The following is a 144,179-nucleotide window of genomic DNA, read 5'->3' on the forward strand; positions in this document are numbered from 1 at the left end:
CCACCCCCTGCTACCTCTCTGTACATCTTGTTATCCACCCTATGCTACCTCTCTGTACATCTTTTTATCCACCCCCTGCTTCCTCTCTGTACATATTTTTAATCATCCCCCTGCTACCTCTCTGTACAACTTTTTAGCCACCCCCTGCTACCTCTCTGTACATCTTTTAATCCAGCCCCTGCTACCTCTCTTTACTCCTTTTTATCCACCCCCGCTGCCTCTCTGTACATCTTTTTATCCAGCTCATGCTACCTCTCTGTACATCTTTTTAATCACCCCCTGCTACCTCTCTGTACATCTTTTTATCCACCCCTCTGCTGCCTCTCTGTGCATCTTTTTATCCAGCCCCTGCTACCTCTCTGTACTTCTTCTTATCCACCCCCTGCTGCCTCTCTGTACATATTTTTATCCACCCCTGCTACCTCTCTGTACATCTTTTTATCCACCCCCTGCTACCTCTCTGTACATCTTTTTATCCACCCCCTGCTGCCTCTCAGTACATATTTTTAATCATCCCCCTGCTACCTCTCTGTACACCTTTTTAGCCACCCCCTGCTACCTCTCTGTACATCTTTTAATCCAGCCCCTGCTACCTCTCTTTACTCCTTTTTATCCACCCCCGCTGCCTCTCTGTACATCTTTTTATCCAGCTCATGCTACCTCTTTGTACATCTTTTTAATCACCCCCTGCTACCTCTCTGTACATCGTTTTATCCAGCCCCTGCTACCTCTCTGTACATCTTTTTATCCACCTCCTGCTACCTCTCTGTACATCTTTTTATCCACCTCCCTGCTACCTCTCTGTACATCTTTTTATCCACCACCCCCCCCCCCCGCTGCCTCTCTGTACATCTTTTTATCCACTTCCCTCCTGCCTTTCTGTACATATTTTTGTCCACCTCATGCTACCTCTCTGTACATCTTTTATCCACCCCCTGCTGCCTCTCTGTACATCTTTTTATCCACTTCCCTGCTGCCTCTCTGTACATCTTTTTGTCCTCCCCCTGCTACCTCTCTGTACATCTTTTTATCCACCCGCTGCTGCCTCACTGTACATCTTTTAGCCACCCCCTGCTACTTCTCTGTACATCTTTTATCCAGCCCCTGCTACCTCTCTGTACATCTTTTTAATCACCCCCTCCTACCTCTCTGTACATCTTTTTATCCAGCCCCTGCTACATCTCTGTACATCTTTTTATCCAGCCCATGCTACCTCTCTGTATATCTTTTTATCCAGCCCCCTGGTGCTTCACTGTACATCTTTTTATCCACCCCCTGCTACCTCTCTGTAAATCTTTTTATCCACCCCCTACTACCTCTCTGTACATCTTTTTATCCACCCCCTGCTGCCTCTCTGTACATCTTTTTATCAACCCCCTGCTGCCTCTATGTACATCTTTTTATCCACCCCCTGCTGCCTCTCTGTACATCTTTTTATCCACCCCCTGCCGCCTCTCTGTACATCTTTTTATCCACCCCCCTGCTGCCTCTCTGTACATCTTTTTAGCCACCACCTGCTACCTCTCTGTACATCTTTTTATCAACCCCTGCTGCCTCTCTGTACATCTTTTTATCCAGCCCCTGCTACCTCTCTGTACATCTTTTTATTCACCCCCCTGCTGCCCCTCTGTACATCTTTTTATCCTGCTCCCTGCTTCCTCTCTGTACATCTTTTTAATCACCTCCCTGCTACCTCTCTGTACATCTTTTTATCCACCCCCCTTCTGCCTCTCTGTACATCTTTTTATCCACCCCCTGCTGCCTCTATGTACATCTTTTTTATCCACCCCCTGCTGGCCTCTCTGTACATCTTTTTATCCACCCCCTGCCGCCTCCCTGTACCTCTTTTTATCCACCCCCCTGCTGCCTCTCTGTACATCTTTTTAGCCACCACCTGCTACCTCTCTGTACATCTTTGAACCACCCCTATGCTGCCTCTCTGTACCTTTTTAGCCACCCCCTGCTACCTCCCAGTCACCATCCTGGAACGCCCCTTAGATTTCTGCTACCATCTAAATTCGATCTGCAACTCTGTACGAACAAAATAAGGATGCATGCACTGTGCGACTTAGATGCATTCGCAGAAAAAACGACCATTTGCGTCAATATTGGCATAGAATGTGACTCTGAATCAGGCCTTTAGGGGTAGATCTGGGCAATGGCCGATCTTGTGAGACTATGTGGCCATCGCCACACATTGAATTGGCCCCCCTAATTTTATTCTGCTACATACATACGCATCAGGCCAGGCTTCAAAACACAATTTATTTAAATAATATAATAGATTATATCAATCATGACATAAACACAAATATTCCAACACACAAAAGTTCACTATAATAGTACAGAAAGTTGGGGTAAATTTATCACTAAAATAAAAAAAAAATGTTTAGACATTGTAGATCATTATAAATACCTGTTTAATGGACATACAGGTTATGGAAGTGGAAAGAAGGACCAATGGTGGGGTTTGGATCCAAGGAGTGACTTTTTCTTTTCTTTGTATTGAGTGTTAAGTCTAATATTTTTTTGTAAGTTTTTTACAATATGTAAGTGGAAACATGTCTGCTAATGTCAAGTTACGTATCTTAATCTCTTTGCAAAATGCATAACACATACACCAGGTCTGGAAATGACTGCCTATTATGGATAGCAGATAATTGTGATCTGCTCGTTATGTTAAAAACCTCCTTCTCCATCTCCCCATTCCCTCCCAACTCCCCCTTTCATATTTCCTTTAAATACATTTGGTCAGTTTGAATGCTCTGGAGACCCATAGAGTTGGTAAGTGTTGTCTCCATGGAGACCTCAGGGACTTTAACCTGCTCTATTTTACACAAGTACAATTACTGTAAACAGTACTCCCAGCTTAGCAATCCTTAGGGAGTCTCTTTATCTCGTTCTCTTGCTCTAAATTGTGTTTGAACTGAGCACTGGTGTCTAGAATTGGCCCTCGGTAATGATTATTTGGAGTGCTAAAATTTTACTATTATCATTCAACTTTCTAATTTTATTTCTTTCTCTACCCACTTACTAATAAGCTCTATGATTTCCTCTTGTTTTCTTCTTCTTCTTCTTCTTCTTCTTCTTTTTATTATTATTATTATTATTATTATTATTATTATTATTATTATTATTATTATTATCTTTTGTTGGAAATGTGTGCACAGGTGGTATTTTTAGCAAAGTTAAATGTACACACCAGAGAATTACAAGATGACCCAAAACCAGTCCAGTGTAGCTTCACCAGACAGTGTGGTTTATTATGCAAGTGCTAGTACAGCAGTACTCACTGTTACACTGGTAGAGGAGGAGCATGAGCGGAGCAGGGTTTAGGCATATCTGACTGTCTCAGATAAGCGGCAGCGTGCAGGTGCTGCAACAGCGATCAATGTGAGTGAAAGGTCTCTGGAGCTAAGGGGGAGATGTACATCTTCCACCATGTCACTCATACACAGTAAGCAGGATGGAGCTGCACATGCACAGTAATAGTCAAGGGCTGGCTGGCAACTTTTAGCCTGGGGGGCAAATGCATGTAGGTGGCCCTGGCAGAGGAGTAGCATGTAGCGAGGGTGCCCGAAGAACGTGCGTGCTACGGCGCCCCCCCCCTCAAGTGCTCCAGGGAGGAGGCTGGCCATATGGGATTAATGTAGGGATGTGCGCCGGACCATTTTGCCGGATTTGGATTTGGATTTGGTTCTAATTCGTCGTCCGGCTTTGGATTTGGATTTGGATTTGCCAAACTGCGGTGACTGGCTTTGGATTTGGATTTGGATTTGGATTTTTTTACAAAAATTGACAAAAAAAGCTAAAATCACATAAATTGGTCTTTTTTTTCTTCCTAGAGTATTATTAACCTCAATAACATTAATTTCCAGTCAATTTAGACCATATCACAGCTTATAATATTGTTTTCAACATTATTGGCCAAAGGTTGCAGTGAGCTGACTGGTTACTAAGCGACAAAGCAGCGGCACAACGACACAGACACCACAGTATAAAGCACATCTATGACACATTGCCACACAGCAGTGGCAGAAATGAAAAGTAGTGCACCCACCCAGTGGGGTACGGCCAGCAGAGTCACAGTACTTGTTTACAAAGTGGGCTACGGCCCTAGGAGTCACAGTGCACAATCTTATTAGCATTACACCGCACATAGGGCCTGATTCACATTACACCATAAAGTAGTGTCTCTTATTTATGTTACGACACACTGTAGTGCCCCTTTTACACAATGCCCACAGTAGTGACCCTTTTACACAATGCCCACAGTAGCGGTGTCCCTTACACAATGTCCCCCAGCAGTGGTGCCCCCTATGCAGTCCCCTTAGTAGTACGGTCCACTATGCAGTGCCCCCAGTTGAATGCTCCCCAGTAGTATGCCCCCCATTAGCAGGCCCCCCCAGTAGTATGTCCCCCATTAGCAGGCCCCCCCAGTAGTATGCCCCCCATTAGCATGCCACCCAGTAGTATGCCCCCCCAGTAGTATGGCTCCCCCAGTAGTAGGCTGCCCCAGTAGCAGGCCCCCCCAGTAGTAGGCTGCTCCAGTAGAAGCCCCCCCTGTAGTATGGGCCCCCCCTGTAGTATGGCCCCCCCTGTAGTAGGCCCCCCCAGTAGTATGGCCCCCCCCAGTAGCAGGCCCCTCAGTAGTATGGCCCCCCCAGTAGCAGACCCCCCCAGTAGTATAGCCCCCCCCAGTAGCAGGCCCCTCTGTAGTATGGCCCCCCCAGTAGTATAGCCCTGCCCAGTAGCAGACCCCCCCCAGTAGTGCAGACCCCCCCAGTAGTATAGCCCCCCCCAGTAGCAGGCCCCTCTGTAGTATGGCCCCCCAATAGTGCAGATCCCCCCCAGTAGTATGGCCCCCCCAGTAGCAGACCCCCCCCCAGTAGTATAGCCCCCCCCAGTAGCAGGCCCCTCTGTAGTATGGCCCCCCCAGTAGTATTGCCTCCCCCAGTAGCAGACCCCCCCCAGTAGTGCAGACCCCCCCCAGTAGTATAGCCCCCCCAGTAGCAGGCCCCTCTGTAGTATGGCCCCCCCAGTAGTATAGCCCCCCCAGTAGCAGACCCCCCCAGTAGTGCAGACCCCCCCCCCAGTAGCGCCCCCGGACCTTTGACAAGTAAAAAAATAAAAAAAATAAAACTTACCTGTATCCCCGCTCCCGCGCCGTCCGCTCTGTCACACGCTGAGGAGGGAGCCGGAAGACGGAGCTCATGTGTGAGCTCCAGCCGGCTCCCTCCGTGCAGCAGCCAATGAGAGTCTGTGTGACTCTCATTGGCTGCTGTAACAAACACACAGCTGCCGCTGGCGGCTGTGTGTCTGTGTCTGTGTAGGGCAGAGCGCTATCACTGCGCTCTGCCCTACACGCGAGGAGACCTGATGTCGGATTCTCTAGTGAGAATCCGACATCAGGCGGCCGCCGTTCGGCCCCGAACGGGGATCCGAGTCAGGCGGTGAACACCCGAACAGGGTTCGGGTGGACTCGGATCCCCAATGTTCGGAGCGGTTCGGATTCCACAGAATCCGAACCGCTCATCTCTAGATTAATGTAAAGTAAAAATAAAGATTAGGGACAGCCCCGTCTTGGTGCCCATATGCAGTGCCCCCCTGTGCCCCACCAAGAGAGGACCCCCTTATGCAGGCCTCCAGTAGTGCCCCCAGTAGTGATCCCCCCTATGCAGTGCCCCTTATACAGTGCCCCCAGTAGTGGTCCCCCCTGTGCAGTGACCCTTGTGCCCCCAATAGTAAGCCCTTATATAGTGCCCCCAGTAGTGGTACCCCTTATGCAGTGCTACTTATATAGTGCCCTGAGCAGCAGTCCACACACCATGCAGTGCCCCCAATAGTGGTAACCCTTATGCAGTGCCCCTTAAATAGTGGCCCCGGTTGTAATCTCCCCCCTATGCAGTACCCCCAGTATTGCCCTTTTTATAGAGCCCCCAGCAGAGGTCCCTCGATGCAGTGCCCCCAGAGGTAGTCCCCTCCCCCCTATGTAGTGCCACTAGTAGTAGTCCCCTCCCCCCTATGCAATGCCCCTAGTAGTTGTCCCCTCCCCTTGTAGTGCCCATAGTAGTAGTAGTCCCCCCCTTGTAGTGCCCCAGTAGTAGTCCCCCCTTGTACTAGTAGTCCCCCCTTGTAGTGCCCCCAGTTATAATCCACAGTAGTGGTTCCCCTTTGTAGTGCCCCCTCTGTAGTGCCCCCAATAGTGATCTCCCCCTTGTAGTACCCCCAGTAGTGGTCTACCTCTCGTAGTGCCCCCAGTAGTAGTCCCTCCCTCTTGTAGTGCCCCCAGTAGTAGTCCCTCCCTCTTGTAGTGCCCCCAGTAGTGGTTCCCCTTTATAGTGCCCCCAGTAGTAGTCCCTCCCTCTTGTAGTGCCCCCAGTAGTGATTCCCCCTTTGTAGTGCCCCCAGTAGTCCCCCCCCTTGTAGTGCCCCCAGTAGTAGTAGTCCCCCCCTTGTATTGCCCCCATTAGTAGTAGTCCTCCCCTTGCAGTGCCTCCAGTAGTGGTTCCCCCCTTGTGGTGCCCCCAGTAGTGGTCTCCCCCTTAGAATTGCCAGCTCCCCCCCCCTAGTAGACACTAGTAAAAAAATAGTATAAAATAGTAAAAAAATAGTAAAAAAAAGTAAAAAAAAACAAAACCACTTACCTGAATCCCCGCTCCCGCCGTCGCCATCCGCTCCTCCGTCTGTCCTTCCCGGGCCGCACCGCTGTGCATTATGGGAGAGACGTCATATGACATTATAACGCCTCTCCCATTGCCCACTGCGGGAGCCGGAAGATGGAGCGGCTCCTGCAGTGGGCGCAGCTGCAGCTAATGAGAGTCTGACAGACTCTCATTGGCTGCTGCTTACAACAAACACACAGCTGCCGGGGCCGGCGGCTGTGTGTTTGTCACTTGTGTAGCGCTGACCGAACTCCGTCCGGTCAGCGCTACACACGCGGTGCAGTCTGTGGCACAGTGACACAGACTGCCCGCGGCCCGCATGACACTGCGGCCCGGGGGGCACATGGCACCCTGCCCCCCTGCCCAGCCAGCCACTGGTAATAGTACTGGTGACCATCTAGATAAGGTAATGAAGCATCATCCCCGCAGGATCTATAGTGGGTGCTGCACTTCTAACATCTTTTACTTATAACATGCAGGGAAGCCAGGCACAAATAAGTCACACACAATGACATGAAAGACAATGTGAAGATGGCACTGCCCAAACAGACTAACCAGTCTCGTTTCATAAATCTGCAGGATGTATCAATTTTCAAATGAAAACTGCGATACATCCCACCCTCTAACACCTGCATCACAGAATCTGTGATTGCCGGTATGCATCTGTGATCGCCAGTATGTAGTAATACGTACCTGCAGGGCTAGCTCTTAGGATAAGAGCTTTCCCAGCGATACATCCCACCTACAGCTATTGACTCGCAGAATCACAGTTGCATAGGGCTCTATATATGAAGCAGTGGGTGACCTTATTTCACTTCCTGCCTTTGGCAACTGGACTTTTCACTTCTTCGATCCACTCACAGAAGGGGATGCCGTGGAGAGATCTCAGATTTCTCCAGCAGTGGCCCAATTAGTGTAAATATTGCTTCCCTAGCGAAAGTTTAGCTTTCCGGTTCTCTTCTCCCAAACTTTGCCATCTCAGGATGGCATCATGATGGGAAAAAACTGGTCCTGCAGTGGAAGCTGTGCAGGGAAGATTAATATCTTCCTGCCTCCTCCCTCTGTCCAGCATCCGTAATGCACTGAACACTGCAATGAGTCACAAGGATCTGATAGCTTTTTTGAGCCATTGCTTTAACTCCATCCAAGTCCCAACAGTCAGTGTGTTTTTGTGTACAGTATGTGTCTATGCATGTGTCTGTCTTAGGGGGAGGGGAATTCAATTAGACCCATTAACTGAAAGGGTGCTAATTCAATTAAACCCACATATCGGACATTTCTTTTTGGGTCTCCAGTAACTGTAAAAATGTTGGTTGGTAAGAAATGTCTAACATCAAACATTCAATAGTACCACTCAAGTGGAGATGGATACCCATCAGGTAAAATGATACAATAAAACACTAATCAGAACTCTAATCAGGATAAACCTCTGACTAAATCGCCAGGTGTGAAGAAACATGCTAGAAGTCTTATGGCATCCACAAAGATTAGTTCTCCATACCCCTTTGGAATTATCTTCCTACATTGCAGTCCCATCGACCCACCGAAGTGCTCTGCTATTCCACAAGGGCTCATTCCTGCCGCCTCAATAGCCCTCAAGCTGCAGTCTGACACAGCTCTCCCTGGACAAAGGTAACCTCCAGCTTAACAGTGGCTGTATACCAGCACATGAGAGATCACCACCGGCCAGTGTGATCCATTTACAGACGCAGCTGAGGCCATTTACCACCGCCCACCAGAGTGTTCTGCCAGCGGTTACCCTTACTGCCACTGACAACTCTCAGGAATCTATTTACTAAGCCTTGGACGGAAATAAAGTGAACGGAGATAAAGTACCAGCCAATCAGCTTCTAACTGTCATTTTTTAAACACAGCCTGTGACATGGCGGACTTTATCTCCATTCATTTTATCTCCATCCAAGACTTAGTAAATATACCCCTTAGACCATGGTTGGGCAATAAGCGGAACTCCAGCTGTTGTTGAACTACAAATCCCAGCATGCATTGCAACATTTTTAGCATGGTCAAATAGCAAAACTGTGGCAGGGCATGCTGGGATGTGTAGTTTTATAACATCTGTGGGGCTGCTTATTGCCCACCTCTACCTTAGACAGTAACTTCATACAGTACTGTCTGGTGCTGGCAATCTCACCCTAAGGGGCATATTCAATTGAGCTCGAGGTTTAGCGAGAAAAAACCCTCATGCCCCTTGCGTCCAATTTTGGATTACCACGGGTATGCGCACTCCTGATACCTGCAGTATCTAATTTTTAAAAAGTGGTTGCGGGGTTTTCAGAGCTGAAAACCCCGCACCGCGTTAAAAAATAAAATAAAAATTTCTACACTTACCTCTCCGGGGGTCTTCGGTGGTCTCCATGGCTCCCGGTGGCCTTCCTCCATCTTCTCACTGGATAGAGGGCTGCTGGAAGTCCCAGGAGCTGCTGGTAGGCTCCAGGGGCTGGTGCGAGGAGCAGGAGCTGCTGGGAGTTGTAGTTCTCCCGGCGCCCATTATGGGGGCCACATAGACACTGGGGGAGCACACACACCGGGGGCCACACACAACACTCATACACACACACACACTCACTCATACACACTTACAAACACTCACTCACAATGACATACTCACCCTGCTGCAGAAGACCCGGCTTCTGACGCTGGATGAAGAACACAGCACTGCAGAAGGTAAATAATTATGGACTAATTAAGCTCATTGGAAACTTCCAATTGCTTAATTAGTCCTCAGGGGGGGGTGCTACAGGAGGTACCAGAGCAAGTCCTGTTGATTTTTCCTAAAAATAGCGATTTTAGGAAAAATCACACTTCCTCTGGTGGTGCGAGAATGAAAAGCTAATGGCGCTCAAAAAGGAAAAAATCTGCACCTAATTGAATAGCAAAAATCCCGCACCTGAAGGAAAACCTCACAGGTGTGGGATTTTTGCTTTTCTCACCCCCAAGTGAATATGCCCCTTAGTACTAATAATCATGGACCAGCCACGATTATTATCTATCCATATCACTGGGGATATTTCCATTTTTATTGAAAATATCCCTGCTATGTGCAAAGGGGAACTCACAGGGAGAACGGTTGCGGTAATTGCCATCCATGCGAGTTACTGTATATCCCCGGCAAATTGGAAAAGTCTTTCACAGAAGTGAAAGATCTCTCTAGTGTAAGCTGACATTGCTCATGCGCACAGCGTCAGCTTCCTGAGCTGGACGAGGGCTGCGGGGGAGAGATCCTCTATAGACTTACAGTAGTTTACACCATCTGAAGATGGTGTAAACTGCTAGGGCTAAACTCCGAAAAGCTTTGATTTTTAGAGTTTAGTACATAGAGGTCAGATCGTAGTCCCCATTATTATTAATAATAATAATAATAATAATAATAATAGACACTGCGATCTAAAGTGCAATTAGCACTCTCCTGAATTGTGCTATTAGTACATAGCAACACTACATAAAATTATGCAGAAACTGCAGTTTCTGCATAATGTTACAGTATGTAAAATACAGCTTGATACAAAGGTCCCTAAGAGCGGTCCTACACATAAGTAGTAGTGGGGATGACCAGCAGGTTAGTCTCATGCTTAGATCCATGAGACTAACGCATAGAGCTCCATAGAGCTGCTGCTGACTGAATAAAATCATCAGGCTCATTATTTCCTCAGTGGCTCTAATTCGAATAGCACTTTGGACTCTCCCCACAGAAAATCGACATCTACTATTGCCTCTATGAAATACAGCTATTGACGATAACTATATAGACACTTGTCTGTTTCATTATTCTCCTATAAAGAGCCAATTATTGTGGAGAGCAATCTTACTGGTTTTTAAGTGGCAGTTAACATACGGAGCAACAACACCAGCATTGGAAATACACACTGTCAATCAATTACTTTTCCTTTTTTGGGTGGAAAAAGTGAGTACTCACCACTTGACTTTTTACTATCTTCTACCTATTTTTTATTATTATTATTATTATTATAATTTTACCTCAGGGGCATCCACCTCCATTTGAGAGGTACTACTGAATGTTTGGTGTAAGACATTTCTTACCAAACAACATTATCATTTTTTGACATGTAAGATAGCAACTTTTTTACAGGTTTCAATATATTTTGTTGCAATATCTAAACACATGTAACTACTCTGTCAATCCAGTTTTTTATTATTATTATTATTATTATTTTATTTATGCATTATATTGTGCTTGATTTTATATATATAATAATCCAGTATATCAATACACACAGTTCATTCTTCTGTGACTTAGCCACCCTACAGTAGCTGCTTGTCACTCTAACCTGTCTCTCTTCTTCCATTCCAGCTCTTTTGCTCAGCGCCTAGGATAATATTTCCTCCAATAACTGTGCAGTTAACGGGTATAAACGCCCAGTAAACACATAGGTCCGTGAACTTATCATTGACTCTATGAGTTAACAGACATTAAGCGCACTTAGTGTCCCTTTTTTACGGCTTTTTTAAATGGGCTCGGGTGCTAAAGGGAGGCCATTGAATAGCCTCAGGCAATAAAGCCAGAGACTACCTCCCTTTTTCATCCCTGTTAAGTTAATGGCCCTATTGGAATTCCCCCCTTAGTGTGTGTGTGCATGTGGTACCCTCCAAGTTTGTTCCTAAATAGGGGTCCCCCAATATTTTTTTTTATGTATGTACACATAGATAACCTGCAGCCCCATTCCACATAATAGGCAGTTATAGTGAACTTTTGCTGACCTTTCTCCCTTGGACTTTACTGAGCATGTGCAGACAGGGAGGTAGAAAGTGCCCCCTGGTCAGCAACCCATTTTTGGAGGGAAAATTGTGCCCCATTGATTGGTAGCCTAGGTGTCCAGGCAGAGATCCCTGTAGGCGGCCTGTTGCTGGGTCCCCTCTGTCCACTCATAGATGCCAGACCAACAGGGAGGAGAGTGAGGGAGAGCTTATATAATACCTTCCTCAGGGCTGTCAGTGCTGAGTCTGGGAGGAATTTCTGCAGAAAGAGTCTGAGGAGAATTTCTGTAAAAGGAGTCTGGGAGGAATTTCTGAAAAAGGATTCTCTGTGAGGTGCTTCTGTGGAGTGTCCCTGGATCTGTACAAATAGGGGAGCAGTAACCCCTCTAATTTACCAAGGATTACAAATACTGCACCTGGTGTTGTCTGTAAGGACTTTCATTGGAGTGCCCTTGGAGCTCTAAAAATAAGGATGCTATAACTTTTATGTTTGCCCTGGATTACAATTACCAGACTTCACATTAGCCCAGAAGGCTACCTTTCCAATCTGCCAGGAGAGGTGCTCTGATGCTGGATGTGAGTCCCTGGAGGAAGCTTGCCTGGGGATTTGCATAGAGCACCCTGCTTTGGAAGAAACCCCCTCTGAATAGAGGACTGCCTTCCTAAGTGCCTGTTATCAGGAGGAGCCACATTTGTAAATCTGTGCATGCTGGGAGAGAAGAGGAGCTGCCTGGGAAGGAGATCTCATCGCTCCATCGTCACAGATGAAGCCCCAGCTGAGGAAAAGGTCCCGCCAGTGACGAAAACCCTGCTGGCACCCGCACGGGCAGAAGAAAAGATAAGCCCCAGAGAAAGAGTGCTTCAGGACTCCTCCTACAGCTGTGTGTGTTTGCTGGACAGAGCCCCTGTGGAAAGGGATTTTGCACCTGTTGCCCCGGTAATATACCTGCCGGAGGTCTGCAGCTGGAAGCTCTGGTGCGGTGCCTAGCATCCCGGAGTTTCCCTGGACATCGTGGGAGGCTGAACAGCCACTGCCAGGGGTGAGATCATACCAGAACCTCCCTATACTCTATCCCACCACAGCTCCTATCTTCCCTCCATTAAGGCCCTGCCCCTCTGTACACCTATCCTATCTGGGTCCCCTGGGTCTATTGCATTATCCTTTACCTTGCGGCTAACCATGATTAGGCTGGGAGACTAGGTTTTGTGTAAAAGCTGTAACCGGGAGTTAGAATCCCACACAAATGGGTGTAGAAAGGGTTCATCGTATCTTAAATTAGGTAAAGTGTGTGTGTAGTGATGAAATAGGTGGGAAGCAAAAGATAGTTCACCCCCTCTTTTTCCCAAGTATTGTATTGGTGGACATTTACATTCCTGTGAACCTCTGGCTCATGTCCAGGAGGGGACGTGCCTTATGGGTATTGGCTCATGTCTGATGCCACTGTGGGTGATGTAGAAAGGATTTTATGTCTAGCTGTAAAGTAAATGTAATGCCATGTGATATGTATTTGGCTCTGTTTACTGTTTGATTCGTGTGTTAGCTAAAGGGTTGATAGTGGCCCTCTGTGGCCCTTTATCTGTTATAATACTCTGTAAACCTGTTCACTGCTTGCTGTGTTATTATTGTCAATGCTGATTAATATTTTGCTTGCATGAAATGTTTGAATATTTACCCGTATTGGTGTTGATGTAAATTGTTTCTTATACACTATTTGGCCAGGTAACCATTTCAAAGTCCATTCATGCTGATGTAATGTATGTTGCTTGTTTATCCCTGTGTAACCCTGCCTGGCAATTTTGGTGATACTAATTTGTGGCATAGGCAATTAGGAAGACTGTTGTCCCTATTTTCTCAAGGCTCAAGGACTGTGTTACATTATTGCAAGTGGCCGGTGAACTACTGCTACCAGCATAGCCTCAGTTGTCCTTATTTTCTCAAGGCCCAAAGACTGTGTAAGTTACTGCAAGTTTCCGGTAAACTACTGCTATCTGCATAAACTGTTAGCCGTTTTCAGCTGATGAACTGTATTTTTAAACTATTTGTTGGTACAGCTGGTGCACTACAAGAAACTATTCAACCGGCAGGTGCATAACCCTGCTTGCAGCTAATTATTTTGCATAGACTATTTGTTGTTACAGCTGGTGCACTACAAGAACCTATCCAACCTACATGTGCATAATCCTGCTTGGTATATGTATATGATCTTGTAGGGCGCACCTAATGGAATTGTATATGTTAAAATCTAGGGTCAATGCTGTCAACAGATGTTCTATCGTATACTACTATGCATGTCTCTATATATATATGAGTAGATGGATATAATGTATACAGATGAAAGTAGCGTTTATTAAAACATGATATAGCAATTCAATCCAAATAAAATATAACATGTAGCAATGAGTATATACAATGTGCATCAAGGTAAATGGTAGCACAAATTGGTACCATAAATTAAAAATTATTCCATAAAGTCACACAGTGTCTATAGTTTAAGACCAGCGTATTTCAAAAACACTGCCTAACAGATGATTAAGAGACCTGTAGTTCCTGAGCAGTCTTCTCAAGGTTATCTTTGTAAAAAAAACTGGAAAATAACATCAGGCACTATTTGTCAAGTATTAGGTCCACTTTTTTCTTCACTTGATCAATATTCCAAATGTCGTCTGTATTAATTATATATATGACCTGGAAAAAGTCCGGTCAAAAATGCTGTATTTTAATCGCTGGACAGTCAGATAGCAACGCTGGGTTCCTTATTCTGATGTCCTGATTAAGGTATTGTATATGCATAGGAATGCAAGGTGGGATTGGTGTGGTTAGGGTGCGCGCACCTCCTACCTTTGGCTTGTCAGCTTCATTTGCAAGTGGTGAGTTCCAGCTTGGCGTGTTCCCTGCCTTGCGTGAACTCGTTGATCGGAGGGGTCCGTGTCTTCCGCCTCCCTCCGTGTGTGGTCCCAATCAGGCACTGGCGATGCGGGAAGCAGGTCTGGATCCCCCCTGGTAGAGCTCTTACCACGGGTCCAGGTCACCTGTTGCTGTAGCGATGTAGGCTGGCGCGTGTTGGAGCGTGTGAATCTGTAGTTAGTGCATGCGTCATACGCGTTTCTCCCAGGTGGGCTTCGTCAGGGACAGTGATTGTGTTGCTATGGGCACAGTCCTTCCTTTCATAGGTGCCTTAATTGCACTTCAATTGGAACATCATTAGATAAATTGTTTCTGACTGTGTCTCTAATTAACAGCAATGAATGTAGTTCTCAGGTTAATTTTCTCCAGATATCTTTACTTAATACAAATCAGAAAGTGTCTATATAACTTATACAGAAAAATAAAAATAAAAAATAAAATGTAATGTAGTTTGAATGTCAGACTGGATGCAAATATATGTTTATAAAAAAGGCTTGTATGTTTAAAAGTGATGATAAAGAATAAAAAAAATAAAAATGGCTTTTATGCGTAAAAATTAAAATTGGGATAGCTTAAGTGTTTCCATAATTCAAGAATATTTCCAATGGTGCTTGGTTGGTAATATTGGAAAAGGAGGGGGATGTTTCAGATTCATTTGATTTATTGGACTCTAAGTCTTGTATATATTGGTTTTCATATGGATAAAGGTCCTATAGGATAAATGGATGGTATCTGATGAAATCCAAGTTCAATAATGAAAAAGAAAAAGAAACAGCTGGGCCTGGATCTTGGTACAGAAAAAGGGAGATAGTTTATAAAATAGGGAGAAAGTTTATAAAAAGTTTATAAAAATGTTATAAAATTATTTTTTTATTTTTTATTTATATTTCTTATAAACTGGGTTAAAAGTGATTAAAAATTCCTAGATTAGGGCATTCATTTCTCTGATCTTCTGTTTTTAATATGTGAGAACATCCGTAAGTCTCAAGGTATTGCATTCATTAAATTGAAGAGGACATCTTAGATGGATAGTTCAGCTCAGGAATACCAACCGGTACCAGTGAGAGATGTTCACTTACAGTACCTGTATTTCATGGGTGGTCTCCCTCTCCATTACTCAACAGGCCCATCCCTTCTTAACTTCCAAGTTCGGATGGTTTATTTGGGCGTTTACCCGGGTGGTATGACTGTAAGTGGTCTCTTTGTCTCAATTGGTATCCCATGAGCCAAAATGGTGCCGTTCAAAAGTCCCTTATTCAAAAAAACTGGAGAGCTCAAAGTCAATATTAAGTCCAAATGGTGTTAAAGTTTTTAGTTCAAATATCCATTTACTTTCTTCTTTAGACATAGTTCTAATATGATTTCCACCTCGCCATGAGGGTTTAACTAGCGAGATAGCTAAAAAACTCAATAAAGAGGAATCTTGGATATGATATGTTCTAAAATGATCCGAGACACTATGTGCCCTTAGGCCATTCTCAATATTTCTCATGTGCTCTCCTAGACGTGTACTTAATTTTCTTATGGTCCGTCCAACATATTGTAATCCACATTGACATGATAGTAAATAAATAATGCTTTTGGAATCACAGCTGAGTTTGCCTTTTATTTTGTATTCCTATTACGTAGTGTAGGAAATAAATGTCTGAAGGGGCCGAGTGGTTCTTGTGTTGTTCTTAGAAGTCTTGCATGCTCTGCAATGATTGCAGAAGAAAAAAACTGTTTTTTTAGTGTCAAGCCAGTTTGTTCTGTTTTCTTGAGGGTATTTCCTTGGAGATAGAGAGCTTTTTACTAGTTTTTGTTTAATATTTGGTGCCCGCCTATAGACAAATGTAGGTCTTTCTTTCAGTATCCGCTTGAGAGAATCATCTTTTAAAAGGATATGCCAATTTTTACGAATAACCCATTCCAGATCTTTGTGTTCATTACTATATTTGGTAATGAATAGTGGTTGCTGTAATTCCTGGTTTTTCTTTTCTTTGTAGGTCAAAAGTTCTTTCCTCTCCATCTCTCTGGCTTCCCGGAGTGCTGTGTCTATCATGGTTGTTTCGTATTTTTGTTCTAGAAATTTGTTCTTAAGCATACCTGCTTGATCTTCAAATGTTTTAATTTCTGAGAAATTCCTATGGATCCTTTTGAATTGGCCCTTAGGTATACTCCTTATCCAGTTCTTATGATGGTTACTTGATGGTGGAATAAATGTATGACAGTCAACATCTTTTGTGAAGGTTTTTGTGTGAATCTTGTCCTCTACAATCATAATGGTCAGATCCAAAAAATCTATTGTGTTTGTGCTGAATGTAGACGTAAATTCCAGATATCTGTCATTTTGGTTAATGAAGGATGAGAAACACTCCAATTACTCTTGTCTGCCTTTCCAAATTAGGATGATGTCGTCTATATACCATTTCCATATGGCAATTTTCTCTCTGTAGGGGTTGTTCTTCCAGATGGTATTTGACTCCCAGTGACCCATAAACAAGTTTGCGTAACTAGGGCAAATTTTGTCCCCATCGCTGTCCCGCGAACCTGTCTGTGGTGGGAGCCCCCATACCAGAAGTAATTGTGTTGCAAGATGAAGTAAATCCCTTTGATGACAAATTGTATTTGTTTTTCTGCAAGCCCATCGTTCATTTCTAGGATGTCTTTTACTGCTTGACATCCTTTTTGATGGTCTATGCAGGTATATAAAGCTTTCACATCGAATGTCGCAAGCAGGAAACCTTTTTCCCAGTGCGTTTGATTTAATAGTTCTAGTATTTCTGTGGTGTCTTTGAGATGGCTGGGTTGTAATAATACAAAAGGTTGTAAAATCTGATCAATGTACTCTGATAATTTTGTGGTAAGTGACGCAATTCCTGATACGATGGGTCGAGGTGGTGGATTATTTCGGTCCTTATGGTTTTTCGGGAGAAAGTAAAAAGCTGGCATTTTCGGATATGGCTGTGTTAAATATTGGAATTCTTGTTTATTTAAAATATTTTCCCTCTTTCCTTCCAGTAAGAGTGCTTCAAATTCTTTTTTGTATCTCTCTGTGGGGTTAGAGAGGAGGGGCTCATAGGTCTCCTTGTCTGAGTGGAGTCTTCCTGCATCCTTGTCATAATCTTCAATGCCCATAATGACAATTACCCACCCCATTATCTGCAGGTTTAACCACAATTTTCTTGTTTTCTGTTAGTGATTTCAGGGCTGTTTTCTCCTTCCTGGTTAAATTATTTATCTTCCTTTTTGCTTTCTTCTGTTTGAACTTGGCTAAGTCCAATTCCAATGCTTTCTGAAAGGTTTCTATGAAGGCACCTATGATGTGGGTTGGATAGAATAGGGACTTCTCTTTAAGATCTGTATGTATAAAGGAATCTATACTTTCAGTTCCTGAAGTTGATTGAGAATCACATTTAAAAAAGAACTTCTTAAGAGTAAGCTTGCGTGAGAAGATATTTAAGTCTATAAACGTCTGGAATTCATCCAAGCTGTTTGAGGGAGCAAACTTGAGGCTTTTACTCAGTAGATGCTCCTCTGCTTCGCTTAGAACGTGATTGCTAAGGTTGAAGATTCCTAAGTTGCAGTTTTCTTTTTCTTCCTTGTTTGATGTTCTTCGATGTTTCTTATGCATTTTTCATGTAGTTCCACCTCTTACTCCTCATCTGATCCTTCTCTTTCTGTGCAAGGTTGTTTCCTCTTTTGTGTTGAATCCATTAAGATGTTCGGTGGGAGATCATCTTGTACCGGTTCTGAAAAAAAGATTCAGGTTTTCCTCTGCTGCATCGTGTCCATCCTCTATTGTTGGTAGGTGGGTGTTCCCTGAGGTCACTTTCCCTATATTTTCCATCAATGTATTTGTTAATTTCAGATTATCTTCTTGTGCTTTTTTTATTCCCTCTCTATAGCTTTCCCTCACATGCCTGGTATCCAAAGAGATCCTATGTTGGTCTTTCGGATACTTAAAATGATCTTCCCTATAGGGTTGGTATATCCTACTGTGCGCTGTATATCTAGGTAGAAACTTGATAAGTGGAGATCTGCCTAAATGCTTCCTTCCATTCCTTTGGTGATATTCAGTGGTCATTCCTGAATCCGCGAATCTTGGCTCATGTGTACTGGTCAGACCATTGTCTTTATAGGTTCTTTCTTCTCTAAAGTGCTGATTCGATTCAGCATAGGATTTCCAATATTTGGAAGGTGGTCTCTTTTTTGTTTCCATATGCAGTCGTTGGGGAGGGTCAGACTTCCTCCAGCTGTTTCTTTTTCTTTTTCATTATTGAACTTGGATTTCATCAGATACCATCCATTTATCCTATAGGACCTTTATCCATATGAAAACCAATATAAATAAGACTTAGAGTCCAATAAATCAAATTAATCTGAAACATCCCTCTCCTTTTCCTTATTACCAACCAAGCACCATGGGAAATATTCTTGAATTATGGAAGCACTTAAGCTATCCCAATTTTAATTTTTATGCATAAAAGCCATTTTTATTTTTATTTTTCTTCTTTATCATCACTTTTAAACATACAAGCCTTTTTTATAAACATATATTTGCATCCATTCTGACATTCAAAATACATTACATTTTATTTTTTATTTTTATTTTTCTGTATAAGTTATATAGACACTTTCTGATTTGTATTAAGTAAAGATATCTGGAGAAAATTAACCTGAGAACTACATTCATTGCTGTTAATTAGAGACACAGTCAGAAACAATTTATCTAATGATGTTCCAATTGAAGTGCAATTAAGGCACCTATGAAAGGAAGGACTGTGCCCATAGCAACACAATCACTGTCGCTGACGAAGCCCACCTGGGAGAAACGCGTATGACGCATGCACTAACTACAGATTCACGCGCTCCAACACGCGCCAGCCTACATCGCTACAGCAACAGGTGACCTGGACCCGTGGTAAGAGCTCTACCAGGGGGGATCCAGACCTGTTTCCCGCATCACCAGCGCCTGATTGGGACCACACACGGAGAGAGGCGGAAGACACGGACCCCTCCGATCAACGAGTTCACGCAAGGCAGGGAACATGCCAAGCTGGAACTCACCACTTGCAAATGAAGCTGACAAGCCTAAGGTAGGAGGTGCGCGCACCCTAACCACACCAATCCCACCTTGCATTCCTATGTATATACAATACCTTAATCAGGACATCAGAATAAGGACCATAAACATATATTTGCATCCATTCTGACATTCAAAATACATTACATTTTATTTTTTATTTTTATTTTTCTGTATAAGTTATATAGACACTTTCTGATTTGTATTAAGTAAAGATATCTGGAGAAAATTAACCTGAGAACTACATTCATTGCTGTTAATTAGAGACACAGTCAGAAACAATTTATCTAATGATGTTCCAATTGAAGTGCAATTAAGGCACCTATGAAAGGAAGGACTGTGCCCATAGCAACACAATCACTGTCCCTGACGAAGCCCACCTGGGAGAAACGCGTAGGACGCATGCACTAACTACAGATTCACACGCTCCAACACGTGCCAGCCTACATCGCTACAGCAACAGGTGACCTGGACCCGTGGTAAGAGCTCTACCAGGGGGGATCCAGACCTGCTTCCCGCATCGCCAGCGCCTGATTGGGACCACACACGGAGGGAGGCGGAAGACACGGACCCCTCTGATCAACGAGTTCATGCAAGGCAGGGAACACGCCAAGCTGGAACTCACCACTTGCAAATGAAGCTGACAAGCCAAAGGTAGGAGGTGCGTGCACCCTAACCACACCAATCCCACCTTGCATTCCTATGCATATACAATACCTTAATCAGGACATCAGAATAAGGAACCCAGCGTTACTATCTGACTGTCCAGCGAATAAAATACAGCATTTTTGACCGGACTTTTTCCAGGTCATATATAATTAATACAGATGGCATTTGGAATATTGACCAAGGGAAGAAAAAAGTGGACCTAATACTTGACAAATAGTGCTGGATGTTATTTTCCAGTTTTTTTTACAAAGATAACCTTGAGAAGACTGCTCAGGAACTACAGGTCTCTTAATCATCTGTTAAGCAGTGTTTTTGAAATACGCTGGTCTTAAACTATAGACACTGTGTGACTTTATGGAATAATTTTTAATTTATGGTACCAATTTGTGCTACCATTTACCTTGATGCACATTGTGTATACTCATTGCTACATGTTATAGTTTATTTGGATTGAATTGCTATATCATGTTTTAATAAACGCTACTTTCATCTGTATGCATTATATCCATCTACTCATATATATATCTATATATATATATATATATATATATATATATATATAGACACGCATAGTAGTATATGATAGAACATCTGTTGACAGCATTGACCCTAGATTTTAACATATACAGTTCCATTAGGTGCAGCCTACAAGATCATATCAATATATACCAATTACTTATTCTGGTGACCTTGGAAGGGGTCACTCTGATCTGTGGCAGCACTAAGGATTTATAATACAATTTTTATATCACTCCCTGTCATAATAGCGCGGATTTCACTCTATTACTATACTATTGTAATAATCCTGCTTGGAGCTAATTATTTTGCATAGACTATTTGTTGTTACAGCTGGTGCACTACAAGAACCTATCCAACCTACATGTGCATAATCCTGCTTGGAGCTAATTATTTTGCATAGACTATTTGTTGTTACAGCTGGTGCACTACAAGAACCTATCCAACCTGCACGTGCATAACCCTGCTTGCAGCTAATTATTTTGCACAGACTATTTGTTGTTACAGCTGGTGCACTACAAGAACCTATCCAACCTGCACGTGCATAACCCTGCTTGCAGCTAATTATTTTTGCATAGACTATTTGTTGTTACAGCTGGTTGCACTACAAGAACCTATCCAACCTGCATGTGTTTTCCCACGCTTTTCTCAGCAAAAAGGGAGCGCTAACACAGACTGTATTTCACAGCTATAGACTGCGGGAGCACCATTGATTCAAGCTAGACCAGCAGGTTTCATATTTAGGTCCCTCCTTTGTTTTTTTGGTACAGTAAAGTTCTGCAGGAATTGTGGTTCTTGTTGGTTTCACATTGCTTGCCAGCTGGGGTCACCGGTAGATGACGGGGAGGTAATAAATAAATACCTTGTCATTGAATAGTGTAAGTAATTTCATTCCATCTGTAAATGGTGAATATCTCCTGTCATTTGTTGTTAATTATTAACATATAATAAAATTGCGTTGCACCTTCCCTCCTGACTGGTCATTGTGTCTGCAAAAGGGGAATACAGGCTTGCCTCTCTGTCATGGTGTGTCCTATCTGAACACAGGGAAATCGGCCACCGAAGCAATCTGAACACACCTGAACCTGGTGGTAGTGGTGCAGCACTGTACAAACCAGTCAGTACATCACAGAAATTTTTGGCGTCGACGAACAGGATACGGAGATTCCACGCAAGCCTACCCTTACAGATACAATGGAAGCCAAACAGTCATCTCCAAGCAGCAGTTCCCAGGAGGGGACCAGCCTTACTCCTATCACTATGCCTTACTACTTTGGGGCCCCATGGCTGCCATGTTATTTCGGTGAAGTGGGAGATAAAGGAACAGGGAGTCTGAAAGACTTCAAAGCAAAACTAAGGTCCATGTTCAGATTATATTCGCTGACTGAAGCACAGAAAGTGGAAGTCCTGATAGGACAATTAAAAGGGTCAGCTTTAAGAGGTCACCTCCTGGCCAAATCGTGAGAAGACCACCGTCAAACAGATGATTGAAAGGCTAACTACTACATTTGAAAAGAACACTATGTCAGAGCTGAAGATGCGGTTCTATGCCAGGACACAGCAACATGGAGAATCACTCCGTGACTATGCCCTTAGTCTTCTGGAGGCTTTGAAGGCCATTCAGCAAGTGGATGAACATGAAGTGAAAGATGCTGATAAAACCCTAATTAAACAGTTCACGGAAGGCATGAGGGGAGAACCCATTAAAATCCAGCTACGATTATTGCAGCGGCAAGATCCAGAAGCGACCTTCTTGGACTTTAAAGAAACGGCCATCCTTCTTGTAGGTGAAAATACCGGGTCAAGAAATGGGGAGCGGGACCCTGTAACAGCATCAGTGACCCAAAGCAGTCAGCAATTTAAAGTGGACCTGTTGGAATCCTTAAGTAAAGAAGTTGCCGAACTTGCCAAGGAAATACAATTCTTAAAAGCCGATCAGCAGGAAGATTCAGTCAGATGGAGAGCTGAGAGGAGGCCATACAGAGAAAACTGGAGAAACCTAGGACGAAGGCCCACAGATAAGTTCAACCAACAGGGGTGCCCTATCTGTTGGCAATGTCATCAAAGTGGATACCTGGAACGTGAATGCTACGCGGAGGCATTAAACTCCAAAGTCCTGAGGCCGATGACCAACCCTCAGGAAGAACAAAGACACTAGGTCCACTCTTGGCAGAAGAACAACCCAGAACTACGAATCCACACAATAATATATCAACAAGCGCAAGAAGAATGCTAGGTCAGGTGGTGTGGTTTAATATACAACGCGGATATGGTTTTATAAACCCAAGTAACCTCACGTTGGATGTGTTTGTGCACTTCACGGCCATTAAGAAGAACAACCCCAGGAACTACCTGCGAAGTGTGGGAGATGGAGAGATGGTTGAGTTTGAAATTGCGATTGGAGAGAAAGGTGCTAAAGCCATAAATGTGACTGGTCCTGGAGGTGTTCCCGTACAAGGCAGCCAATATGCAGCTCGATGCAGCAGGCATTTTCCTACTAACAGAGAGCATCAAAAACAGAGGTCGAACAGAAGAAACCACCATTTTCCAACCCAGTCACAGGAACATCCACCACAAGTCCCCAGTGTGTCCACTCCCATTGTGTGGTCAGGGATAGAGGACTTGGTGAACAACCAAGATACAGAACTGTCTGCACACAAAGAGATGGTACTTAACCCAGGAAAAGGGCAGCACCATGGTACAGATCAACGGCTTCCTTGTCAAGAGCCAGCACATGAGAGCCAACTGAGGGTGAGCGACAGAGATGCTGGTATGGCCTCATGCAAACAACCAGAGTTGCTGACCACAAACCAAGATAAAGATCCAGACCACATAGCTAGCTCACTTGTGACAGAGAGGTCAAGTTTCCCTGCAGACCCAACCATTAGCAATCCAATGGATGTGCTACTGCTCACAGACTTTCCAGTAACTTGGAAGAGTGTCGACACTCAGGTCCCCAAGGAGACAACTATTGAAACCGTGACAGGAGAAGAGGGACTCAGATGTTCCGAGAGAAGCACAAAAGGGGTCTTACCTCTTAGATATAGAGACTGAATCTAGTGTTACATTAATATAATTTGTTACATGAAAACTGCATTGTTACTTTGCAAAACAAACATCCTTACTTGCTGTAATATTGTGTAAGACACAAATTGCTACTGAATATTGTTTGAAATTGTGAAGGTCAATACGTGAGGACACGTACAATTTTAGGGGGGAAGTATGTGGTAGCCTCCAAGTTTGTTCCCAAATAGGGGTCCCCCAATATTTTTTTTCATGTATGTACACATAGATAACCTGCAGTCCTATTCCACATAATAGGCAGGAACAGTGAACTTTTGCTGACCTTTTTCCCTCGGACTTTACTGATCATGTGCAGACAGGGTGGTAGAAAGTGCCCCTTGGTCAGTGACCCATTTTTGGAGGGAAAATCCTGCCCCATTGATTGGTAGCCTAGGTGTCCAGGCAGAGATCCCTGTAGGCGGCCTGTTGCTGGGTCCCCTCTGTCTGTCCACTCATAGATGCCAGACTGACAGGGAGAAGAGTGAGGGAGAGCTATATAATACCTTCCTCAGGGCTGTCAGTGCTGAGTCTGGGAGGAATTTCTGTAGAAAGAGTCTGGGGAGAATTTCTGTAAAAGGAGTCCGGGAGGAATTTCTGTAGAAAGAGTCTGGAGAGAATTTCTGTAAAAGGAGCCTGGGAGGAATTTCTGAAAAAGGATTGTCTGTGAGGTGCTTCTGTGGAGTGTCCCTGGATCTGTACAAATAGGGGAGCAGTAACCCCTCTAATTTACCAAGGATTACAAATACTGCACCTGGTGCTGTCTGTAAGGACTTTCATTGGAGTGCCCTTGGAGCTCTAAAAATAAGGATGCTATAACTTTTATGTTTGCCCTGGATTACAATTACCAGACTTCACATTAGCCCAGAAGGCTACCTTTCCAATCTGCCAGGAGAGGTGCTCTGATGCTGGATGTGAGTCCCTGGAGGAAGCTTGCCTGGGGATTTGCATAGAGCAGCATGCTTTGGAAGAAGCCCCCTCTGAATAGAGGACTGCCTTCCTAAGTGCCTGTTATCAGGAGGAGCCACATTTGTAAATTTGCGCATGCTGGGAGAGAAGAGGAGCTGCCTGGGAAGGAGATCTCATCGCTCCATCGTCGCAGATGAAGCCCCAGCTGAGGAAAAGGTCCCGCCAGTGCCGAAAACCCTGCTGGCACCCGCACGGGCAGAAGAAAAGACAGCCCCAGAGGAAGAGTGCTTCAGGACCCCTCCTGCTGCTGTGTGTGTTTGCTGGACAGAGCCCCTGTGGAAAGGGATTTTGCACCTGTTGTCCCTGTAAAATACCTGCCGGAGGTCTGCAGCTGAAAGCTCTGGTGAAGTGCTGTGCATCCCAGAGTTTCCCTGGACATCGTGGGAGGCTGAACAGCCACTGCCAGGGGTGAGATCATACCAGAACCTCCCTATACTATGTCCCTCCACAGCTCCTATCTTCCCTCCATTAAGGCCCTGCCCCTCTGTGCACCTATCCTATCTGGGTCCCCTGGGTCTATTGCATTATCCTTTACCTTGCGGCTAACCATGATTAGGCTGGGAGACTAGGTTTTGTGTAACAGCTGTGACCGGGAGTTAGAATCCCACACAAATGGGTGTAGAAAGGGGTCATCGTATTTTAAATTAGGTAAAGTGTGTGTAGTGATGAGATAGGGGGGAAGCAAAAGATAGGTCATCCCCTCTTTTTCCCAAGTATTGCATTGGTGGTCATTTTCTTTCCTGTGAACCTCTGGCTTATGTCCAGGAGGGGACGTGCCTTATGGGTATTCGCTCATGTCCGATGCCACTGTGGGTGATGTAGAAAGGATTTTATGTCTAGCTGTAAAGTAAATGTAATGCCATGTGATATGTATTTGGCTCTGTTTACTGTTTGATTCGTGTGTTAGCTAAAGGGGTGATAGTGGCCCTCCGTGGCCCTTTATCTGTTATAATACTCTGTAAACCTGTTCACTGCTCGCTGTGTTATTATTGTCAATGCTGATTAATATTTTGCTTGCATGAAATGTTTGAGTATTTACCCATATTGGTGTTGATGTAAATTGTTTCTTATACACTATTTGGCCAGGTAACCATTTCAAAGTCCATTCATGCTGATGTAATGTATATTGCTTGTTTATTTAGCCCTGTGTAACCCCGGCTGGCAATTCTGGTGATAGTAATTTGTGGCATAGGCAATTAGGAAGACTGTTGTCCCTATTTTCTCAAGGCTCAAGGACTGTGTTACTTTATTGCAAGTAGCCAGTGAACTACTGCTACCAGCATAGCCTTAGTTATCCTTATTTTCTCAAGGCCCAAAGACTGTGTAAGTTACTGCAAGTTGACGGTAAACTACTGCTATCTGCATAAACTGTTAGCCGTTTTCAGCTGATGAACTGTATTTTTAAACTATTTGTTGGTACAGCTGGTGCACTACAAGAACCTATCCAACCGGCAGGTGCATAACCCTGCTTGTAGCTAATTATTTTGCATAGTCTATTTGTTGTTACAGCTGGTGCACTATAAGAACCTATCCAACCTACATGTGCATAATCCTGCTTGGAGCTAATTATTTTGCATAGACTATTTGTTGTTACAGCTGGTGCACTACAAGAACCTATCCAACCTAGATGTGCATAACCCTGCTTGGAGCTAATTATTTTGCATAGACTATTTGTTGATACAGCTGGTGCACTACAAGAACCTATCCAACCTACATGTGCATAATCCTGCTTGGAACTAATTATTTTGCATATACTATTTGTTGTTACAGCTGGTGCACTACAAGAACCTATCCAACCTACATATGCATAATCCTGCTTGGAGCTAATTATTTTGCATAGACTATTTGTTGGTACAGCTGGTGCACTACAAGAACCTATCCAACCTGCATGTGTTTTCCCACGCTTTTCTCAGCAAAAAGGGAGCGTTAACCCAGACTGTATTTCACAGCTATAGACTGCGGGAGCACCATTGATTCAAGCTAGACCAGCAGGTTTCATATTTAGGTCCCTCCTTTGTTTTTTTGGTACAGTAAAGTTCTGCAGGAATTGTGGTTCTTGATGATTTCACATTGCTTGCCAGCTGGGGTCACCAGTAGATGACAGGGAGGTAATAAATAAATACCTTGTCATTGAATAGTGTAATTAATTTCATTCCATCTGTAAATGGTGAATATCTCCTGTCATTTGTTGTTAATTATTAACATATAATAACATTGCGTTGCACCTTCCCTCCTGACTGGTCATTGTCTCTGCAAAAGGGGAATTCAGGCTTGCCTCTCTGTCACGGTGTATCCTATCTGAACACGGGCAAATTGGCCACCGAAGCAATCCGAACACACCTGAACCTGGTGCTAGTGGTGCAGCACTGTACAACCAGTCAGTATATCACATGTGTCTCTAAAATGGTCAGCATGCTTAGCAATATATAATGGATAGGTTAATGCTAACACAGGCCATCGGTTTTCATCTTTTAAACAAATTTTTGACCATGCCCAAACATGATCCAATCAATATTGTTAGGATTACAATGGGGCATGAAAGTGTTTTTGGGGTCACATGCAGGATTGGTTGCACCCATCTAATGTGGCCACCCATGTGTGGTGCAGAAGTTAAACAGATCTTGGCGTTCTATACTATGGCTGAGTGGAAGTATAATCTAGCTAATGCCAAAACCATATTATGCTATGGGCATGGTAAGGGGTTACATTGTCCAAACAGCTTCAGAGTTATGATGGGGGGATTGCCATACCTCCCAACTGTCCCGCTTTCAGTGGGACAGGCCCACTTTTCATGGACTGCCCACTTTTCATTGAGTGCACTGCAGTCCCACTCGCGGGATGCAGATTCCTGCGGTGGGGGGAGGTTGGGGTGAGCAGTGTCATTGCTGCCTGGTGCTCTGCCAAGCGCATGTGGTGAGCACATGCAGTGCTTGGTGAGCCCTTGGGGTGGCCCAGTATCTCCAGGAGTGCTGGGCATGCCCCCAGAGTGATCAAAATGGGACCATGTCTCCTTTTATGCAAAGGGTCCCGACTTTAAGGGTGAAGATGTTGGGAGCTATGACAATTCCTGGCTCACCTCTAGATTGCAGTGTAAAAGCAAGACTCACCAGTGCTTGTGTGCTACATGCACCAACATCCAGTATTTTCCCTGCATGTAATAGAAATACATTTGTACCACTTGCATTACGTAGTCGGCATGTATGGTGCACATTTTACCCTTTATTTGCTTTGCTTTGTCTCTATCTCTAAATTGTCCAAAGTGCTCAGATGGAGAGAGGTAGAGCATAAACATTAAGAGAGAGAGAAGACATAACACAGCATTTGTACCTCTGTACTGAACTTCCCTCAACTGAGGTCTGAAATCAATAAACTTTCAGGTGTTGTTCTTGTATTTGGTGGTAAATATAGGACAGGCTGGGCTTTTATTTCCACAGAAAAAGAATGCAAATAGAAAACTTATCCTGATTACAGTTTAGTTCTGCTTCTGTGTTTATATGCAAAACATGAGCTGCATTCTTTGATGTTATTAGTGTGTAAATAATCTAGTACAGTAGTATATTCTATGCAAGGTAAGCTGTAAGCTGCTCATTTAAGAGTATGTTTACACAGACAACATTAAGACATTACCAAGACAGCAAAGAGTCTCACAGCATACGTCTGGGAATAATGATACTGTGGGGTCCATTTATCAAAGGGAATTTGAGGTAAATTCCCCCCCCAAAAAACCTGTGTTCGGGGGTTTATCTCAAATACTAAGTATCCCCCGGATGTATGAAGGAGGGACCGCAGCAGGTATCTCTGATACCGGCTGCTATCCCTCCATTGCCGCTGGCAGCCGCCTCCCCCATAGGTTTCTATGGGGGATGCGATGCTGCCAAATGTATCAATATCGGGAATGCGAAGCATTCCCGATATTGGCCCCAGCAGCTAACGCCATCTGAAGATAGCATTAGCTGCTGTAGCCTATGGGGACTTACCGCATGTCAGTCAGGGGAGGGATCTCCCAAATCCCTCCGCCGGCAATGGGCGCCACTCATGTGCAGTCCATCACCCTGCATGTGTCGGATCATACATCGGCCGCTATGATCGCATTTTGCAATGCGATCATGGGTGGTACTGCATGCCCTGATTGCATTGCAAAATGCGATCATTTAAATGGGCCCCTGTGTCTTAAAAAAAAAGCTACATTTGTAACTAGGTACAACATCCCATGTTCCAAAACTGGAAGTTCACATGCAGTGGCATAGCCGGTTTTTGGCATAAAGGGAAGGGGGTTGGACATGGAAAAATAAACTGCCCAGCTCAAGTGTTTCCCATGTGCCCCTTTTAAGTCCCATCTCACCATCTGTATTGTCCTGCTTTGGGCTACCTCTGATCTGTATGTACAATATTGTGCTCCCCCACCTTATCTGTATGCTCCCCCATCTGTATATCCTGTATTGTGCTCTTCCCCTCACCTGTTTGATCTTCATTATGCTCTGTATCCCCCACAAATATAACCCGTTGTATGTCACATATTGTGTCCTTCCACTCCTTTCATCCGTGTATATTCTGTACTGTACTGTATACACCCCATTCCTACCTTTTTGCATATTGCACCTGTAACCCCCCTTTTCTCTCTACTAAGGGGACACCAGGTTACCAAAACCCTTAACGTCTAGAATGGACCCACCCTTAACTGTCCGTTAAATGTTATAACCTTATATCTGGTCAGTGCCTCCACCCAAGTATTTGTGATCAGTATGGGCCTACTTGGGAAAACCCAATTGCTAATAGTAATTAAGTAATTTGGTGTAGATAACACAGTGTATAACTTATATCTACATTCCTGCTCACATCCTGTAATTCTTGGACTCATGTGGTCTCCAATGACTCTCACCATTCCTCCAAGTAAGTAGACACTATGAAGTATAGTTTAGATTGAACTCACTTTATATAAGCAAAACGATTCATACATGCTCTATAAGACCAAGAATGTATCTCTTTGCATTACATAACTTATCATACACATGATACATACACATGCATATACTTTTAACTGAACAATGAGGTAACCTTATACAGAAATGATACCAAAGTACATGAAACCTTCTAGGGGGGTAGTTTCCAAAGGGCTTGTTGTGGCTCCTTAGGTGGGTAAGTATCTAAAGTTCCTGTAGATTTGAGTCATTCTTATGGTCTATAGAACCAAACTGTTCATATCCCTTGTAGTGACTAAAAAGCCAGGTTTACTATTAAGTTCCTTAGTAAAAGTGTAGATTAGTTGTAGAAAGTTCTGTAGATGCTAGAACAACAGGAGTCAGAGCCAGAGCTGCTATAATCCTAAGGAGCCTCCTAAAACTTTGACTTTAGCTATAATATAGATACTTTGCAGCAATAGTCCCTCTACAACTGATGTGATTAGGAAAGGTTACACAATGTATTAGTTGTTTTTCCTTTTCCTTTATTATTGTGCTGAATGACTGTAATAAGAACATGTGCTGTAGTAATATCTAGATTTATTAATGAAGAAGATGAAATATCCCTTCTCCTGTGACTTGGATATTCTCCATTAATAACCCAATTCCAGCAAATCTGCTATACTAGTCATATACTATAGGTATACTCTGGGCTTTCATTGTCACTTATACAAGTGAATTCAATATGGGTGCGAAAACTCAGTTTTTGCGTTAATATCGCAGCTATGACGTCATTATCGCAGGTTTCAGTTTTACACCGTATTCAATTTCAAAGACTTTTCGCAGGTTCGAAAAGTCTTTGATAAAAAACGGGGATAACTTTTCACCATTGAATAGGTGTCAAAAAAAGTGCAGAATTGGGGTTTAGGGGTGCAGGCTTAAAAAAAATAGCCTGCACCCCTGGGAATGACATTTAAAAAATAACTGTGTCAAAAAAAGTTTTAAAAAAATAGGGACACCCCAAAAAATTATTTTAAAAATTGGGGTGAAAAAAAAAAGGGAAAAAATTGTTTAACAATAGGGAAATAGGTTCAGGGCTATTCTGCAAGTATGCGGCAGGTGTTTTCTAGAATAGATTTATAGCAGCAGGTGCACAATTGCAGAATTTTTAAAAACTTACTTTAAGGACATCAAAATATGCTAGTACCCATTTTCATGTACCCCAAATTTGATGGGACCACTTACAAAAACGAAAAAAATAACCTAAGTGCTCTTCTGCAACACTTCTTCAATGTCGGGAAAAAAACACTTGCTGTGGCTATTTAAATCCCTGACTTTCATTTACAGGCTAAAACGGGGGTACCCATAGTGACCCCCATGTTTTTACAACCTTAGGGGGGTCCTGCAATTTTTTTAAGGAAAATTTCGGAACTTTACGCAAATCCCACTTCACAGGCTCCCGTTTTCGTTAGTTTCATATTGAATACGGGGATAAGCGGGCGCGCGCCTGATACTTTATCCCAGGTAAAAGCTCCGATATGAAACGTAAACTTCGACAGCGAAGTTTACGTTTCATATTGAATTCCCCTCTTAGTGTTAATTGTCTTTATATATCTATATTGTAAGTAGGGGTGAGCGGGTTCGGATTTCTGAAATCCGAACCCCCCCGAGCCCCCCGATCCGAGGCCGATCCAAGTCAGGCTCGACTTTTCCCGCCTGACACGGATCTGAAATCGAGGCAAAACATCATCAACCCGCCTTCCGGGTCTCGAGTGTTTTGGATTCTATATAAGATACCCGCGTCGGCACTATTTTCTCACTCGGCTGTGGACAGTGAAGAGGGAGGGTGGGAGTTAGGGCTGGCTGGGCTGTAGTGTTGTGCTGTGCTGTGCTGCTGTTGTCCATAGGGGCTGTGTCCACTCCTCCAAAGTCCATAGGGGCTGGCTGTGTTGTGCTGCTGTTGTCCATAGGGGCTGTGTCCACTCCTCCAAAGTCCATAGGGGCTGGCTGTGTTGTACTGTGCTGCTGTTGTCCATGGGGGCTGTGTCCACTCCTCCAAAGTTCATAGGGGCTGGCTGTGTTGTGCTGTGCTGCTGTTGTCCATAGGGGCTGTGTCCACTCCTCCAAAGTCCATAGGGGCTGGCTGGACTGTGTTGTGCAGTCAGTTGTCAATAGGGGCTATGTCCACTCCAAAGTCCTGTGCAGTGTCCCAGTCCTAAAGGGGTGCTGTAGTGTTGTCCAGGGGGTGCTCTGTCCATCAGGGGTGCTCCCCCCAAGTGCACAAAAATAAATATTTGTGAATTGTGTGCACAGTAGCCGCACGTGCATCAACAAAGTAGCAACAAGCGTGCGCCTGTGTCATAGGTAAAAGGCTGGCTGGCTTAACCGTTAAAGGGTGCTGTAACCCCCAAAGTGCACTCCAAACAAAATAAAAAAATATTTTCTGTGTTTGTGAATTGTGTGCACTGTGGCTGCACGTGCATCAACAAAGGAGCAGCGCCAAGCGTGCGCCTGTGTCCCATAAGTAAAGGGCCGGCTGGCTTGTCTGCTAAAGGGTGCTCTAACCCCCAAAGTGCAATCCAAACAAAATAAAAAAATATATATTTTTTGTGTTTGTGAATTGTGTGCACTGTGGCTGCACGTGCATCAAGAAAGGAGCAGCGCCAAGCGTGCGTCTGTCTGTTAAAGGGTGGTGTAACCCCCAAAGTGCACTCCAACAAAAATAAAACATTTTCTTCTGTGTTTGTGAATTGTCTGCACTGTATGTGCATCCTCAAAGCAGCAGCGCCAAGCGTTAGTCTGTCTGTTAAAAGGTGGTGTAACCCCAAAAGTGCGCTCCACAAAGAATAAAAAATTCTTCTTTCTTTTTCTGTCTTTGTGAATTGTGTGGCTGCACGTGCATCAACAAAGGAGCAGCGCCAAGCATGCGCCTGTGTCCCATAAGTAAAGACCCGGCTGGCTCATTTCTTAAAGGGTGGTGTAACCCACAAAGTGCACTAGTCTCCAACAAAAATAAAAAATTATTTTCTGTGTTTGTATGCGCCTTAGCCACACGTATATATATATATAACATAAATGGAGGACCAAACTTTCTGCGATAAAAATAAAATAGGGAAATATCAAGAACCACTTATCTCCTAGTGCTGAAGCTGCTGCCACTAGTCATGACATAGACGATAACATGCCAGCAACGTCGTCTGCCAAAGCCGATGCCCAATGTCATAGTAGAGGGCACATACAATCCCAAATGACAAAGTTCAGGAAAATGACCTTGAAAAAAACATTTAAATCATCTGAGGAGAAACTTAAACTTGCCAATATGCCATTTACGCCACGGAGTGGCAAGGAACGGCTAGGGTCTTTCCCTATGTTCATGACTAGTGGTTTAGCTTCACATGACGATGGAAGCCCTCCTCCCGCTAAAAAAATCAAACGAGTTAAGCTGGCAAAAGCACAGCGAAGAACTGTGCATTCTAAGAAGAAATCACAAATCCCCAAGGATAGTCCAAGTGTGCTGGCTGTTGCGATGCCTGACCTTCCCAGCACTGGATGGGAAGAGGTGGCTCTTTCCACCATTTGCACGCCCCCTGCAAGTGCTGAAAGGAGCACCCACAGTCCACTTGCTGATATGCAAATTGAAGATGTCACTGTTGAAGTACAACAGGAAGAGGATACTGGTGTAACTGGCGCTGAGGAGGAAGTTGGCGAGGAGGATTCTGATGATGATGTGGTTTGTTTAAATCAGGCTCCGGGGGAGACAGTTGTTGTCCGTGGGATGAAAAAGCCCATCACGGTCATGCCTGGGCAGAAGACCAAACATTCCACCTCTTTGGTCTGGCAATATTTCTATCCAAATCCGGACAACAACTGTCTTGCCATATGTACCATATGTAAAGGTGAAATAAGTAGGGGTAGGGACGTTAACCACCTAGGAACATCCTCCCTTATACGGCACCTGCAGCGCGTTCATAAAAAGTTACTGTCAAGTTCATAAACTTTGGCTAAGACCGTAAAAAGTAGTCCAGGGACACCTAAATCCCGTTGTCCTGTTGTATCCAAGCGCCTGCAAACCACACCATCAACTCCCTCTTCGTCAATTTCCTCCTTAGTCAGGATTGGAAGTAGTCCTGCAGGCCATGTCACTGGCATGACTGACTCTCCTATCCGGGATTCCTCCGGAGGATCCTGCATTGCTACACCTCCTGCCGCCGCTGCTGCTATTGCTGCTGCTGGGAGTCGTTCATCATCCCAGGAAGTAGGAACACCACTACTTTTACTAAACAATTAACCCTCCAACAGTCCTTAGCGAGGAGGATGAAGTACGACAGCAGTCATCCTGAAGCAAAACGTATAACTGAGGCCTTTACAGCTATTTTGGTGTTAGACGTGCGTCCGGTATCTGCAATTAGTGCAGTGGGATTTAGACAATTGATGGAGGTAGTGTGTCCCTGGTTCCAAATCCCGTCTAGATTCCACTTCACTAGGCAGGCGATACCGAGACTGTACAGAAACGTCAGAAAAAGTGTCCTCAGTGTCCTGAAAAATGCGGTTGTACCCTACGTCCACTCAACCACGGACATGTGGACAAGTGGAACAGGGCAGACTAAGGACTATATGACTGTGACAGCCCACTGGGTAGATGTATCACCTTACACAGCAACAACAGCAGCGTCACCAGTAGCAGCATCTCAGAAACGCCAGCTCGTTCCAAGGCAGGCTACGCTGTGTATCACCGGTTTCAGTAAGAGGCACACCGCCGACAACCTCTTAGAGAAACTGAGAGAAATCATCACCCAGTGGCTTACCCCACTTAGACTCTCCTGGGGATTTGTGATATCTGACAACGCCACCAATATTGTGCGGGCATTACATCTGGGCAAATTCCAGCACATCCCATGTTTTGCTCACACAATAAACTTGGTGGTGCAGAATTTTCTGAAAAGTGACAGGGGCGTGCAGGAGACGCTTTGGGTGGCCCGAAAAATTTCTGGCCACTTTCGCCATTCAGTGACTGCATGCCGAAGACTGGAGCGCCAGCAAACACTCTTGAACCTGCATCACCTGAAGCAAGAGGTTGTGATGCGGTGGAACTCAACCCTCTATATGCTTCAGAGGATGGAGGAGCAGCAAAAGGCCATTCAAGCCTATACATCCACCTATGACATAGGCAAAGGAGGGGGTATGCACCTGACTCAAGCGCAGTGGAGAATGATTTCCGTGTTGTGCAAGGTTCTCCAGCCTTTCGAACTTGCCACACGTGAAGTCAGTTCAGACACTGCCAGCTTGAGTCAGGTCATTCCCCTTATCAGGCTTTTGCAGAAGAAGCTGGAGAAAGTGAAGGAGGAGCTAAGACGGAGCGATTCCGCATGTGGGACTTGTGGATGAAGCCCTTCATTTGCATTGCCAGGATTCCAGGGTGGTCAATCTGTTGAAATCAGACCACTACATTTTGGCCACCATGCTTGATTCTAGGTTTAAAGCCTATGTGGTGTCTCTCTTTCTGGCCGACACAAGCCTGCAGAGGTGCAAAGACCTGCTGGTGAAAACACTGTCAGCTGAAGCGGTACGTGACACGTCAACAGCTCCTTCTTCATTTTCTTCCGCAACTGGGGCTGCCAGGAAAAAACTTAGGTATCCTAAGCAACCCTCTGGCAGTGATGCAGGGCAGGCAGGACCAAGTTTGGACATCTGGTCCGGACTGAAGGACCTGGTAACAATTTCTGACATGTCTACTGTCACTGCATATGATACTGTCACCATTGACAGAATGGTGGAGGATTACATCAGTGACAGCATCCAAGTAGGCATGTCAGACAGTCCGTACCTGTACTGGCAGGAAAAAGAGGCAATTTGGAGGCCCCTGTACACACTGGCTCTATTTTACCTGAGTTGCCCCCCCTACAGTATGTACTCCGAAAGAGTGTTTAGTGCAGCCGGGAACCTTGTTAGCGAAAGGCGTAGGAGGTTGCTTCCACAAAATGTGGAGAAGATGATGTTCATAAAAATGAATTACCAACTCTTCCAGGGAGACCAGCCTCCAGAACGTACAGAGGGACCTGTGGTGGTGGATTCCAGCGGGGACGAGTTAATAGTCTGTGAGGATGAGGATGTATAGAAATGGAAAATGTGAACAGCACTCAACAAGATGTTTATTGTTTTAGGGGGCTGCTTGGTACTGGAGATGTCCTGTCTCCAACAAAATTATACTGATAAAAATAGATTTTGTACCATGCGCTCACCTTATCTATATATCATTTTATAGAAAATGTAGCTAAAGTAAAAAATGTGGAGATGACAACAGATCTAATGAATGTTATAAACAATCTTTTATTTATATAGACACCATATACCAATGCGTCTAGTGATATGGATGGCTATTTTAGACTCTTATATGTCTCCTTTCTGGTAGTAGGAGTATGATGGTAAAATAATCTAATAAAAATTATATATGATGATTAAGTCCTATATGGAAGGATCAAGGTATGTCTGGGTGGCAGGTGTGCCCTTTGAGGGGGTTACCTTTCCGTAAATATATACGGTACCCTTATGTTATAATATCAGCTCAGTATTTGTCCATACCGACTAGTAGCCAAGAAAAAGTCAGCCAATAGGACTGATCCCAAGTGGGTAAATAATGTCCGGGTGGTAGGTGTGCCCTTTGAGGGGGTTACCTTCCCGTAAATATATACGGTGATAGAGTGAGCCGTGCAAAGTGTGACTGCAGTGTCCCTTGAAGAAGGCCACACGTGACTAAGGAAGGCCACACGTGACTAAGGAAGCAGAGAGCCTTGTGCACAGCCTCACGCTGCTACTCCTTATCCTCCTAACAGGAAACAGCAGGAAACAGCACCCTCCTCTGCCATACTACAGAGCAGCGTGCATTAGAAGCAGAGGGTTGAGCGAGTGGTCCGGCTGGACTGACTGCGGCAATTGAAATCATACCGCACTGCTCCCCTCCTCCACACACCACATGGACAGTGCAACACGTGACATTCAGTGAAGACGCCGACCGGTAAGCCCCGCTAGCGGGACGCTGCAGTCACACTTTGCACGGCTCACTCTATCACCGGGACATTGCTTCAGACAGTGCAGGGACACGTACGTGGATATCCACATACGGAGAGCTACCTTTCTACATAAGGTTACCCTCACTTCCCTAGCACATTACAAGTAGCCAAAGGGACATACACATACTTGTCTTTTTAGACATAGGGTACCGTATATATTTACGGGAAGGTAACCCCCTCAAAGGGCACACCTACCACCCGGACATTATTTACCCACTTGGGATCAGTCCTATTGGCTGACTTTTTCTTGGCTACTAGTCGGTATGGACAAATACTGAGCTGATATTATAACATAAGGGTACCGTATATATTTACGGAAAGGTAACCCCCTCAAAGGGCACACCTGCCACCCAGACATACCTTGATCCTTCCATATAGGACTTAATCATCATATATAATTTTTATTAGATTATTTTACCATCATACTCCTACTACCAGAAAGGAGACATATAAGAGTCTAAAATAGCCATCCATATCACTAGACGCATTGGTATATGGTGTCTATATAAATAAAAGATTGTTTATAACATTCATTAGATCTGTTGTCATCTCCACATTTTTTACTTTAGCTACATTTTCTATAATATGATATATAGACAAGGTGAGCGCATGGTACAAAATCTATTTTTATCAGGATGAGGATGTACACAACACTGAAGAGGGAGAGGAATCGGTGGATGAGGAGGATGAGGACGACATCTTGCCTTCGTAGAGCCAGTTTGTGCAGGGACAGATTCATTGCCAGCTGGTTTTGTGGGGGCCCAAATGAACCAATCATTTCAGCCACAGTCGTGTGGCAGACCCTGGCGCTGAAATGATTGCTTTGTTAAAGTGTGCATGTCCTGTTTATACAACATAAGGGTGGGTGGGAGGGCCCAAGGACAATTCCATCTTGCACCTCTTTTTTTTCTTTGCATTATGTACTGTTTGGGGCCTAGTTTTTCAAACTGCCATCCTGTCTGCCACTGCAGTGCCACTCCTAGATGGGCCACGTGTTTGTGCCGCACACTCGTGTAGCTTAGCATAGCCTTTTGGATATAAAAACACTATTGTGAGGTGTTCAGAATAGACTGGAAATGAGTGGAAATTAAGGTTATTGAGGTTAATAACAGCATAGGAGCAGAAAAACCAACACATTCTGTGATTTTAGCTGTTTTTATTCTTTTTTAAAAAAAATACAGATCCAAAACACAAAACCCAGAACCCAAAACACGGAAGGGTGGTTTTGGCAACACCAATCCAGATCCAAAACATGAAGAAAGATCCAGATCCAAAACCAAAACACTTAACATGAAAAGTGGCCGGTGCACACCCCTAATTGTAAGATTAGTTTTCTTTCAGAGCACCTGAAATGCTCCCCCGATACTCTCCTTAAAATGGAGGTTATGCAAGAGTGCAGTGGTAGTGTAATTACTTGCACTAAGCAGCCTAATATCTTCTATGTACTGACGCTCTCCCCGGCTGTAACCTGTACTGTGGCAGTGAGTGCTCAGGTGAGTGCAGGGCAAGTGGTTCTTCTCACTGCAGAAAGGTCCCTGCAACTGCTGACACAGACTGTCAGAGACTCCATTCCCACCAGCCAATAGGTGCGTATACACTGGGCGATTAAAGTGGACGACTGAATGATAACGATATCGTCCACTTTATCGTCCATTTTTACCTCAAAACATATACATAAATGAATTACATATCACTGTGTAGATAATTCCTTTTTAACAAAATATATATATATTTATTTTCATCAATACCCTACTCACTTTAACCCTTTACCAGGGTTACACACACACCCATCTGTATGTTCTGTACTGTGCTGCCTCCCCCACTTTCGCCTATCCGCATGTTTTGAATTGTTTTCACTCCTCCACCCATAGTTGCCAACCTTCATTAAGTCCCCTGTGGGGAAGTCTCGGAGGGGAGCAACCCACTCCAATGGGTGGTAGGCATGGTTCGGCAATATTGTCATCATCATTTCACCCCTGGATATTTAAATCCTTTATTCATGGCATTTTACAGCAGGGGCTGGGGCTAGGATGATGCAATTCAATGCAAAATCACATCATCTAGCCTCTGGGCAGTCCACTTCTGCGTGCAAGTAGGCAGCATCAGGAGATGAGCCGACTCTGTGGGCAGTGTACGACAGAGGACTAAGGAAATGGAATGACTGCGGCCTGCTGAATTGGGTATGTGTGGTCATCAACTGGAGGACACAGCCTGATATTATGCAGCCTCAGATTCCCATGCCACATTTAGTCTAATAATAATAAGCTGTGGCCGCTTTTGTCGAATAATAATAATTTGCGCCAATAATAATTTGCGCCAATTTGCGTCTAATAATATCATCTCTACATAATTAATTAATATTAATTATGTGATCCTTTCAGTAGAATACAATTAGTAGAATTCAGTAGAATCATAATTGTAATCTTTATTTTTTGAAGATAATGTGTCCCTATCAGTAAAATATAAAAATAAGGTCCCCTTTGATAAAAAAATAGAGAAAAAAATATGATCTCTTGAAATATTAAGAGAAAACGAATGCTTATATGAATATTATTGTATTAAAATGCAGTTATGCTGGATCGCATCCCTCTGCTTCAGATCTATATTTCACTAAATATAAGTAATTCCCAATTTGATAATTCACAATTCAATGGAGATTCCCAGTGCTGAAAGTGCCAAGGTTCTTCCCAATGTGCCTGTGACTTCCCTTCACTGACCAGCATGGAAATAGACACATAATTAGCTGGCTAACTTTACTTATTTCTGAACCAGTCAGTGTTAGACTACAGGCGAGGGGCTAGTGGGGAGTGGAGGCTAGTGTACAAGGTAGAGAACTTCAAAGGGGATTTTTTTATGGTTTCCATTTGTACTACAGGTGTGTCGCATAAGGAAAGGCAAAATAAAAAATATATATTTTTATTTTAATAAACTGATAAATGAAAATGTGGGGAGTTTATTCAACTAACGTTTATTTCAACATTTTGTTTTTATTATTATGATAAGGGGCTGCAGTCTCTAGGACCCTTGGTTTTTACACTGGGGCCACTAAAATGTCACAGTTGCCAATCTCATTCAATAAATTGCCCCCACACTTTCCAGGAAGTTGAGAAGACCCACAGCTCTTTCCTCTGGGCATAGTGGGGACATGCTGATTTTGCACTCTCTGTTTATAGAGGCACCAACCCTGCAATGAAAAAGTAAGGCTGGTTTGAAAATGGACAGGATACGCCACACATATGATCCTCCTGGTATACAGGACATCAGCTAATAATGTGTAGTGTAGAGGCTGCTAGAGGCTGCTTTCATTATTTTTGGGGTGCTGTCAATCTTTAAAGGCATATATTAATAATACCATAAACAGCAATGAAAATATTAAATCAGGAACAACACTGGGGATGGAGGAAAATTTTCTTTTCTCCCTTTTATATTTACAAATTCAAGAAAATTGTGAATGAAAACATCGCTAAGTAGGAGTGTAAGTGTACTTTGTAATCCAGAACGGGCTGCAGTGCCACAACAAAATGTCTAATATTTGACATATCTATTGAATAAAAACATTTCCAGGGCAGCTGAGATTTACATTTTCACATATGAAGATAAAGTATGTTGTTCTTCATATTGTGATATTGGACACAAAGCACACCTCACTCCAAGTTATAACAGCAACTTCTGCAAAGTCAATTGGATTATGTAAAAGCCTCTCATTGCCATCAGTGAAATTAAATGTGAAGATCTGGACTCCCTTCCATCACTAAGCCTTCCTGCTCTAACTATCAAGGCTGTCATGAGTGTCTATATTTTAAGTCCAGCGAGGCATTTACACCCACTACCAGTGCCACCAGCAACATATGCCTGGTCACCATATAATGTCTATTATACTTGTGAAGTGGGTTCATCAAAATATTCAGCACCATCCATGAACATTCAGCTAGCCAAGCCTTATCATATATATAAAATTCATTAGTCTGTTTGTATGTTTGTTTGTCTGTCCTGTTATGCATTCGAACACCCCTGCACCGATTAGGATTAAACCAATGCGTGGTGGTCCAGGTATTAGTGGGGTTAGGGTCCTGGTCAGACCGTTGGTGTACGCTGGGCAGAATGTTGACCACGGAAGCCTGTTCTGGGCCTTCCACTGTATGGATTTGGATGAAAACTTCACAGAGGGGTGGCAATTGGTCTGGGATGCCTAATAGAGTGGGTAGGGTCCCGGTCAGACCTCACGGCGGAGTGTGTCGGGCAGAACTTTGACCCAGGGAGCCTGTTCTGGGCCTTCCATTGGATGGATCTGGCCGACATAACATAATTTGGATGAAAACTTCAAAGAGTGATAACATTGGATCCTAGAAAACAGAGTTGAGGCCTTCCACGGGATGAATTTGGATGAAAACTTCACAAAGGGTGGCAATTGGTCCAGGATGTCTAATGGAGTGGTCGGGGTCCCGGTCGGACTTCAGGGCGGAGTACGCTGGGCAGAACTTTGACCCTGGGAGCCTGTTCTGGTCCTTTCACCGGTTGGATTTGGATGACATCACATAATAAAATTTAATAACTTGAAGATTTAAACCTGGGCAATGCCGGATACTTCAGCTAGTAATACATAACATTCTTAAGCTTGCTTTCTCCACACCTCATCATATTGCAGTACTAATTGATGCAATTGTTTTTAACACATTGACGTCCCCTATGTTAAAAAGTATAATAGGAAGTAAGGTTGGGTTATTTAGCAATAACAGAGAAAGAAAAAGACTGGGCGCTAATCAATGAATAGAATATTATAAATAATAGCAGTAAATTCACCCAATGGGCTTGTGTCTGCCCACTACTGATATAGAGATACCACAACAAGACAATGGTGATTCTCTAATAAACAAATAAATAATATACTATGTAGTTCCCAAAATGGCAAAAAAAATTCTCAATACACCACCTATATAATATTAATAATCTTTTTAAAAATGGAATATGTCAGTACATATAATCACATTTACACTTATAAATAATCACATTTATACATATATAGAAAGACTCAAATACACTCCTGAGAATTGAAATATATAAAATATACTGCCTCTAATAGAAATTAATCACTGGATCTTTCATGCCTGGAGCAGTGTCTTGTCAAGTTAATGGCATGTGGAAAATTCAATAATAAATATATAAACATATAAAGCTCTTTCTGTATGATATAAGTGTGCACACTGTTATACCAGTCTCTCACCACATTGATACCTAGTTGCAGAGTCCCATGAACAATAAGTTGAGTTTGGAGGACACATCTCCTATGAAGCACGCTCACGGTGGGCACTCCTGGTAACTAGTGGGGGTCTGGTTGGTGTTTCACATGTGCAACTAATAACCAAGCGAGTTTCCAATGCACAATCCCAAGCAAAGAGAGCTGTTCTGAGTCACAGCTGCTTGTATATTTGTGCTGATGGGGCTTCCAGCTCCCTGCTTGAGACTCAGTCTATTAGGCTTCCACAGCACAAGATTCCAGTTTCAGTAGCGTGACAGCAAAGCTACTGTACTGTAATAATAACTGGCAGATAAATCTCTGACCAGTATCGCTCCAATATGGGGGCTAAAATGTGTATTTCTGGATGGCAACTGGGAGACATGTGAGAGAATCATTTTGTGGTGTTTTTCATGATTTTGTTGCCAGAGTTACTACCTATTGTGAGTTGTGCATATGTATTGTGGATGGCAAATTCAGTTACAGCTTCTGCACCTAGCATGGGATAGGTGTAAGCAGTGATGATACTGATGATCCCAGTCACCGCACAGGAACACCCAGCACTTTTCCAAGACATCGCTGATACTGTGTGTTTCAATCACAACAGCGATTTTGTATGTACACTCTGTGTAATGTACAGTGCATCCGGAAAGTTTTCACAATGCTTCACTTTTTCCACATTTTGTTATGTTACAGCCTTATTACAAAATGGAATATATTCATTTTTGTTCTCAATATACTACATACAATACCCCATAATGACAATGTGTAAAAAGTTTTTTTAAGATTTTTGAAAATTTCTAAAAAAAACAAAAACTAAGAAATCACATGTACATAAGTTTTCACAACCTTTGCTGAGTACTTTGTTGATGCACCTTTAGCAGCAATTACTGCCTCAAGTCTATTTGAATATGATGCCACAAGCTTGGCACACCTATCTTTGGGCAGTTTCACCCATTCCTCTTTGCAGCACCTCTCAAGCTCCATCAGGTTGGATGGAAGGCGTTGGTGCACAGCCATTTTCAGATCTATCCAGTGATGTTCAATTGGATTCAAGTCTGGGCTCAGGTTGGGCCACTCAGAGACATTCACAGAGTTGTCCTGAAGCCACTCCTTTGATATCTTGGCTGTGTGCTTAGGGTCGTTGTCCTGCTGAAAGATGAACCGTCGCCCCAGTCTGAGGTCAAGAGTGCTCTGGAGCAGGTTTTTATCCAAGATGTTTCTGTACATTGCTGCATTCATCTTTCCCTCTATCTTGACTAGTTTCCCAGTTCCTGCCGCTGAAAAACATCCCCACAGCATGATGCTGCCACCACCATGCTTCACTGTAGGGATGGTATTGGCCTGGTGATGAGCAGTGCCTGGTTTCCTCCAAACATAACGCCTGGCATTCATGCCAAAGAGTACAATCTTTGTCTTTCATGGTCTGAAAGTCCTTCAGGTGCATTTTGGCAAATTCCAGGCGGGCTGCCATGTGCTTTTTACTAAGGAGTGGCTTCCGTCTGGCCACTCTACCATACAGGCCTGATTGGTGGATTGCTGCAGAGATGGTTGTCCTTCTGGAAGGTTCTCCTCTCTCCACAGAGGAATGCTGTAGCTCTGACAGAGTGACCATTGGGTACTTGGTCAACTCCCTGACTAGGGCCCTTCTCCCCAGATAGCTCAGTTTAGACAGCCGGCCAACTCTTGGAAGAGTCCTGGTGGTTCCGAACATCTTCCATTTACGGATGATGGAGGCCACTGTGTTCATTGGGACCTTCAAAGCAGCAGATATTTTTCTGAACCCTTCCTCAGATTTGTGCCTTGAGACAATCCTGTCTCGGAGGTCTACAGACAATTTCTTGGACTTCATGCTTGGTTTGTGCTCTGACATGACTGTCAAGTGTGGGACCTTATATAGACAGGTGTATGCCTTTCAACATCATGTCCAATCAACTGAATTTACCACAGGTGGACTCCAATTAAGCTGTAGGAACATCTCAAGGATGATCAGTGGAAGCAGGATGCACCTGAGCTCAATTTTGAGCTTCATGGCAAAGGCCATGAACACTTATGTACTGTACATGTGATTTCTTGGTGTTTTTTTAATTAAATTTGCAAAAAGCTCAAAAAAACCTTTTTACACGTTGTCGTTATGGGGTATTGTCTGTAGAATTTTGAGGACAAAATTTATTTATTCCATTTGGAATAAGGCATTAACATAACAAAATGTGCAAAAAGTGAAGTGTTGTGAATACTTTCTGGATGCATTGTATGTGCCATATTGTCACAACTCACAAATGGATAGTGGTTGGTAGCCCGTACTTCGGGATTGGCGAGACCTAGTACTGATGCATGGAGTCTAACGTGCCAGCGGTATTCACCAGGGATCCCCGAAAGGAGGTTTGGACTTAGCTGCTTTGACACGCAGGTCACAACCCTCTGACTTGGTTCCCTAATACAGGTGCTGGTGAACTCTGGATTGGAGCAAAGTATGATGAAGGCGTACAATGTAGTCGGCAAGCCGTATCCATTTTTAGAGGATAATTACCTATGGTCAAAGGAGGGTCCATTGAGCTCACTTATACCTCTTTTTCACTGGCAGCAATAACCCGGGTTACTGCACAGTGTGAAAGGGCAGGGCTGAAATAAGCCAGGTCAAGAGACCTGGCATTCAACCATGGTCATGAGAAAGGTTGAACGCGTGTTCAGCCCTGCTCATGATGCAGTGTGAACGGGTAACCAGTGCGACTCAGGTCCCGATCTCTGTATAGGAAGAGCCGGCGCTTGGAGATGAGAATGCCGGGTCGGGCCGTCTGTCTGTATGAGGTCTCAGACGGACGGTACCCAGCAGTCTGATGGATAAGATTTATATTCCACCTTTCACATTAATGTATACTAATACAGCCCATCCACATAATGAAGAGACCAGCATTTGGGTAAAGCAAATAAAACACATCCGCCCTTGGAGGCTTTCCATCCACCAGAAGACTCATACTGACACTTTCATTTTGCTGATCTGTAATGAATGTCCTTTGTTGGTTATTAATTATCCCTTGATTAGATTCTTTTGAAGCCACCAGGGAATTCACACCTTTATCAAACAAATGGTTTAGTTTATTACAGAAAGGTTCAGTCATGCTAAATCAATATAATCATACTATAGATAAATAAGAATCCTAAGAAGCCACATGCTGATGAGTATATTATTTTAAACAAATAAAATGGGGTGTAACCAACTTAAAAATTGGGTCATTAAGAAAAAGAAACAAATATTAATTTAATTAATGTGGGGGTGATTTGCTATAATCTTTTGCACACAATCCCTACTGGCAACTGTACTTAAGATATACCATCTGCAAAGCATGAACATTGTTTGATCATTTTTACACCTGCGCGCACTAGAAATCATTAACATTGTTGTTTGTGAATTAGAAGTTGAGGTTTAAGTTTGAATTAATCAGACACAGTAGTAGAACTATGACCTGAGCACTCCTTGCAGCTGCTCTGGGAATCATTGATGAGACAGGCCCAGTGGTGAAGGGGCTCAGTGTTCAGGGTATCCAAGTGGTGAAGGGGCTCAGTGTTTAGGGGACCCAAGTGGTCAGGAGACCCCAGTGGTGAAGGGGATCAGTGTTCAGGGGACCCAAGTGGTCAGGAGACCCCAGTGGTGAAGGGGATCAGTGTTCAGGAGACCAAGTGGTGAAGGTGGCTTAGTGATGCTAGTTTATCAGCTGCAGAGGGATTCTCCCAATTTTCTGAAGATTTTTTTAGAGAAAAAATTTGTACAACTTTTGGCTTTTATCAATCATTAAATTTTCACTATGTAAACTATCTCACTCTTATTTATTTATTTATCATCTCTTTCACCTTTCATCTTTCACATCCATTCCAGTCTCCTGCACATCCAATCATATTGCAATTTTGTTTGCAGGCATCCTATATCCAATCTTCTTAAAAACTCACCAATACTTTCTGTCACCCTATCACACCACTCCAGTATATTCCTATAATCACTTTTCTTACCCACTTCTCCTGCACCTTCACAAATATCCTTTTTTTATTTTTCAAAATATTCTCTTACATTTATTTTCCAGAACCCTATACAGTGGCAAATGCAGGATTTCTAGAGGGTGGTTTCCAAATGCGTGATTTTAGAGCAAATGTGGCCAGTACATGAAGACGGCACAATTAGGATGTAATACTTCTAAAATATGTAGGGAGAGATGGTTGTTAGATGCAGTAGTAGGACCCATCTGAGCTAAATATTTATTATGCTGGGAGTGGGAACTATTCTATACTCCAAGTCCCCTGCTCTGCGGAGCATTGGAGTAAAGCTGGGTACATACCATACAGTGATGCGACCCAGCGACGGTGCAGTGTGATGTAATGTTACATTCCGCTCGCCATAAACACTGCACGATACGGTGTACGACAGCATAATGTGTTGTTACATGCTGCATGCAACTGCACTGCGTTGTTCATTGCATTGTTCCATTTGCTGTGCAGTACAGCAGACAGGTCAATGCAATGAATGACCATCATGAACAACGAATCGAGCATACACACTATACAATGTGTACAATATATTGTATAGTGTGTACCCAGCTATAGTCTGAGAGTCTGGGGTAGGGGCAGAAGAACCTAGCACCAGCCCTGGACATAGAATTGTACACATTGGTCTCCTTATACACTGGATAGTGTATGTGATACAGTATTAATAATTAACACTATAAATGGTCTATAGCAGTGTTTCCCAAACTCAGTCTCTGGGCCCCCTAACAGTACATGTTTTCCTGATCTCCTATTTGATGTATCATTGCTTGCTGACACATTTTAAAAAATCCACAGATGGTGCTAATTATTTTGATTGTGATATTGAGAATATCTGTAAAAAATGCACTGTGACTGCTCCTAAAGACCAAATTTGATATACACTGGTCTATAATATAGGCTGTAGTGGAGAAAGTCTCCTCTGATGATACCAGCTAGAGCCAGATCTGGAGAAATGCATTAGTGTACTACTAGTTTCCCATATTGGCACATACTGCTTCAGTCCCAGGATACTTTCATCTCCTAGTTGGACTTCACTGATCTGATAGGCTCACCCATCACATCATACACTGACGCTCATGCAGACTGTATTTTCATACGACTGCCACTTAACTCTGGTCTCACTGCACTATCACAGGGACTGCATACTCCTCTAGTCGGCCTGATGGGACTATTCTGTGTAAGCGACCAATATACCATTCTCTGTTGTAAAGCGCATAGTGAAACAAGAGGGCCCATGTATGTATTAAGCAAAATAAGTGACTAAAAACTATTTTTGTCCTAGTTCTTTGGATCTGTCTTCCTGGGATAATACATGCAAGATCTTATGTTCCATGGGCCTGATTAATTATGGATCGCAGCTGCGATTACAATAGCGATTACGCATGCAGTCTCGCTGCGAAAGTCTGCTAATCCATTGCGATCGCTATGCCGTCACAACACAACATAAGGACGCCCACTTTACCTTACACACATCCGTAATCTTACCTTACCTTACTTTACCTTACACACATCCGTAATCTTACCTTACCTTACTTTACCTTACACACGTAATGTTTAGCAAGACTGCAACACCATAGGTACAATAGAGTACCATCGCAGCCTCGCGCACACTTGCACAAGCTCTGACCTTACTCAGGAATTGCTAACATTGGCGCACGCTATGAGACCTCAGGCTGCGTAAGGCACCACAGTGGATAATCTATGCACGTCCATGCAACAGCATTCAAACGCACTGGCACACCTGCGTTTTGCCTACCACACCCCGTCACCACCCACAAATGGCACTACCTGTCAATCACTCTGCGATGGGTCTGCATAGTCACTGCGATCGCAATCCCAATCGCAGTAACCGGTTCGCTCATGCACACTGCAATGCATACACATGCGCAGAACGCAACAATCAGCTAATTGTGTGCGTAATCGCAGTAATGAATCAGGCCCCATATTCACTATCTACGCAACACAGGATCCTATCATCTGAAATATCTTTTGCTATCATTTGTTACTTACTATATCATTTGTTGCCAATATATTCTGAAAGGAAGGTCGTTATAATATTTGTTGATCTAATCCAGACTTACAGTCAGGTGCATAAATATTGGGACATTGACAGAATTTTCATATTTTGGCCTCTATTCACCACCACAATGGCTTTGAAATTAAAAAAACAAGATGTGATTTAACTGCAGACTTTCAGGTTTAATTTGAGGGTAATTACATCCAAATCAGGTGAACGGTGTAGGAATTACAACGGTTTCTATATGTGCCTCCCACTTTTTAAGGGGCCAAAAGTAATGGGACAAACTAAACAATCCTAAATCTAACTTTCACTTTTTATTACTTTGTTGCAAATCCTTTGCAGGCAATTACAGCCTGAAGTCTGGAACGCATAGACTTCACCAGACGCTGGGTTTCATCCCTGGTGATGCTGTGCCAGGCCTCTACTACAAATGTCTTCTGTTCCTGCTTGTTCTTGGGGCATTTTCCCTTCAGTTTTGTCTTCATCAAGTGAAATGCATGCTCAATCGGATTCAGTTCAGGCGATTGACTTGGCCATTGCATAACATTCCACTTTTAGCCTTAAAAAACTCCAGACCTTTTACCTGCTTAATTGATAATGAAATAATGAGGGAATAGCCCACACCTGTCCATGAAATAGCTTTTGAGTTGATAGTCCCATTACTTTTGGCCCCTTAAAAAGTGGGAGGCACATATAGAAACCGTTGTAATTCCTACACCGTTCACCTGATTTTGATGTAATTACCCTCAAATTAAATCTGAAAGTCTGCAGTTAAAGCACATCTTGTTTGTTTCATTTCAAAGCCATTGTGGTGATGAATAGAGGCCAAAATATGAAAATTCTGTCAATGTCCCAATATTTATGTACCTGTCTGTATATTACTTAACATCATATGTCATGAACTTTGGGACCAACTTTGGAATATACTTTGAAATAATAGAAACTATTATCCTCATAGAGTATACTTTGATCTAATACTTTTATGTCTACACCAGAGGTTTCCAAACTCCGCCATTACAGCCCACGCTTTAAGGATATGCATGCTTAAGCACAGGTGACTTAATTAGTAACTCAGTCAATTTGATTTAACCATCTGGACTGAAGCATGGATATCCTTAATACCTGGACTGTAATGGCAGAGCTTGGGAACTTTTGGTCTACATGGATCCCTCCAGGGATGTGAATTTAGGAGACTGTCTCTATAATAAGGATTACTAATTCACACATCCTATTGTATCATTTTATATCCACCTATTTACATTCAGTGTGTTAATATGAGCAAAGGCTTCAGATCATACTTGCCAACAATCAGCATGTGATGGCACATTGGGGGCGGAGCCGGGGGCAGGGCTGCGTAATTGCGTCATCATGGCCCCGTCCCCTCTTTACAATGCATCACCAGTCCCCCCGCTGCGGGGATATCTAGTTTATTCTGGGGGGAGGTCGGGAATGTTGATGGCTGCCTGGAGGCTTGCCTGCCTTTCCGGGGGGCCGGGAGCAGCACCCGATAATCAGGAGGCTCCCGGCCAAATCGGGAGGGCAGACAAGCCTGCTTCAGATACAGAGCAGCTGGCAGCTTCCTAAATGTGATACACTGGGAGGGAATCTAGGCCAACCCCCAAGCTGAGGAACAGAAAAGGCCGCCCCCCACCTCCTGCATCCTAAGATAAATGCACAGCGCCGGAGTCTACTCACCTGCACCACCCATGAGAGAGGAGGGGACCCTTATGGAGACTGGACACAGGCCCCCACTTCTCTTTAGCCACCCCTGGCTAGGTTAGATGATTTTAGCAAATGCACTTCCAAATAATTGTTTTTTTCAGTAAATGCATTTTACATCTGTGAATTTGGAGGATGCGTCAGCCCTATCATGTCAAACTGAAAAGGCTGAATGTATGTGCCAGGTGTGAAATCCTACTTTAAATCTCACTATGGCTGTTGACACCACATGGATGCACCTTGCGTATGGCGATATGAAAATGTGTATGCACAGTGTATGCAACATGTGATGCATACACAAAAACTTCCCTTATTGTAACACCACCAGTATGCATAATAGTCTCGATCTTCATATCAAAAATACAATGTGAATTACAGTGCAATATATATATATATATCACAGTATAATAACCTTATGTGAAAGCAAGTAAACACACACACCAGTTTCTGTGGTCCAACGCACAAAAGTAAATATTGTATTGAAAGTATATAGAACATTATTATTACAAGTTATACAGAGGTACAAAACAGTTCAGGGAAAAGAGGTCAGAGTTACAAGCCAGTATACATACGTTCGCATGCGCTCCCTGGATCCAAAGTACAGTTGTCACCAGATGACTGGTAGAGTACAGCTACTACTCTCTGGATCAGGGGAGCATAATTTCTACAGTTAAATTATGGGTGTGTATAATAGCAGGCTGTGTCTTCTTCCATTGGTCCTGGGGTGGGATGTTTCCAGTTCACTGGGGGTCATTGGTTGGTTCAAACAGTGGGCGATGCCTAGGCTCAGGATGCTGTTACAGGAGTTCACCTCTGGGTTCCCTCCGAAAAGCTAGTTCAAATCAACCATTGTCATATGCTGTATTAAACATAAATCCGGCATTGCTAATATCTGCTTGCCGCAATGTGTGACAATCTATTCGCAACCACCGGATTACTGCTAACACAATTCTGTACATTATGACCCCAAACACGATGTTAATATGTGATCCCATCCCTGGACTATATGTATTGTGTGAGCCATGAAAGCCGGGATATATATAATACATTGGACATGTCACTATTAATTCTAATATAAATGTCTAATCCGTTCTATATATATATATATATACTGAAATTACAATAGAGTAAGATAATGATTATGAAAGGAAAGTTTGATTTGAAGAAATGCCTCAAAATGCATTGGGAACAATTCCGTTAGATTAATGTGTGGCCAATCAAATCAATCTCCCATGGCCACAAGGGGGGAACTGCTACCGCAGCTAGCTGGTATCATTTGTAAGATTAATGAGAGACATTGCCAGAATGAAAACATCATTAATTGTTATTTTAGATACACTGCACATGTATATTTCAAAGAAAGAAATAAATTACATAGATTTAAATATATGTTAAATGTTTAGATAGAATGCATGTAGATGTATTTGTTTTACTGTGAGACAGGTTTTCCTGTTTATGTCATAAAACAATGGAATGGGCACTGGTATGCACAGGTGTGTAGGTGATACATATAATTAAGATCAGAATCAAAGTGAGCAGACCTGGGGCAATCATAAAGTCAGTTCATCCATTGTTCAGTATGGATTAGAAGAGGGGCCATGATAACAACAGATAAGAGGTCATTTATATATTGGTGCCAAGGACCCCAGGCATCACATGCTTATTTATACATCAAACACAAAGGAATAATAACCATTTTATGACACCATGGTTGTTTGAGCAGAAATATCTAACCTGGGCCAGCATACATGATTTACAACTCCTTGGAGTTTAACTGGCTAACCTATAACTATCTATTGCATTATAATCTATGAGAATATGCCAGTTAATGTTAAAATCGGGGATATAAGTTATTTTGTAGTGTATTTAATATTTTTGACTTCGACAGTCCAGCCTTTGATAGTCTCCATAAACTATCACAAAAAAAATGAAAATATTAAATACATACAACATACTAATTGATAATTTAGATACATATATATATATATATATATACATATCTTTATTGCAAGACATACATTGACTATTCAATTATTTACAGGAGGAAAGCGTAAAACAACCCTTATACGCGCTCAGCGGATCCCCTAGGAATCACTGGTAGGGTGTGGGAACTCATCTAACCTATAAAGGATGCTTGGGGAAATTAGGACTACATTTTTTATGATGTCTGATGTAACATTTACTATACATATAATTAAGCATGACTAAACCTATTCACATTTCTATTACTTGATTGTGCTTTCGATTTCAGGATTATACACCAAATCTGCCACATTTTCAACACTGCCCCTCCTCAGACTCATTAAATTTGTATTTCTGGTTGCCCTCTTTTGCCTGGTCATAATTGGAACACATTTGAATATCAGGCCGATAAGTATGATGACACCCAGGATAAAGAGTAGAAGTTTCCCTACGTTCGTCACCATTTCTTGTGCCCACTCTCCTAATCCAGAGAACCACTTGAGTGGGTTCAACCAGGTGACCCATCCAGTTAATTCCTTGCCCACGGCAGCTAAAGCAAGGTTTTGCTTCCTCCTAAATTCCCACTTCAGCTGCAGTATTTCGTCCACTTTCTGCTCAATCACCTACTTCAGATCATCTGTACTATTGGTGATGTAAGTGCAGCATTTTACTCCATACTGCGTTGTTAAGGTTACACAGTACCCACCCGTTACAGCCGTGTAGGCTTGCAACTCCCTACCAGTAAACCTGAAGGTGTCATCATACATCTCAGTCATATTATCAATCAAATTTGCCAACGCTTGGATGTACTTATAATTTATAACTCCTATGGCCATACGGGTGATATCTAAGGTGATAAGGAATTGAATCCCGGTGGATTCCTGGATCAAATTTGAGGCTAAGGGGTCTTCCCTATCTATGAGGTGTCTGTTATAAAAGTGTTCATAATGAGTATGGGTATAAGGAGGGGAAGAGTTGTAGTGAATGTCTCTCATTTTATCATGTGTAAGGGTCATGATTTCGGGTAGTAACCTTCCGAGATAGCATAAACCTTCAGAGTTCGGAGAGAGCCACTTGTACTCTTTCCTTCCACATATGAAATACACATCGGGCCAAATGTAATAGGTAGTCTGTTTTGGTAAATTGCGAGTTTGGTGCTAAACTCACAATTTTTCACAACTCTCCAATGTAATAGGATGTCTGTTCACTAAAACTCGCATTTTTCAGAGTTACTAAAACTCCCCATTCTCAAACTCGCATCCAGATGTTTTCACATTGAAAACAATCAACTCGCCCAATGTAATAGAGTGTCTGTTTCAGACTCGCAAAAAAAAGATTACCAAAAGTCCCCAAATATTAGACCTGCTTCAAGCTAGCGAGTATATCCTGAGCAGGTCAGATTAACACAGAAACATGCACATATCCAAGAGATATGTATATGTTTCTGTGTGTACTTATGTAAAATGTTTTTAAATTAAAAAAAAATTACGTGCACCCCCTCCCCAAAAGCATAACCAGCCCCGGGCTTTATAAAGCCTGTTCTGGTTCTAAAAATACAGGGGCCAAAATGCGTAGGGGCCCCTGTATATTAAGAACCAGCACAGGGCTTTGTTGAGCTGGTTCTGGTTCTTGAAAATCAGGGGACAAAATGAGTAGGGGTCCCCTGAAAATTCCAGAACCAGCACCGAACTCTTTCTAGCGGGGTGATAATGCCACAGCCAGGGAAAACCTTTCACCGGTTTCCTCGGCCAAAGCATTATCCCTGACCGCTAGTCAGTCCAGGCCGGGGGTCCCTGGGGAGTTGGGGACCCCCCCAATAAAGGGACCCCCCTCTCCAGGGCACACCAGGCCTAGACTGATAGCCCGGGGCTATCTCCAGCACCCTATGGCCATGGGTGCCGGGTTGATAGTGTTAGTGTAAAATGTAAAAATAAAGTTTCCATATTGTCTTTCGTTGTAGAACCACAAGTACCAGCAAGCCTCCCCTGCATGCTGGTATTTGGAGAACCACAAATACCAGCATGCGGGGCATTACGGGCCCGCTGGCACTTGTAGTTCCACAACTAAAGAAATACGTAAATAAACATACATACACCGTGAATGTAAAATTTTAATTAAACATACATGCACACTCACACTCACACTCACACATACTCACCTAGTATCCGAAGTAATCCATAGGGGTGTACCTGAAATAAAAAATCCATACTCACCTCTCCTATGCGTCGATCGCGTCCGCATACAAGATCAACAGTAAACTGTTCAATTTTATACTTCTATCCAGTCCCAATACAAAAGGGTAGTTTAAACTGTTAATAGATGGTTATATGTCATCATGCAGAAAGCGTTAACATTTACTTCAGTTCTGTGGAAACAAAACAATAATATGTCAGCATTTTTGAAAAAGGCATATAACAAACATGCTTTTCTCTGGCGGAAAGTTGGAAAAAGAAACCTTGATCATGATCATATAAAAGAAAAGAAAGAGAAAAAAAAAAAATATATATATATATATATACAGTATATATAGCGCTTAGGTTTATAACGCTCCATGTAGGCTTTTTAAATACATCTTAACTACAGGTACCTTTTAAAACACCTTAAACTTATTTCATGTAGTAACATAAATAGTATATGGACATCAAACATATACATATAATATATCTGGGTTCAACAAACTTAAACAAAAGTTTAAGAGACAAATTATGTGATAGGGGTATGATTCTAGTATCTGGCTACATTTCTATATTATTATCATTTAATAACAGATCATAATTAATAACTAATTATAAACCATTTAATAACCTACTTGCAAGTTTACCCAAGATTACTGTAAATACCTTTTAAATCATTTGGATAATTAATTCATAAATGAGTACACACAGGTATGAAAATAAAGTAATGGAAAGTATAATTCAATAACAATTTCTTATTCAATAATATTCACATATATGTAAAACAGTATTATCATATTTCCAATATTTCAATATATTTGAATAATATGTGTGTATGTGTGTGTGAATGTGGAGATTTGTAAAATGGTAAAAATATTTCTTCATGCATTTAGAGCAAATTCGGGACTTATTGATACATTGGGGAATACAATCTATCTGAAGAAAATACTTATGGGGAAAGAGAGAGATAGAGATGTGATAGAATAGAGAGAATCTTGTGTGTGGTGGGTGCTATGGAGTATGTGAGAGATTGAAGATTACATGGTACATGAATTACATAACTAATATATGTTCATGGGAATAAACACCATATAAGGGATGATACATATCTACCATCTCTGTTCCTATCCTTACCATGCCTTACTTATGTTTTTATTATGTTGTAAGGTGGATTCCATAAGGAAATCTACAGTTATACCCCTCCAATTGGGCAGGGAGGTTTGTACCCTTGTTTTCACAGATTTTTTTAAGTCCATCCATTAGTACTGAGACGATTACTTCCCGTTGGTGTATTTCATCTTTTATGTTGGCTACCCCAGTATATTTAGCCATTTCTTGTAATGCCCTTGTAAAATAATCCATTGCGGTCTCATTATCTTTTTGTTTTAGAGTAAAGATTTTCTTCCAGTCCACTGTAACTGGGAAATATGTGGCCAAAATCTGTGATAATGGACCGCAATTTGGACCTAGTCCAAGGGCAATACATGTCTACCTTTGTAACAGGAATTACCCCATGCCTGTCTGCTTTCCCACTGGGAAATGCTATTGTGCGAACAGGGTATATTCCTGCTACTTCACTATTTTCCAAATTAATTCCGGGCCTTACCCTCTCGATACAATGGATGGCACCATGCTTACCTGCTTCGCTGGTCCCAGCCACTTCTCCTGCATCTGCTGCAGCCCCTCCTTTACTTTGGGAATATTGCCCTTCTTGGATGCTGAGTGCATGAGAAATGGCCAAGACCAGGGTAGGGTCATCATCTCTTCCTGAATAAAAACTTTCCAAATTGGTTAGTACAGGGTATTAGGTTACAGTTATTTGAATTTTATTTTTTTTATACTGGTTTGTAACTCTTCCTCCTCCCACATATGGTGGCAGTGGTGCACTTGCTTTCACTCTTTCTAAAGTATCAGTATTCTGAGTATGAGTATTTCTGCTCCCTACTCCCTACTCATTTCTCTTTGAATTTCCCCTTCTTGTTGCCACAAGTTCAGACAATCATTGTTTCATCCTCAATTTGCGTGACTTTAACAGGCATAGTTGATTTTGTACTATATGTAATACCTTGGGATCGAAACTACCAATTTTTGGAAATTATACTTTACCACTCTCAGTCATGTATACCAATTTATTAACATAAGCCATTGCGTACTTACCATACTTGTTACGCATTGTGTACCCTGCCGATCTTTTTGGTCCGCCCTCAATTGGAACCACAGTTGACTCGGTCGGTCTACGAGTAGATTTAGCACCCGTATTGGTGGCTTTACCAAACTGCTAAATTACTTCTTTAGGATACCGGTGGGGGATTCTTTCTAAGTACTCCCACAGAACTTTTTCCCGTCAATATGCAACTGACCATTATACAACAGGCAACGCATATATTGGTTTATTTCCACAAGAATTCCGGATGGTAAACATCACCACCCCATCCAGTGGATTTCAACCAGGACTTTTCAACGAAGAGAATCAGTGAAATTTCCTTTCTTTTACACAAATTCACGCTTGCATATTATACTCTATGCGTATAATACACAAACGTGTGGTCCAATCGCAAGACACACAGGCACTGGTTATCTATGTGTCTTCAATTACAGAGGCAGTTTAACTAAGACACGCCTCCTTCACCTGAGGTCTTCATAGGACAGCCTCACACCTGGAAATCGATTTCAAATAGGACATGTTTCCTGCACCTTTCAACATGTGGTTGCGATCCTAACAACATGCCACCACAACCTCTCCTTGTTCAGCGTTTCCTGCGGTACCTTCCTGGTTCACATTCTCTTTCAACTGTTCACACACACAAAAAAATGAGATTTTCTGTACAGAAAAATCACTTCACAGAAACAGATAATATTTTCCCAGAGGTTCTACACTTTTTGTAAACTATTACAGTAATACTATTCAAATCGGATAGTTATTTCTTTTGTCAATATACATATATAGATATATATATATATATATTTATACCTTAATTTAATGTATTAACCCATTGCTTATAGTGCAGCAAATTTACACACTCTCAACCTTACTTGTGTACCGTGCCATGTGTGTATCTGCATAGGCACGCACGTGTATCGTTGCATGCCTGTGTACGCAACTATCACACGTCAACAATCAAATCTAGTAATAAAACATAAACTGTATTCTCATTGCTGTAAATGATTGGTACTATTATATGCTTCCACATTACCCACAAGCACCGGAAGTTACCCAGGCGGACAACTTCCACTGCATGCTACCTAAATGTTTAGGTGCAAACGGAACTTTGTTATTTTCAGGCCTTTGCAAGTATTATGTACTTATACGCTCACACAGTTTTATAATTTCAAACAAATAAACTTATCTGATTTGATTCAGACCTAAAATGAGTGCTATACTTATGGCAACAGTACAAGGACATAATTTATACAGTGTGTATAATTTCGCTGTGCGTAATTTTGCGCCAACAGACCAAAGAAATAGCTTTTCTTTGTTGTCCCTCAGTTCGCAGCCAGCACCTCTGAGACTATACAAGACAGACGTGGTTTAACAACATTAGATAGTTTTAAAACAAAAATTGTTTTAGTGACGCGTCTCCACCCTTTGTTGTTAGACCAACATCTATGTAGTCCTGTTAGTCTGCGAGTGTGAGATGGACCAGATGTAGCCCCCAACTGTGGAATCCTACTTTAAATCTCACTATGGCTGTTGATATGAAAATGTGTATGATAAGTTTACGCAACGTGTGATGCATACGCAATACCTTCCCTTATTGTAACACCACCAGTATGCATAATAGTCGCTATCTTCATATCAAAAATACAATGTGAATTACAGTGCAATATATGTATCACAGTATAATAACCTTATGTGAAAGCAAGTGAGGACACACACACACCAGTTTCTGTGGTCCAACGCACAAAAGTAAATATTGTATTGAAAGTATATATAACATTATTATTACAAGTTATACAGAGGTACAAAACAGTTCAGAGAAAAGAGGTCAGAGTTACAAGCCAGTATACATACGTTCCCATGCGCTCCCTGGATCCAAAGTACAGTCGTCACCAGATGACTGGTAGAGTACAGTTACTACTCTCTGAATCAGCAGAGCATAATTTCTACAGTTAAATTATGGGTGTGTATAATAGCAGCTGTGTCTTCTTCCATTGGTCCAGAGGCGGGACGTTTCCAGTTCACTGGGGGTCATTGGTTGGTTCAAACAGTGGGCAAAGCCTAGGCTCAGGATGCTGTTACAGGAGTTCACCTCTGGGTTCCCTCTGAAAAGCTAGTTCAAATCAACCATTGTCATAAGCTATATTAAACATAAATCCGGCATTGCTAATATCTGCTTGCCGCAATGTGCTATAATAATATATATTATTATATATATTATTATAACTATTCACAACCACTGGATTACTGCTAACACAATTCTGTATATTATGACCCCAAACACGATGTTAATATGAAATCCTGTCCCTGGACTATGGGCCTGATTCAGAGCCGGACGCTATTAGCGCTCGCTCTTCCAGAAAATAGGGGTGGCTATTCAAATGAACCGTTCGCTGTTTGCGGTCTGTTCACTCCTCTAGGTCTGAACGAGCGAACAAAACTTGCGGTCGTTTTTTGGGAAACTACGCCCCCTGGCCGCTCGCATCCTACGTCATGTCCGCTATTTATTAGATTAATCGAGTACATCGACCAGGGTATGAGCTGCTCGCTATTCTTGTGGTTGGTTTTTGCTACCACAATTTTGCGAGCAGTTCTGGCTATAAAATAACCCAGTGACGTGGTCAATGACGCTGCTGTTTTAATTATGCACACCCATAAAACGCCTGCGATCGGATCTCCACTCCCCGTTTTCAAGCACCTTCCCCTGTTACCACCCACATACGCCTCTTTCTGTCACTGAAATTATGAGGCATTCGCTATTTTGCGAGCACATGAATTTCGACCGCACTGACTGGTTCGCGCATGCGTATAATGATCCGTACGCATGCGCAGTTGGGCAACCATCGCTCAGAGCGAATGAGTGGCCGCTTACGTGTGGCTCTGAATCAGGCCCTATATGTATTGTGTGAGCCATGAAAGCCGGGATATATATAATACGCTGGACATGTCACTATTAATTCTAATCTAAATGTCTAATTCGTTCTATATATATATATATATATATATATATATATATATATATATATATATATATAGGAAATCCAGAAAACCCGGCACTCAAATCATAGGGTCAGGGATACTTGCTAGGATGCCCTTCCAAAGGGGTGCATGATGCTTCCTCCATATAACATAGAACAAACGGACGGCACTCCATAGACTGATATAAATAAGTAAAAAGGTCCTTTATTGAGCCGACGTTTCGGGGTTCCCCCCTTTCGTCTGGGACAGCAGTACAAATAAAACATACATACATGACAAACATATAAAGCCATATAATCAATCCAAAGTTAACTCACCTGTGGGACGCCAGCCTCCGACCTCCCGGACCCGCGAGCGGGAACTCGGGCGCTAGGCCCGCGACGTCATCAACCAGCGCCCTGCAGGTGAGTAAACCACGTGATCCTGTCACTTAGCAACCCCAAACACAAGCCGCTAAGGATACTGTATTACAACCGCTACACTACTACTTAATACATATACATGGCAGTCACCATGGCATGCAATACTAATAAGGAATTATTTAATAATTACACAGCAAGCAAGATTCAAAAAGTAACAATGCAAATATAAGTACAATACAATTAATGAATTTGGACTAAATATACATATGCCACTATTGGGAAAAATTAATACAAAAAAACATAAATACAAAAAAACATTAAGAGATATTATTATAAAAAACATTGCAGGCCCAAGGTCTCATTAAGACCCCTTGGGGCAATAGTATCTAACACATGTATCCACCGGCTCTCCTTTTGCATCAAGATTTTATTTCTATTGCCACCCCTCACAAGGGGGGGTACATGATCTATAATAATAGATCTAATAGAAGCTACCCCGTGCTTAAACTGGGCACAATGCCGGGCCATAGGTTGTTCACTGCCCCCACTAGCCAATGCCTGTCGTATGGCTGATCGATGTAGCGCCATACGCTCCTTAAATTGGCGCTGAGTTTTACCCACATAAGATAAGCCACAGGGGCAGGTGAGCATGTAGATGACAAACATAGTGGAACAGGTCACTGCAAAATTAATTTTAAAACGTTTCCCCATGTGGGGATGACAAAACGAGTTTCCAACAGTTAAACTTCTACATGTGACACAGTCCAGGCAGCGATGACAACCTGCCTTAGTACTCAAAAAATACACTGGTTGTGATTGGCGATCAAGGCCCGTTATATCCAACCGCATAACACGATCCCCAATATTTCTACTTCTTGTGAAGCAAGGCATAAGCCTAGAATCACGCAAACTAGGTAAATCTCTATCTGAATTAATGATAGGCCACCACTGTTTTGCCCGTCTGACATGGTGTGGGCTATCATTACAGAATCTATTTACCCATGGAATATAATTACTATCAAGTTGCTTCTTAGGTTTATTAGATCTTAGTAAATCAGCCCTAGGCATTTGTAAGACTTTGTCCTTTAACTTGATAAGTTCATAGCGATCATAGCCGCGACAGATAAACTTTTCAACCATATCAACCAGAGCTACTTCTGCCAAGGCATCATCAGAAGTGATGCATCTAACCCGTAATAGCTGGGAATATGGTAATCCCTTTCTCAATGGTAAAGGATGAAAACTATCATTCCTTAGTAGTGTGTTCCTATCTGTGGTTTTAGTAAATAAAGAGATTTTAAACAGACCTGCCTCAAATGTTATATGTACATCCAGAAAATTTACATCAGTATGACTACAATGATACGTGAGTTTTACTACACAATCAGATAAATTTAAATCATCCATGAGAGAAGCCAACTGTGCCTCTGGACCAGTCCACATAATTAACAGATCGTCAATGTAAAGTAGGTATAATGCTACTTCAGCCTTTAGATGACCATCCTCATAGAATACTGCCTGTTCAACAGAATACATAAAGGCGTTGGCATATGATGGGGCCACAGAGGACCCCATCGCACACCCCGCCACCTTTAAATAGTAACCACCATCAAAAATAAAATAGTTATGGCTCAAAATTAACCATAATAACTCTCTTGGATGATTTAAATCTATCTGATAGTGTAGTAAAACTCACGTATCATTGTAGTCATACTGATGTAAATTTTCTGGATGTACATATAACATTTGAGGCAGGTCTGTTTAAAACCTCTTTGTTTACTAAAACCACAGATATTAACACACTACTAAGGAATTATAGTTTTCATCCTTTACCATTCAGAAAGGGATTACCATATTCCCAGCTATTACGGGTTAGACGCATCACTTCTGAAGATGCCTTGGCAGGTGTAGCTCTGGTTGATATGGTTGAAAAGTTTGTCTGTCGCAGCTATGAACGCTATGCACTTATCAAGTTAAAGGACAAAGTCTTACAAATGCCTAGGGCTGATTTACTAAGATCTAATAAACCTAAGAAGCAACTTGATAGTAATTACATTCCGTGGGTAAATAGATTCTGTAATGATAGCCCACACCATGTCAGACGGGCAAAACAGTGGTGGCCTATCATTAATTCAGATAGAGATTTACCTAGTTTGCGTGATTCTAGGCTTATGCCTTGCTTCACAAGAAGTAGAAATATTGGGGAGCGTGTTATGCGGTTGGATATAACGGGCCTTGATCGCCAATCACAACCAGTGTATTTTTTGAGTACTAAGGCAGGTTGTCATCGCTGCCTGGACTGTGTCACATGTAGAAGTTTAACTGTTGGAAACTCGTTTTGTCATCCCCACATGGGGAAACGTTTTAAAATTAATTTTGCAGTGACCTGTTCCACTATGTTTGTCATCTACATGCTTACCTGCCCCTGTGGCTTATTTTATGTGGGTAAAACTCAGCGCCAATTTAAGGAGCATATGGCGCTACATCGATCAGCCATACGACAGGCATTGGCTAGTGGGGGCAGTGAACAACCTATGGCCCGGCATTGTGCCCAGTTTAAGCACGGGGTAGCTTCTATTAGATCTATTATTATAGATCATGTACCCCCCCTTGTGAGGGGTGGCAATAGAAATAAAATCTTGATGCAAAAGGAAAGCCGGTGGATACATGTGTTAGATACTATTGCCCCAAGGGATTTTAATGAGACCTTGGGCCTGCAATGTTTTTATAATAATATCTCTTAATGTTTTTTCGTATTTATGTTTTTTTGTTTTCATTTTTCCCAATAGTGGCATATGTATATTTAGTCCAAATTCATTAATTGTATTGTACTTATATTTGCATTGTTACTTTTTGAATCTTTCTTGCTGAGTAATTATTAAATAATTCCTTATTAGTATTGCATGCCATGGTGACTGCCATGTATATGTATTAAGTAGTAGTGTAGCGGTTGTAATACAGTATCCTTAGCGGCTTGTGTTTGGGGTTGCTAAGTGACAGGATCATGTGGTTTACTCACCTGCGGGGCGCTGGTTGATGACGTCATGGGCCTAGCGCCCGAGTTCCCGCTCGCGGGTCCGGGAGGTCGGAGGCTGGCGTCCCACAGGTGAGTTAACTTTGGATTGATTATATGGCTTTATATGTTTGCCATGTATGTATGTTTTATTTGTACTGCTGTCCCTGACGAAGGGGGGAGCCCCGAAACATCGGCTCAATAAAGGACTTTTTTACTTATTTATATCAGTCTATGGAGTGCCGTCCGTTTGTTCTATATATATTTATATACTGAAATTACAATACAGTAAGATAATGATTATGAAAGGAAAGTTTGGTTTAAAGAAATGCCTTAAAATGCATTGGGAACAATTCCGTTAGATTAATGTGTGGCCAATCAAATCAATATCCCATAGCCACAAGGTGGGAACTGCCACCGAAGCTAACTGGTAATCATTTGTAAAATTAATGAGAGACATTGCCAGAATTAAAACATCATTAATTGTTATTTTAGGTACACTGCACATATATATTTCAAAGAAAGAAAAAAATTAAATAGGTTTAAATATATGTGTTAAATGTTTAGATAGAATGTATGTAGATGTATTTGTTTTACTGTGAGACAGGTTTTCCTGTTTATGTCATAAAACAATGGAATGGGTACTGGTGTGCACAGGTATGTAGGTGATACGTATAATTAAGATCAGAATCAAAGTGACCAGACCCGGGGCAATCATAAAGTCAGTTCATCCATTGTCCAGTATGGGTCAGAAGAGGGACCATGATAACAACAGATAAGAGGTCATTTATATATTGGTGCCAAGGACCCCAGGCATCAAATGCTTATTTATAAATCAAACACAAAGGTATATTAATGAATAGAAATTCCACATTTTATGACACCATGGTTGTTTGAGCAGAAATATCCAACCTGGGCCAGCAAACATGATTTACAACTCCTTGGAGTTTAACTGGCTAACCTGTAATTATCTATTGCATTAAAATCTATGAGAATATGCCAGTTAATGTTAAAATTTGGGATATAAGTTATTTTGTAGTGTATTTAATATTTTTGACTCCGACACAGGTTACCATCAGGCATACATCAGATACACATACACACAATTTTGTAAATATTTGTGTTGAAAATTAAATGCACATTGGTTATTAGGTTGGAATATTCACAGGCAATGACAAAAGCACCTGTATCATACTTATTAACTTTAATTCACCATCCTCCCAGGTTCCCAAAGAGAGTCGGGTCAAGGAAGGAGGGGTGTGGCACCACAAATTGTGAATTAGTCTCATTGCATTGAGTGGGAGGGGCCATGATGATGAGATTCATAGTGAATTTGCATCCTTAAGCCTCCAGGAGGAAGGGGGCGGAGAGGTGGGGGCGGAACCATCACCAGTCAGAGCGGGGTACAAGACTGGTCAGATGTATATTTCGCACCTAGTACAGGAATTGTGTAGTAATGACAATGATAATAGGTATCACCAAGCGTATGGACAAGGGCAGTGTACAAGCAGTTAGTACAGTGCATGCAGTTTGGGAGCAATAATAGATGATTTGCGTTCAACTCTGAATCAGGTACATAAGCTGTAAATTAGGACACAATTGCTTACATTTGCTTTAAAGCATCTTCTACAACCCTATCTGTGTTATGGGTGTAATCATTGAGGGATTCTATAACAAAGGGACAGATAGAAGGGAAGGAGATGTGAAAGGTTCATTCACATTGTGCAGCCAAAGACACATGATATCATTAGGCATAAGCGTTCTGTTTTTGTGTATCTAATTGTTTAATTTTTTGGGAAGGCAATTAACTCCTAAATAGATGGAAATGGCTTATTTCAGAGGGCTGTGGTTGCTGAATTGTACAACTGTAAATGAGAAGCAGGGAGAGAGTGAGGTAATGCATTTCCTGAAATAAAACATTCTCATGGCCCTGCTTTCTGCTCCGCTTACAGTAAACAATACCTAGAAGCAATCCTCTGTAAACAGGCATGAGTGAGCGGTGCAAGCCTGTATGACCTACTGTCGTACGTTGACAAGACACACTTGCAGGATATGTGGTATCGGAACAACAAGGCTCAGCATAATGTTTAAGCATATGCACTTGATATCTTTAGAATAACCTACAATTTTTGTGTAGCACACTTGTTACATCACAAACCAGTGTTTATCATACTGCAAAAACATTTCCTGGAATCTGCGATTGTCTAGGTTCCATAGTTTCCTTTCTCAGCTATATTGTGTACTCTCAAGTTAAGGGAAACTTTTAAAGTTGTTCCCAAGTGACAAACACAACTATGCACTAGTGCTCTCTCTCTGCAATGTTAAGTAATATTTTGTACTCAGTCACTAGGCAGGTATCCTGGCAGCATGACTTGGGAGTCTATTTACTATATACCTGCGCTACAGAATATTATGTATCACTGCAAATCACAGCAATACATAATGATCATACTCTGCAATTTACTCTGAGCCCCAATGATTTCTCCATCTCACTGACAGCCTAATTCATATGCTCAGTGAGACATGACCCGGAGGGGATCCAGAACCTCCATTTAAGGGTATCTTGAAATGATGTTACCTAGAGCTTAATAAATAGATCAGATACCACATAGCAGACCTTGGGGATGCAGTAACCAATGGAAATACAGCTGAAAATGCTAAATGGACTATACTGAGAAGGGGAGGAGCTGTGACCAGTGCTGTGTGGGTGTGGCCAGAGTCACATGGGTGTGTACACCCCCTGCACTATCAGCCCCAATGTCTCCTTAATTACATAAAAATAGAAAAATTGCAGCATTTTGTGAGAAGACTAGAAATACAGTGTTTATACTTAGGATTTATGGTGACTGTGTGGCCAGCTGGCTGTTCATCATCAAGCTGCCATAATATGGGCCTATTTTTATGTGGAGGCCTGGAGCTTTAGGCCCCAGGGCCTTATTGTTAATCTGGCCCTGGGACCGCTATAGAAAATAGTGATTTCTCTGCATTGTCCCTCTTTTTAAAAAGGAGGAAGCAGTTATAACCACTTTCATTGTCAAATAAAAGCTAGAGAAAGGGGTTATCACTGCTTTAACACTGTGATCTGAACATGAGAATATCCTCACAAAGGCCCTCATTCAGAGCCACTCGCTAGCGGCAGTACGCTCGTTCCGAGCGATGTTCGCACATCTGCGCATGCGTACGGTTTTTAGTACGCATGCGCGAACCAGTCAGTGCGGGCAAAAATCGTTTGTACGCAATATAGCGAGTGCCTGCTATTTTGAGTGACAGAGTGAGGCGTATGTGGGTGGTAACAGGGGAAGGTGCTTGAAAACGGGGAGTGGAGATCAGAACGCAGGCGTGCTTAAAGGTCAAAACGGGCGTTTTATGGGTGTGCATAATTAATATAGCAGCGTCATTGACCACGTCACTTGGTTTTTTTAAACTCAGAACTGCTCGCAAAATAGCGGTTGAAAAAATCAGCCACAAGAATAGCGAGCAGTTCATATCCTGTTCGATGTACTCGATTAATCTAATAAATAGCGGACATGACGTATGGTGCGAGCGGCCAGGGGGCGTTTTTAACAAATAAACGAGCGTATGTTTTGCTCGCTCGTTCAGACTTAGAGGTGTGAACAGACTGCAATGTGCGAATGGATCTTTTGAATAGCCACCCCTTGTTTTTGAACGAATGAACGCAAATAGCGAACGGCTCTGAATGAGGGCCAAAGATCATTATTTGTACTAAGTAATCTGGAGTAAAGGTATTCTGGGGCTGCTTGCACTGCTTACATTGTATACAGAAAAATAATCAAAAGAAGCAGAGGGAGATATTTACTAACCTACAATATGATCAAACCACAGGCTTTCCTGTACTTTGATGTGCAGATTTTAAACCAAGCGATTTACTAAATGCCATACTGCCCATCACAGTGCATCCTTTTAAACTGCAAGGTTCAAAAGCACCATTCAGATTTGTATAAATTGGAGGTATTACCCAGTTATTTGTATAGCTCACAGAGCTTTACAGAGACCATTTAGTCTTTCACGTCAGATCCTGCCCCAGTAGAGCATACAGTCTATGGAGCTGATTCAGACCCGCTCGCTAGGATGCAAACGCTCGTAACTGATGGATAGTTGCAATCTGCACAAGCGAATGCATCTCAATGCGCGTGCGCAAACCACTTTCAGAATGATCAGAGTGTGCTCGATCGTTGCGCATTGACAGCCCAGCAAAGTGAGTGACAGGAGAGGCTGTTTGTGGGTGGTGACAGGGGCAGGCCACTAGAAACAGAGGAGTGGAGGTGTGAGCGCAGGCGTGCCTGAGTGTTGCAAGGTTGTTTCAGAGGCGTGCATAATTAACAGGTAGCATCATAGTACACGTCACTTGGTGGGATTTCACACTGAAGTGATCGCAGTGCTTGCGCAGGGTATAGTCAACCTCAAGTGCTGCAATTGCATCCGATGGTGCTCGATGTACCAATGTTTTCATGCACTTCCAGTAGATGACGTGCACAGGTGGGCGTCTTTTGAATGGCTGGTGGGCATCTGCATACACTAAGTGATCACACGCCAAGACCTAGTGGGCGTGCTAATGCCTTGCCATGTGATCACCTGCCTTGCTGGACGTTTGCTGGATTTGCATATGCAGGGTGCGAGCGAATGCATCTAGCGAGTGGGTCTGAATGAGCTCCTATGTTCCTTACCACACGCTCACACACATATAGGGGTTTTTTTTTTGTCAGAAACCAATTAACCTACCAGTATGTTTTTAGATTGAGGGAGGAAACTGGAGTACCTGAAGGACACCTACACAAACATGGGCAGAACATACAAACACAGATAGGGCCCTGGTGGGAATTGAACCCAAGACCTCACGGTTGTGACATAGTAATGCTAAACCATACCTCCCAACTGTCCCGCATTCAGTGGGACAGTCCTGTTTTTCTGGGACTGTCCCGCAGTCCCACCTGCGAGCTGCAGTGTCCCGCGGTGGGGGGGAAGTAGGGGAGGGCACATAGTGCAGAAGGTGAACAGTGAACCAGTGTAGGGAGAGCTTGGGGCTGCCCAGCATCTCGGAGAGTGCTGGGCATGGCCCCTACAGTGACATCAACGGGGGTTGCCGTGAGGCTCCGCCCCATTTCCAAGAGACCCCGTCCCTTCAAGCAAAGCCCCACACCATTTTCAGGTGCGCAATGTGTTCCTCTTTGTGAAGAAGAAAAGTTTGGAGGTATGGCCAAACCAATGTGCCAGCCTTGCTGCCTGAGGCCTACACAATGTTTCATATATTAAGGGATGGTTTTCCAAACTGCATTGTAAACTACTGCAGATTAGTAAGAACAAAAATAAGATGTGGTTCACACAGCTGAGATAGCTCAAAGTTCTCAATGTTTGACCTATCTAACCTGTCAAAATGATGGAAAATATATACGTAAACAAAGAAAAAAGCTAAACTCCTCCAAGCCAGGCTCTCTAGGTGGTGCTGAAAATATAATCGGGCCCATGCACCCATGCATACCTGACATAGTATTTATGCCTGGAATCAGCCATTCCAACATTAGTCTTCCACCAGCCCCCTGAGTTGTAGAAGCCCCCTACATTGTTCAAGTTGAGGACAATAGTATAAGAAAATGTGGCACAATCGTCTATTAAGACAAATAATTTCTGTGTTTCTTATATTTATCAGTTGCCAGTAGAATATATGGGCACAATACTGCTGTGTGCAAATTTGCATAGGTCAACATTCCTTTTACTGTCACAATGTCAGTGGGATAGTCATGATTTGAGGGCTCTGTCCTTCTATCATGATTGGGACTGCATTGTCACAATCACCGGACAGTTGGATTGGTATGTCTGTCCACTACTTGTGGAATTAGGTCCGCGAGGCCATGCCCCCTACCCACGAGGCCATGCCCCCTTTTTACCCACGCATGCCTTAGCCACGCATACTATCCTCTCCGGGGCCTCCACCGGGTGTCTCCAGGGTGAGTAACGACACTGTCACACCTAATAGGATCGAGTCCAGTGTATGCACCTTGCTATTCCCTAATATCTAATATCAATGGCAAACTAAAAAATACATAGTATGTTATGGCATGGTGTGGTTTGGTTTACTAGGAGCATATTTACTAAAGTGAGAGTTTTTAGAAGTGGAGATGTTGCCCGTAGCAACCAATCAGATTCTAGGTAAAATGTTCTAGAAGGTGCTAGTAGAATCTGCTATGGGCAACATCTCCATTTCTAAAAACTCTCACTTTAGTAAATATACCACTTGTATCTAAAGACATTCGACATTCAAGCTATGTATCGATTTAATGAAAATATCTCCTTAGCATCATACTCAAAAGGGTGACAATGTGTAGTTACAATGTGCAGTGGGGATGCCAGGGCTCAGTATACTGGTGTCAGAATCCCGGGGCTAGAATCCTGACCACCGGCATCTCGACGGTAAGTATTAGGGTAAGTGGGAGGGTTAGGTTTAGGGTTAGGCACTTGGGGGAGGGTTAGGGTTAGGCTGCAGGGTAAAGGGTTAGGGGTTAGGCTGCGGGGGGGTTAGGGGTTAGGGTTAGGCACTTGGGGGGCAGATAGGGTTAGGCGGCAGGGGGGAGAGGGTTTGGGTTAGGCTGAGGGGGGGGAGGGTTAGGGTTAGGCACTTGGGGGAGGGTTAGGGTTATGCTGCAGGGGGAGAGGGTTTGGTTAGGGCTGCGGGGGGGTTAGGGGTTAGGGTTAGAACACTTGCCTAGTTCGGTCGATGCTGGCTGACGGCATGCTGCTGTCTGCATACTCATTTAAATGTATGTGATATCCACCCTCCTGCACTCTTCATACTCTAAACTTTATTCAATCAAACTCATTTAAATGTATGTGATATCTTAAATTGTTGCAATAGTCATTACCTGTTTTTGAGATGTTTTCAGTGAAGCATAGTTTATGATGGCATACTGGGCTTATGTTTACCGGGCAATTTAACACCTTAGGTCAGCTGGACATGTCTCAGATGTAGCCTGTGTTAATCAGCCACAGTATATCTCACTAGACAATTCTAAAAGAGCTGTGCTTGAATTGAGCTGTGCATCCCTTTCGCGAACTATCCTGTTCACAAAGTATCCAAAATGAACAGTTAAAAAAACAGTTGAACAAACATTGAAAAACATCCAATAGCAGGTAAATTCAAAATGAAAAATATATTTATGTAATATTCTAAGATTTTCACTTTATATTCTAAATCACCATGTACCAAATATTATTCTTTCTTATTTCACTCCATGGCATCTTCTCTAGGGCTATTACATCCTTCACTCTCCCTGCAGCTCTCCCCTCTGTACACATTGCAGCCTCAATAATCTACTCCCCTCTTGTAAACACACAAACTATTTATGTGTCTTTATAAATTGACAATAACATCCACAACCTGCCACCATAAAAAACTTTCATACAAAACAAACAACTATATTTTTTATCTCTCCTTCTACTTCTTTTAACTGGTGACATATCACCAAATCCAGGCCCTACCCACATGCCACACTCACAATGGACTATAAATCCAGCAAACCTCAGACACATCCAGGGCCGGGTTATAGGCAGGGCGGCAGGGGCGGTCGTCCAGGGGCCCCCACACACACAGGGCTCCCACAACTAGAACAAAAAAAACAGAGCATTTAACTGTGTGCACTCCAGTCCTCGTCGGTGGCTGCTTCCTAACAGCAGCCGCCGATGAGGACCGGCATTGTAATACAGCAGTACAGCTAGTGGTTCTGAGTGAGCAGCAGTCATCATCTCGCAAGACTTTGACTGCTCACTCAGGACCTGTAACTAACCGATGTAACCAACTCACAGAGAGAGCACTGCAGGGGAGACTCAGAGAGGAAGCAGACGTCCAAGCCAATTCCTCATGTGTGGTTGTGAGCTCAGTTAGACAGCTGCCAAGCAGGTACCACACATTTCTACACATAAAATAGGCACACATTACAAGTCAATTTCTAAACATTACATGTCAAATCCAATCAAGGTTATACACATAGTCACATACATATATAAAATATGTGTGTATATATATATATATATATATATATAATGTGTGTATATACATATACATATATATTTTGTGTGTGTGTATATATATATATATATATAAAATGTGTGTGTATATATATATATATATATATATATATAATGTGTGTATATACATATACATATATATTTTGTGTGTGTGTATATATATATATATATATAAAATGTGTGTGTATATATATATATATATATATATATATAAATGTGTGTGTATATATATATAAATATTTTGTGTGTGTATATTGTGGAAGTATAGAATTCATTTTGTATCCTAAAAGTCTTTTCAAGTATGCCACGTATTCATTGTAAGTAAATGCACAGGGCAGGAAAGAGTTAATTCCGTGTGCAGACTCAGTCATATATTCACAGAAAAGCATATGTACATATATGGTAAAGTATGCGATTCCAAATCTTTACCTAGCCCTGTGGTTTTTTCTAAATGTAATCGAAAACAGATGTGTCCTTCAGAAACTATAAATGTATGTGCTTTGGCACCATTAAACCAGAGATTGATTTCACACTACACAAGACAGTCGTGTTTTTAGATCTCTCCTGTGTACACAGCATTGTGCTGCAGCAAACAAAAGCAATGAGGGTCTCTGAGCTCATTGTATTTATAGCCATAGCTTAAATACAGGTCTGACAACTGGAGGTCCCAGCGAGATATCCAGCAAGCTGATCACTAGATGGACAACAAGCGTGCCTGAGAGGAGAGACATCAGAATAACAATCCCGGGTGGTGAGTATTTTTGTACTCAGTTCTGATTCCTCTGCCTTTCATCATACGTAGTTCTGTCCTGGGATCACACTGGGTATTTATAGACACCCTCACTGCTTTTTTATTATTTTTCTGAAATGTACTAACCAATCTGTCATTTGTTGTTTTATGTTAGGCCTGACTGACGTATGAGAGATATTTTGTCTGTGTGAATTTGTTTGTCTGAACATTGTCGGTGGTTCATCCTCAGAGTGTGCAGAAGGGGGAATTAACCTTGGCATGATTGCGCGGTGTATACTGGATCATGCTGGGGCAATTCTCAGGTCTGCATGCTTTGGGAGAAAGGACGTGCTGTAATGTCAGGTGATTTGAAGTCCTGTTGTATAAAGGCAGGTGCCTGAATGCTTATCTTTTTTGCAGGTCCTATCTATGACCCATATGAGGCATACTAGGTCAAAAAAGTGTCTTGTTTGTCTTGTACGTCTATGAAAATGTATTTAACCCATTTAGAAATGTGTAGTTAGAGTACCATTAGTATATCCTATAGATTTAACATTGAATGGGTTAGGTTACAATATAGAAGAATCCAAAGAAAGTCCATTAGATCTGCAGTCAACACCCACTGGGTTTTGACAAGAGGGACCAGAAATTTTTAGAACAGTCTGTTGTTATATCTAGTTATCAAAAGAACAAAGAGATAGACCCTAATAAAAAGTAACAGTAACCAGATAAATTAGAGGGAATAATATTCAGTTAACTGCACCAATTAGCCAATAGACCCTTCACAATAAGGAAGTCCATTAATTAGACATATAGTCAGGATACTTAGGGACCAGTAGGTTCCACAGATATAGGTCATAAGGGATTTTGACCATAAACGAGGGACAGTTTTAACAAATGGGAAATACTGACAGTAAGTCAGTGCCTCAGGGCACAGCCCTGCAGGTGATAAAGAAACTATATGGTGATGCAAATGGCAACAGTTTTGTGAAGGTGTTTAAAAAGGCAGGATTAGGTGAGGAGCATTGGTTTGATTCTAAAAACCTCTCTGATTTAAGAAGGGAGCATAGATCGCAGATAAGGAAACAGGGTATAGAAGATGAAGTAGATAACTGGATTGAAAGATGTAGTAAACTAGGAACAGACAGTTCAGATGACACACTTGAAATGCAGATGGAACATTTGTCACTAATTGACCCACTAGGGGTCAACAGAACCTTTCCAATTAGACCCATACCACCTAGAAGGGCAATATATCAACAAAAATATCCAAATTGGTCATGTCTTGCTTGTGGATTTTGTAATGTCCCAGGGGATACAATATGTAAAAATTGTCAGGCCCTATGGTCTGAACAATGTCCAACCTGTGGGTTAGGACTGATTGATAATTTAAGACCAAAAAACCCATTGACTCCAGAACAAATATTGCATCACATCAGAAATCCAGCTAAATATACTTGGAGATGTGACTGTGGAGTCTGCCATTATTGGCAAGATAAACAATGTACTACTTGTAAGGTTCTAAGAAGTAATAGAAGAGACCCTTTCTCTGAAGAACCTAAAGGGGCTACAACCCCACCACCTTATGACACTAGACCATTATTTCCAGTCTCAGTCTCACAATCAAGAGACAATGATGGTAATGTAGTACGTACCACCTCCTCCTATAAGCCTTGGACCCCAGTGGAAGCAATGGGGTTCATAAAAGGTTTACCAGACCCCAGAAACCATCCTATGGGTTTCCTCAGGTATATGGAAAGGATTAGAAGTGTTCATAATGCCACATGGTTAGATATGCATGATCTCACTGAAACAGCATCAGGAGTACATGTAGCTAATGAAATAGCTCAGGCTAGAGCAGGAAATGGTGATAATGATTTTAATCCACCAAACATAGCAGGCCAGACAACAGCAGAAAGCGGGACCGAATGGGTAGCTAGTTGCAGAGTTTGGGCCCAGAGAGAGGTAATATGCCTGCTATAGAAGAGAACCAAACTAAGGGTCAATCTGTGGTGGAATATTATGAGCAACTCCTTAAGAGGCATACAGACCAGGGGTTTAACACACAAGACCCTGGTCATGTAAGGATTCTGAAATTAACTTTGTTTGCTGGAATGAATCCTGAATTAATGCGACAGTTAAAGGTCTGTAGGCCAGAATATTCCTCCATGCCTCTAAATGACCTAGTCAAAATACTTAGGTCTATAGAAGATAATGCTAAGGAAAGGCAAGAAAAGTGCGATAGGAAAAAAGATGCCGTGCCCAAGCCCATGTATGTTCTTACTTACCCTAATTTAAATCAGAAGGGTAACAAGGAACAGGGCTATAGACCACCTAAGCCATCAGGCAGACCTAGTGGTCAGCAATCTAAAAGATCAGAAGAATGCATGAAAAAAGGGCTTTGTTTCAATTACATGGAGCAGGGACACATTAAGAGGAATTGTCCCAAGTTAAAGAAACTCCAGACCCAAGACCTTTTGGTGAATCTTAGTCAGCAATAGGAAACAGGCCCCCAGAGTCTAATTTGTCCCTTAACATGTAATGCCCCAACAGGACCACAAATTATGATACCTGTTAAATTGGGAAATAAAAAGATAAACTGTCTCATAGACTCTGGGGCTGCTACAAGTCTCTTAAAAGAAAATATAGTAGATCCCAAGTATATGGGATCAGGCTCCACTAATGTAGTGGGAGTGGGGGACCAAGTTATCAGCCTCCCTAAAACCAAACCTATACAGATTGAATTAGACTCAGGAGTAGTGCTAACAACCCAGTTTCTAATTTCAAAAGATTCACCAGTGAATTTATTAGGAGCTGACCTATTGGCAGCTCTGGAAGCTAGCATAGTGTACAGAAATGGGGAAGCTATGTTAAGTACACCAGCAGGATTGTTGCAAACTATGGCCTATGACACTGCACAATCCCTAATGACATGTTTACCCTCTGAACAAAAGGAGGAACCCTTATTGTCTCTAATTGAGGTAAGGGTACCATCAGGGGTATAGGCAAAGGGAAAAATGGATGTAGGACTCCTACCAGTAGATCCAGTAACAATCAAAATTAAACCTACATCAACGCCTGTGAAAATGAAACAGTACCCCCTTAACGAAGGCCAGATACAGGCAATAGAAACACAGATACAACAATATGTACAAGCAGGAGTGTTAAAACCCTGCAGATCCCCATGGAACACTCTGTTGTATCCAATTAAGAAACGATCTAAGGATAATGAACCTGTATCTTACAGACTAATTCATGATCTTAGGGAGGTTAACAAGCGTATGGTAATTGATAGTCCTATTGTGCCAAATCCACATACGCTGCTAAACCAGATCCCTCCCTCTGCTACACACTTCACAGTCATAGACTTGGCGAATGCTTTTTTCTCAGTCCCTCTGACGGAAGAAAGTCAATTAATGTTAGCCTTCACTCACAAAAGTCAACAATACACGTGGACAAGATTACCACAAGGAGGAGCCACTTCACCTAGTGCCTTCTCAGAAGCTATGACACTGGTATTAAAAGGATGGGTACCAATAGATCCAGAAACAGTGCTCATCCAGTATGTAGACAATTTGTTGCTATGTACCAATAGTGAAACAATGTGCATAGAAGAGACAGTGTCATTATTGAAATTTCTACATGAAGCACAATGTAAGGTGTCAAGAGACAAAATACAAGTTGCAAAGCCTAAGGTACAGTTCCTAGGTCATTGTATAACCCACCAGGCTAAGCACATCCTGGAAGAAAGAAAACAGATTATACTAGATGTAAATCCACCCCAGACACTGAAACACTTAAGAGCCTTTTTAGGGCTTATCACATATTGTAGGGATTGGATCCCAGGTGCATCTTCTAAGCTTCAAATTCTATATGATGCACTAAAAGGTGATAAGCAGCAAGGCCCTCTTAAATTGACAGATGAGCAGAATCAGGTGTTTCAGGAGTTAAAGAAAGACATTATATCTGCTCCAGCCCTGGCTTTACCCAATTACAGTAAAACCTTTCACACTATACTGTCATGAGGTCCAGGGTCACGCACAAGGGGTGTTGACACAAGAACATGGGGGTAGGCAGAAGCCTTTGGCTTACTATTCCCTACAGCTAGATCCAGTCATCAGAGCTGCCCCAACCTGTATCAGGGGGCTAGCAGCGGCAGCCATTTTACTAGACAAAACTGCAGATATTGTGTTAGGTCATTCATTGATAGTACAAGTGCCACATGCCGTTACAGAAATACTCAATCAGGCACAGACTAAACACTTATCTGCAGCTAGACTCACAAAATATGAAGTAGCTTTACTTACCCCGTGTAATGTAAACATACACAGGTGCACGGTATTGAATCCAGCGTCATTACTTCCGAAAGATTCAAAAGGAGGAAGTTTAGAAACAGGAGACATTGACACTCTAGCAGCACCAGATATGCTAATTAATAGTAGTGCTGCCAGTGCCAGTAACGATAGCAGAATGGAAAGTGAAAATCACAATCTTTTTTCTTCAGACACATGCTGCGAGCATGATTGTATTCAGCTTATGGAACAGGAAATCGCACAGATCTCTCCTGTATTAGACATACCAATTCCTAATGCACAATTAGAATTGTTTGTAGATGGTTCAAGGTATTATGTAGATGGCCACCCACATACAGGATATGCAGTTACTACTGCACATGAGCCAATCATTCAAGAACCTTTACCACCTACCATGTCAGCCCAAGAGGCTGAATTAGAGGCATTGAAGGCTGCATGCCTTTATGCTGAGGGACAGACTGTAAACATCTACACTGATTCCAGGTATGCCTACGGGATCGCTCAAGATTACGGTCCAATCTGGAAAAGTAGGAACTTTGTAGGGTCTACAGGTAAACCAATAAAACATGCAAACTTGATTAGACAGTTATTTGAGGCCTTTCAGGTTCCCAGGCAACTTTCAGTAATAAAGGTCAAAGCTCACACTAGGGACCAGACGCCAGAAGCAAAGGGAAATGCATGTGCGGATGCTGCTGCCAAGGAGGCAGCCCTTAGGCCCCTACAACAGTCACCACAATCAGCTGCTCTTATAGCATCAGCTGTAGAATCCCCTAAAGTGAGTCAGGACCTTCTCTTACAGTTCCAAAAACAGGCCTCTCCAGATGAGTTGAAAGCCTGGCAGAAACAAGGAGCTGTGTGTATACAAGGAGAATGGTCATGTAAAGGACTCACTTGCCTGCCCAGGAGCCTCTACCCAGTGATGGCACAAATCCTGCATGGAAAGGTGGATGTGTCTAGAGACACCATGATCAACACTGTTAAAAAACATTGGCATGCTCCAGGGTTTGGCCAGGCTGCGCAAGCCTTTGTGTCCGGGTGCGTGGTATGTGCACTTCACAACCCTGGCAAAGCTGTCAAGGTACCACTCAAAAGCACCCCACAGACATTTTTTCCTTTTCAGAGAATCCAAATAGATTTCATCCAACTGCCTCCCTGCTCTGGGTATGTCTATGTCCTCGTGGCAACCGACCTTTATAGTCACTGGCCTGAGGCCTGGGCCTGTAGGGCAGCAAATGCTAAAACAGTAGCAAAAAAGCTAATCCAAGAAGTCATTTGATATGGGGTACCAGAGACAATAGAAAGTGACAGAGGTACTCATTTTTCAGGTGAAATTGCACAACACATAATGAGTGACATAGGGATAGTCTCCGCTCTTCACGTGCCGTATCACCCCCAAAGTTCCGGGCGCGTGGAGAGACTAAATGGCACCCTAAAACTTAAGATACAAAAATTAATGGCAGAAACAAGTAAAACTTGGGTAGAATGCCTTCCAATGGCTCTACATTCTGTAAGAAATACCCCATTGAAAAAGACTAAGCTGACACCATATGAGATACTATTTGGTAGTCCATACAAACTTGGTTGTTACTTTCCTCAGCAGTTGCAACATCTACATGGTGATCTGACTGGTTATATGATACAGTTGCAGAAACAACTAACTCAAATCCACCATCAGGTGTTTTCATCTATTCCAGATCCCAACGCAGACTGTAGTTCTCACAAGCTGCAGCCTGGAGACTGGGTAGTCATCAAAAGACATCTGAGGAAGGTCCTTGAGCCCAGATGCGAGGGTCCTTACCAGGTTCTCCTGACAACTCCTACAGCGGTGAAGGTGGCAGAGAAAAATACGTGGATACACGCATCGCATTGCAAGATCTTTACACAAGGGGAGTTGGAGTAAAATGAATAAGTATATGTTTTTAGGCCCCAAGCCTGATAGAGGCTTGTGGGGATGTATTCTATGTTCTGCTATGGTTATTATACTTATTTTAGCAATGAATTTTGAGGAATTGATAAACAGGGGTGATGATGCTTTTAACAGTACAAATGGAACTAATCAATCCTTGGTACGAGTTAAAAAATAATTGCATGAACAGCTTAATGAAATATGGGATAACAAGTTTTTGCAAATGCACTATCGATTAATGCAAGGTATTAACCTCACTGATTGTTGGATTTGTACACATTCCCCGATTTCAGCTAAAACCATGCCATATGTGGCAACCCCAGTAAGTTGGGATGAATTAAGTAAAGATATAGACACCTGGACTAGGCCAATAAAATTGACACATGAGCCATTTAACAACTCAGCAGTACAATTGTTTGTGGCTGGGTGGACCCAACCTCCCTTTTGGAAAGCAGTACGTGATGGTTCATTTGACCAGTGGAACAATTTTGGCCAAATGTGCTATCAAGACGACTGTGTTAATATTAAAAATGAAGGGTCTAAAAATGCAAACCTAAACTTAGGAACTATTAATTTTAAAGTAAATGTTACCTTTTATGCTAAACAAGTAATTTGCTATATTGGTGAGGTACCGACACAACAATTACTAATAGAATATAACACTAGCGATACTAGATGGGAACAATATCTCAATCATTCCAGTGTTTGGGATAACACCACAAATGATATGCGATGTACTTCGGATGACCAAGGTATATATCACGTGCTAGAGAGCTGCCCTGTAAAAAATACTTCAAGGTTGTTATGGCATGCTCAACAAGTAATTAAAACTGGACAGCATTTACTACCAGAAGGGTATTATTTTATGTGGGGTAATAAGGCATATAAATTTCTACCCTGGGGAGGGTCAGCAGTTGCACTATAGCAAGGCTGAGCCCCGCCTCATGGATAGCAGAAACCATAGATATAACCAATAGCCCAGCAAATCATCGAGTAAGGAAGGATCTTATAAAAAGTAAATCTCATGCTCATGATTTAGTATATATCCCATGGTATAAGAAAATTGGCCTAGCTTTATCAATATCCGGACTTAGTATACAGAATGCTCATAATATAGAAGCATTAGCTAAATTATTTGACAACGTTACAGATGAAATATTGGATGTATTAGAAATAGTTGATGAGACTTTAAGGTATCATACCAAGATTCTCAGACAGCATCAGCTGGTTCTGGACTATCTAGTGGCCTCACAAGGGGGCATGTGTCAGATAGTGGGACCTGCTTGTTGTAATTATATAGCTGATAATTTTACTGACCCAATATATGCACACTTGAAGAAAGTCAAGGAATTGAAGGAGCAGTTTAGGAAGACGCATAATGATCCAGAGTATGATATTGATAGTAATGGATGGTTTTCATGGTTGAATCCAGCAAATTGGTTCAAGGGGATAGGAGGTTGGCTTTCAGGTATCCTCATGTTAATAGCTAAAGGATCTGCATTAGTAGTAATCATTTATATTGTTGTTAGATTTGTTGTATGGTTAATAAGGAAAATACTTACACTTGATTACTGTTCTAGGTTTAAAGCATCTAAAGAAATGTCAAAGACAACTATGATCCTGCTACATGAATACGCCCAGAACTTTTGTGTAATCTGCAAGACAAGAGAAGCATTGCTTTGCAGAGACTTATGTGAACAATGTATGGCAAAAATAGAAGACTTCTACAAGGATACGGATGAAAAGGAAGATTCAGGACTATAGGGACTAAGAGACTCATCGCCTATATGGTCTTGAATGGGCACTGCCCCATGCAGCTACCTCGTTAGGGGGGATAACTTGTTGTGTGAAGTAGGGACCAAATACATAGGGGGTGGGTCATGGCTAGGTAAGTTAGAAAAAAACAATAGTATGTAAGATTTGAATCGAAAAGGAGGAAAATGTGGAAGTATAGAATTCATTTTGTATCCTAAAAATCTTTTCAAGTATGCCACGTATTCATTGTAAGTAAATGCACAGGGCAGGAAAGAGTTAATTCCGTGTGCAGACTCAGTCATATATTCACAGAAAAGCATATGTACATATATGGTAAGGTATGCGATTCCAAATCTTTACCTAGCCCTGTGGTTTTTTCTAAATGTAATCGAAAACAGATGTGTCCTTCAGAAACTATAAATGTATGTGCTTTGGCGCCATTAAACCAGAGATTGATTTCACACTACACAAGACAGTCGTGTTTTTAGATCTCTCCTGTGTACACAGCATTGTGCTGCAGCAAACAAAAGCAATGAGGGTCTCTGAGCTCATTGTATTTATAGCCATAGCTTAAATACAGGTCTGACAATATATATATATATATATATATTTTGTGTGTGTGTGGTGTGTATATATATATATATATATTATATATATATATATATATTAGTGTGTGTGTATATATATATAATGTGTGTGTGTGTGTGTGTGTGTATATATATATATATATAGTGTGTGTGTATGTATATATATATATATATATAGTGTATATATATATATATATATATATATATATATAGTGTGTGTGTGTATATATATATATATATATATATATATAGTGTGTGTATGTATATATATATATATATAGTGTGTGTATATATATATATATATATATATGTATCTATATGTATGTGTATGTACATATGTATAAATATATATTGATATGTAGATACATGTGTATATATGTGTGTGTATTTACATATCTATGCATCTATATGTATGTGTATATATATAGATGTATATAGATATATATCTAGATATATATATAGATATATATATAGATATATCTATATATAGATATAGATGTATATATATATATCTATAGATATATAGAGAGAGATTTCTACCTAACTAAAGATTATTTTGGTGTACAGAAAGATGTCTGTGTGATTTTAATTGTTTTTAGTTAACTTTAGAAATATTGGAAAATCACTTGTAACTTTTTTATATTTTATAATGTAATTGATGAGGCCCCCACCAGTTTATTGCCCAGGGGCCCCCACAGACCTTAATCCGGCCCTGGACACATCACATGCCTCCCATCGCTCCCAAAAGACTAAATTGTGCCTTATGGAATGCACGCTCTGTCTGCAACAAACTAACTTCCATCCATGACCTCTTTATTTCAAATAACCTCAATCTTCTGGCAATAACAGAAACATGGCTCACACAATCAGACACTGCCTCCCCTGCAGCACTCTCACATGGTAACCTACACTTCACACACACCTCCATGACTGGTAATTGTAAAGGAGGTAAAGTAGGAATATTGCTGCCCCAATCTTTTACATACACAGTTTTCCCACAGGTACCATTACTCACAGTTACATCATTTGAATTACATACTATTAAGACTTTCACCCCTTTCTCCCTGCGCATTGCTGCTATGTAACGCCCACCTGGACCACCCAATCAATTTCTAGAACATTTTTCTGCCTGGCTCCCTCACTTCCTATCCTCTGACATCTCCACCATTATCATGGGTGATTTTGATATCCCGATTGACAGTCCACAATCTCCTCATGCCTCCAAACTTCTCTCTTTAACATCCTCTCTTAGCCTCTCCCAATGGACTGACTCCTCTACTCATCAGGATGGCCACTGCCTTAATCTTGTATTTACCAGACTATGCTCAGTTTCTGATTTTGCTAATTTTCCTTTCCCTCTCTCAGATCATAACCTTATAACCTGCACACTCTCCTCCATTACGTCAAACTCAATGTCAATCAAATCAACCAAGCCTCCTCAAACCCGCAGAGATATTAATACTATTAATTTTCAACAACTATCCACCTCACTGCAACAATTACTCTTTCCAATTTCTAAGTTCACTTCTCCTGAGACTGCTGTATCACACTTGAACCAGACCCTAGAACTAGCCTTTGATGAAGTAGCTGCAGCTACCCATCACTCTCCACATAGACTTAGACGTCAACCGTGGCATTCCAAATTCACAAGACATCTAAAAAAACTCTCATGTAAAGTAAAATGTCAGTGGCGAAAGTCTCATAATCCAAGTGACTTCCTCACATATAAGACTATCTACTCTAATTACTCTTATCGTAATGGACTGGGTACTGCCAAACAGACATATTTCCAATCTGTCATCTCTGCCCAAGCCTCTAACCTCAAGTGACTTTTTAATACATTTAAATTACTTCTTGCTCCTCTGTCACCAAACCCACCTGCAACTATCAGTGCACAATGTCTGGCTTCCTATTTCAAGGACAAGATTGATAATATACAAAATTAAATGTTACACTCTTCCTCAGCCAGGGACCTGCTCAATTCCCTACCTGAACCCGGTGGCATGTTCTCATCATTTGATCCCACTAATGAAGTATCTACACTCATCTCATCCTCCTACTCTACTACCTCTCCTCCTGATCCTATACCCTCAGAAATCAGTAAATCTCTGTCTCCTGTGCTCATCCCACACTAAAATCTGTCATCTCTATTTCTCTACTGCTATCTTTCCATCACTGTTCAAGCATTCAGTGATCACTCCCATTTTGAAAAAAACTAATTCTGACCCTAACTCTCTCTCAAATTGCCATCCTATCTCCCAACTCCCTTGCCCATCCAAGCTACTGGAGAGACTTGCCTACAGTCACCTCACACACTTTCTTAACACCCACAACTTATTGGACCCACTTCAGTCAGGCATTCATTTCCCAACACTCCAGGGATACAGCACTGACTAAGGTAGTAAATTACCTGGCCACTGCCAAGGCTAAAGGACATTACTCACTTCTAATTCTTCTAGATCTCTCTGCTGCCTTTGACACTGTTGACCACTCTCTTCTTATACAAACACTACAATCCCTAGGTCTTCAAGACACAGCCCTTTCTTGGTTCTCATCCTACCTTTCTAATTGTTATTTCACTTTTTGCTTCTCTGATTCTACCTCCACTTCACTACCTCTATCAGTTGGAGTACCGCAAGGCTCAGTCTTGGGTCCTCTGTTTTTCTCATTCTATACCACCTTTCCTGGCAAACTAATCAGCTCTTTTGGTTTTCAGTATCATCTGTACGTGGACAATACTCAAATCTACCTATCCTCCACAGATTTGTCACCATCTGTGCTGGACCATGTCACTGAATGTCTCTGTGCCATTTCATCTTGGATGGCATCTCACCACCTCAAACTTAATATATCCAAAACAGAATTAATTATATTTTCCCCGGACAATAGTAGTTACCAACCTGATATCTCTATTACTGTTGACAACTCGACAATCATCCCCACCCCACAAGCTTGCTGCCTAGGTGTCATCCTTGACACTGAACTGTCTTTTGTTCCCCACATTCAATCTGTCTCTAAATCCTGTTACATACATCTTAAAAACATAGCCAAAATTCTACCATATCTTACCCAAGACGCTACAAAAACTCTAATACATGCACTCATTATTTCCTGCATTGAGTATTGCAATAGTCTCCCAAAAACAGACTCTTGCCACTACAATTCATTGTGAATGCAGCTGTGAGGCTGATCTTCCTCACCAAACATTCATTGTCTGCTGATCCACTCTGTCAGTCCATCCATTGGCTGCCAGTCTTCTACCTTATATAATATACAATACTTACACTCACACATAAAGCTATTAACCAAACCACACCAACATGCATCTTTTCACTTATCTCAAAATATCTTTCAACCCGACATCTCTGCTGTGCACAAGATCTGCATCTCTCCTTACGCATTACTTGTTCCCACGTAAGGTTACAGGACTTTTTTGGCCTGCACCTACCCTGTGGAATGCCCTCCCACGCACAATAAGACTTTCCACTAGTCTCCAAACATTCAAGCGTTCTCTGAAAACTCGCCTCTTCAGACAAGCTTATCAGATTCCAGAACCACCCACCTAACCTTTTATAGCTTCCCTATCTAACTCTCTTCTTATAGTTTACACATAGCATATTTTCTCTCTCTTCAATTTCACATCCTCCTGACCCTAGGCCAACTTTCCAATGTGACTGGATCATACAGGCCACCAGTAACCTCTGCAGTCTGGCTGGACCAATTTGCAATATGTAGCAACTATCCTTGTGTATCAACACCTATGTTCCTATAGATTGTAAGTTTGCGAGCAGGGCCCTCTTACTTTATGTCTGTCTTTTACAACCCTGTCTTGTTCTATTAATGTTGATTCAAACTGTTAATAAATAAATAAATATTCTGACCGCTGGTATCCCAACCGCCAGAATTTCATATCCAACCCTTACAGAGTACCCTGCGTACCTCTATGTGGTGTTAGGAAAAATTTCCAATGTTAGCTGTCATGAGGTGCCAGAAAAATTACCCCCGACGAAGGGGAGAAACTAGTTGGAGGAAGCCTCTACTCAGCTATCTCTGTTACCCTGAGACACCGAAAGGACATACACCCAGTAACCGGAAGTGCAGCTGTGCACTCCAAACTGCGTTCCAAACAACAGGAGAGTCTGTGACAACTTCAGCCAGCGAGGAAAACAGCGGCTATTCCGACTCCCCGCTACAACTATAAACCGGACCAGTAAAGGCTGGGAAAACGGGACATTGGTGCTACGAATACACCAAAGAGGGTGAGTTCCATATACTGAGTGAAGATTATTACTATCTTTGGGTCACGTATGTAACCATCCTACCCAGCAGTAATATACTGCACAGCTGGCATCCTACCCACATCCATTTTGGGCCACAAACAGCTATTGTAAAATAACAGTGTGGCATTTCAAACTGGGAGACTATACTTGGTTACAACTGTGGATCCTAATACAGCCAATGTGACAGGAGGAACAGATCTCTGGACTAGACTGTATGCACTGATTAAGTGCAATATACATTTAGCTTATTGTGTTTTTTGGCCAACTTGCAGCGAGCTTTATCTCAATATATGTTGCCTCTCTGCAGGCTATACCTTTGTTGTATGTTTTAAATTGTAGGATATAGTCCCCCGTATCCAGACTATTAGATGTGATTTATTAAGTGTATATTTTAATACCAGACCTTATGTAAAGGCATATCTCACCTTTTTTTAATCTATATACATATTAAATATATTGTACTACAAAAGTGGATTACTCTCTTTCTATTTCTCCTTATTACTTTTCCTTATTACATTCTATTCCCCATTGTTATTTCCCTCTACCTTGCTTATTTCTCTATAAGTATGCTCCAGTAATACATTTTTGCTTAATCATCACCAGTAGAGGAAGCTGGTTAGTTTTTTACAGGCTGCAACTTGTAGTATTATACCTACTTACCTCCCTCAGGATTGATAAGGAGCGTCGATAGTATTATTTATCTCATAAAAATGGTTGGTAGGTCGGAACCTCGTGGCCACCAAAGCTAATTGAATACTTCCTTACTGTTTTTTATTCTTATTGAAACATATTACTACTGTATGTGCATAAATATCTTATTCTCCAAGCACAATTTTCAATCAAAATATTGCTTATGTTTTATGTTAATTTAAAATTTTCATCCTTAGATAATGTTCAATTGGTTAATTGACCCATCACTAATCACCATCTGGAGCAATATCTTAATTGCATTGAATATCTTACCAGCAAGTAAAACCCAGGCATGCTGCTAACTACAGCAGCCATGGATTAATGAATCCTGGCACCTTGCCACGCAGGGCCAACAGACCAAAGTAAACCTAATAGGAGCCATTTAAAAGTGACCCAGAGCAGTAAAGAATAGTTGACATGATAAAGTGACTGTAATTTATGTAGTCTTTCTGGATTATTTTCTCATACATTTCACATTTAGGACATTCATTTTGCCAGTCACATTTTCCTATCATTAGTATTGCTGATGGCAGCTGTTTGAATATTATCAGATGTAAGATAGAGGATAGAAATCAAAGCAAATGACATGTCATTATGGATGACTTATGCTGGACTATAAAAGGAGCATAAAAAAGGAAAGAATTAATTTATTCTTTTTCCTCAGCTGGAATAATATAAAGAAAATAATCAACACTAATTATGGAATAATGACATTTTATAAAGAAGAATACTGATCAATTGTGATCAACAGAGGAGCTTAGTATTGTTTTGTAATGTTTATTATGTATACCAATACGAGCTCAGTGCTTTTGAGTTTCTAATTTAGATTCTATATGGATCAATATTGATTTATCATTAGATGAATATGAACCTTAGATGGCTTCATTTGAATTCAAATATATTTGTATATACAGAATAATAATTACAAGCATGAAAATATAGTACCAAACCCTAGCATACCATGGAACATCGTACCCTAAGCAGCAGTATCTTGTAACATCTGAAGGTGTATAAATATATATAAGTTTGTAAGCTTTATACCTTTAGGTTCTTGTTATATGTACGTTTATGTTCTTTTCACAGTAAAAATAACTTAATTAGACCTAAACATATTGTACTCCAATACAAATATCCTTAAATATATCCTGTATCCTCTAATTTATTATTTACTTTAAGATTAATGCAAAATAATGTCATTTAAATAAACAGAGACCCTTGGGGTAATTTACTAAACAGCAGCTTTTCCAACCTGCCAGTTATCAGCATTTTTACCCCCAGACTTTAAAAAGTAATAAGAACAAAAAACCAGCTGTGTATTTCAAATAAAAGTATAAAAGCATTGCTGTTTTACCTTCTGCGGGCAAACAAGCGGCTTAGTACAGTATAGACTCCCAGCAATAACCCTGCACCAAATCCATACTTTAGGATTTATATGAATACTGAATTATTTTGTAAAAGATGTTACAGAGTACCAGGCCATATCCTGCCTATTACAATTAAGCAGCATAGACAGAGCTGATACATCTATTACTAATTTTAGCTCTTGGAAATTAGAATTTTTGTCTTTAACTATAGACTATTAATACATTTTGGTTGAGGAATCTTGAGGTTTTGTCCAGACCCAAATATTACTCACATGATTCACATGAGAGCACCCATACATCACAAAAATTCATACAGACAAAACTAAAAATACAATATTTGCTCTATTAGAAAACATTCACCAATTCCCTGATAGTTGTAATTGCTAGGACTTATGCAGAACATGAAAATAAGTAGCCTTTGGTTTTTAAGCCAATTCATGAAGCTGTAGAGTTGATATCCCAATTGAATATAACACCTGTAAAGCTGGCCATATATTGCTGCTTGGTGCTAGAATGGGGTACACTGTAATAGGATTCATTTTTTGTTTCCAGATGGAATAACATAATAAAGCAAAGCACTGCTCTATTGTGATACCTTTCATCTAAAGTACATTGCTGCCCAGTGATTGCAACAGTGGAGTTTATATTTCTGATTAACCATTAGGTTGATTAGGCTGTTGCCTAAAGCGCCAGGATTTGCGGGGGGCTGTCATGCAGTTGACAACCGGGAAATAAAATAAAGACCTAATTAATTTTATGTTGGTACAGCTTAATTAAAGAAGTTTGTTAGTTATCCAAATGTCCTGAGGCGGTATTGAGGGGTACGTTTTTAAAGTGACTACCAGATGACTGTGCCGATGTGACCATATAACTCATAGCTCCCAACCGTCCTGGTTTCAGTGAGACTGTCCGCTTTTCAGGCACCGTCCCTCCCTAGGGCCACAGTGTCCTTTGGGCAAGGCGGAGGTTGGGGGTACACTATATTACACTCTGTAATTGGATAATTTGTTAATTCACACTTGTCATCCTCATTGTGCAGGGAGTGGCAGGGGGCTGTTGGGCAAGTCCCAACATGACGAGAAACGGATGTGACATGCGGTCATGCCTTCATAATATCATACAACAGAGGGCATGGTTTCGCAAGTATGAGACCACACCCCTTTTGGCACATGAAAGGAGTGCCAAAGTGGGACTTTAAAATGTTGGGAGGTATAATGTAACTTACTGCTGCCATTTACTTTATGCACATTGGGCCTGATTCAGGTCCGAACACTATTGTGGGGCTTAACGCAGTTTTCCAAGTAATAGAAAACTGAGCATGCGCAGGACCCATTGTAAGCCCTCAATTTGCAGCATGATTGCGCCGAGGCCAGAGTTTGCGTCGCAAGTTGCCAGCCTGAGTTAAGATGGGTACATACTGGACAATATATTGTCCTTTCTATCGAACGGACGAAATATCATTTGCGGATCAGCGGGTGTGTAGAGACTATAGGGTAAATTTAATAAAGTGAGAGTTTTTAGAAGTGGAGATGTTGCCCAATCAGATTCTAGCTATTAACTTCTAGACGGTACTAGTTAAATGTTAAGTAGAATCTGATTGGTTGCTATGGGCAACATCTCCAATTCTAACCCTCTCAATTTAGTAAATTTACCCCAATGTGTCTGTAAATTACATTGTTTACAAACATATTGCATCGGCCCTGCAACAGAGCCGATGCCCGATATATCTGCAGAGATACTGGCGCATCTTGCTGAGTGTACGGGCGACCCGCCGACTGCCCGTACACTTGCTACAGGGACATCTAGTGATTGACATCTCAACTGGGCAGGCAAATTCAAATGCCCATTCAGTTCTGATATCAGCACAGACACTTTGAGTTGTAAGTGTGTATATCCAGGGCCGGTGCTTCCATTTTGCAGCTTTAGGCAACTGCCTGAGGGCGCCAGGACCTAAGGGGATGACAATGTGAAGTTTTGTCTGGGGCATCTAGAAACCTTTCAGTGGCCTTCTATTTAGCTTACCTGATCAGCTGCTCTGTAGCTGAGATGGCCGGTTGTTAGATAGATGTGCCAGGTGTGTACCTAGCATTAGCTGAAGCTTACTTATACTAGCCAGTGCTGCCACCCCTGGCTTCCTATAGTAGCCTATGGACCATGTAATACTGTAGGCTGACACATGGTGGCACTGTGTAGCACAGGTAAGGCACGCCAGCAAAATTAAAAATACCTTGTTGTTGGACATCTGCAGTTGAGATTGAAACATGCCAAGGAGCGGAGGTGAGGTGCTGCAAGTTGAGAGCACAGACTGTGCAAGGGGCATTGCTGAAGTGGTGTTGAGGGTCAGGGTCACTACGTGCCCACTGAGCAGAGTGCTGGCGACCACAGCAGAGTTTCAGAAGAGTGTGAGGGAAACATTGTACAGATAAGGTGGCAGCACTGAGGATGGCAGCAGGATCTATGGAGGCTGACAGGAAGTTGTACTGAGCAAGGAAAAGATCCCTGTTGTAAGTGAGTTGCAATCTAAACCAACATAAGCCAACTGAGTTATACATATGATGACTGAGTTATACATGTACCAAAAGACTGAGTTTGCCAATCTGTGAAGAAAGAGCCATTTATAGAGATACAAGACTTGGATAAAAGTACACTAAGGACTAAGATATAATTATTGCTGAGTGCTGAAGATAGTTGTGCTACTAAATATTGATTACAAATACATGAATTATTATTGCAGTCTGTTCCAGATTTACCTATATCCTACTACTACTAGGGGCTATCTTGATAGCCTACACCTAGTCTCAGTATCTGTTCCTTATCATTCTGTTGCATAAGTCTCTGCTACTAGCAGTGGTCTGCATAAGGAATAGTATAGTCAGGCAATCCAGCTTTGTTTACACTCCAGAACATACAGCTAGCTAGAGGTCTCCCGACTCAAATCAACAAACTCCCAGTGGTGTGACTTAGGGCATGAGTCAGGGATGTATGCTAACTCGATGGTTAGCGTAGATCTCCAATGGTTTAGGGTCTGCACATGTGCAGAATGGATCCTGTGATCTCGCTCGTAGACCCCCCCAATCCGCAGCATGATTGACATGCTGCAGCATTTGGGGGGAGGAGCGTGGCCATGGTTGGCCAGCATTCCACATTCACCCCACCTACTACAACCCAGCTAAACACTACCAGGCTCCTCCTTCTACATCAGTGCAGCCAACAGACTAGCCATCACTAGCAGAGAATTATTCTATGCTGCTGTGATCTCTAGACAGACCACCCATCACCGGCAGAGACTTCTTTTATGTCGCTGTGATTTGCAGACAGACCATGCATCACTAGCAGACTAGATGGGCCAAGTAGTTCTTATCTGCCATCATATTCTATGTTTCTTCTATATCGCTGTGATTTCCAGACAGACCACCCATCACCAGCAGAGCCAGATCGTCGTCCTGGCCATCCAACCAATTGTGGTGTGTAACAGTAACAGTTTTGTTTTCTCAGTCTTCCAAGCCAAGCTTTTCTAAAAAAAGCATACTCTATACCATTTGTAGTTTTACATACTCTGCAGCAAAATGTCCAAAAAGAGTGTTTAATGAAAAGTGAAAACTTGAATTTCCATGGTTAGAATACAAAATGGTAACATTTTCTGAGCAACTTGCTGTAAAGCAAAGATGAAGAATTAATTTACAAGTGGTTGTAAGAATTTCCAACATAACGCTTTACAGAGACATGCAAATGTGGAAAGTAGAAATGGGGCATCTGGACAACATTTGAAAGCCATTTCAATTGTCAGAGAACAAGAAGTCTTTATACATGCTGCTGACAACAGTTCACAGATACTGATGATACTGAAGAAAGACAATTTAAGAACAGTTTGCTGGATGGCCAAGGAACATGTTGCAGAAACAAAATTCAGGGGACCTGTCATATGTTGATTGCTTACATCTTTCACACTTTTCATAGAATTTGAATTAATTTTTTTTTCCTAACAGAAAACAAATGGTGCCAAGTTTCCTAACGGGTTTTATCAGCACCATTTCTGGGTCTCGCAAATCACAAAAACTCTGCCAGAAACAGTTGGAGAAAATCTGAAAGAACTTCGCAAATCCACAGTCTTTGGCATTGTCTGTGATGAATCCTGTGATAAAGCAAACTACAAAAATATAATGATATATATTACTTCTATATCTTGGGAAAACAACACTAGCTGAAATTGCTACTAATGAGGGTGGTAAAGCTGTTGTTGCCATAAGTAATACTTAAAAAAAACTTGACATTGATATCAATAAAGTGGTGACCTAGGCACAGACTACTGCTATGACGGGAAGAAAAAAGGTGTAAAGCTGATGCCGTTTCTTTATGAAGCAGTTAGTGCTGTTTTAATATCTTATCCAGCACTAATTAATGCTCTAGACCACATTGCTGTGAAAAACAGGGATGTAAATGTTGCTAAAGCCAAAGGGCTACTTGTAAAAATGAAAGTACCTAGGTTTCCTGTTCTTCTTTCCATCATTTTGGATATTTTGGAGCCCAGTAAGAAACTTAATATGTTTCAGTATAGGAATGTTTTGTTTTCCAAAATTAAACCAATGGTCAGGAGGTACATGAATTGAAATATAGTGAAGACTGTCATTGTGTGAGTGTAGATGAGGATGATGGACTTGTCAGTGAAAAATTCTCCTACCAGGTTGTTCTGTTCCCAACCAAATTCTGTACAATATCAGTTTGCTGAAGCTGTAATTTAGTGTTCATTCTAGCACCCTGCACCCATCACAACCCATGCAGTTATTCTTTCCTACCTGGGGTGTCACTCTCTGCTCTGGTGCTTCTAGCACACTCAGCTGATGCAACAAACTTCTGATATACGGACCACAGTGTGCTAGATGAACTGGAGCAAAGAGCGACACCTCAGGTAGGAAAGAGGAACTTCACGGGTTGTGACAGGTGCAGGGTGCTAGAATGAACACTATAATTGCAAACCTAAAGGAAACCCTAGGCTTACTGACCTGTTATGATGTTGTTATAAATCCCAAACATTATCCAGCTTTACCTGCTGATCAGAAAGACTATGGATATGAAGAAATTGAAGTTTTAATTCAGCAAATTGCTACTGGTCTCCAACTCCCTTAATTGATGAGCAAGAATTGCATAGCAGCTTCTTGCACTTTAAGCATCTCTGTAGCAACTTTTGGGGGAAACTAATTGAAGAATTTACAAAAAAATCCTGATATCCGAATATAAACTGGAAGACCCCAGCTTTAATGCTAGCCAATATTACTGTGGCAATTCCTATCAGCTCAGCTGATGCAGAATGTGCCTTTTCATGTATGAAATGTAGAATCTCAAAAGACTGGCTGATACTAATTTAAAAGATATGATATCATTGATGGGGCCACCATTAGCAGATTCACAGACTATACTAGAAGTTACTGCCATAAATTCAAGCAAGACAATTGTCAACATGGTCACGGCTTAGGTACTGTTTACATTTTATTTTATCGTTCCTAAAATATTTTACATACTGTACATGAAAAATGCATGGAAAAATCAGAAAATCCCACAGAGGATGTAAAAAGTGGTTAGCTGGGTTCATGGTAGGCAGTTTGAATGGACATGTTTTAAACAGATATTGAACTTTTCTTTTATAACAGTGTTTGCTTCATGGCCAGCTTTTTCTTTTAATAATGCTTACCATTATATGGAAAAATGTGCACTTACTAAATTAATGTTGCTTGTATCAACATTTACTAGTGTAATAAAGCAAAATAATGCTTTACAAAATTGTTTATCTTTAATTATTTCTCTCTTAGGGGTCTATTTACTAAGGGAAGAAAATGGGGAAATAAGGCAGAGAAAATCCCTGTACATACCGCTTCTCAGTATGTACTAAAAGGATTTTCTCTGCCTGCAGCCTGCCAATGCTAAGTGCAGGCTACAACATCGCACTGCTCCTGGGGCACTTAGCGCTGTCATAAACACCTATGGCAGTGCTAACTGTCCCAGGTATTACTAAGGGGAGATGGCACTTACCGTCTGCTGACTTCTCCAGCGCTGATATCGCCTCCTGTAGCTGCCGGTATCTGCTTCTCCTCACTGGAGAAGCAGAACTTGAGCTGTGTCAGGTTTTCTGTTTTTAAAATAAGTTTGTTGAAAAAAAAAAACTCCTCTCTGCTTCCTGCTGCTCGAGACTCGAGACCTGGTGATGGTGAGTACACCGTCTGTCTGTTTCCTGTACTGCTTACACCGCCGAGGGGGTGTCTTAATGACCACCCTCCTCAACGGGTCTATTTTTAGTAATACTTGCGGTAGCCAGCTCCTGCTTCACAGCACTAGCAGGTGAAGCAGGAGCGGCTATAACTGCACATTTAGTAAATAGACCCCTTGGATATTACAGAAAACCTAATATTCCCATGGGAACCAGAAACTGTCATTTAGGAGCACAATTTTTTAAAGTGATGGGTCCGTGGGAAGTGATTGAACATTTACTAATTAGTAATAGCCAAAGAGGTGCTGCAGCAGTTAAAGTAAATGCCTAGAGAAAAATAGGATAAGAAACTGTTGTACATTATTATCTCATTATTGAAAGTCATTTGGATAGTGGTAATTATTTTCTACTGTTTGCTGTTCTTTATTGTGTGAAGCCCTCTGTAATTTGTATGCTGATCATTATTTTCTGCATACCTTTATCCTGGACATGTGTCCTCTTATCCCCTTTAATAAATTTTGTAACGTTATTCAGCTGATCAACGTTGCCCCGTTACGTCATTTTACTGTGTGCGGGCCTAGCCTCTCTGCTACAGTCTGAGAAGGACAAGCTGGCCGAGTCATCTACTACAGCTGCTGTCTGTACTGTAAGGTACCATCTATATCTAACTTATCTGTGCCCACACTAACACCCCGAGGTATCACATATTTAGTATTTAGATGTCACAGAGTTTAGAGTTCCATAGCTCATACTTACATTATGACCCTTCAGCATAAAATAAATATATTAATTATAATACTAATCTAAAACTACCAATAGCTTTTGCCTTACTAGATCCATGAACTCTATATTCTTGTATCTACATTGCTCCACAGGTTCATCAATGTGCCTATTCCATACTTCACTAGGAATGCCTTCACTCTGCCCAATCCCTCCCCCCTGCCTGTGCAATCTGATGCTTCTTGACAAAAGCACTCATAAATCGGCTGAAGGTTGTGATGTGTGCATGTCATTCCATTAAACCAAGGGTGGCCAACTTGGTCCTCGAGATCCCCTGACAGTTCACATTTTCCAGTTGGTGCACAGGTGTAGTCATTACTGATACCACTTTCACAACATGTTGCCAGTTCACACCTGGGATTTTGTACATAGGTCCATCCCGTTGCTACCCGGCTAAGACCCCTTTCAGACTGGGTTACCCATTAACACTGCACCACACATATCCACAGGTGGTCTGGAAAACATGAACTGTTAGGGGTCCTTGAGGACCGTTTTGGCCACGCCTGCATTAAACCATATATTACATAAAGCCTCAGAGATGTAAATTGCAGAAAAAGGTCAGCTATTTATTGAAACATTAATAAAAGAGGACTTATATGGTGGCAACAAAAAAGGATGGCTAGATCTACAATGATCCATAAACACATCACAAACCAACAACATCAGGCATTGTAGGTGGATAATGCTACTTAACCTACCACTGACAAATAACACATCTAGGGTACCCATCCCCCCACCCCATTCACACACACACACCAAAGCAGCCAACATGATCCTTATGAAAGAGAAGCAACCATAGAAACAAAATAGGAGGCAGGATGGGAAAAAACACCAAACAAAGAGACTTAGGGGCCTATTTATCAATATTATTTTTACTTAAAAAAATGTGAAAAAGGGTGTTTTCACACCCTTTTCAAATTATTTTAGTTTCACATAAATTTATTAAAGGGCAATTAGAGTAGTTTTCATTAAAAACTACTCTATGCCCGTTAATTTGCATATTTTAGTATGCAGATCGCATTTCCCATACTTGTAATGGGAAATGTGATCTGCCTGAGATTTACTAAAAATATATTGTAAAAAAATAAGTGAAAAAGCCCTTGAATAATAATAATAATAATTATAATAATTATAATAATAATGCCATCTTCAGATGCTGGTGGGGTCAGGGGGGTGGGGTCGTGGGGGGGCGGTCACGGGGGGGTTGGTGAGTCGGCGACGCATGTGCAGACACAAGCTCTGTCCCTGCAAGGGATTTTTGATAAAAAATATTTTTACATTTGTGAAGTGAATTTAGGCAAAAAGATCACACTACAACCGCATTTGAAAAGCGGATTGTAGTAAATAGGGCCCTTAGGCCTTCCAGGCCCAGTTTTACATAATCTACCATTAAGCCACACCCCTAAACAAAATCAAATGACAATTACATAATCCAGCCCCAACCTTGAGGTTTAATTAGTCTGATCCAATCCTTCAATTCATCTTTTTTGCCTATGTTCAAAATGGTCCAAAGGTGCATTTGCCATTCAAACCAGCTATTTTGCATTTCAAAAATTAATTAATGCATGTATACTCTTTTCATTTATTTGAAAAATATGTTTTGTAAACAATATACAGGTTGCTATTTATTTTATTATTAGTATGTATGTATTACATCAATTAATTAGAATTCTGAAAAATTTTGCTGACCTTTTAGAAATACAGTATTGCTAATTGCATTTTCACAGTGTAATCTGTGTGATTCCTTATAGTTATGTATTATTCTCAATGCAATACTTGAGACAGTTACAGTATCCCATAAACCACAAGTCTCCTTGGCCCAATGCCTTTATTTAGCTTGCGTAGCAAATCGATTCTTTTTTTTTTCAAGCAGGAAGTATACAATAGTTCAAATTTTTTTTTTCAGTCTTCTTGAAAATAAATACAACCTGAAATGTGCCTAATATATTTACATTAGCCCAAACAAATCTCCATAGACAGAATTAAATTGAAATAACGTTTGAGTATTGCCGCTAATAATAAGATATAACGTTTGAGATTTTTTTTTCAATCAGTTCAAACACGTATTTTCATTTATGCACAAATAAACAGTACAACAACAAAAAACACAGAGAACTACAAATAAACAGTACAGTCCCAGCTTTAATCTCCTTGGGAAAATCTTATATTTTTTTCAAAACAGGAAAAAATATAATTTGTGTCGATAACGAGTGAAACAAAAATCTACTGAAGGGCATCAAGAGACTTCCTGATATTGAAAAAAAACAATGTGTCGTTGTAAAAATGTTTGAAAAAAATATTATGCACGCACCAAGTAAGAGAGTTCATTCATTTTAAGTAATTGTGCATCATTTTAGGCACAAAGGATTCTGGGAACAATCAAACAAGTATATTTTCAAGGAAATATATTTTCTCACCTATTTTTTTTATTTTATTTGCTTTTTTCAGAAACTTTTTCTTTTTAGTTTCCATGAACATATTTTCCTAGAAATCGATATAAACGTAATTATAATTGCTAAGCATTGTTTGTTCTATATGTCAATTAAATTATTGTGTGAAGCATTAAGGACACACATTGAACCCATTCCATCATGTGAGTACAAACATAATCATCATTTTCTTGTGCTCACTCTGGAGATAACATACAAAATTAGAGCTATATAAGTCCCTATATGCAAGTGTGAGTGTAAGGACTCTGCTAGAGAACTGATTGAATTGTGCACTGTATAATGATGCCTGAGCCTTGGCCTTCCAACCTCATAGATTCACCACCCCATAAATGCTTGTAAGGCAAAGACGCTGAAGGAAGTCAGTGACTGGGAGTGAGTGTGGTGCAAAATCTGAGATGGCAGCTGAGCATATTGCATTTAGGTTGCCTGTTTTTCCCTCTCAAATAAACAATGGGGGTATAATTACTAAAGTGTAGGTTTTTAGAAGGGGAGATGTTGCCCATAGCAACCAGTCATATTCTAGCTATTATCTTCTAGAAGGTGCTCGATAAATGTTAATCTGTAGAATCTGATTGGTTGCCTAACTCTACAGTGGCACCTAACCCTAACCCCCCCCTCTCCCCAACCCTAAGGGGTGCCTAACCGTAAGTCCCCAAAGGGGGTGCCTAAACCTAACTCCCCTGCGGGATTCGACGCCGGTAACTAGATCGTAAGAGAGATAGCGGCATCTGCATTTTGCCCGGTGGCGGGATGCCGGCGTTGGTATATTGACAGCTGCAATCTCATCCGCCAGGATATATACTACATCCCTCTATTAGAGATGACAAAATGAATGGTGGACCAACAAACTCTGATTAAATAAATCATTCCTTCTACTACATCATTGCCTCCTGTATAGTACACTTAGTTGCATGAATCACATTTACATTACATCATATAATTTGCCCAAGAACTGACACTCTCTCATCCTGGGTTTGCCTCTCACTCTTTCAGACTCTATTCTATCAAGGTATTTCTTGTCCTGGGCTTTACAGTACATGAATCCAACTTTGTCGCTCTGTGTTCGGAACGAACTCAGAGCTGTGATCACCAGGGCAGGAAACGGAGCAGGACAACTAGTCTCTAGCCCAGTGTTTCCCAAAATGTGCGCCACGGCACCCTGGGGTGCCTCGAAACACTTGCAGGGGGCCCTCAGGTTGGTGGTCCAGCACCAAATCATATTATTTATGGACAATGTAATGTAAATATGTGGACAAACAGAAGCACAAACCTGTCCAACACCACATAACTGACCCTAAGGATGACAGGTAAGCACAATTTACTTCACTGTACTAAAATAAATTCTGAATTTCTCAATTATAAATTTTTGCTTTGGGGTGCCGTGGAAACAATGCTGATACTCTAGGGTGTCGTGATTCAAAAAAGTTTGGGAACCTCTGGTCTAGCCATAATAATGTGACAAACTAAATGTCTTTGCCAGTTCTGCATCACAGTATAGCAAAGTCCTGGGAAAAATGACTGCATGAAGCAGCCCAGGACAAGAGGATGGACCTTGATAGCATTGAGCCTGAAAGAGTGAGAGGAAACCCTAAGATGAGAGAGAGTGTTAGCTCTTGGGTCATCATATGGTGTAAAGTACATGCAATTCATTCACCTGAGTACTATACAGTAAGAAAAAAGCTATGCTTTATTTCATCAAAGTTTGTCTGTCGTCCATTAATTTTGTCATCTGTAATAGACTAGTATTGCGCTGACATGCTTTTGAAATTGGAAGTCCACAACAAGCAAACCATAAACAGTTAGCTTGTGCATATAACATGACCCTCTCTTTAATTGTAGGAACTCCTTTGTAGTAGCAGCAAACAATAAACACTCATGATGCGGCCAGAACATTCCAATCTCTCTCTTTCCCTTTGCGTATGGGAATCTGTCGGCACATTTATGGTGAAACTGCTCGACGTAGCTATGTCTCTTCTGCTAAAGGAAACTAATAATTATATGGTTTCCTATATAATTTATCTAATGGAGTTATCGAGAAAGATATTTATATGTAAATGTGCACAGAAAGGCTTTTACATGAACATGATGTGACCGCTGTACTACAAACAAGAATTAAATGGTCAATATGAAACACCACCATTGTCCTTGCTGGCTTTCAAGATAAGACCTCCTCTGTGTGTGCTATAAATACCATAACCCACATGCCCAATACATCAGGTAGACTAATTGGCACAGTGGTAAGAATTGCTTCCTCACTGCACTGGCCTTATGAGTTTTATTCCCGACACTGGCACTATCTGTGTGGGTTTTTTATGTTCTCCCTATGTATGTGGGGGTTTCTTCTAGGTACTCCAACTGCAAGCTCTCACAGGAGCCTTCTCTACCTTTTGTCTCATATCTGCACCTCCATCATCATCCTTGTCTGTTTGTATGTGCAACTGTATTTTGTATTATTAAGTTACATCCCTCATATCACATGTACATAATACTACGCTCAACATTTTTTTATTAGTAAAATTAAAAATATTGCATGTTTCGGTAAAGGCATTTCTATGGGAGAGTGTACGTTTGTCTAATACAACAGTGGACCTTGGAGGTCATCATCATCATTTATTTTTAAACTGGGCAGCATCGTCCATACAGAGTTACAAGAATATTGAGTTTGCTGCTTGTTACATGCTGCAATACATTTCCCAACACAGGTGTTTTGAAATAGAAAAGAAATTGTGACACACCCATATTACAATGTTGTGATAAATAAACCTGGGAATATCAAAACAATATGAGAAACCAGGGGAAATCTTGATATGTTTTCTTTGCACTGTAACACAGAAATGTGTCCTGACAGTGGCTGTTTTTTCTGAAACACTGTACATGTGATTAGGGGCAGCTTCACCATAGATCTCTCTGGGACTTTTCCTAGTAGGTCTGTAGCCTCCTTATACTGTAGGGTGGATTTCCTAAGCCTTGGAGAAAATTAAAGTGGAGAGAGATAAAGTGCCAACTAATCGGCTCCTAACTGTCATTTTTCAAACACAGCCTGTAACATGACAGTTAGGAGCTGATTGGTTGGTACTTTATCTCTCTCCACTTTATCTTTCTCCAAGACTTAGTACATCTACCCCTAGTCTTTCATTTTTTTTCCTTCTGAGCTTCTAAAATTATTTAGTTTCCACCTTAGCGGAGTTGGTTTGCCAGAATAAACATTGGTCTTTTCCTAGTGGCTGGCACTTCCCTGGGGACCGTATTACATGAGCTGCACTATGCTCCCTGCCACCGGAATTGCATACATTGCACTGCTGGGGTGATTCAGCTTCAAATGGAATCGCATCGGTGGACGCAGGCATTTAATCCTTGCTCATATGCAAATGCAGCAGGAGATGTAAGACAGAGGTTGCAGGCTGGGATCACCATCGTGACCATCGGTCACGATGGCGGATGGCGCGGGTCGCCGGCCAGCTGAGTAAGCTGAGGCTTATTCAGGTTGGGTTGGCCAGTTTGCGAGGCCAGGAAACTGCGCCTGTAGACGCAGTCCCTGGCTTTGCCACTCTCAGAAAATGGGGCCGTCACGACCCCATTTCCGGGAACGCCGGCCGTCCCCGCCCCCCGCATCGCCCCTTAAATGCCTGTGCCTGTCAATCAGGCAGAGGCATAGAAGGGTCTGCGTGCGATAACACAGGACCCATTCTGCACATTCACAGAATGGGTCCTGCGTATGCGCAAATTCCCGATAATCGGAAATCTGCATTCAGCATTGCACATACATGCAGTGCTGAATCAGACCCTGTGTCAGTAATTAGGGGATAGTCTACTTGTCTGTTATCAGTACCTAACAAGATATATTCAACCCACAGTTGCTGTGATTCCACCTGGCATGACACGTACACAAAACTGACTTGCATTTAACTATACATCGGCCTCATAATTGGTATACCTAATCAGGCAAATTGCTCTACTCACACTAATGGATACCAATTAAATATATTTATACAGTATATTCAAAAAAGAGTAGGAACAATAAGTTGGTGAGTAAGGTGTGAAAGTTGCTTGTAGGAGTAACGTTTCCAAATCCACCAGTCCTATTCTATTTATCTCCAATAAAGTTAAACCATGTGGAAAAGGGGAAAAAGAACAACAATGGGCTGTATTCAATTAGAAGCGAAAAGCCATTTTCGGAACTTATCTCCAATTCCAATTCAAGATGGGTTTCGCCTACGCGGAAAGTCAATGCAATGTAATAGGCGAAAAATATTCGCCTAAGAATAGCAGGAGAAAGGAAGTGCAATTTTTTTATTTTGGGGTGCAAATGTGGGGAAACCACTCAGAACCCTTGGTACAGGGCCCCAAAGGACAAATGCTTCAAAAAAATTTGGAGAAAAAAACATAAGTACACCCCAAAAAAGTGCTTTCATTTTGGGGGCGAAAAAGTACAAAGTGGGGTGACAAGCATAAAAACTAGCAAAATAATCTTCTTAGGAGTCTGCTAGAATGGGTCAGGTGTTTTGGGGATTGCAGGTGCATGTATGAGGGTGGTTTTTCACGTTTTTACAAAATTTACTTTAGAGAATTTAAAATATGCTAGCACCCATATTCAAGTACCCCAAATCTGCCAGGACTACTTATTATTTACACCAAAAAATACTGCTTAATGCCATTCTTCACCACTTGTGCAAAGACGCTAATAAGAAGCTATTGAAAGAACTTAAGTACCCCAAATAGTTTTATTAGGGCTATTCAGGGACATCTACATTGATCCCCAATGTTAGTGCATCTTTTTTTGGGGTTCTGGCTGATTTCCCCAATTCTGACAGCACTTTCTGTCTGTTCTGAATTCGCCATCTGCCGTTTTCGCGTAGTTTGTAATTGAATATGGCGAATAGCGGGGATGCACACTATACGTTTCCACGACCAAAACACGCGATGTCAGCGGAAAGTCGGGCAGGTGAACCTTTTCCGAGGATGCAAAACTAATTGAATACGGCCCAATGTGTGGAACCTTCATCACTTGTTAGAACTTAATCTGTTAGTCTATGATATTGGCATCTCAATTCCCACGGCTATTCTATGCGACCATAGACTCACTCAGGATAGCAACAATCAAATGATTTGCGACCGAAGCTGCGTCTTTGTAGGTAGATGCTGCAACACTACGCAGATGCTTGGATTTGCAAAGCCGCAGGTGGCATCTCAATACATTTCCCCACGGCTGCATATTTTGGTATTGCAGCTGCATGTAAACTCGCAGCTACAACAACATTAGTGTACTTCTCTGAATCTGGCCCCTTGTTAGATACATATCAAAGAGAAAGAAAAGTACTTTCCTAGCTGGAGTACTCAGCTTATCACAATATTAAAACTTAAGGTGGGTACACACCTGAAAGATATATCTGCAGACATATCTGTCCTTCGGCTGTGCAGCACAGCCAATGCGATATGTCTGTGAACGACGCGGTTCACAGACATATCGCCTGCACACACTGGCCGACGTCCAGCATATATATTGGCTGATCAATTGATCGGCCAATATATCGGCCAGTGTGTACCCAGCATTAGCGTATTAATATTAAAATGCATTTGTCTTGCAAATGACAAACCCAAAAAGACAAACACACAAACAATAAAATAGATATACACTGATAACCGGATTGACACTAAGGAAAATGCAGTAAACCTAAGGTCAGAATTATCAGAAGATACAATACAAATAGAAGACCTGGGCCAAATATAATCCTAGATTCAAAGTCTAAATTATTGGGCTTGCAGCAACAAAATGATAAGAAAAGCAGCAATCTTACAAATTGTGTGATACTATGATCCACAACCCAAGGCAAATATGTCTTATAATGTCCATAAAATAAATTGGGCATAGACTCCCAAGTAATGCTCTCAGGCATCCACAAAACAAGCAGTAATTACACTGACACTTAAGTAAATTTGACAGATATCAAGTGATGCACTTATCATTGAACCCAACAGATCAAAATGTATACATATATAGGCATATATAGACTCAAATGAAATACATTTCTAAATTAGAAACACAATAATTATATGTATTTGTATACAAAACATTTTTGAAATGATAGAGACAGGAGAAGTACAGGTGCCTCTAGTATAGTATAGAGGAGATGGCTGCCGCGCACCATGTGCCGGGGGGCAGTGGATGATGCTTGGTCTGATCTTCTATCTGTACCTGGTGACCTGCTGTTGGTCACACTCTAAGGGTCAGTCTGATGCAAGTAGTACAGACCGGCTCACATAGAGTGGGAGCACAATGAGAGTGTCTGATATACAAGAAAATGTGGAGTGATGGTGGAATATTCAAACAGGGTGCAGCTTCCAGCTGTATGTGAAGTCCTACAGCGAACAGCTGGTGAGCGGCCCCTTATACTATGGAGAGCCCACAGCATCATATAATAAAATGTTGCCTCTCTGGTGTAATAGACAGTGAAGGGTGGGCTGGGAGAATGAGCCTGAACGTGTGGAAGGTGAAAGGAAAGTACCTGTTTGATCTCTGCGGTTAGTGCTGTGGTGATGCTGCCGGGGGAGTGCACTATGTGCGCTATGGTGACTCCTGGACCAGGATCAGCTGCGCGTTTCGCCGGGTAGGGCTTTCTCAATGTGTGCCTTTGTTAGATACACTTCTATACCTGCTCATTAATACACATTTCTATTCAGCCAATCAGGAGGCAGCAAATCATTTGCATAAAAACATGCAGACATGATCAAGAAGTTCAATTCATGTTCAGAGGACATAGCAGAATGTGGAAGAAATCTGATTTGTGTTACTTCGACTGTGGAATGTTGATTGGTGCCATCTGGGGTGATTTGAGTATTTCAGAAACTGATGATTTCTTCATATTTTCACACTCAACAGTCTCTAAGTTATTACAGAGAATGGTAGGCATCAGTTCTATGGGCAAAAACACCTTGTTAATGGCACAAAACTGGGACTTAGGTACTCTTTCCTTGTCCGGTTGTGCTTACCAAAGTGAGCTATCTTGTCCCAGAGCGCCATCATTCCATTTTTTAGGTTCATGGGCACAACTATGTTGCCTCTGATCAGATGAGCACCAGTATCCAGTCTCTACATGTCTCCTGTGCTCACATGACCACTTCAGCATATCTTTGACAAGCACCCTATTTAAGCACCTGAACCAAGCACCTTATCGAACAATGTGGTTCTTTTCCTGCCAGTGATTTCACTCACTAGTGAGTAAGTGTTACCTCCGATCCACTGCCTGAACTTGCGCTGCTGGATTCCTGCAAGGTGCTGCCTCTATGTTACTACATTAACTCTGCAGTCCTGCATTGTATGCTGATTTCAATCCTGCACCTATCAGCCTGTGTTCAAGTACCGGTTCCAGTCGCATCTCTACTGCTGATACTCTCACCGTCCTCACTCTGGTTGAAGCCTCTGGTCCCACTCCGATTGGCTGCTGTTCTCTTTGGTCCCACTCTAGCACAAGACTGTGGTTCCATCCCAGGTGACTGCTTTCTCTCTCTGGGGGCGATTCAATTCAACATGAATTGAATAGCGCCGGGAGCAAGCTCCCAGAGCTATTCAATTCAGTGTGCTGTGTGGTCAGAGAATGCCAGTTATCACGCCTTAACAAGGGTGTTATGGCACGTTAACCGGCATTCTCTGACCAAAGTGCTGGGCGTGCGGCTGTTAGCGCCGCGCTAAGCAGAAAAACAGCTGCACGTCCTGCACTTTGGTCGGATTTCTCCTCACATCCCCAGGGGAATGGTAGTAATAATCCTTAGTGCACCCAAACAGCGCAGTGTATTGAATAGCTTCGGGAGCTCCCTCCCGCGGCTATTCAACATCGCGTTGAATTGAATCGCCCCCTCTAGTTCTAATTTTGTTACTCTGCTGCTCTACCTCTGGTCCCAATCCGGTTACTATGCTGTGCTACGTCCGGTCCCAATCTGGTTCAAAACTTCGGTTCCTCTCCAGTTACTCTACAGTTACCTCCGGTCCCAGTCCGGTACAAGCTTGCAGTTCCACTACAGCTACTCTGCAGTTACTTCCGGTCCCAGGGCCTGATTCAGACTTGGGAATAGAGAGAGATATCTCTTTCAACTGAACATCTTGGTGGTGAAACCATGCTGCACTGCAGGTGGGGCAGATTTAAAATGTGCAGAGAGATTTAGATTTGGGAGGAGTGTTTCCAAACTGATATCTAAATTGTAGAGTAATAATAAAACTGTGTAGTATTTGTGGGCTACATGCAAAAGCAGCCAGTAATTGCCCCACATGTAAAACAATGTATGTATTTACACCCCTTGCATTGCAATATGGTTTGTTCAGGTTCACAGTTGAGAGAGATATCTCACTCTATTCCCAACTCTGAATCAGGCCCCCAGTCCGATACAAGCCTTTGGTTCCACTGTGGCTACTCTGTCGTTACCTCTGGTCCCAGTCTGGCATAAGCCTCCTGTTCCACTCTGTATACTCTACAGCTACCTCTGGTCCCAATGTGGTACAAGCCTTTAGTTCCACTCTGGCTACTCTGCTGTTACCTCAAGTTACCTCTGGTTCCACTCCATCAACTCTGCAGTTACCTCCAGTTCCAGTCTGGTTCAAACCTATGGTTCCACTCCAGCTGGCTGCTGCTCCCTCGGATCTCGGGGCCGATTCAGCAAGGAACGCAGTTGCTTATACGCACACAATCAGACGATTGTTGTGTACTGCGCATGTGTATGCATCGCAGTGCGTGTACACGAACCAGTCATTGCGATCAGGACTGCAGTGATTACGCAGACCCATCGCAGAGTGATTGACAGGAAGTGCCACTTGTGGGTGGTGACGGGGGTGGTCGGCGAAACGCAGCCATGCCGGTTCGTTTCAACGGCATTGCAGGGGCGTGCATAAATTAGCCACTGCGATACCATATGCAGCCTGAAGCCTCATAGCGCATGCTGAAGTAAGCAACTCCTGAGTAAGGTCTGACCAGCCTTAACTGTGCGTGAGGCTTCGATGGTACTCGATGTTACCTATGTTTTTGCAGTCTTGCTAAACAAAACGGATGTGTGTGTAGGTGAAGTGGGCGTCCCTATCTAGTGCTGCTGCTGCATTGCGATCGCTATGGATTAGCATAAATTCGTAGTGAAACTGCATGCGTACACTATATTGCGATCCGTAGTAAATCAGGTCCTCAGTCCGGTTCAAGCTTCCGGTTCCATGCCAGTTCCATGTCTGCAACTTTCGTTTTTTATCTGGTTCATCTGCAGTCCAAGTCTGCGAGTTATTCTTCAATTCCAGCCTGAATGTATTCTGAAGTCTCCTTGGCATCTCAAGACTCTCCTAGTGCTTCCAGTGTCAAGTCTTCTGCCACAGGGACCTCATCTACTAGCAAGTCCTCTGCTCATTGCAGGTTCAAGTGGACTTTAACCTCACTGTACTTCAGTTTACTTTTGACTTGCATTATACTACTTTTACTCAGCATTGCAGTGCCTGACCAATCTGGGATTCACTACTTACCATACTCTGGGATTCACTACTTACCAACTCTGGGATTCACTACTTACCATACCAAGATGATCAGATGAAGATGCATCTGATCATCTTTGTGAACATTGGTCATCTAAGTAACCCTCAGTTTACTCAGGATAACCGGGGAATTCCCGCTTCTAAAACAATTGAAGCTACCTCCAAGGATGCAGCCACTGGTATCACCTTGTACTAAATACTCAGTTTTAAATAAAATAATAATTTTTAATTCCTAGAAGTAAAACATAAAAATGGTGTGTTGCGCTTGTATTTCCACAGCTCAATAAATAGTGGTCAGATTAAAAATATGGGTATATGAGCGCTGGTATGGATTAGAATTGGTGGACCGCACAAATAAAAATATATGAATGTAATGAATAATCAGTAATCAATAATAAAACAAAACAAGCAAAAAAACAAAAAACAAAAAACAAAACAAAAAAAAAATATAAAAAAAAAAAATTAAAAATAAAAAAAATTAAAAAATAAAATAAAATAAAAATAAAATTGCCACCTAACTCACCCTAACTAACGCCAAGCTAGTTAGGGTGAGTTAGGTGGCAATAGCACAGTGGACCCCTCGTGGGGTACATGCAGAACTGGCACACCCCCAACTAGTCTATAAAGACTATAAACATTAATTCCATAATACTGTTTATGCCTTTTCTCTCCTTTGCTGTTTTTTCTTTCTATTTTCATCTTTGTTTTTTATTAATTATTTTTTTTTTTTGTTTGTTTTGTTTTATAATTGATTACTGATTATTCATTACATTCATATATTTTTATTTGTGCGGTCCACCAATTCTAATCCATACCAGTGCTCATATACCCATATTTTTAAATTTTAATTCCTACTAAGTTTGGGAAGGGGAAGGCTGATGATATGTGCATTAAGGTGGATTTTCTAAAAGTAAAAAATGTATTTGCGTATTGATCAATTTGCATTTAACAGGCTCCAAGTGACTACACAATTATCTACACTACTTGGCCATTTACTGTAATGTGTACTGTATCCATTGTGTACCATTTCTGACAGTTTTTTGTACTCACAGTGAAACTCCCCATCCTGTCGTATTCCAGGAGCATCTGCATTATTTGCAGGGGAAGGGAGGGGCATTTGCTTCCTATGCAAATTTGATCCAACTCACGTTTGCAGTTAAGTCTGCATAGGAGCAAAATGTTTTTTGTTCCCATAAACAATTTACATGTGTGCTTAGATGTAAGTACCGTGCAACTCTGCATGATGCCCATACAGTATTGTGCCTTGTTACCTGTGCTTTTATATTTCTTATTATTTAAATATATATAAATCAAGTTTCTGCTGCATAAAATGTGGCTCTAGTATAGAACAGAAAAACCGCTATACTGAATTCTTCACACTTTTTATAACACTTATGTCATGTGTTTATCAATCCAACTGTAAAATTGCTGGCTTCTTTCACAGTTCCATATTTCAATAAGCGGAAAATTCTGTGAGACAAGAACTTATTATATGTTAGCGTTGTAAGCATTGGAGTACAGTAGTAAGACACTGGGGAGCATTATGTAACATCACTGGCTACTCAAAATCATTGCTCTTCTTTCAAATATAATATTCTCACCAATCTATTTGAATTCTGTTGCACTGTATGTTACTGGCTGTTACTGGCCTCTAAACATACTGTACTGTAGGTACAAAAAAGATAAAAATTTATCAATGAATATCAGTATCTGTCAGTTGAACACAGCAGTAAAACAAAAAGGAGTGCACTCTGCAAAACAGCAGCTATTCATTTCTAAGAGATATAAGCTATAAATTGTTACATAGTTTGTGGGGGGAAGAGAGGAGACACTACATGCATACAATTAACATACAATATGTAGACAATAGTGAATGGACATTGACAGCAAATATATCAACAAGATTTTATTGACGTCAGTACTTTGTAGGTCCACCACGTGCAGTGATTGCTGCAGACACCCTTGGCAAACTGGCCACAAGTTCCAGGACAACAGCAGGCGGTATGTTGTGCCATTCTGCCTTAAGTACAGTGACCGACTGTGGCACTGAAGAAGGTCGAGTGGGCCTAGAATGCACTCGTTGCTCCAATTCATCCCAGAGATTCTCAGTGGAGTTCAGATCTGGACTTTGAACTGGCCAGTCCATCCGGGAACAGGTCCTACGCACTACCCAAACCATCAGAGATGTACATACATTATCGGGTGAATGTACCTCTGCCCTAAGCCCACAGACACCGAACCAGGAAGCAGAGAGATAGTGTAAAATATTTGCAAATTTACATTAGAAATATTTATCACAACCGCATTAAAAATGCAGGTTGTGATAAATATGCCACAAAGAGATAAACAGTATGTACAACTATTTGTATTCAACATTACATGTGTTCAGACTTCTCATTGTGCAGGGAATAGCCACATTATGGGGATGATGGAGAGTTGGGCATAAGCATCTTTTTTTATGGTGCCAAATGCATTTTATTGCACTGCACATATGCATGAAAAATCGGTATGCAATCGGGAAACCGACTGCCTAAATACTGGTAGCCGGCTTCCTGACTGTCATATCCCGGCAAGGGTGAAATGCCGGGCGTCTAGATGTAGATGCCCGCATTTCCCCGACGTCGGGAGACCGGCGCCCGGCATCCCGATTGTAGTGATGCCGGGCGCCGCGAGCGGACAGCCGCGGTAGGGGAGGGTTAGGTTTAGGGCTCCCGGGGGGGACTTAGGGTTAGGCACCCCCCCCGGGAGGGTTAGGCTAGGGGGAGGGAGGGTTAGGCACCCCGGGGGGGACTTAGGTTTAGGCAGCGGGGAAGGGGGTGGTTAGGGTTAGGCACTTAGAGGGGGGATTAGGGTTAGGCACTTGGGGGGGAAGTTAGGGTTAGGCACCCCTAAGGAGGGTTAGGGTTAGGGGGGTTAGGTTAGTAGAAACTCACCTATCCACGATCGGGATTTCCAGCGCTGGGCTTCCGCTGCTTCGAACTCTGCTCATGTCGGGCTGCCGCTGACGGGAATCGAACCGCCGGCCGTGCGGCCAGCGGTATTTCATACCCATTCCTGAAAAATCCTTGTGTTTCCCTCTGTACAGTATGTAGATATGGTTGCATTTGCACTTAGGATCAAAGGCGATACAGACCCTTAAATGATTAATAAATAAATTATTTAAACCACAAACAGTCCAGACATTAATACTTGTTATATTCCAGATGCCTTCACAAAAAAATCTTCCTCTTATTCAACGTTACTCCAGGATGAGGGTCGAAGCATGAAAAAAACTGAAAACAGGGAAGCAATGTGAAGTAAGGCTAATTTAAAGCAGGGGTGTCCCCTCTGTGTGTAAGAAAAGAAAAAGTGAGGATTGCGCTCATATGGTTAAAAGCATATAAAAGAATAAAGGCTCTCCACCAATACATTATATGGGTAAAACTCACTTAAGGAGTGTGTAGGAAGAACATATAAAGACTTCTTTTACTGTATATACATCATTGGAGTAACCTTGAATAAGAGGAAGATTTTTGTGAAGGCATCTGGAATACAACAAGTATGAATGTCTGGACTGTTTTTGGTTTGAATAATGTATTTTATTTATTAATCAGATAAGTGTCTGTATTGCCTTTGATACACTTATCATTGTATGTATTTGTTTTCATACCTGATTAATGAGTAGGAGTGGTCTGACACAGTTTTATGCACCAGAATTCACTTTTTCTGTTGTTTTAGCTTAAGGGAGAGGCTCATACAGGTTAGGACTGGCCCACAGGGGTACAGCGGAAACCCCCGGTGGGCCCCACTGCCTGGGGGCCCACCCCTTTCTCTAGGGATCAGGTTCAAGACTGTGCACTTGAATTATACATTATACATATGTTCAGTGGCGTAACTAGGGGGGGTCGAGTGGGGCACGTGCCCTGGGTGCCCTGGCAAGCCCAAGCAGAGGGGGCGCCGGCAGGGCATCATACCCGCACACACGCTTTTCCCCCTCCCGCCATCATTTTATCCTGACTTTAATTATGAGCAGGCAAGTGTGCTGTGCCTGCTAGCCTGCTGCTAATTTTGCTGCCTCTAGGGGGAGCTTCAGCGGAAGCGCGCAGCCCCTCACAGGCAGTCTTGTTACTGAGTGCTCTATTCTGTTTCCTGACCTGCCTGAGACGAGCTGCCGTCTGACTCCAGGTGTGAGGAGTGATCCTTCCCCAGTTCTCTCTGCTCACTGCAGGTGGGTAAAGGAGGGGGGGGGGTTATTTTTACATGTGTAGGGGGAGTGGAGGTTGGTGGGTGTTATTTTTTTATGTCAGTGAGTGTATGTGTGCATATATATATATAAATGTCAGTGTGTATATGTCAGTGTGTGTGTATATGTCAGTGTGTGTATGTGTCAGTGTGTGTATGTGTCAGTGTGTGTATATGTCAGTGTGTGTATATATGTCAGTGTGCGTATGTGTATATGTCAGTGTGTATGTTTCAGTGTGTGTGTATGTGTCAGTGTGTGTATGTGTCATAATGTATGTGTATAAGTCAGTGTGTGTATGTGTCAGTGTGTGTGTGTATATATATATATCAGTGTGTATATGTCAGTGTGTGTATATATATGTCAGTGTGTGTGTATCTGTGTCTGTGTTGAGAGACAATACAGGGGAAGATGATGGTGTGACTGAGAGACAATGCAGGGAGGGAGCTGATCGCGTAACTGAGAGACGATGCAGGGGGGAGCTGATCACGTAACTGAGAGACGATGCAGGGGGGAGCTGATCGCGTAACTGAGATACGATGCAGGGGGAGCAGATCGCCTGACTGAGAGACAATGCAGGGGGGGTGGTGATGGTGTGCTGAGAGACGACTAGGTGGGGAGTTGATAGTGTGCTGAGAATTGACGCAGGGGGGTGATGGAGTGCTGAGAGACGATGCAGGGGGGGCGATGGTGTAGCTAAGAAGAGATGACACAGGGAGGGAGATGATGGTGTATCTAAGAGAGGATGCAGTGAGATGATGGTGTGGCTGAGAGATGCAGGGGAAGGAAGTTACACAGGGGGAACGAGTCTGGTTGAACCGCTGTTTTATGATGATTACTTTTTAATACACAAACAGGCATCTTCCGGACGATGTGACCTACATGAATAGTGAATACCGACTGAAGACGCCATCGTCCCAGGGAGGATACATTTCTTCAGAGGTTCCCCATTGTGAGAAACCACCGCAAAGGTAAGGTACATACGGAATGTGAAAAAAGGCGTGTATGGAGCGCTAGTGAAGATCAGGTGACCACGATGTGTAAATTGTATCTATTAAAACTCATAAAAAATTAGAACGTGCACACAGGTTACAATAACTGATAAGTATCAAATCACAATAACAGAAAAAACGTGGGTAAAGAGCATCTGAGAACACCCGGAGATGTAATACGGAACTTCTATGAAAGTCCCTCTCCTAAGACGGAGCTTAAGACGGAGTCTCTGCTACCTTGTATTTATCAGATGACAGCCCGGGGTGGAAGTCTCCACAGTGGTACACACAACACATGGCATCTCTGCTCTCAGTCGCAGTGATACATACAAGCGGCCCTCATACCCTCCGCCAGGATTGTTACCAGCGGCAGATATTTGGGACACTCGGGAGCGATCTAAGAGCTATACAGGTGACTGTAATTTTTTTCGCCCTGACGGGCTATTCACATCTGCCTTCACTGTCTATAGGAATACTTCCCTCCCCATAGAGGCATTCATCCCTTGGACCAGAGGATCACATACAGAATTTGGATATACTACAGGGCTTGGGACATTATTTTGGAGAGGGACTTTCCCCTACACATTTTGGCCCCTGTATTTTTAGAATCAGGGCAGGCTTCAAATAGCCCGGTGCTGTTTTTTTAAAATACAGGGCCCCGCTACACATTTTGGCCCCTGTATTGTAAAAATCAGCACAGGCTGTACAGAGCCTGGGCTGGTTATGCTTCTGGGGAGGGGATGCACGTCTTTTTTTTTAAATACACAGACAGAAGCATTCACGGATCTCACTGATCTGTGAAGGCTTCTGTATAACTCTAACCTTTTAATGTAAGTCGCATTAAAAGGTGTGAGTATACATGGGGAAATACTTGCACAAATTCGCATAGTGTAGTAGCCTCGAACTCAAAAGATCGCAGCCTATTACCTTTGTGAGTCTTGGCACCAACTCGCAACTTCAAAAAATGCGAGAAGGTGCAAAATGGATTTTTAATAAAATTCGGACCTATTTCATTTGGCCCCAGGTGTTTAATTAATTTTAATTTAATTAGTACTTTTTATTTGCATTTGAGTCTCAATTGATTTGTAATTTACATGATATATGTGACTTTATTATTTATTAACAACACTGTCCCAACAAAGACTGCATTATAATTATGGTACTTCATTAACTTACTATTTTGTGTGCAAACCCCTTCACAACAGTTGGCCAAATCAAGAACACTCTCCAAGAGGTAGATGTATATGTGTCAAAGTCAACAATCAAGAGAAGACTTCACAAGAGTGAATATAGAGGGTTCACCACAAGATGCAAACCATTGGTGAGCCACAAAAACAGGAACACCAGATTAGAGTTTGCCAAACAACATCTAAAAAAGCCATTACAGTTCTGGAACAACATCCTATTGACATATGAGACAAAGATCAACTTGTACCAGAGTGATGGGAAGAGAAGAGAAGGAAAGGTACTGCTCATGATCCAAAACATACCACCTCATCAGTGAAGCATGGTGGTGGTAGTGTCATGGCGTGGGCATGTATGGCTGCCAATGGAACTGGTTCCCTTGTATTTATTGATGATGTGACTGCTGACAAAAAAATGTTTCGGGCTATATTCAGTCAAATGCTTCAGAACTCATTGGACAGCGCTTCACAGTGCAGATGAACAATGACCCGAAGCATACTGCAAAAGCAACCAAAGAGTTTTGTAAGGCTAAAAAGTGGAATGCTATGCAATGGCCAAGTCAATCTCCTGACCTGAATCCAATTGAGCATGCATTTCACTTGATGAAGACAAAACTGAAGGGAAAATGCCTCAAGAACAAGCAGGAACTGAAGACATTTGCAGTAGAGGCCTGGCAGAGCATCACCAGGGATGAAACCCAGCGTCTGGTGATGTCTATGCGTTCCAGACTTCAGGCTGTAATTGTCTGCAAAAGGATTTGCAACAAAGTATTAAAAAGTGAAAATTAGATTTAGGATTGTTTAGTTTGTCCCATTACTTTTGGCCCCTTAAAAAGTGGGAGGCACATATAGAAACCGTTGTAATTCCTACACCGTTCACCTGATTTGGATGTAATTACCCTCAAATTAAATATGAACGTCTGCAGTTAAAGCACATCTTGTTTGTATGTTTCATTTCAAAGCCATTGTGGTGGTGACTAGAGTCCAAAATATTATTTTTATTTTACTAATTTATTTATTAACAGTTTCTTATATAGCGCAGCATAAGAAAATTCTGTCAATGTCCCAATATTTATGCACCTGACTGTATATATAAATATATATATACACATGTGTGTGTTTATTTAATAGACACACACACACACAGCCCCTGCTATAGAGACTGCTTTTGCAGTTGTAAACAGGGGTGCTGAGAGGAGGGGAGTGGGTACTGGCAGCATACGGTGCGCCCCTTAGCAGCTCGCTTCACAGGACCGCGGATAGTTTTTTTTTTTTGATGGACCACTAGTACCAGAGCCCATCTCTGCTCTCGGTAGCCATTATTGTAAATGAAGGAACCGCAGCAGACATCGGAGACATTTTATATGAAACCCCATTTGTATATTTATATTAGGGGTGAGCGGGTTCAGATTTCTGAAATCCGAACCCCCCCGAGCCCCCCCGATCCGAGTCCGATCCGAGTCAGGCTCGACTTTTCCCGCCTGACTCGGATCTGACATCGAGGCAAAACGTCATCATCCCGCCTTCCGAGTCTCGCGGGTTTTGGATCCTATATAAGGTACCCGCGTCGGCGCCATTTTCTCACTCGGCTGTGGACAGTGAAGAGGGAGGGTGGGAGTTAGTGCTGTGTAGTGTAGTGTAGTGTAGTGCTGCTGTTGTCCACTACTTCAAAGTCCATAGGGGCTGGCTGTGTTGTGCTGTGCTGCTGTTGTTAATAGGGGCTGTGTCCACTACTTCAAAGTCCATAGGGGCTGGCTGGACTGTGTTGTGCAGTCAGTTCTCCATAGGGGCTGTGTCCACTCCAAAGTCCTGTGCAGTGTCCCAGTCCTAAAGGGGTGCTGTAGTGTTGTCCAGGGGGTGCTCTGTCCATCAGGGGTGCTCCCCCCAAGTGCTAAAAAAATAATATATTTTCTGTGTTTGTGAATTGTGTGCGCAGTAGCCGCACGTGCATCAACAAAGTAGTGCCAAGCGTGCGCCTGTGTCATAAGTAAAGGGCCGGCTGGCTTGACCGTTAAAGGGTGCTGTAACCCCCGAAAGTACACTCCAGTCCAAACCAAAAAAAAATTATTTTCTGTGTTTGTGAATTGTGTGCGCAGTAGCCGCACGTGCATCAACAAAGTAGTGCCAAGCGTGCGCCTGTGTCATAAGTAAAGGGCCGGCTGGCTTGATCGTTAAGGGTGCTGTAACCCCCGAAAGTACACTCCAGTCCAAACCAAAAAAAAAATTATTTTCTGTGTTTGTGAATTGTGTGCGCAGTAGCCGCACGTGCATCAACAAAGTAGTGCCAAACGTGCGCCTGTGTCATAAGTAAAGGGCCGGCTGGCTTGACCGTTAAGGGTGCTGTAACCCCCGAAAGTACACTCCAGTCCAAACCAAAAAAAAAATTATTTTCTGTGTTTGTGAATTGTGTGCGCAGTAGCCGCACGTGCATCAACAAAGTAGTGCCAAGCGTGCGCCTGTGTCATAAGTAGAGGGCCGGCTGGCTTGACCGTTAAAGGGTGCTGTAACCCCCGAAAGTACACTCCAGTCCAAACCAAAAAAAAATTATTTTCTGTGTTTGTGAATTGTGTGCGCAGTAGCCGCACGTGCATCAACAAAGTAGTGCCAAGCGTGCGCCTGTGTCATAAGTAAAGGGCCGGCTGGCTTGACCGTTAAAGGGTGCTGTAACCCCCGAAAGTACACTCCAGTCCAAACCAAAAAAAAATTATTTTCTGTGTTTGTGAATTGTGTGCGCAGTAGCCGCACGTGCATCAACAAAGTAGTGCCAAGCGTGCGCCTGTGTCATAAGTAAAGGGCCGGCTGGCTTGATCGTTAAGGGTGCTGTAACCCCCGAAAGTACACTCCAGTCCAAACCAAAAAAAAAATTATTTTCTGTGTTTGTGAATTGTGTGCGCAGTAGCCGCACGTGCATCAACAAAGTAGTGCCAAGCGTGCGCCTGTGTCATAAGTAAAGGGCCGGCTGGCTTGACCGTTAAAGGGTGCTGTAACCCCCGAAAGTACACTCCAGTCCAAACCAAAAAAAAATTATTTTCTGTGTTTGTGAATTGTGTGCGCAGTAGCCGCACGTGCATCAACAAAGTAGTGCCAAGCGTGCGCCTGTGTCATAAGTAAAGGGCCGGCTGGCTTGACCGTTAAAGGGTGCTGTAACCCCCAAAGTACACTCCAGTCCAAACCAAAAAAAAATTATTTTCTGTGTTTGTGAATTGTGTGCGCAGTAGCCGCACGTGCATCAACAAAGTAGTGCCAAGAGTGCGCCTGTGTCATAAGTAAAGGGCCGGCTGGCTTGACCGTTAAAGGGTGCTGTAACCCACAAAGTACACTCCAGTCCAAACCAAAAAAAAAATTATTTTCTGTGTTTGTGAATTGTGTGCGCAGTAGCCGCACGTGCATCAACAAAGTAGTGCCAAGAGTGCGCCTGTGTCATAAGTAAAGGGCCGGCTGGCTTGACCGTTAAAGGGTGCTGTAACCCACAAAGTACACTCCAGTCCAAACCAAAAAAAAAATTATTTTCTGTGTTTAGCCGCACGTATATATCAAATCGATATAACATAAATGGAGGACCAAACTTTCTCCGATAAAAATAAAATAGAGAAAGATCAAGAACCACTTCCTCCTAGTGCTGAAGCTGCTGCCACTAGTCATGACATAGACGATAACATGCCATCAACGTCGTCTGCCAAGGCCGATGCCCAATGTCATAGTAGAGGGCACATACAATCCCAAATGGCAAAGTTCAGGAAAATGACCTTGAAAAAGACATTTAAATCAGCTGAAGAGAAACGTAAACTTGCCAATATGCCATTTACGACACGGAGTGGCAAGGAACGGCTAAGGTCGATCCCTAGTATGTTCATGACTAGTGGTTCAGCTTCACATGACGATGGAAGCACTCCTCCCACTAAAAAAATCAAAAGAGTTAAGCTGGCAAAAGCACAGCGAAGAACTGTGCTTTCTAAGAAGATATCACAAATCCCCAAGGAGAGTCCAAGTGTGGTGGTGGTTGCGATGCCTGACCTTCCCAGCACTGGACGGGAAGAGGTGGCTCTTTCCACCATTTGCACGCCCCCTGCAAGTGCTGAAAGGAGCACCCACAGTCCACTTGCTGATATGCAAATTGAAGATGTCACTGTTGAAGTACAACAGGATGAGGATACTGGTGTAGCTGGTGCTGAGGAGGAAGTTGGCGAGGAGGATTCTGATGGTGATGTGGTTTGTTTAAATCAGGCTCCGGGGGAGACAGTTGTTGTCCGTGGGATGAAAAAGCCCATCACGGTCATGCCTGGGCAGAAGACCAAACATTCCACCTCTTTGGTCTGGCAATATTTCTATCCAAATCCGGACAACAACTGTCTTGCCATATGTACCATATGTAAAGGTGAAATAAGTAGGGGTAGGGACGTCAACCACCTAGGAACATCCTCCCTTATACGGCACCTGCAGCGCGTTCATAAAAAGTTACTGTCAAGTTCAGAAACTTTGGCTCAGACCGTAAGCAGTCCAGGGACACCTAAATCCCGTTGTCCTGTTGTATCCAAGCGCCTGCAAACCACACCGTCAACTCCCTCCTCGTCAATTTCCTCCTTAGTCAGGATCGGAAGTAGTCCTGCAGGCCATATCACTGGCATGACTGACTCTCCTATCCGGGATTCCTCCGGAGGATCCTGCATTGCTACGCCTACTGCTGCCGCTGCTGCTGTTGCTGCTGCTGCTGGGAGTCGTTCATCATCCCAGAGAGGAAGTAGGAACACCACTACTTTTACTAAACAATTGACCCTCCAACAGTCCTTAGCGAGGAGGATGAAGTACGACAGCAGTCATCCTGAAGCAAAACGTATAACTGAGGCCTTGACTGCTATGTTGGTGTTAGACGTGCGTCCGGTATCCGCCATTAGTGCAGTGGGATTTAGACAATTGATGGAGGTAGTGTGTCCCCGGTTCCAAATCCCGTCTAGATTCCACTTCACTAGGCAGGCGATACCGAGACTGTACAGAAACGTCAGAAAAAGTGTCCTCAGTGTCCTGAAAAATGCCGTTGTACACAATGTCCACTTAACCACGGACATGTGGACAAGTGGAACAGGGCAGACTAAGGACTATATGACTGTGACAGCCCACTGGGTAGATGTATCACCTTACGCAGCAACAGCAGCAGCGTCACCAGTAGCAGCATCTCAGAAACGCCAGCTCGTTACAAGGCAGGCTACGCTGTGTATCACCGGTTTCAGTAAGAGGCACACCGCCGACAACCTCTTAGAGAAACTGAGGGAAATCATCGCCCAGTGGCTTACCCCACTTAGACTCTCCTGGGGATTTGTGATATCTGACAACGCCACCAATATTGTGCGGGCATTACATCTGGGCAAATTCCAGCACGTCCCATGTTTTGCTCACACAATAAACTTGGTGGTGCAGAATTTTCTGAAAAGCGACAGGGGCGTGCAGGAGACGCTTTGGGTGGCCCGAAAAATTTCTGGCCACTTTCGCCATTCAGCGACTGCGTGCCGAAGACTGGAGCGCCAGCAAACACTCTTGAACCTGCCCCGCCATCACCTGAAGCAAGAGGTTGTGACGCGGTGGAACTCAACCCTCTATATGCTTCAGAGGATGGAGGAGCAGCAAAAGGCCATACAAGCCTATACATCCACCTATGACATAGGCAAAGGAGGGGGTATGCACCTGACTCAAGCGCAGTGGAGAATGATTTCCGTGTTGTGCAAGGTTCTTCAGCCCTTCGAACTTGCCACACGTGAAGTCAGTTCAGACACTGCCAGCTTGAGTCAGGTCATTCCCCTCATCAGGCTTTTGCAGAAGCAGCTGGAGAAAGTGAAGGAGGAGCTAAGACGGAGCGATTCCGCTCGGCATGTGGGACTTGTGGATGAAGCCCTTCATTCGCTTTGCCAGGATTCCAGGGTGGTCAATCTGTTGAAATCAGACCACTACATTTTGGCCACCGTGCTCGATCCTAGGTTTAAAGCCTATGTGGTGTCTCTCTTTCCGGCCGACACAAGCCTGCAGAGGTGCAAAGACCTGCTGGTGAACACACTGTCAGCTGAAGCGGAACGTGACACGTCAACGGCTCCTTCTTCATTTTCTCCCGCAACTGGGGCTGCCAGGAAAAAACTTAGGTATCCTAAGCAACCCGCTGGCGGTGATGCAGGGCAGGCAGGACCAAGTTTGGACATCTGGTCCGGACTGAAGGACCTGGCAACAATTTCTGACATGTCTACTGTCACTGCATATGATACTGTCACCATTGACAGAATGGTGGAGGATTACATCGGTGACAGCATCCAAGTAGGCATGTCAGACAGTCCATACCTGTACTGGCAGGAAAAAGAGGCAATTTGGAGGCCCCTGTACAAACTGGCTCTATTTTACCTGAGTTGCCCCCCCTCCAGTGTGTACTCCGAAAGAGTGTTTAGTGCAGCCGGGAACCTTGTCAGCGAAAGGCGTAGGAGGTTGCTTCCACAGAATGTGGAGAAGATGATGTTCATCAAAATGAATTATCAGCTCTTCCAGGGAGACCAGCCTCCAGAACGTACAGAGGGACCTGTGGTGGTGGATTCAAGTGGGGACGAGTTAATACTTTGTGAGGATGAGGATGTACACACTGAAGAGGGTGAGGAATCGGTGGATGAGGAGGATGAGGATGACATCTTGCCTCCGTAGAGCCAGTTTGTGCAGGGACACATTAATTGCCAGCTTGTTTTGTGGGGGCCCAAACGAACCAATCATTTCAGCCACAGTTGTGTGGCAGACCCTGGCGCTGAAATGATTGATTTGTTAAAGTGTGCATGTCCTGTTTATACAACATAAGGGTGGGTGGGAGGGCCCAAGGACAATTCCATCTTGCACCTCTTTTTTTCTTTGCATTATGTACAGTTTGGGGCCTAGTTTTTCTAACTGCCATCCTGTCTGCCACTGCAGTGTCACTCCTAGATGGGTCACGTGTTTGTGCCGCCCACTCGTGTCGCTTAGCATAGTCATCCAGCTACCTCGGTGCAACCTTTTGGACATAAAAACACTATTGTGAGGTGTGAGGTGTTCAGAATAGACTGGAAATGAGTGGAAATTAAGGTTATTGAGGTTAATAATAGCATAGGAGCAGAAAAACCTACAAATTCTGTGATTTTAGCTGTTTTTATGCTTTTTTTCAAAAAAATACAGATCCAAAACACAAAACCCAGAACCCAAAACACGGAAGGGTGGTTTTGGCAAAACCAATCCAGATCCAAAACACGAAGAAAGATCCAGATCCAAAACCAAAACACAAAACACGAAAAGTGGCCGGTGCACACCCCTAATTTATATATAATGAGGTTGCTTAATATTTTTCACCCACAAAAATAGTTTGATGAATATGCTACACAGAGATTATTACCATATCACGAGGGCCTGACTTTCGCCTATGTGCTATTCATTCCTACCAAGTTATTTTTTTAAACAGATTAGATTTTAGAGTATTGTAATATTTTAGAGACATGGATCTCTGGAAATATTAAACTTTATAGTTCAATAATGTGCAATCAATTTGCTACCTTACAGTACACTGCAGCAGTGACAAAGGATGTTTCTTCTGCGATAACCCATACAGATCTAGACCTATATCTTGTTTGTACTGGCATTGTCTTGACAGGCTTTTAGAGGTTAAGAACTGCTCTTATACCAGTTTATTTTGTTTTGTCTGCACTATAGTGGTGTGTTTCAAGTGACAACAGTCAGACAATATGGTTCTTTAGAATACTTATAAACATGAATGTGTACTTGCTGCTCTCTGCATCCTGGATACCTCAGCAAGTAACAGGGGCAGAGGAGCTACTGACATTGGTCTTTGCCTTACTGAAGTCATCTTGTTATTAGCTGGATCCCTCCAGCAAAACATTGATACCTACGTTATTGTCAACTGATCAGTTGTACTGTATTATACAGTAAGTATATTGGTTGTCAGATTTTTCTGTCAAACTAGTGGTTCCCAACTTCCCAGTACCCCAAACAGGTCATGTTTCCAAGATTACTGTCTGTGGAAGCAGCTTGGATACTTACTGACCCAGCACAATAAAGTAACTCACCTGTGCATGATTAAAAAGATTTTGGTAGTACTTAAGGACCAGAGTTGAGAACTACTGCTATAAGCCAACTCAGTGTAATCCTTGAGTTATGGCTTGTCACATTATTAACAACACTTTCAGGTTCATCAATGTTTTTTTTCTAGGAATATTCTACCATTTCCCCTTCCTCTTTTCTCCATTTGCTTTATTGCCAAATTTACCAACTCCAGAATGCAAAGCAATCCGTAGCTTGACCCCGGTAGCTAATGCCATCTGGAGATGGTTTTAGCCATTGTAGCCTACAGGCTACATTTCACAAAAAGTACCAGGAGAGGAATCTGTAGGATCCCTCCCCGACACTCAAGCTGCCCATACATTTGACCAACTTTCATCCAACCATCCAACTAGTTGGTTGGTTGGAATGAAAATCTGGTAATTTATGAGAGCAAATGAAAACAAGCAATTTGCCCCCAAACCCCTGAAAATTATCAAAAACTATCATTCAAACAAGCTGTTTACATCAAACAGATTTACCCAACTTGTCTGAACATCAGCTTTCGTCTGTTTTCCAACATTTATGAGCAAATTGCTGATTGCCATTTGCTCCCATACACTACCAGATTTGCATTCCAACCAATCAACTAGATGGTTGGTTGGATGAAAGCTGGCCCAGCCAGCTTCACCCAAGGCAATTAAAAGTAAAGTGATCGCTAATGCGATCTCTTTACTTTTACACATCACAGCGATGGGCTCCTATCAGAATGCCTGACCCTGGATGTGATGAATGATACATCTGGGTGGTACTTAATTACTTACTGCCGTGAAGAAGGTGATAGGAAATTATTATCAGGTCAAAAACCCGATAATTAATAATTAGACCCATATATGCTGGAAAAGCTTTCAGCATAGTGTACCGAGTGACCATGTGAGGAACCCTACAACAGTTTGGCTTTCCTGCCAGTCATTTTACTAGGACCAGTACATGTTTTAATGATATCCATGATTGAGCACAGGTGACATAATTAGTACCTCAGTCAATTTAAATTGAACACCTGTGCTCAACCATGGATGTCTCTAAAACCTGAACTGTTGGGGAGCCTTGAGGACCTCGTTTAGGAACTTCTGTACTAGACTAAAACAACTATACCAACTAATAGGGCTGAGGCTCATCCCACCTCTTCCCTATATAAAATGGAACTAGACAAAGCAATTCTCTAATCTTTGTTTTTTGCATTGTGCGTACCAGAGAGCTCAGTGCATTTAGGGCCTGACTCAGACCCGGTCGCAAGGCTGCATTCGCATGCAGCCATCCGCAGCCAAAGTATGCAAATCCCGCGATCGCTAGCAAGACATTAGCACGCCCACTATGTTTTGCCGTGCGATCGCGTATGAAATTAGACGCCCACCAGCCTGACACAAGACGCCCACTTTCCCTTAGTAACATACTTCATCTCCAGGAAGTGTATTAAACAATCGGTAACATCGGCTGACATCAGACCCATAAGCACAACTTGTGGCTGACCATACCCTACTGCAAGTACTGCGAGTGCTGCTGTATTTAATTCAGCCATATGACGTGTATGCTGATGATGCGTCTTAATTATACACGCCCCTGAAATGGCATTCCAGTGCACATACACATCTGTGTTCGCACCACTACACCCCTATTACTATCGACCACCCCCTGTCACCACCCACAAATGGCTCATCCTGTCACTCATGCTTGTGGAGCGTCTGTGTAGAGGGTGCGATCACTTTACAATCACAGTGACTGGTTCGCACACTGCGTCTTGTACGCATGCACAGATTGCAAACATTGGCAGGCAGGGTGCGAATGCAGCCTTGCGACCGGGTATGAATCAGGCCCTTAATTGCTAGATACACACAAATTTGCTATATATTATTGTTAGTGCCAATATCAAAAGTATTTCTGTTTTGTATGCATATATAGCATTAATACTTTACTGCCACGCAGCTGGTGCCAAATACTATATGGGTAAACCCAAATGTAGGCATATTTCTTTTCTGTAGAATGTATGGTGACTATATGCAATAGCTCAATATACAGATATGTCCACATACATCTATACTTCGTGCTCTACATGTCGGGTTACACATAACGCGTGAGCGCCATGTGACACGGTAGCGCCAAGCATATTATCATGCAACCTTCAAATGCATCTTATTCGCACAGTGATGCAAATAGGATGCAGCATGCCTATAGCCTGTGTGTGACTGCGGCTGTATCTGCATGCCATATGCTACGTTACAGTGTCAGCGGCTGTAACACTATAACATAGCACTGCATATCATTTTCTGTGTGTCCTAAGATGCATTTGAAGGGAAAAAGTCACACGAAAAGAAGCTCGGCGCTACTGAGTAATGCCACGGCATGGTACAACTAGAAGGGCAAGGAGGATAGATGTATGAGGACACATCTGTAAGAGAAGTAACCACTGCTATATTCAATAGCTTAATATAAGAGGAGTAACCACTACTGTCATGGTTCTGCCTGGCAGTAACTACAAGATTTTTCAGTGAAAACTTTTTTGTGTAATAACTGTATTCTATTGACCTATGTGTGACCTATTTTGTGTTTGACCAGGTGTACAGCTTATTTGTCTACACAGACCCAAAGCACAGTGATTGACAGAAAGTGCTGTTTGTGAGTGGTGATGGAGGGGAGGTCAGGCGAACGCAGGCGTACAGTGCGCTGCAACGTCGTTGCAGGGGCGTGCATAAATTATCCACTTTGTGGCCATACGCAGCCTGAGGCCTCATAGCGTGCACTGAAGTTAGCAATTCCTGAGTGAAGTCTGTCCTGCCTTAACTGTGGGTTAGGCTGTGATCGCAATGCGACTTGCAAACATTTGCATTTCACCACTGATATTACCAACTGCGTAACGTGCGTATTAGCAGAATAGTGATCCATGCTGAATCAGGCCCTGTGTTTGAAGTCACTTCTGTCATGCTATGTAGTTGAAACTGGATGTAGTGAGTATGCCGGCTGACGGGATGCTGGCCGTCGACATCCCAACATCGGAAGCCCGACCCAGACTAGGGTTAGGGTTTGAGGGAGAAGGGGGAGGGTTAGTATACTTACCGGGATACCAAGCATCGGGATGTCATTATCGGCATTTTCACAGTAGGCATCACGACTGCCCGTATTTCATACCCAACTCCTTCAAACAACATCCTATTTTTGATCCAAAACCCAAATTTGCAAGCATCTGCCAGGAAACCTCCCGAAACTGAGATAACCATTTATGAGACATCTCCAGACCTTGCCCGTACTTCAAAATCCTATTTGAAGATATGTTCCATATTCCCTGACATATTGCTAACTTAGCCAAGCTTCCTATGCAGGTAGTGATGTGGAACTTTTAACAATTCATTGAAGTTGTGTGTAGCACACCACCCTATCTTCCCCTTCAGCAAGGGAACTTTATACTTAGCAGGGGGCAACGCTGCATCCACACAGGCCAACAAGTCTGTTTTTGCTTTTTCAAAGGAGAAACTGGCTGCAAACCATGGGTCAGCCCAAAGTGGCAGGCATAAAATACAGTGGAAAGCAATATTCCAGGTTAATTTCTGAGAAGAATCTGGCTGAGATGCACCAACCCACTTCCAAAGTGAACTTATCTCACCGCAGTTTCCTACCTCATAATTAGAGATGATGGCTGACCCCCATGTTTTGGTTTTGGATCTGGATTCATCTCTGTGTTTTGGTTTTGCAAAACCACCAAGTGTTTTGATTTTGGATTTGGATCTGAATTTTTTTTGGGGGGAAAATAAAATTATTAACCTAAATAAATAAGTGTTTTTATTATTCAAGAGGCCTGAGGGAGTTGGAGTATGTATATAGTTGAAGGCAAGAAGGGTTGATTGATAGTAAATTTTATTTAATTTTTTTATTCCGAAGCAAAATTATGAGGGAGGAGGGAAGTGGTGGAAGAGAGGCATTTATAACAAATATTTTACTCATTCACATCAGTCCTTGCCCCAGAAGAATCCTTGAGTGCTATGCCTGCTGCTGCTGGGAGTGGATTTTCATCCCAGAAGGGGACCATGAAAACTACTAATAGTGCTTTCAAAAACAATTGACTGTTAAACAATCCTTTGCAAAGATTCCACTTTACTAGAAAAGCATTTCCCAATCTGCACAGGGACATTAAAAAAAGTGAATTAGTGGCCGAACAGAGCAGGAGCAAGATTTAAGATCTAAGGCGTAAGCCTGCTGAAGGTCAAGGCCTTAGCCTTTCCTTGCCACTTCATGTGGTGAAACTGGCAAATTGGCAATTTTATGTCTTTCTGCAGCTTTCTTCTTTACCACTGTAAAAGATTGGTTCTTGATTTTAAATGCCCTGACTTAAGCCCTGTATGCCCTTGGGCATCGGCTTTAGTAGATTATGTAGATGGACTAGTATCATCATGACTGGTGGCACTGGCAGCAGCTCCAGCACTAGTATGTGGTTCCTGCTCTCCTCTCAAGTCTCAACTGATCGTTCTCCATAGCAATAAACATAAATGAAGTGCAGTACAGCACACACGTCAATTTGTAACAATTTTAAATATTACACTGCAGTATCAATGACCTACAGTGTCACAAGATTTTTTATGAATAAGATTAATTATTTCTAAAAAGAATAACACACTGCGCTACCACTATGGGCAGTATTCCATTTGAGGCGAATAGCCATTATCAAAAAATGATTGAAAAAAAAGCCGATAGGCGAAAATGATTATGTAATTTTTGCCTGTTTGCATTATCCCCGTATTCAATCTCAAAGACTTCTTGGTGGTGCAAAAAGTCTTTGTAAAAAAACAGGGATAACTTTTCTCCACAGAATAACGAGAAAAACTGCAGAATTGTGGTTTAGGGGTGCAGGCTTAAAAAAAAATAGCCTGCATCCCTGGGAATGGCCCCTAAAATTAATGTATGTAAAAAAAAAAAAAAAAAAAAAACGGGACACCCCAAAACTTAAATTTCATTTTGGGGGTAAAAATAAATAAATTAGGGAACACACTTATAGCGAAAATAAATCCAGATAGGTTGCAAAGTATGCGGCAGGTGTTTTCTTCATTGTGGGGAGTATTTTTGAAGAATTTTTAAAAATCATTTTAGGGGCTTAAAAATATGCTTGCACCCATTATCATGTTCCCCAAATTTGATGTACATAGTATTCCCCCAAAAAATTGATAAATGCTTTTCTTCACCACCTTCTCAAAGCCGCATTTATGCACCTGCCGTGGATATTTAAAAACCCAACTTCCCTTCAGCAGGCAAAAATAGGGGTACCCATAGTGATACCCCATGTCAGGACATCTTTAGGGGGGGGGCAAGGATGATTTCCCAAAAATTCTCAGGTCTTTTCGCCAGGTCCCATTTTCCTTTGAAATTGAATACCGGGATAAGCGGGCACGTGCGCGATACATTTCTGCCTGGAAAACAGGCAAGGGAAGCGCAAAGTCCAGCGAGTCGAAAAGTCTGGACTTTTCATCTCAAATTGAATACAGGCCTTAGAGTCACAAGATTAATTATATATGAATAAGAATAACACACTGCGCTACCACTTAGTGTCACAAGATTAATTATTTATGAGTAAGAATAACACACAGCGCTACCACTTACAGTGTCACAAGATTAATTATTTATGAATAAGAATAACACTGTATAGTGTCACAATATAACGCACACACACAAAAAAGCAGTTTTATTTTTTTTACACTGGGGAAGAGCACCCCAGAATGAGGCAGCATCGCCTAAGTAAAAACGCTGCCGGGCGCTGGGGCTGCTGTAGCAGTCCCCAACCCCAGCACTGCTAATGACTGGCGGTGACCCACGCCACGACTCCAGGTCGCGGTGAGCCAAGTGACCACCAGCCGCGTGGCTCCTGTCTGGCCCCGCTCCGGCAGCAGCAGCCGATCGGGCAGACCGTTTGATCGGGCTGGCGGGCATGGCAGCTCAATAGGAGGGAATGAGGTGCAGTTACAGTAAGACTGCAAGAAGAAAGGGGGGGAGAGAAGAACAGCAAGGGATAGGTCAGAGGACACTAGGGCAGGATAAAGGCAAAGATCAGGAGACAAATGGAATAAACAAATAAATAAATGACAAGAGTTGGAACAAGACTTTAAAGAATAGGGAAATAAAGTGTAGGAAAATAAGGAGTAGGAGAGGACAGCAACATGCACTGATAATAATCAATACACACAGACACTTCCCTGACTCCTGGGAAGGAAATGTCCAGATACAAAGAGGAGGAGTCTTTGGCTAACAAACCTAATATACCAGCAAGGCCGAAACCCCCAAGGATCCCTATAGGCTAACACTAATGACTGACACTTAATAACAAAAGTCTTTACAGGTATACTGCTCCCACAACCACGGGGTTTAAACTGGCTCAGTCAGATTTCACTTGCCTTATGCTGTCCTTCTTTAGAGAGGGAACCTCTTGTCTAGTTAGAGCCCAGACAGGGCTAATATTTACTTTTATGTTTTGTTTTCCTTTTTTGTTGCACAATAAAGACTGGTACCGACCAGCTAGTACGAGACCCCAGACTGGTGTACTATTTTCCCGGCTGCCGTGTGTGTGAAGAGGGAGACCATCTACCCCAGCAGAGGGACCCCTAATCTGGTCATGTTACAAATGGTGGAGAATGCGGGCAAGAACACACAGAAAAGTGCAGCAAGGAAAATTTGTCCTTTAAAATCTAAAGGGGCAGACATGTGATTATTGAATCCCTGAAAAGTTGCATCCTTTGAAGTCCATAGAGGTGGCGTCTGCAGATTCTTAGGGAAGCCAGATTCTGCTTCCAACCTACACCCAGGACAAAATGGAGGACATTGTGAAAGCTTTGCTCCAAGCTACGGCACCTCAGCAGGAAACGAACAAACTGCAGCAAGAAGCTATCAGGGCTCAGTAGGAAATGAACAAAGTTCAGCAGGAAGCTACCAGGGCACAGCAGGAATCCACACAGGTGCAAATAATGGCCTTGGAGGCAGCCCAGAGGCAACAACAAGTCACCATCGAGGAACCCCGCCTGGCCATAGCGGAAAACAGCCTGGCCATAAAAGAGGTGGTACAACACCTGGTCGCCCGGCCTGGAGATGCTACTACTGGTCCTCCCACCACCACTCACTCCATACGAGCCTGTCACTTCCTACAAAAGATGACTTCGGGCAATGATGTGGAGGCATATCTCACTGCATTTGAGAGAACAGCCGAAAGGGAGAGTTGGCCCAAGGAGCAATGGGCAAGTCTGGTGGCACTTTACCTATCTGGGGAGCCACAAAAGGCCTATTACGATTTGTGCCTGGCCGATTCTAAGGACTATGTGAAACTTTAACGGGAGATCCTAACTCGGTTGGGAGTCACCACCTTTGTTCGTGCCCAATGAGTCCACCGCTGGGAGTTCCAAATGGACAGACCTCCACGCTCACAGATGCACAACCTCGTCCACCTATCCACCAAGTGGCTACAGCCCGAGATGCTGACAGGACCACAAATCATCAAATGAGTCGTGATGGACCGGTATCTGTGATCCCTACCTGCATCCTTGCACAAGTGGGTGAGCCATGCCGACCCTAAGCCCGCAGACCAGGTAGTCGGACTGGTGAAAAGGTACGTGGCAGCTGAGGAGCTGATGAGTCTGCCCCACCGAGCCCTGATGGTGCACCGGCGAACTCCCATCAACAATGGTAAGACTGTTCCTGGGGAGAAGGGTGCTAGGCGGTGGAATGTGCCTAAGACTGAGGGTGGGGATCCTGAAGACAGGCCTGCCAGGCCAGAAAGGTTCCTACCCCGCAAAAGACTAGACATTAATGTGACTCAATGTTTCCGATGTGGTGGCTTCGGCCATATAGCAGCTAATTTTTCACTTACCTTTGCAATGTGATACTGCTTCTGTCAACCGCAGGGGGTCTATCTTTGCACAGCCAGCCTGTACTGCTGACCGGCAGGCTGAGATAGATAAACACATGTGTGTACTCATTGTGGAAGGCAACCGAGTAGAGGCTCTGTTAGACTCTAGTAGCCTGGTTACACTTTTGAGAACTGAGCTGGTGAACCCTTTGAAGTGTAAGGGAAAAACTGTTGGTGTGACATGCATACATGGGGATACTCTTTATTATATTACTGCTGAAGTGAACATCGAGATGCCATGTGGTTCCATAGCAGTCTCTGTGGGTTTCGTACTGGGCTTAATGTATGATGTGATATTGGGAAGAGACTTTGCTCACTTCTGGAGGTTGTGGGAAAGCCGGTTTTGCACAGAGATGAATCACCCTGCCTCGTCTGAAAGGGTTACTGATGTAGTGACAGAGTCAGAGCTGTTCCCATTTTCTAGTATGATTGGCGAACTAGAGAATGTGGAGCGTGATGGTGGCTCGCCAAGTGTTGTAGAACCCGTTGATCATCTGCCTGATTTAGAGGTCAGAAGAGAGGTCAGAAGAGAGGTCTTTGCCGTAGAGCAGTTAAATGACCCTACTCTGGTGAAAGCCAGGGAGAATGTCAAGGTGGTTCATGGTAAACCCGTAGATCCCGATAGTCCCTTGATGTATCCTCACATGGTAATGAGTCAGGATCTTTTGTATCAGATGACTAAGAAAGGGGAGGAGATTGTGGAGCAATTGATAGTTCCCAAAACTTACAGGAGAACGGTGTTAGATCTGGCCCATGGCCATATAACGACAGGTCACCTAGGGGTAGAGAAAACCACTGAGCGAATCGCGCAGAGGTTTTTTTGACCCGGTGTCCATAAAGACATATCTGACTTTTGCACCTCCTGCCCTGAATGCCAGTAACATGCTCCCAGACCACATTTCAAAAGTCCTCTTGTTCCACTACCAATTATAGAGGTACCATTTGAAAGAATAGCTATGGACGTGTTTGGGCCCTTGTTGAAATCTGCCCTGGGACATCAATATATTCTGGTAATTCTGGACTACGCTACCAGATACCACTACGCAATACGTCAACCAATCCATTGCTAGAGAGCTGGTCCATGTTTTAGCAGGTTGGGAATACCTAAAGAGATACTAACTAACCAGGGTACCCCATTCATGTCATCAGTTATGAAGGAGTTGTGCCGCCTGTTTAAGATTAACCAGTTAAGGACCTCGGTTTATCACCCCCAAACCGATGGTTTGGTCGAGAGGTTTAACAAGACCTTAAAACATATGTTAAGGAACGTAGTCGACAAAGATGGTAAAGATTATCTGCTGTTGGACATAAGAAAGGTTCCCCAATCCTCCACCGGGTTTTCACCTTTTGACTAATTATATGGGAGACATCCAAGAGGGTTACTAGACATTGCCAAGGAGAGGTGGGAAGGGCAGTCCAGTCCTTATAAAACAGTGATTGAACATGTTTCCCAAATGCAAGAGAGAATTGCGGCTGTAGTGGCGATAGTTAAGGAGCACTTGGAACAGGCCCAACTAGCACAGCAGAGGGTATATAACCGCAATGCATGGTTAAGAAACTTTGCTCCTGGGGACAGAGTGTTGGTGTTGATTCCCACGGTAGAAAGTAAACTGTTGGCTAAGTGGCAAGGGCCCTTTGAGATCTTAGAAAATGTGGGACAGGTCAACTATAAAGTTTACCAGCTGGGGAAAGGAAAACCAGAAAAGACGTATCATGTGAACCTGATAAAACCCTGGAAGCATAGAGCAGCACTTCAAGCTGTCCAAACCCCTCCAGTAAACTCAGGTCCCGTGGTACCCGAAGTGACAGTGGCAAAAACCCTGTCAACCAGTCAACAGCAGGAGGCCAAGGAATTATTGATCTGGAATAGGGTACTGTTTTCTGACCTACCCGGAAAAACCACGGTCATCAAACCTGACATAGTCACTGACCTGGGGGTTAAAGTTAACCTAAAGCCATATAGGTTACCCGAAGCCCAAAGAGAGTCTGTGTCAAAGGAAATTAAAAAAATGTTAGAATTGGGGGTAATTGAAGAATCACATAGTGAGTGGTCCAGTCCCATTGTGCTGATTCAAAAAGCCCGATGGGAGTGTGTGTTTTTGTAATGACTTACAAAAGCTGAACAGTATTTCAAAATTCGATGCCTACCCGATGCCAAGGGTGGATGAACTAATTGAAAGGCTGGAGACAGCAAGATATTTAACCACTCTGGACCTAACCAAAGGATATTGGCAAGTGCCATTAACCGAAAACGCCAAAGAAAAAACAGCTTTCTCTGCACCAGAAGGGTTGTTTCGTTACAAGATGTTACCCTTTGGGCTACATGGGGCATCTGCTATCTTTCAAAGAATGATGGATAGGATTCTAAGACCCCATAGACGATATGCTGCGGCTTATCTGGATGATGTGGTCATATATAGTCCTGATTGGCAGTCTCACTTACCCATGGTACAAACAGTGTTAGACTCCATCTTTAAAGCAGGTTTGACAGCCAACCCGAAAAAGTGTTGTCTAGGGATGGAGGAAGTAAAATATCTGGGATACACCATTAGCAGAGGTTTGATAAAACCACAGCTCAATAAGATTGAGGCAATACAGAACTGGCCACGACCCCTCAATAAGAAGCAGGTGAGAGCCTTCTTAGGGATCACTGGATACTATAGGAGGTTCATAACCAATTTTTCCCCCATTGCGATCCCACTTACTGACCTTACCAAGGGCAAACAAAAAATCATGGTGGAATGGGGTCCTGAAGCGGAGAAGAATCAAAAATAGCACCCAACCTGTTCTGGTGACCCCTGATTTTTACAAAGAGTTTGTGGTACAAACCAATGCGTCCGGTGTAGGCATTGGAGCGGTCCTGTCCCAAAGCAAGGAGGGCGAGGAACACCCTATTTTTTACCTAAGCAGGAAATTGAATATACATGAGAGAAACTATGACACAGTGGAGAAGGAAGCTTTGGCCATAAAATGGGCGTTAGAAACTCTCAGGTACTATTTGGTGGGAAGAAAGTTCAAACTGATTACTGACCATGCCCCTCTGAAGTGGATGTCAGAAAACAAGGACAGTAACGCAAGAATAAAGAGATGGTTCTTGGCGCTACAAACCTTAACATTTTCTGTAGAACACAGGTCAAGAAGCCAGCTGGCCAATGCAGATGCATTGTCACGCGTTCATTGCTTGGGGGTTTCAGTTGTTCTGCCCCACAGATCGAAACAAAGGGAGGGGATATGTGATAGGGACACTGGTAAAGTGGTCAGTGGTAGATACATTTGTCCTAGGTTTTTGACCTATGTGTTCTAAAAAAAAACCCAGGAGAAAGTCTGCAGTGAAGCAGATTTGAGTGTCGGCTTTTTGAAAAGCCGGTTTGGGACCTTGGGGTGTTGATGTGAGGAGAGGGAGGGCTCCATCCACAGGCCATTCCGGGTTTTGGCCTTTTTGGCCTGTTAGCAGGCTCAATAGGGTCTGCACCTGGAACTGGCTGATATAGGCTGTGTGTGATTGTAAGCTAGTGTCTCATACCTGGTAGAGCAAGTAGACTGTCTGGCTCAGAGACACTTGCTGAAAACTACCTGTAAGTCTTGTGCATACGCTTGTGTTGATGGTGGAGGCAATAGGCCCCACTATTTCTTTAGAGAGGGAACCTCTTGTACAGTTACAGTCCAGACAGAGCTAGGATTTACTTTTATGTTTTGTTTTCCTTTTTTGTTGCACAATAAAGACTGGTACCGACCAGCTAGAACGAAACCCCAGACTGGTGTACTATTTCCCAGCTGCCGTGTGTGTGAAGAGGGAGTCCATCTACCCCAGGAGAGGGACCAATAATCCGGTCGTGTTACAAAATATATATATATATATATATATATATATATATATATATATATATATATATTAGGGATGTGCGCCGGACCATTTTTGCCGGATTTGGATTTGGTTCTAATTTGTCGTCCGGCTTTGGATTTGGATTTGCCAAACTGCGGTGACTGGCTTTGGATTTGGATTTGGATTTTTTTACAAAAATTGACAAAAAAAGCTAAAATCACATAAATTGGTCTTTTTTTTCTTCCTAGAGTATTATTAACCTCAATAACATTAATTTCCAGTCAATTTAGACCATATCACAGCTTATAATATTGTTTTCAACATTATTGGCCAAAGGTTGCAGTGAGCTGACTGGTTACTAAGCGACACAGCAGCGGCACAACGACACAGACACCACAGTATAAAGCACATCTATGACACATTGCCACACAGCAGTGGCAGAAATGAAAAGTAGTGCACCCACCCAGTGGGGTACGGCCAGCAGAGTCACAGTACTTGTTTACAAAGTGGGCTACGGCCCTAGGAGTCACAGTGCACAATCTTATTAGCATTACACCGCACATAGGGCCTGATTCACATTACACCATAAAGTAGTGTCTCTTATTTATGTTACGACACACAGTTGTGCCCCTTTTACACAATGCCCACAGTAGTGACCCTTTTACACAATGCCCACAGTAGCGGTGTCCCTTACACAATGTCCCCCAGCAGTGGTGCCCCCTATGCAGTCCCCTTAGTAGTAGGGTCCACTATGCAGTGCCCCCAGTAGAATGCCCCCCAGTAGTATGCCCCCCATTAGCAGGCCCGCCCAGTAGTATGCCCCCCATTAGCATGCCACCCAGCAGTATGCCCCCCATTAGCAGGCCCCCCCAGTAGTATGCCCCCCATTAGCATGCCACCAAGTAGTATGCCCCCCCAGTAGTATGGCCCCCCCAGTAGTATGGCCTCCCAGTAGTAGGCTGCCCCAGTAGCAGGCCCCCTCCAGTAGTAGGCTGCCCCAGTAGTAGCCCCCCCTGTAGTATGGGCCCCCCCTGTAGTATGGCCCCCCCTGTAGTAGGCTGCCCCAGTATCAGCCCCCCCCAGTAGTAGTAAGCCCCCCCAGTAGTATGGCCCCCCCAGTATCAGGCCCCTCAGTAGTATGGCCCCCCCAGTAGCAGACCCCCCCAGTAGTATAGCCCCCCCAGTAGCAGGCCCCCCTGTAGTATGGCCCCCCCAGTAGTATAGCCCCCCTCAGTAGCAGACCCCCCAGTAGTGCAGACCCCCCCAGTAGTATAGCCCCCCCCAGTAGCAGGCCCCTCTGTAGTATGGCCCCCCAGTAGTATAGCCCCCCCCAGTAGCAGACCCCCCCCAGTAGTGCAGATCCCCCCCAGTAGTATGGCTCCCCCAGTAGCAGACCCCCCCAGTAGTATAGCCCCCCCCAGTAGCAGGTCCCTCTGTAGTATGGCCCCCCCAGTAGTATAGCCCCCCCCAGTAGCAGACCCCCCCAGTAGTGCAGACCCCCCACAGTAGTATAGCCCCCCCCAGTAGCAGGCCCCTCTGTAGTATGGCCCCCCCAGTAGTATTGCCCCCCCCAGTAGCAGACCCCCCCCAGTAGTGCAGACCCCGCCCCAGTAGTGCCCCCGGCCCTTGCACAAATAAAAAAATAAAAAATAAAAACTTACCTGTATCCCCGCTCCCGCGCCGTCCGCTCTGTCACACGCTGAGGAGGGAGCCGGAAGACGGAGCTCATGTGTGAGCTCCAGCCGGCTCCCTCCGTGCAGCAGCCAATGAGAGTCTGTGTGACTCTCATTGGCTGCTGTAACAAACACACAGCTGCCGCTGGTGGCTGTGTGTCTGTGTCTGTGTAGGGCAGAGCGCTATCACTGCGCACTGCCCTACACGCGAGGAGACCTGATGTCGGATTCTCTAGTGAGAATCCGACATCAGGCGGCCGCCGTTCGGCCCCGAACGGGGATCCGAGTCAGGCGGTGAACACCCGAACAGGGTTCGGGTGGACTCGGATCCCCAATGTTCGGAGCGGTTCGGATTCCACAGAATCCGAACCGCTCATCTCTAATATATATATATATATATATATATATATCACACATACACACATAGATACAAGCATACAGCAGCATTCCATACAAGAAAGGAATGCTGCCATATGTTGTTTTTGGGCATATATATATTAGGGGTGAGCGGGTTCAGGTTTCTGAAATCCGAGCCCCCCCGATCTGAGGCCGATCCGAGTCAGGCTCGACTTTTCCCGCCTGATTCGGATCTGAAATCGAGGCAAAACGTCATCATCCCGCCTTCCGGGTCTCGCGGATTTTGGATTCTATATAAGGTACCCGCGTCGGCGCCATTTTCTCACTCGGCTGTGGACAGTGAAGAGGGAGGGTGGGAGTTAGGGCTGGCTGGGCTGTGTAGTGTAGTGCAGTGTAGTGTTGTGCTGTGCTGCTGTTGTCCATAGGGGCTGTGTACACTCCTCCAAAGTCCATCGGGGCTGGCTGTGTTGTAGTGTGCTGCTGTTGTCCATAGGTGCTGTGTCCACTCCTCCAAAGTCCATAGGGGCTGACTGTGTTGTGCTGTGCTGCTCCTCCAAAGGAGGAGCAGCTGTGTCCACTCCTCCAAAGTCCACAGGGGCTGGCTGGACTGTGTTGTGCTGTCAGTTGTCCATAGGGGCTGTGTCCACTCCAAAGTCCTGTGCAGTGTCCCAGTCCTAAAGGGGTGCTGTAGTGTTGTCCAGAGGGTGCTCTGTCCATCAGGGGTGCAAAAAAAATAAATATTTTTTCTGTGTTTGTGAATTGTGTGTGCAGTAGCCGCACGTGCATCAACAAAGTAGCGCCAAGTGTGCCTCTGTGTCATAAGTAAAGGGCCGGCTGGCTTGACCGTTAAAGGGTGCTGTAACCCCCAAAGTGCACTCCAAACCAAATAAAAAAATATTTTCTGTGTTTGTGAATTGTGTGCACTGTGGCTGCACGTGCATCAACAAAGGAGCAGCGCCAAGCGTCCGCCTGTGTCCCATAAGTAAAGGGCCGGCTGGCTTGTCCGTTAAAGGGTGCTGTAACCCCCAAAGTGCACTCCAAAAAAAATAAAAAAATATATTTTTTTGTGTTTGTTAATTGTGTGCACAGTAGCCGCACGTGCATCAACAAAGTAGTGCCAAGCGTGCGCCTGTGTCATAAGTAAAGGGCCGGCTGGCTTGACCATTAAAGGGTGCTGGTACCCCCAAAGCGCACTCAAAAGCAAATAAAAAATATTTTCTGTGTTTGTGAATTGTGTGCACTGTGGCTGCACGTGCATCAACAAAGGAGCAGCGCCAAGCATGCGCCTGTGTCCCATAAGTAAAGGGCCGGCTGGATTATCCATTAAAGGGTGCTGTAACCCCCAAAGTGCACTCCCCCCAAAAAATATATATATATATTTTTGTGTTTGTGAATTGTGTGCGCAGTAGCTGCACGTTGTCAGGGCTCAGCCGGGGATCGGCTCCCGCTTACCGCGCCGCCAGCTTCCCCTGTCATCCTGGGTGGTCGGGCAGCTTGCGCGATGGCGGGGGAGAAGCTGAGTATTCTCCCCGCATGCAGTGGCTTCCTGGTGGGCTGGTGTCCGGCATAGCAAGTCCGGACAAGGGCGCCGCCATGACAGTCGGCCCATGTGACTGGATCCTTCTCCCTGATAGGTCCGTGATCAGCTGATGCTGTGCACCTGTCTAAGGGTTCCCCTGGGTATAAAACTGTTCCACAGGTTCCAGGAAATTGCCTCAACAAAGGTTGTCTCCTAGCGTGCTATAGTGAGTTCCCGGTCCAGGTTCCTAACCTTCCTTGTAGCAGCAGTGTTATCATCTCTACCTGTGTGCCTTCCGTCTCTGTAACATCCGTGCAGCAGTGTATACCATCTCCACCTGTGTGCCTCCCGTCTCTGGTGAACATCCGTGCAGCAGTGTATACCATCTCCACCTGTGTGCCTCCCGTCTCTGGTGAATATCCGTGCAGCAGTGTATACCATCTCTACCTGTGTGCCTCCCGTCTCTGGTGAATACCCGTGCAGCAGTGTTACCACCTTTACCTGTATGCCTATACGTCTCTGGTGAATACCCGTGCAGCAGTGTTACAACCTTTACCTGTGTGCCTATACGTCTCTGGTGAATACCCGTGCAGCAGTGTTACCATCCCCACCTGTGTGCCTTACGTCTCCAGTGAACATCCGTGCTACAACGTATACCACCTCTACCCGTGTGCCTTCTATCTCTGGTGACGTCTCAAGTAACCGTGAGTTGCTGCCCACTTGAAATCCTTACTGACATTTGATCCTCGTGTCAAGGTGTTTTTCTATACAGTGTTTTAAGGGGCTGTTTGGTGCCTAGCAGGCATATCCTCGCTGGGCCACGGGTGTAGTGTCTCTATCCCTGCAGGGTTTGGGTACCTGGTCAAAGGACCGCGACCTGCTCACGGGGTGCAGCTAAGCCCATATCCCAATTGGGGGGGTCACTGGCGAACACCATCCTGTGGGTTAGACTCCGCACCTTTGCCCAGGTCTCGCCAACACTCAAGACCTGTGGATGAGGTCTTCAGTCCAGGCCCCTCGTCTCCGCTTCTTTTTCCAACTTAGGCCCACCACGTCCTCTTCTCCAGTCTCAGACGTGACAGTTTGTTCAGGCCATATGGAGGCTGCAGGATCCCAAGGTACTGGGTCTCTACAAGAGTTGACCTCTCGGATGGACAACCAAGAGGCAGCTCAACAACAAGTGGCTCAGTATTTACAGGAGCTCTCGAGGCAACTGGTTTCTATACAAACCACATTGGCCTCTATTCTTCCGGCTCCTCCGGCTGCAGCTCCCGCACCTCCTCCATCAGTTCCTCCACTGGTGGCTCCTACCCCCAAACCCTGACTCCAGTTAGCTACTCCAGAAAGGTTTGATGGTGATCCCAGGCGGTGCCGCGGATTCATTAACCAATGTGAGATCCAATTTGAGTGCCTTCCCCAGAATTTCCCCACGTCTCGGGCAAAAGTGGCATATGTTATATCCCTGTTAACAGGAGCAGTGCTAGACTGGGTCTCCCCTCTATGGGAATGGGCTGACCCCATCGTATCTGCTTACGAGGAATTCGTTTTAGCATTTAAGAGAATTTTTGATGAGCAAGGCCGTTCTGCATCTGCATCTTCTGATCTTCTCCGTGTGCTTCAGGGCGCACGATCCGTAGGGCAGTATGTAGTCCAGTTTCAGACCCTGGCATCAGAATTGAAATAGAACGAGGAAGCTCTTAAGGCGTCCTTCCTTCATGGACTCTCTGAGAGGATGAAGGATGAACTTGCCTCCAGGGATTTGCCAGAATCCTTCGCTGACGTGATCTCTCTTTGTATCAAAATTGATCTTCGTCACCGGGAAAGGTGGGCTAGTAGGGGAAGAGGTGAACGTTTACCTGTCCGTCCTTCTGCTGCCAGTCCCCCTATGCCCACCTCAGCTATGGAAGAGGAACCGATGCAGGTTAATAGAACAAAACTCACCCCGGAAGAACGCAATAGACGCTTCCAAAATAAGCTGTGTATTTATTGCGCTGCACCTAACCACATTTTGAAGAATTGTCCTCTACTTGCGGGAAATGCGAGACCCTGACTGAAGTAGGGAGCATTCAGTTGGGGGTCATTCTCAAGCCATCCCAATTATCAGAAAGTCTTCTAGTAGTGTCGCTTTCCCATAAGTCCAGGACAAGAAAGGTCCATGCTTTAATTGATTCTGGAGCCACTGGTAATTTTATTGCAGAGAAACTGATTCACACTTTGGGTGTTCCAGTTGTTCCCCTACCTAATAAATTGTTACTGTCTGGGCTAGATGGTAAAACGCTGGTGGGGCTACCCATTTCTTCTCTTTCTTATCCTGTGACTGTCCGAGTTGGATGCTTACATCAGGAAATGTTAGAATTTTTTGTATTACCCGAATCCTCCTATGAGCTGGTATTAGGATTGCCCTGGTTGAAAAAACACAATCCTGTCTTCGACTGGGATGCTATGCAAATCTTGTCCTGAGGCTCACATTGTTTTAAAAGCTGTTTGGCCAAGGTCATTCCAGTATGTAACCAAGCAACGGTCTCCAACCCAGCTAAGAAGTTCCTCCGTCCTGAGTCTCCTAGACACCCATCCCAGAAGGGGTTGCCCGAGGCTTATCAAGAGTTTGCCGACGTATTCTGTGAACAAGCAGCAGATGTACTTCCTCCGCATTGCCCATGGGACTGCGCTATTGATTTACTTCCCGGGAAAAGTCCTCCACGTGGCCGTGTTTACCCCTTGTCCGTGCCAGAGACCGTGGCCATGGAAGAATACATTAAGGAAAACCTTGGTAAAGGGTTCATTCGGCCCTCTTCTTCTCCTGCAGGGGCAGGGGTTTTTTTGTAGGGAAAAAGGATGGAGGACTCCGTCCGTGCATAGACTACCGAGGCTTAAATCAGATCACCATAAAAAATCGGTACCCCTTACCTTTAATTTCTGAACTTTTTGACAAAGTCCAAGGGGCTCAAGTTTTCACCAAGCTGGATCTACGTGGCGCATATAACTTGATTCGAATTAAAGCGGGGGACGAGTGGAAGACCGCGTTCAATACCAGAGACGGGCACTTCGAGTACCTTGTAATGCCCTTCGGTCTTTGCAATGCACCAGCTATTTTTCAAGGCTATGTCAACGAGGTCTTCCGGGATATTCTTCATAAATTTGTTGTGATTTATCTCGATGACATCTTAATTTTTTCCAGAGATTTACAGAACCATCATCTTCATGTACGGGAGGTATTGTCCCGCCTTCGTGCTCATCACCTCTTTGGGAAACTATCCAAATGTGTGTTTAATCAAACGTCGGTACCTTTTCTGGGTCATATAATCTCCGGGAGGAGTCTCCAGATGGATCCTGATAAACTAAAAGCAATCTCGGAGTGGCCCCTACCTACTTCTTTAAAAGGTACTCAGCATTTCTTAGGATTCGCGAACTATTATAGGAGATTTAGTCCACATTTTTCTACACTGGTAGCACCCATTACCTCCCTCACAAGGAAAGGAGCCAATCCTTCTAAATGGTCTGTTCCAGCAATACAAGCCTTTCAAAACCTAAAAAAACCTTTTTCTGGAGCTCCAATTCTCTGCCAGCCGCGAATTGACAAACCGTTCATTGTGGAGGTGGACGTATCATCTGCTGGAGTAGGGCGGTATTATCTCAGACTGCTGAAGACGGTAAAACTCATCCCTGTGGATTTTTCTCCCGTAAATTTTCTCCTGCAGAAAGGAATTATATTATTGGCGACCAAGAACTGTTAGCTATGCGTTTAGCCTTGGAGGAATGGCTGTATTTTCTTGAAGGGGCTAAATTTCCTGTTACGATTATTACAGACCATAAAAATCTAATCTATCTGCAAACTGCACACCGGTTGAATGCCAGGCAGGCACGATGGTCACTTTTCTTTTCTAGATTTGATTTAAAACTTCAGTTTCGTCCAGGTGTGTTGAACAAAAAAGCTGATGCATTATCTCGCTCCTTTATGACCAAGTTGGAGGAGGAGGAGTGTTCTCATGTTCGTCCCATTTTAGACCCAATGGTGTTTGCTCCTACTCAAGTAGTATCTCTACCACCTGGGAAAATTTTCGTACCTCCTAATTTACGTAAAAAATTACTGGTTTGGGCTCATGCATCCTTGTTCGCAGGTCACACTGGAATCACCAAAACTTACCAGTTCTTACTTCGATCTTACTGGTGGCCGACCATGAAGAAGGATGTCACTGAGTTTGTCCGCTCCTGTATCAAATGCGCCCAACATAAAACTCAGCGTAGACAGATGGTTGGTCCTCTTCGTCCCTTGTCTATCCCAGCTGCTCCATGGACCCACATCTCAATGGATTTTATTTCTGAATTACCTCGGTGCAAGGGGCATAACACGGTATGGGTGGTCGTGGATCGCTTTTCTAAAATGGCACACTATATCCCGCTCGTTGGCCTTCCTTCTGCTCAATTAGCAAAAATTTTTATTCGAGACATCTTCAGATTACACGGTCTCCCCAAGGAAATAGTCTCTGATCGAGGTGTCCAATTTACAGCCAAATTCTGGAGAGCCCTGTGTAACACCTGTGGACTTAAACTGAACTTTTCCTCAGCCTACCACCCACAGTCGAATTGTCAAACGGAAAGGGTCAATCAAGAGCTGGAGACCTTCATTAGGCTCTTTGTGTCATCTTCCCAGGATGATTGGGTGGACCTCCTACCCTGGGCAGAGTTCTCTCATAATTTTAAGTTCCATTCTTCCTCTAAATCCACTCCTTTTTTTACAGTTTTTGGTAGACTCCCACGAGTTCCAGATTTCCAGAAGCTTCCATCTATAGATGTCCCGGCTGTGAATCAAGAGATCCAATCCTTTTCAGTTTTATGGAATAAAATTCACCTATCCCTAAAGCAATCTTCAAGGAATTACAAGAAATTTGCGGACAGAAGACGTTTGGCTGTTCCACTGTTGAGAGTTGGGGACAGGGTTTGGTTATCTTCCAAGAATATTCGCTTAAGAGTCCCGTCCATGAAACTTGATCCACGTTTTCCTTAAGATAATCAGCCCAGTAACTTATAAATTGGAACTTCCTCCTCAAATGAAGATTTCAAATACTTTTCACGTTTCTCTCTTACGACCCCTGGTGCTCAATCGTTTTCAGAATTGTTCTCCTAAATTGCCTCAAGTCAAGACATCACAAGGCACTGAATTTGAGGTGGAGAAGATCCTGGATTCCCGGCACAGATTCAACACCCTTCAATATCTCATCGATTGGAAGGGCTACGGCCCCGAGGAAAGGGCCTGGATCAGAGCCTTTGATGTACACGCTCCGCGACTAATCCAGAGTTTTCATAGGAGATTTCCAGGTAAGCCTGATGGGTGTTCAGTGCCCACCCTTAAAGGAGGGGGTACTGTCAGGGCTCAGCCGGGGATCGGCTCCCGCTTACCGCGCCGCCGGCTTCCCCTGTCATCCTGGGTGGTCGGGCAGCTTGCACGACGGCAGGGGAGAAGCTGAGTATTCTCCCCGCGTGCAGTGGCTTCCTGGTGGGCTGGTGTCCGGCATCGCAAGTCCGGACATGGGCGCCACCATGACAGTCGGCCCATGTGACTGGATCATTCTCCCTGATAGGTCCGTGATCAGCTGATGCTGTGCACCTGTCTAAGGGTTCCCCTGGGTATAAAACTGTTCCACAGGTTCCAGGAAATTGCCTGAACAACGGTTGTCTCCTAGCGTGCTATAGTGAGTTCCCGGTCCAGGTTCCTAACCTTCCTTGTAGAAGCAGTGTTATCATCTCTACCTGTGTGCCTTCCGTCTCTGTAACATCCGTGCAGCAGTGTATACCATCTCCACCTGTGTGCCTCCCGTCTCTGGTGAACATTCGTGCAGCAGTGTATACCATCTCCACCTGTGTGCCTCCCGTCTCTGGTGAATATCCGTGCAGCAGTGTATACCATCTCTACCTATGTGCCTCCCGTCTCTGGTGAATACCCATGCAGCAGTGTTACCAACTTTACCTGTGTGCCTATACGTCTCTGGTGAATACCCGTGCAGCAGTGTTACCACCTTTACCTGTGTGCCTATACGTCTCTGGTGAATACCCGTGCAGCAGTGTTACCATCCCCACCTGTGTGCCTTACGTCTCCAGTGAACATCCGTGCTACAACGTATACCACCTCTACCCGTGTGCCTTCTATCTCTGGTGACGTCTCAAGTAACCATGAGTTGCTGCCCACTTGAAATCCTTACTGACATTTGATCCTCGTGTCAAGGTGTTTTTCTATACAGTGTTTTAAGGGGCTGTTTTTTTGCCTAGCAGGCATATCCTCGCTGGGCCACAGGTGTAATGTCTCTATCCCTGCAGGGCTTGGGTACCTGGTCAAAGGACCGTGACCTGCTCACGGGGTGCAGCTAAGCCCATATCCCAATTGGGGGGGTCACTGGCGAACACCATCCTGTGGGGGTTAGACTCCGCACCTTTGCCCAGGTCTCGCCAACACTCAAGACCTGTGGATGAGGAGAACGTACATCCAGGCCCCTCGTCTCCGCTTCTTTTCCCAACTTAGGCCCACCACGTCCTCTTCTCCAGTCTTAGACGTGACACACGTGCATCAACAAAGTAGCACCAAGCGTGCGCCTGTGTCATAAGTAAAGGGCCGGCTGGCTTGACCATTAAAGGGTGCTGTAACCCCCAAAGTGCACTCCAAACCAAATAAAAAAATATTTTCTGTGTTTGTGAATTGTGTGCACTGTGGCTGCACGTGCATCAACAAAGTAGCGCCAAGCATGCACCTGTGTCATAAGTAAAGGGCTGGCTGGCTGTCCGTTAAAGGGTGGTGTAACCCTCAAAGTGCGCTCCACAAAAAATAAAAAATTCTCCTTTTTTTTCTGTCTTTGTGAATTGTGTGGGCTATAGCTGCACCTGCATCCTCAAAGCAGCAGTGACAAGCGTGCGTCTGTCTGTTAAAGGGTGGTGTAACCCCCAAAGTGCACTCCAACAAAAATAAAACATTTTCTTCTGTGTTTGTGAATTGTCTGCACTGTATGTGCATCCTCAAAGCAGCAGCGCCAAGCATGTGTCTGTCTGTTAAAGGGTGGTGTAACCCCCAAAGTGGGCTCCAACAAAAATAAAACAATTTCTTCTGTGTTTGTGAATTGTCTGCACTGTACGTGCATCCTCAAAGCAGCAGCGCCAAGCATGTGTCTGTCTGTTAAAGGGTGGTGTAACTCTCAAAGTGTGCTCCACAAAGAATAAAAAATTCTTCTTTTTTTTCTGTCTTTGTGAATTGTGTGGGCTATAGCCGCACCTGCATCCTCAAAGCAGCAGCAACAAGCGTGCGTCTGTCTGTTAAAGGGTGGTGTAACCCTCAAAGTGCGCTCCGCAAAGAATAAAAAATTCTTCATTTTTTTCTGTCTTTGTGAATTGTGTGGGCTATAGCCGCACCTGCATCCTCAAAGCAGCAGCGCCAAGCGTGCGACTGTCTGTTAAAGGGTGGTGTAACCCCCAAAGTGCACTCCAACAAAAATAAAATATTTTCTGTGTTTGTGAATTGTCTGCACTGTACATGCATCCTCAAAGCACCAGCGCCAAGAGTGCGTCTGTCTGTTAAAGGGTGGTGTAACCCCCAAAGTGGGTTCCAACAAAAATAAAACATTTTCTTCTGTGTTTGTGAATTGTCTGCACTGTACGTGCATCCTCAAAGCAGCAGCGCCAAGCGTGCGTCTGTCTGTTAAAGGGTGGTGTAACCCTCAAAGTGCGCTCCACAAAGAATAAAAAGGAGGAGCTAAGAAGGAGCGATTCCGCTCGGCATGTGGGACTTGTGGATGAAGCCCTTCATTCACTTTGCCAGGATTCCAGGGTGGTCAATCTGTTGAAATCAGACCACTACATTTTGGCCACTGTGCTCGATCCTAGGTTTAAGCCTATGTGGTGTATCTCTTTCCGGCCGACACAAGCCTGCAGAGGTGCAAAGACCTGCTGGTGAAAACACCGTTAGCTGAAGCGGAACGTGACACGTCAACAGCTCCTTCTTCATTTTCTCCCGCAACTGGAGCTGCCAGGAAAAAACTTAGGTATCCTAAGCAACCTGCTGGCGGTGATGCAGGGCAGGCAGGACCAAGTTTGGACATCTGGTCCGGACTGAAGGACCTGGCAACAATTTCTGACATGTCTACTGTCACTGCATATGATACTGTCACCATTGACAGAATGGTGGAGGATTACATCGGTGACAGCATCCAAGTAGGCATGTCAGACAGTCTGTACCTGTACTGGTAGGAAAAAGAGGCAATTTGGCGGCCCCTGTACAAACTGGCTCTATTTTACCTGAGTTGCCCCCCCTCTAGTGTGTACTCTGAGTGTTTAGTGCAGCCGGGAACCTTGTCAGCGAAAGGCGTAGGAGGTTGCTTCCACAAAATGTGGAGATGATGTTCATAAAAATGAATTATCAACTCTTCCAAGGAGACCAGCATCCAGAACGCACAGAGGGACCTGTGGTGGTGGATTCCAGTGGGGACGAGTTAATAGTCTGTGAGGATGAGGATGTACACAACACTGAAGAGAGTGAGGAATCGGTGGATGAGGAGGATGAGAACGACATCTTGCCTCCGTAGAGCCAGTTTGTGCAGGGACAGATTAATTGCCAGCTTGTTTTGTGGGGGCCCAAACAAACCAATCATTTCAGCCACAGTCGTGTGGCAGACCCTGGCGCTGAAATGATTGGTTTGTTAAAGTGTGCATGTCCTGTTTATACAACATAAGGGTGGGTGGAAGGACCCAAGGACAATTCCATCTTGCACCTCTTTTTTTTCTTTGCATTATGTACTGTTTGCGGCCTAGTTTTTCAAACTGCCATCCTGTCTGCCACTGCAGTGTCACTCCTAGATGGGCCACGTGTTTGTGCCACCCACTCGTATCGCTTAGCATACTCATCCAGCTACCTCGGTGCAACCTTTTGGACATAAAAACACTATTGAGGTGTGAGGTGTTCAGAATAGACTGGAAATGAGTGGAAATTAAGGCTATTGAGGTTAATAATAGCATAGGAGCAGAAAAACCCACAAATTCTGTGATTTTAGCTGTTTTTACGCTTTTTGAAAAAAAATACAGATCCAAAACACAAAACCCAGAACCCAAAACACGGAAGGGTGGTTTTGGCAAAACCAATCCACATCCAAAACACAAAGGAAGATCCAGATCCAAAACCAAAACACGAAAAGTGGCCGGTGCACACCCCTAATATATATATATATATATATATATAGAATCGGTATGATATCCCGGCTGCCGCATGGCCGGGAGATCGAATCCCGGTAGCGGCAGCCCGACCAAACAGCAGAGCCCGGCAGCGGAAGCCCGACAGTGCTGGAAATCCAGATCGTGGTAAGGTAAGTATTAACTAATCTATCCTAACCCCCCTAGCCCTAACCCTCCTTAGGGGTGCCTAACCCTAACCTCCCCCCCTGTGCCTAACCCTAATCCCCCCTCTAAGTACCTAACCCTAACCCCTCCCTTCCCCGCTGCCTAAACCTAAGTCCCTTGGGGGGGTGCCTAACCCTAAGTCCTCCCGGGGGTGCCAAACCCTCCCTCCACTAGCCTAACCCTAACCCTCCCAGGGGGGTGCCTAACCCTAAGTCCCCCCCCGGTGCCCTAAACCTTACCCTCCCCCCCGCGGCTGTCCACTCGCGGTGCCCGGCATCCCTTC

The sequence above is a fragment of the Taudactylus pleione genome, unplaced genomic scaffold (assembly GCF_031769625.1).
Source record: "Taudactylus pleione unplaced genomic scaffold, aTauple2 ptg001370l, whole genome shotgun sequence".
Lineage (NCBI taxonomy): Eukaryota > Metazoa > Chordata > Amphibia > Anura > Myobatrachidae > Taudactylus > Taudactylus pleione.